Raw genomic sequence first — 123,634 nt, forward strand, 5'->3', positions numbered from 1 at the left:
TTAACCCCAATACCGTGTGCTTTAAGTTTGCACACTAATCTCCTGTGTGGGACCTTGTCAAAAGCCTTTTGAAAATCCAAATATACCACATCCACTGGTTCTCCCCTATCCACTCTACTAGTTACATCCTCAAAAAATTCTATGAGATTCGTCAGACATGATTTTCCTTTCACAAATCCATGCTGACTTTGTCCGATGATTTCACCGCTTTCCAAATGTGCTGTTATCACATCTTTGATAACTGACTTCAGCAGTTTCCCCACCACCGACGTTAGGCTAACCGGTCACTGGGAAGGCCTCCGACTCGTCGCCGTCATCCAGAACTTTCACCATCATACCGTCGTGGAACTGCCGGACGATTGTGATGAACTTGCTGGGGCAGCCAAACTTCTCCATGATCTTCCACAAGCCTTCTCTGCTGACCGTATCGAAAGCCTTGGTTAGATCGACAAAGGTCACGAAGAGGTTGCTGTGTTGCTCCTGGCATTTTTCCTGGAGTTGGAGCGCAGGAAAAATTATGTCCGCGGTCCAAAGTTCAGCACGGAAGCCGCACTGGCTTCCTGGGAGCAGACCTTGCTCAAGATGTTGGAGAAGGCGGTTGAGCAGGACGCGGGCCAGAATCTTCCCCGCAATGGACAAAAGGGAGATGCCTCGGAGGCCCTGTCATGATGCAAAAGCTGACTGTACTCTTCCAGTCCATGTGGAAAAAGGGACAGGTCCCGCCAACAGCTGAAAGATGCCAGCATAGTCCACATCTACAAGAGGAAAGGCAACCGCCAAGGCAAGGCAAAGGCAAGGCAACAGCACAGTACAGGCCCTTCGGCCCACAATGTTGTGCCGACTCTCAAACCCTGCCTCCCATATAAGCCCCCACCTTAAATTCCTCCATATACCGGTCTAGTAGTCTCTTACAGTTCACTAGCGTATCTGCCTCCACCACTGACTCAGGCAGTGCATTCCACGCACCAACCACTCTCTGAGTAAAAAACCTTCCTCTAATATCCCCCTTGGACTTCCCACCTCTTACCTTAAAGCCATGTCCTCTTGTATTGAGCAGTGGTGCCCTGGGGAAGAGGCGCTGGCTATCCACTCCATCTATTCCTCTTATTATCTTGTACACCTCTATCATGTCTCCTCTCATCCTCCTTCTCTCCAAAAAGTAAAGCCCTAGCTCCCTTAATCTCTGATCACAATGCATACTTTCTAAACCAGGCAGCATCCTGGTAAATCTCCTCTGTACCCTTTCCAATGCTTCCATATCCTTCCTATATTGAGGTGACCAAAACTGGACACAGTACTCCAAGTGTGGCCTAACCAGAGTTTTATAGAGCTGCATCATTACATCGCGACTCTTAAACTCTATCCTTCGACTTATGAAAGCTAACACCCCATAAGCTTTCTTAACTACCCTATCCACCTGTGAGGCAACTTTCAGGGATCTGTGGACATGTACCTCGAGATCCCTCTGCTCCTCCACACTACCAAGTATCCTGCCATTTACTTTGTACTCTGCCTTGGAGTTTGTCTTTCCAAAGTGTAACACTTCACACTTCTCTGGGTTGAACTCCATCTGCCACTTCTCAGCCCACTTCTGCATCCTATCAATGTCTCTCTGCAATCTTTGACAATCCTCTACACTATCTACAACACCACTAACCTTTGCGTCGTCTGCAAACTTGCCAACCCACCCTTCTACCCCCACATCCAGGTCGTTAATAAAAATCACGAAAAGTAGAGGTCCCTGAACAGATCCTTGTGGGACACCACTAGTCACAATCCTCCAATCTGAATGTACTCCCTCCACCACCACCCTCTGCCCTCTGCAGGCAGCCAATTCTGAATCCACCTGGCCAAACTTCCCTGGATCCCATGCCTTCTGACTTTCTGAATAAGCCACCGATGGCCTCTGCAATTCAAGTCTCACCAGTACCCCAGCCGGGAACTGGGTCTCCCCTTCAAGGTCTTCCGTGGCGTCTACTAACAGGGCCTTGCCCGCCGGTACTCCGTGGAATCTGGGGGTCCCCATCACTAGTGCCACCTCCCCTGGCCGTATCATTTTAGGCCTCGCCTGAGTGAACCACACCGTTCCTCGTTTGCACTCAGGATCCAGCCCCTGGTGGCGGGGGGGGGGGGGGGTCACCCACTTCTTCGAACACCGCTCGGAACACTGAGTGTACTGAGAGGGTCTCCAGAAAGTTCTCCCCCGCCTTCTCCTTACAGGCTCCCAGGAGCCGTCGCACAAGAGGGGAGTTAGTCCCCACCAGTAGGGCAGCACCACCGGTTTCCCCCGGATCCGGACAAACCAACACCAACGTCTCAAGGGCTTCCGACACTCCCACATCGCCCTCCGAGAATTCCAATCTCACTGACAGGTACCCATCGTACGGGTAATCAGCCTCACTTATGCCCCAAATCTCCAGTGCAGTAAACGGGGTTACTGGCAAATGCTTTAAATATTTGTTGTAGAACAACCAATAAGGTGACCTGCGACCCGATGTCAAGGATGGCCCTTGCAAAGATTCCCTCTATCTGTAGGGACACGCTGGAGCGGGGTCCCACTAATCCGCCCGGAATAAGGAGTCTGTGACCCACCTCTTTGCACAGTCAGTTCGCAGAGAAGGTGTGGAGGAGGATGGGCGGGCTAGTGTCACGTTTCATCCCCAGCAGCTGCGTAACAGAGGCCTCTCTGACCCCGGGGACGCACACGGAGACCAACATCCGGTGCTGCTGGCAGATCATCAACTCGGTGAAAGACGCTGTTTGGTCGGCCCGAAACTTGATGATCGACCAACACATGGAGATGTCCGTGGGAGAATGCTGCCGACTGGCACATTCTCGGCTGCAGGAGTACGTGCGGAGGGAAGCACTGAAACTCGGTGCAGCCACCGCAAGGGCCCAGTGGGGAAGGACCACGGTTTAGGTTTCTTCACCCGCGGGAGTGGGAGGGGTCGGTGGGCGGGGAGTATACCCCTCAACAACGATGTGGTAAGGTGAACAACTGGAGTGTCACGTGGGTGGTCATAAGTACGGATATGTACAGACCAGAATGGAAACGTATTGAAAGGATGGAAAGTTATTGAATGGTTATTGTATATAATTTTATTTTTGAATAAAGTATATTTTGAAATTTTAAAAAATCCGCCCGGAGTAAGGGCTTGGGCTTGCGGGGGTCCCATGGCAGATTTCTGGGAACGTATTCCTCCTAAGACTCCAGTCCGTTCCCTCACTGAGTCTCTCCTAAATTTCCCGACACCTTTCCTTTCTCAGTCGCCCGGGGGCTTGCCCTCCGCAGGGTGTCTTGTCTCTCACGATCCCTCCGGAAGTGCCTCTCTTCCCCACAGCTGTAGCACACGCTACCCGCCGCCCCTCTCCTCCCAGGACGCCCGCCACTCCCAGCCCACTGCGCGATACGCCCCCCTGAAGGGGGTGCTCTCCCTATCAATTCACTCATGCAAAGGGTCCCTACCCACCTGGGACCCCCCTGGGTCGCTCGATTCTCAACCCTGCCACCACCTCCCGTATGGTTGACGATTGTCCCCGGTGGCCAGAGTCCTTTTTCCGGCCCAACACGCTCTCATCCTCCCGCAAATCTCTAATCAGCTGACCGAATGATGGGGGGGGGGGGGCGGAGGGGCTCCTTTTATAGGACTGCCGGAGACTCCAAGCCACCTGGTCCTCCCCTAGGGAACCCCTAGATATCTGATTCATCCTCAACATTCGCCACCTCGTCCGCCTTCACTACCCCTCGGCTCCGCAGCCTATTAAGCATTATCTCTAGCCGCAAAATGTATCCTGAGAGCTTTTCCCCTCTTCCCTGCCGCATGTTTTGAAACTCCCCTAAAAGCTCCCAGTAATCTCCCATTAATCTAAACGCACCCTCCAAAGCTTCAAGATACTCCGCCAGGGAAGCCGGGGGCTGTTCGGCTTTCAGACCCCGGACGACACCAGCTGCCACTCCCAGCAAACTTTCCACCAGTCGTTGTCTCTTTTCCTCATCCGAGCCTGGCCACTTCCCTAACAACTGGGACGTGTTTTCGATTCATGTCTCATAATCGTCCTCTTCCGGGGTGGGCGCGGGTCCTGAGAAAATTTTCAGCTTCGGGCGGGGCCCCTCGGCCCTTCTCACCAGGGAGGTAATAGCGACTGCCAACTCGGAGGTCTCACCTCTAGCTGAGGGACGGGGCCTGGCCAATCCTTCCCACTCTGACCCCTCTTCCCTCATTACCCCGAGAACTTGTTCCTTCGCACATTCCTTCAACCTTCCACCACTGGCCACTGGCACCTCCCCTGGGGTCTCATCTAACTCCGCAGTCTCCTCACAGTCGTCCTCCGGGAGGGTGTGGAGGCACCACGGCCCCCTCCCCCGGGACGCTGACCATCGCTGGCAGATCCAACGTCCTGACGTCAGCACTCGTCCGAACCAACACTTCTTTACCGCACCTTCTAGCTGTGAGTTCTACCTGGCCGATAGATTTAATCAGACTCAACCCTCGCACTAGTACTTCTTCCGAAGTGCGGAAATTATTAATCGGAACGTCCTCGAGCTTACACCAGTTTACAATCTTATCTCGATCCATCTCCGCACTAATTGACGTGGCGATTTACACAGAATTCAATCCCGGAAGCTGCCCCCACAAATGTAACGCTCAGGTTTATCTCGGGAAAATCCCGTCCGCCCACCAAACCGTGTCTCACGGTTGCGTCATTGCTGTGTAACGCCACCTGGTACAAACTCACACATCAAATATCAGACAGCACACAATGTACGATTTACAGATGACACTTTATAAATCTTACTGGAACTATGTAATTAATAGAGATACAATATAAAAGGGAAAGTAAAAGGCGCCAGTCGTCAGAGTTCAACCACTTCGTGCACAACAGTTGGAGATCAATTAACGGGGTCCTCTTTCCACCCTGCGATCCACTCCGAGCCCCTTGACTCGCCACTCGGGACCAACCTCGGTGGTCGACCAGAACGCGTCTAGCAAGTCCTTCTTCATCGAGTCTCCTCCCGAAAAGCCCGTCAACCCACACGGTTCCCAGCCATATGAGACAGAATATTACCCACAAGAAGAATAACATGGACGCTCATTGGTTCGTTCTCTCTCTTATCAATAATGTAACCCAAACAAGCAGAGAGAGAGAGAGAACTCCTCACATCGCAGTTAGTATTACAGAAAAGCCATCGCAGTAACATAAAAGAACCCCCTTACATTAGCTTTTTTTGATCCTGTGCGGTAGCTTCTTCACATCAAATGGTGATGCAACAAGTTTGAATGCTCTCCATGCTGCATCAATAGAAATTTGCCTGAGTCTTGGGTTCCAAACCAAATCTTCTTAAATTCCTAATTAAATATAGCCACTGGTGTGCCGTCTGCATATTCACCTCGATATGTTGGGCCCAGGATAGATCCTCTGAGATGCTGGCACCCAGGAAGCTGCAACCGCTGACCTTTCCACGGGGTAAAGCGGGCATCGCCTTCATACAGGGCCCTAGGGAGACCGCAGCAGGAGTACAGTATCGTGAATGAAAACAAAAGGCTGCACGTTCTAGAAAACTGAAAAACAAAAGAAAATACAAGAAAGACTCAGCATCCACTGGAAAACAAAAGGCTGAACGTTTTAGGCGGCATACCCTCCATCAGAATCTAGAATGCTATCTAGTGGTTGTTCTTCTTCCCCGAGGGAGCGCACTACACCATACCATTGTCTGGGCTGCTGGCTTGGCTTTACAAGGAGGGGTGATGCCTCAGAACCCATACTCTGCAGTGGTCTCTGTGAAATGTACAAAGCGGACCGACCGGCTCGGTGGCTGTGGCTCCTCGACTGGCTTTATTCGCCTCTGTGGCTCATACCTATGGACTCACTTTGGGGATTCTGTGGTTCGGTGTTTAATGTTCTGTGCGTTTTCTGTCTGCTTTGCGTTGTTTGCGTGATTTTTTTCTTTTATTGATGGTCTTGTGTGGAGGGTTGCTTTAAACAGGTTCTATGGCGTTTCTCTGTTATTTGGATGCCTGCAAGAAGACAAATTAGAAGGTTGTATACTGAGTACATACTTTGGTAACCGATGTACTTTGTACTTGAAGATGCTTACAGGAGCTCAGCATGATGAATGTCGAGAGGGTGTCTCCCCAGCTGAGCACTAGGTTCACAGTCCCAGAATAAGGGATCAGGCTAACCACGATGGAGTTGAGGAGAAATGTGCTCAAACAGGATGCTCAACAGTGGGAAATCTGTAATCAATGGGTCTGCGGCGGGGCCGGCATTGAGTTCATTTGGACCCAAAATCAGTAGATTTCTGGATATTGAAGGAAACAAGCAATACGGGGTTGGTGATGGAAAATGTTGCTGAATTAAAAATAGACGCCAGTGCTGGTTTATAAAGGTTCACTGTTACGTCCGTTGAGCTCTTTCTTCTATCTATAAACACAACAGCCTGTATTTTTAATCACTTCCTTAGTTGATTAGCTTCGTTCAGCAGGCAATCTATGGACAGCCCCGGATTCAATCCCTGTTGCCATTCTAACTCTGGCTTACATTTTGCTTCTTTTCAGTTACATTTCTCAGCATCAGACTTTACCCGTCGACTACTGTACCGTACTGGACATTGACTTCTCAAACTTCCGCTAATGCCCCACCTCCCCCTCAGCCCCCATCCGTTATTTATATATACACACACATTCTTTCTCTCACTCTCCTTTTTCTCCCTCTGTCCCTCTGAATATACCCCTTGCCCATCCTCTGGGATTTCCCCCGCTCCCCCTTTTCTTTCTTCCCGGACCTCCTGTCCCATGATCCTCTCGTATCCCCTTTTGCCTATCACCTGTCCAGCTCTTGGCTCCATCCCTCCCCCTCCTGTCTTCACCTATCATTTTGGATCTCCCCCTCCCCCTCCCACTTTCAAATCTCTTACTCACTCTTCCTTCAGTTAGTCCTGACGAAGGGTCTCGGCCTGAAACGTCGACTGTACCTCTTCCTAGAGATGCTGCCTGGCCTGCTGCGTTCACCAGCAACGTTTATGTGTGTTGCTTGACTGCTGTACCTGTCCCATTCTTTACCCATTGACTGCTGTACCTGTCATGGTCCAGTCCGTGAAGTCCATGTTCCCGTTCATGGTCCAGTCCATGGTTCCTTGTTCTGGGGTTTCTGGTTTTCCCCAGTTTCTGTTGTGGGCACATGTTTCTCATTTTGGGGCTGAGACATAAATACCTCTGCAAACCAAAGACTTCCAGCTGGACTGTCCTGTTCCCAAGGAGGGGTCCCGGCTCTGTGTTGTGTGTGATTCCTGGCCCTACGTCCTGTTTACAAGGAGGGGTCCCGGCTCTGTGTTCCATGCTCCTGTCTCTTCTCATCCAAGGCTCCGTGCTCCTGAAGGTCCTCGTCCAGCTCGGGCCGAGTCCAGTCCTATCCGAGTCCTGTCCATGTGCCTTTACCTGTCCTTGTGTCTCGCCCTACCCAGGAGTTCCACACCTAAGCCATGTCCAGTCCTGTAGCCTCGTCTTGTCCTCGCCTAGTTCTGGAATCCGAGCCCGAGTCTAGTCCCAGGTCCTGGGTCCTTGCCCAGTCTCTGGCTCGGAGTCCATACCCAAGCCTCGAAGTACCCTAGACCCAAGACCCAAGACCCCAGCCTGCAGGCCTAAAGACCAAGACCCCAGCCTGCAGACCTCAAGACCAAGACCCCAGCCTGTCTCCAAGCTGCAGCCTCAAGGCACCAAGCCTGTCTCCAAGCTCCAGCCTCAAGACTCCAGACTCCAGTCCTGCAGTCATGTCGTGTCCATGCCTAGTTCTGGGGCCCAAGCCCGAGGCAAGACCCAGGTTCTGGGTCCTTGTCCACTCTCTGGTTCGGGGTCCAAGCCCAAGTCTGCGTTCTTGTCCCTTGTCCTTGTCTGTATCCTATCACGTCCCTACTCTAGTCAAGTCCTGTTCTTTGTACTTCAGTGTCTCTGTCTTGCATTTGGGTCCGCTCCCAGCGCCCCCGTTGTGACAGAACAGCCCAGCCAGACTTGGACCCATCGACACCTGCACTGCCGTTTTACTCTCTCGCCTTCCTGCTTCCGTCCTCTTCAATACCACCCTCCCCCCACCCGCCCATGTCGTCCATTGTCTGGGAAAGCCTTTTGGGTCGCCAGGAGGCTCCCGGGGGGGGGGGGGGGGGGTTACTGTCATGGTCTGGGGGAGTTACTGTCATGGTCTGGTCCGTGAAGTCCGTGTTCCAGTTCATGGTCCAGTCCATGGTTCCTTGTTCCAGGGTTTCTGGTTTTACCCCAGTTTCTGTTGTGGGCACATGTTTCTCATTTTGGGGCTGAGACATAAATACCTCTGTAAACCAGGGATTCCCGGCTGGACTGTCCAGTTCCCCTCCCTGTCTTTTCCCTCCTCGCCTGACTGTATGCCTGGATACCTCGTCTGACTCTCTACCTGGATACCTCGCCTGATTCTCTGCCTGCTCACCTAGCCTGGATACCCCACCTGTATACCCTGCCTGTACCACTGAAGTTTTACCGCCAGAACAAGACCAGGGCCTTTGTTAGGCCAAGATAAGGAACTATCTTTCGTTGTGTGGAATTGTCTCTTTGTGTCCACACCTTCGCTAGGTAGGTACGGCCGTTTGCCGCCACCTTGTGTTGGGACCCGTCTCTTCATGTTCAGTGTTCTGTGTATGAGTCCCAGCCCTACGTTCTGTACCCAAGGAGTGGTCCTGGCTCTGTGTTGTGTGTGAGTCCCGGCCCTATGTCCTGTTTCCAAGGAGGGGTTCTGGCTCTGTGTTCCATGCTCCTGTTTCTTCTAGTCCAAGTCTCTGTGCTCCTGAAGGTCCTCGTCCAGCTCGTACCTAGTCCAGTCCTATCCGAGTCCTGTCCATGTGCCTTTACCTGTCCTTGTGTCTCGCCCTACCCAGGAGTTCCACACCAAAGCCATGTCCAGTCCTGTAGCCTCGTCTTGTCCTCACCTAGTTCTGGAGTCCGAGCCCGAGTCAAGTCCCAGGTTCTGGGTCCTTGCTCAGTCTCTGGCTCGGAGTCCATACCCAAGCCTCGAAGTACCCTAGACCCAAGACCCAAGACCCCAGTCTGCAGGCCTCAAGAGCAAGACCCTAGCCTGCAGGCCTCAAGACCAAGACCTCAAGTATGTCTCCAACCTCAAGCCTCAAGATCCCAAGCCTGTCTCCAAGCTGCAGCCTCAAGGCACCAAACCTGTCTCCAAGCTTCAGCCTCAAGACCCCAAGTCTGTCTCCAAGCTTCAGCCTCAAGGCACCAAACCTGTCTCCAAGCTTCAGCCTCAAGACCCCAAGTCTGTCTCCAAGCTTCAGCCTCAAGACTCCAAGCCTGTCTCCAAGCTCCAGCCTCAAGACCCTAAGCCTGTCTCTAAGCTCCAGCCTCAAGACCCCAAGCCTGTCTCCAAGCTCCAGCCTCAAGACCCCAGCCTCCAGTCCTGCAGTCATGTCGTGTCCTTGCCTAGTTCTGGGGCCCAAGCCCGAGGCAAGACCCAGGTTCTAGGTCCTTGTCCAGTCTCTGGCTCGGGGTCCAAGCCCAATTCTGCGTTCTTGTCCCTTGTCCTTGTCTGTATCCTATCACGTTCCTACTCTTCTCAAGTCCTGTTCCTTGTACTTCAGTGTCTGTGTCTTGCATTTGGGTCCGTTGCCAGCGCCCCCATAGTGACAGTACCTGTCCCATTCTTTACCTGTTGATTGCCGTACCTGTCCCATTATTTACTCGTTGACTGCTGTACCTGTCCCATTCCTTACCTGATGACTACTGCACCTGCCCCATTCTTTACCCATTGGCTGCCGTACATGTCCCATTCTTTATTCATTGACTGCCGTACCTATTCTATTCCTTACCTATTGACTGTTGTACCTGTCTCGTTCTTTTCTCATTGACTGTTGTACCTGTCCTATTCTTTTCTCTTTGACTGTTGTACCTGTCCCATTCTTTACTCATTGACTGCAGTACCTGTCCCAATCTTTACTCATTGACTGCTGTACCTGTCCCATTCTTTACCCATTGATTACTGTACCTGTCCCATTCTTTACCCATTGACTGCCATACCTGTTCCATTCTTTACCCATTGACTGCTGTACCTGTCCCATTCTTCCAGCTATCCCAATTTCAACCTTGGAGATTATTACTGATCTTGCAGTGCACTGTACCAGTAAGGTTTACAACAGCTACAAGTTTCAAAATATGGAGTCACTGACATGTACAGCACAGAAACAGGCCCTTCAGTCCATCTAGCCCATGCTGAGACCACTTAAACTTCCTACTCTCTCAACCTGCACCAGAACCATAGCACTCGATATTGCTACTATCCATGTGTTTCTGTAAACTGCTGTTAAACGTTGAAATCGAGCTGACATCCACCACACCTGCTGGCAGCTCATTTCACATTCTCATGACCCTCTGAGTGAAGAAGCTTCCACTCATGTTCCCCTTAAATGAGGAACCCGGGAAGATGTGGAATCGATATGGGTAGAGCTGCGTAACACTAAGGGGCAGAAGACGCTGGTGGGAGTTGTGTACAGGCCACCTAACAATAGTAGTGAGGTCGGAGATGGTATTAAACAGGAAATTAGAAATGTGTGCAATAAAGGAACAGCAGTTATAATGGGTGACTTCAATCTACATGTAGATTGGGTGAACCAAATTGGTAAAGGTGCTGAGGAAGAGGATTTCTTGGAATGTATGCAGGATGGTTTTTTGAACCAACATGTTGAGGAACCAACTAGAGAGCAGGCTATTCTGGACTGAGTTTTGAGCAATGAGGAAGGGTTAATTAGCAATCTTGTCGTGAGAGGCCCCTTGGGTAAGAGTGACCATAATATGGTGGAATTCTTCATTAAGATGGAGAGTGACATAGTTAATTCAGAAACAAAGGTTCTGAACTTAAAGAGGGGTAACTTTGAAGGTATGAGACGTGAATTAGCTAAGATAGACTGGCAAATGACACTTAAAGGATTGACGGTGGATATGCAATGGCAAGCATTTAAAGGTTGCATGGATGAACTACAACAATTGTTCATCCCAGTTTGGCAAAAGAATAAATCAAGGAAGGTAGTGCACCCGTGGCTGACAAGAGAAATTACGGATAGTATCAATTCCAAAGAAGAAGCATACAAATTAGCCAGAGAAAGTGGCTCACCTGAGGACTGGGAGAAATTCAGAGTTCAGCAGAGGAGGACAAAGGGCTTAATTAGGAAGGGGAAAAAAGATTATGAGAGAAAACTGGCAGGAAACATAAAAATGGACTGTAAAAGCTTTTATAGATATGTAAAAAGGAAAAGACTGGTAAAGACAAATGTAGGTCCCCTGCAGACAGAAACAGGTGAATTGATTATGGGGAGCAAGGACATGGCAGACCAATTGAATAATTACTTTGGTCTGTCTTCACTAAGGAGGACATAAATAATCTTCCAGAAATAGTAGGGGACAGAGAGTCCAGTGAGATGGAGGAACTGAGCGAAATACATGTTAGTAGGGAAGTGGTGTTAGGTAAATTGAAGGGATTGAAGGCAGATAAATCCCCAGGGCCAGATGGTCTGCATCCCAGGGTGCTTAAGGAAGTAGCCCAAGAAATAGTGGATGCATTAGTGATAATTTTTCAAAACTCGTTAGATTCTGGACTAGTTCCTGAGGATTGGAGGGTGGCTAATGTAACTCCACTTTTTAAAAAAGGAGGGAGAGAGAAACTGGGGAATTATAGACCGGTTAGCCTAACGTCGGTGGTGGGGAAACTGCTGGAGTCAGTTATCAAGGATGTGATAACAGCACATTTGGAAAGTGGTGAAATGATCGGACAAAGTCAGCATGGATTTGTGAAAGGAAAATCATATCTGACGAATCTCATAGAATTTTTTGAGGATGTAACTAGTAGAGTGGATAGGGGAGAACCAGTGGATGTGGTATATTTGGATTTTCAGAAGGCTTTTGACAAGGTCCCACGCAGGAGATTAGTGTGCAAACTTAAAGCACATGGTATTGGGGGTAAGGTATTGGTGTGGGTGGAGAGTTGGTTAGCAGACAGGAAGCAAAGAGTGGGAATAAACGGGACCTTTTCAGAATGGCAGGCAGTGACTAGTGGGGTACCACAAGGCTCAGTGCTGGGACCCCAGTTGTTTACAATATATATTAATGACTTGGATGAGGGAATTAAATGCAGCATCTCCAAGTTTGCGGATGACACGAAGCTGGGCGGCAGTGTTAGCTGTGAGGAGGATGCTAAGAGGATGCAGGGTGACTTGGATAGGTTGGGTGAGTGGGCAAATTCATGGCAGATGCAATTTAATGTGGATAAATGTGAAGTTATCCACTTTGGTAGCAAAAATAGGAAAACAGATTATTATCGAATGGTGGCCGATTAGGAAAAGGGGAGGTGCAACGAGATCTGGGTGTCATTATACACCAGTCATTGAAAGTGGGCATGCAGGTACAGCAGGCAGTGAGAAAGGCGAATGGTATGCTGGCATTTATAGCGAGAGGATTCGAGTACAGGAGCAGGGAGGTACTACTGCAGTTGTACAAGGCCTTGGTGAGACCACACCTGGAGTATTGTGTGCAGTTTTGGTCCCCTAATCTGAGGAAAGACATCCTTGCCATAGAGGGAGTACAAAGAAGGTTCACCAGATTGATTCCTGGGATGGCAGGACTTTCATATGAAGAAAGACTGGATGAACTGGGCTTGTACTCGTTGGAATTTAGAAGATTGAGGGGGGATCTGATTGAAACGTATAAGATCCTAAAGGGATTGGACAGGCTAGATGCAGGAAGATTGTTCCTGATGTTGGAAAGTCCAGAACGAGGGGCCACAGTTTGAGGATAGAGGGGAAGCCTTTTAGGACCGAGATTAGGAAAAACTTCTTCACACAGAGAGTGGTGAATCTGTGGAATTCTCTGCCACAGGAAACAGTTGAGGCCAGTTCATTGGCTATATTTAAGAGGGAGTTAGATATGGCCCTTGTGGCTACGGGGGTCAGGGGGTATGGAGGGAAGGCTGGGGCGGGGTTCTGAGTTGGATGATCAGCCATGATCATAATAAATGGCGGTGCAGGCTCGAAGGGCCGAATGGCCTACTCCTGCACCTATTTTCTATGTTTCTATGTTTCTAAACTTCCCACCTTTCACCCATAACCCACGACTTCCTGTTGTAGTCCCATCCAACCTCAGTGGAAAAAGTCTGCTTGCATTTACCAGATCTATACCCGTTATAATTTTGTAAAGCTTTATCAAATCTTTCACAATCTTCTACATTCTAAAGAATACAGTCCTAACCTATTCAAAGTTTTCTTATAACTCAGTTCCTCCAAACTCAGCCACATCCTTGTAAATTTTTGTCTGCACTCTTTCATCCTTGTTTACATATTTCCTGTAGGCAGGTAACCAAAACTGTACACAATACTCCAAATTAGTCCTCACCAATAAATTCTGCAACTTCAACAATATGTTCTGGGTTTTAATTATTTTTGTTTGAAGAAAGCAGGATGCTGGTGACAGTATCAGCTAAACCTAACTGCTGTAAGTGTAGCTGAACTTCAGCAGCATGGAGCAGAGCTTGGGGGAGGTGTTAAGTTCAAACCCACCGCTTCCTCCTTCTGCAGAAATTTGTTGAAATCACCATGAGTCAGTGAGGCTGGCACTCTCCAGCAGCTCGACTGTGTAGACAGCCCTCAGGGATGAAGGTTCGTGAGCAAGGCTATGGGATGAGGACTTGCTGTGGTGATCTCCTGGTCTGGCTACTTTCTGCAGGTAAGATTCCACCATTGATCTCCTCCTGCTGCCGTGATCAAGGAGGCCAGCTCAGTGTTGTCCTTCAGTCTGTTAGGAGGAATAGGTGTAGAGACAATCGCCATGATATTCCATCTCCTGCAACCCTCCTTTCACTTTCTTGCCCTCTCCGTCTCCATCCATCTCCCTCACTCTGTCTCTCCAACTTTCAACACTTTTTGCCTGCTGCTTCCCTTTCTTCACTCTACTTCTGATCCTTCTTCTTACTCTTTATCCCTTCTCTCTCTCTCTCTCTCTCTCTCTCTCATGCTCTCCTTTTGTCTGTCTCTCTCACAGCCACTGGTGATCTTTGTCCCTTTACTTCCAACTCATTTTTTACTTTTCTTTAATGCTATATTAATCTTTCTCTGTCTCTCTCTCCAATATCTCTCAATCTAATTTCCATTTTAGGTCATCAATTATGTTCAAGTTAATAATCTCAAGAATTTGTGAAACTGCTTTTTCAGCATACAACTTCCTGCCACAGATATCTAAAGATCAGGCCAATACTCACTGTGCTGGGCTCCCCTCCCTTCCCCATTCCACCCCCCCAACATAATCACTGTGCTGGGCTCCCTTCCTGTTCCCCATTCCCTCCCCCCAGATACTCACTGTGCTGGGCTCCCTTCCTGTCCCCCATTGCCCCCCACCCACCCCCACATACTCACTGTGCTGGGCTCCCTTCCTGTCCCCCATTGCCCCCCCCCACCCCCACATACTCACTGTGCTGGGCTCCCTTCCTGTCCCTCCTCCCCACATACTCACTGTGCTGGGCTCCCTTCCTGTCCCCCCCTCCCCACATACTCACTGTGCTGGGCTCCCTTCCTGTCCCCCCTCCCCACATACTCACTGTGCTAGGCTCCCTTCCCTTCCCCATTCCCCCCCTCCACATACTCACTGTGCTGGGCTCCCTTCCTGTCCCCCCCCCCACATACTCACTGTGCTGGGATCCCTTCCTGTCCCTCCTCCCCACATACTCACTATGCTGGGCTCCCTTCCTGTCCCCCCCACCACCACATACTCACTGTGCTGGGCTCCCTTCCTGTCCTCCCCACCACATACTCACTGTGCTGGGCTCCCTTCCTGTCCCCCCGCCACATACTCACTGTGCTGGGCTCCCTTCCCTTCCCCATTCCCCCCCTCCACATACTCACTGTGCTGGGCTCCCTTCCTGTCCCCCCCACCACATACTCACTGTGCTGGGCTCCCTTCCCTTCCTCATTCCCCCCCTCCACATACTCACTGTTCTGGGCTCCCTTCCCTTCCCCATTCCCCCCCTCCACATACTCACTGTGCTGGGCTCCCTTCCTGTCCCCCCACCACATACTCACTGTGCTGGGCTCCCTTCCTGTCCCCCCTCCCCACATACTCACTGTGCTGGGCTCCCTTCCTGTCCCCCCACTACATACTCACTGTGCTGGGCTCCCTTCCTGTCCCCCCTCCCCACATACTCACTGTGCTGGGCTCCCTTCCCTTCCCCATTCCCTCCCCCCACATACTCACTGTGCTGGGCTCCCTTCCTGTCCCCCCACCCCCACATACTCACTGTGCTGGGCTCCCTTCCCTTCCCCATTCCCCCCCTCCACATACTCACTGTGCTGGGCTCCCTTCCTGTCCTCCCCACCACCACATACTCACTGTGCTGGGCTCCCTTCCTGTTCCCCCCCCACATACTCACTGTGCTGGGCTCCCTTCCTGTCCCCCCCCACATACTCACTGTGCTGGGCTCCCTTCCCTTCCCCATTCCCCCCCTCCACATACTCACTGTGCTGGGCTCCCTTCCTGTCCCCCCACCACATACTCACTGTGCTGGGCTCCCTTCCTGTTCCCCCCTCCCCACATACTCACTGTGCTGGGCACCCTTCCCTTCCCCATCCCCCCCCCACATACTCACTGTGCTGGGCTCCCTTCCTGCCCCCCCCCCCACATACTCACTGTGCTGGGCTCCCTACCCTTCCCCATTCCCTCCCCCCACATACTCACTGTGCTGGGCTCCCTTCCTGTCTCCCCTCCCCACATACTCACTGTGCTGGGCTCCCTTCCCTTCCCCATTCCCTCCCCCCACATACTCACTGTGCTGGGCTCCCTTCCCTTCCCCATTCCCGGGAGCGGGAGATAGAGGTTGAAGACCAGGGAAACTGGAACGGAGATTCGTGTGGAAAACAGGGAGAGGCGGGTGAAGAGATGGAGGAGGAGGAAGGCAGAAGCGGAGGGAGAAGAGTACAGCCATTGAGAAGGAAAACGGAGAGATGATGGAGAGTAGCAACAGTGTGCTCAATGAGATGGGTAAAAGAGCGATGGAAACAGATCAAAGGGCAGTGACATTCACAAAGAGGGGGCTGCAGGAGAAAGGAGAAGAGAGAAAGGAAGGGTAGGAGAGAGAGAAGAAGTAAAATCAGCCGTCATCGGAGTGCATGGCAGAGCAGGCACGAGGGGCCAAATGGCCTTCTGCTCCTGTTTCATGGGTGGAGTCAGAAGGGAGAACAGATGGAGAAACAATGAAAGGTGAGAATATGTTGAGGAAGGAAGGAGAGTGAATGAAAAGAGAACTCGTTTGAGGGCAGGGAAGGGGCAGTGAGCAGGAGGGGAGAGGTCAGAGGTTGGAAGGTGTGAAGGGGCAGTGAGCAGGAAGGGAGAGGTCAGAGGTTGAGGGGTGTGAAGAGGCAGTGAGCAGGAGGGGAGAGGTCAGAGGTTGAGGGGTGTGAAGGGGCAGTGAGCAGGAGGGGAGAGGTCAGAGGTTGAGGGCAGGGAAGGGGCAGTGAGCAGGAGGGGAGAGGTCAGAGGTTGAGAGGTGTGAAGGAGCAGTGAGCAGGAGGGGAGAGGTCAGAGGTTGAGAGGTGTGAAGGAGCAGTGAGCAGGAAGGGAGAGGTCAGAGGTTGAGGGGTGTGAAGAGGCAGTGAGCAGGAGGGGAGAGGTCAGAGGTTGAGGGCAGGGAAGGGGCAGTGAGCAGGAGGGGAGAGGTCAGAGGTTGAGGGGTGTGAAGGGGCAGTGAGCAGGAGGGGAGAAGTCAGAGATTGAGGGGTGGGAAAGATCATTAGGCCATAAGATATAGGAGCAGAATTAGACCATTTGGCAGATTGAGTCTGCTCTGCCATTTCATCATGGCTGATCCAATATTCTTCACATCCTCAATCTCCTGCCTTCTCCCAATATCCCCTCAGAACAGACTAATGAAGAAACTAACAACCTCTTCCTTAAATATACCCAATAACCAGGCCTCCACAGACACCTGTGGGAATAAATTTCACACATTCACTACTCTCTAGCTAAAAAAAAAACCTGCTCCTTATATCCATCCGAAATAGATGTCCCTCTGTTCTGAAGCTGTGCCCTCTGGTCCTGGATGCCCACTGTAGGAAGCGTCCTCTCCTCATCCACTCTGTCAAGGCTCATCAGTATTAGATAGGTTTCAATGAGGTCACCCCACATTCTTCTGAATTCCAATGAGTAGAGGCCCAGAACCATCAAACACTTTTCATAGGAAAAGGAGAGATAATAAAGAACAGAGTGAAAATTAGAAGAGAGAGGGAAAGAAGGGGGCTAAGATGGGAGGGAGGGGCTTTTGTTTGGGGAAGGGAGGGAGGAGGTGTGTGTGGGGAGAGTGATAGAGAGCTCCATGCCCATAACTTGCCTGTCCTCTTCCAGCTTGCCTTGCCTTGGATGTGAAGACTCCAGATTACCCAGTCAACGCCAGCCTGCACCACCAGACCTGGTTACCTGTGCAGGTGGAGCCCCTGCCACAGGGAGCCGAGGTCAGCTGGAGTTTCCAGAGTAATGCTTCCTCAACTCTGATCGCTCGCTATGAAACAGACACGAAGAAGGTGAAGTATTTTGTTGGCAAGCAGCTTGGGCAACGTTTCATGATGCTGGACAATTTCACCCTCTGGATAAATAGTGTGAAGTGGGAGGATGCAGGAACTTACATTGTGACAGTCTTCACACCCAAGGAATGGAAAGCAGACACTTCCCTCCGAGTGTACGGTCAGTCTCTTCATCCCCCTCAGCTCCTCTCCACATTGCTCCGACTTTGGAGATAGGACAGTGGTATTGATGGGTGTGTGCTTGATGCCAGTCCCTCCCTTCTCCTTCACCAGAAACAGGAACAGGGGTGACCACTCGGCCCCTTCAGACCCCTGCCTGTTTGCCACCCCCCTCCCACAGACCATCCCCTGGTACTCATTCACATAGCGAGAGGATGAAGTGCCCCCTTTCTGGGAAGTTCCACAGATTCATGGGAAGAACTTCCTCCTCACCCTTGTCAGAATCAAGTGGCTCCGTATTTTTAAAATGTTGTTTTAAATTATTGAGATATACCATGGAATAGGCCCTTCCAGCCCTTTGAGCCATGTTGCCCAGAAGTCCCACGATTTAACCGAAACCTAATGACGGGACAATTTACAATGACCAATTAACCTATCAACTGGTGTGTCTTTGGGCTGTGGAGCACCCGAAGGAAACTGAAGCGGTCACAAGGAGAATGTACAAAGTGCATACAGGCAGCAGCGGGAATTGAACCTGGGTCGTTGGTACTGTAAAACGTTGTGTTAACCACTACACTGCTGTGGCACCCCAAATCTCCACTCCCAGCTCCGCTACCATTTCCGAGCCGAGGGAATTTCCTCTCAGCATCTCCCTGCTCCAGCTCCCTCAGCATCTGCAGAAGTTAAAGTTAAAGATTAGTTTTATTTCTCACGTGTACATTGAAACATCGAAACAAGCAGTGAAATGTGTCATTTGTGTCAATGACTGAGGATGAGCTTGGGGCCGCCAGCAAGTGTTGCCATGCTTTCCGGTGCCCACACAAGATGCCCACAGTTTACTAACCCGAATTTGTTCATCTTTGGACTGTGGGAGGAAACCCACGCAGTCATGGGGAGGATGTACAGTCTCCTTACAGACAGCGCTGGAATGGAAACCCAATCGGCGATCACCGCATTTCAAAGTGCAGCCACTACATCGCTGTGCCATCCAGAAACTGGCTTTCTATTCAAGCCTAATCTCGTCCCCGCAGCCCCCCGCCCTCCTTAGCGTCTCAAGGGGTGGTCCAGATCACCCTTGTCTACCCCGCCCCCAATACCGGGGGCCCCTCCTTAGACAAGGAGAGCAGCACTGCGCAAGCACTCCAGGTGAGATCCCCCCAACACCCTGTCGACTGGCACAGACCCCCCCCCCCCCCCGTGATGAACACCAGCCGGCTACTGTCCATGAGAAAGACTTGCAGTCACCACCCACGTGCTGACCTCCTGTGTTCTGTGTATGAGGCCGCCACACCCACTGTCTCCACTTACACGGCCTCCTGTGTCGCCATCCTCAGCACACCACGGGTCTCACCTTTCCCAAATTGCACGTCATGGGTCACGTCTTACATCCCGAATTGTCCTGGCAACTTAATAGCCACGGAAACGGGACCTTTCTGCTGATCCACACAGCTCCCATTGGCCACATCTGGGTCGTACTTTGCTCTACTTTAGATTGATCTGCTTTTCTATTGACTGCAGTCCCAGTCTGCCTGTCGCTGAGACAATTGAGAAGCAGGCTGTCACCAGCACTTCTCTCTCCAGATGCACTCTCGCAATCGAGAATAACCTATTTGTTCCAGCTGTGTAAGTTAGCACGTCCTCGATGCCGACACTCAGACAATGCCCACATCGAAGCTGTGTTCCGATCGGGTCAGTGACCTTATTGAAACAGATAATCGGCCTGACAGCGGCTCAGGGTGGATGTCCTTCTTGGAGAGGGTGACATAGAACATTCCAGATGGAGATAAGTTGAAGGTTCAAAGGTTCATTTCATTGTCAAAGTATGAATGTGCAATAGAACTCCGATACTTATCTTCTCCAGGGAGCCAGGAAATATAGAAAGACCATAAGATCTTGAATGCAAAGACATCGACTCTCCCCACCCCAACACACAAAAAAAAAGAAAAAGGAACAAAACTTGCAAACACCGAAACCCCCCTCCCCTCCCTGACAGAGAATGAAAACAGCGACAATAGCGTCAAATCCCCGACTCACTCCTCGTTAGAAAAAACAGTGACAACAACATAAATCTCCAACCCCCTCTACATCAGAAAAAAAACAGACCACCCCCTCCCCCCACAACGCACAACACCCCCAGCGCCCAGTGGAAATCGCTCCCCACCGCAGCAACAAAGTGGTGGCTGGTCAAACGGAGGGATCCCTACCAGAGAGACGGGAGCCTGCTTTGGTTGTGACCCCGAGTCAGGATGGTATCGAACCTGCTGATTCTCCTCACTTTCCACCCGCAGAGCCGGTGTCCAACGTCACCGTGGAGGTGCTAAACATCACCTCTGGCCAGTCCTGCAACGTGACCCTCCGATGTTCTGCCGCAGCCGGAAACAAGCTGAGTTTCGGCTGGAGCCCCAGGAACGGTGCAGCCCTGGGGCAGATTTCAGACCGCGGCGCCGACCTCTCGCTGTCACTCGCCTCCTCTGACACAGTTGACTACGCCTGCACGGTCTGGAATCCCGTCAGCCAGGCGACTGCCCACTTCTCCAGCGAACATGCCTGTCAGCAGGAAGGTAAGTGTGGACAGGAACAGGGGACTAGAGTGACAGAGTCACAGACAAGTACAGCACAACAACAGGCCCTTCGGCCCATCTATGTGCTGCTGAGCCATTTAACCTGCGTACTCCCATCAACCTGCACCTGGACCAGAGCCCTTCCATCCAGCTACCTATCCAAATTTACCCTAAACGTTGCAATCCAGCTGGCAGCTCGTTCCACATTGAGTGAAGAAGTTTCTCCTCATGTTCTCCTTAAACTTTTCACCTTTCACCCTTGACCCATGAGCTCCAGTTGTAATCCCACCCAACCTCAGTGTGAAAAACCTGCTTTCATTACCCATCTATACCCGTTATAATTTTGTATACCTCTATCAAATCTCCTCTCAATCTTCTACGTTCTAAGGAATAAAGTCCAAACTTATTCAATCTTTCCCAATAACTGAGGGAAAGGTTAGGAGCAGGCATGCAGGCAGTGATCAGTATGGAGATATGACCCACAGCAGCACGGCCAGTGGTAAGGGTGCTTTGTAATGTACAGCACTGAAATAGACCCTTCAGCCCATCTCATTCATGCTGACTGTGTGTCTTTCTACGCTACTCCTATACACCCCATACCGTATGCCCTAGTAAATCTGTGCTACACTCTCTGTTGCTGCCTCGTGCTCCCTATTGTGTGGTAAACGGAACTGTATACAATATGCTAACTCATCTTTTGCATAGCTGCAACATCTCAAATCTTATTCACAGTGCCTCATCCAACATACACAAGAAAACCAAATACTCTTCCATTTTGTGTCCACACTTACTCGTTGGCAATCAGTGATGAGCGCTGTGCCGCAACGGTTGGTGCCTGTGCCCACAACTGTTCATGATATACATTAACGATATGGAACAAGGGACCCAGTGCAGTGTATCTAAATTGAGTGGAAAAGCAAATTGTGCAGAGGATATGGAGAGACTGCAGAGAGGTCTTGAGGGGGCTTGTGTATGAATCGCAAAAGGTTGGTTTGCAGGTGTGGTAGTCTGTCAAGAAAGAGAAGGCAGAGGGAATGTTGGCATTCATTGCTAGAGGGATTGAATTTAAGAGCCAACTTAACTATACAGGGTACTGGTGAGGTCACATCTGGAGTACTGTGTGCAGCTCTGGTCTCCCTACTTGAAGAAGGATATACTGGCTTTGGAGGTGGCGCAGAGGAGGTTCACCAGGTTGATTCCAGAGATGAGGGGGTTTGACAATGAGGAGAGATTGACTCAGGACTGGGCTTGCTGAAATTCAGAAGGATGAGAGGAGATCTTATAGAAACATAAAATCATGAAAGGGATAGATAAGATAAAGGGAGGAAAGTTGTTTCCACTGATAGGTGAGACTAGAACTAGGGGACATAGCCTCAAGATTTAGGATAGTAGATTTAGGATGGAGATGAAGAGGAACTGCTTTTCCCAGAGAGTGGTGAATCTGTAAAATTCTCTCCCCAGTGAAGCAGTGGAGGCTACTTCAGTAAATATATTTAAGACAAGGTTGGATAGATGTTTGCATAGTAGGGGAATTAAGGGTTATGGGAAAAGGCAGGTAGGTGGAGATGAGTCCATGGCCAGATTAGCCATGATCTTATTGAATGGTGGAGTAGGTTCGATGGGCCAAATGGCCTACTCCTGCTCTTATTTCTTATGTTCTTATATGTTCTTTCAGGGAGCTCTGGACTCCTAGATCCCTCTCTACATCAATGCTCTTTAGTATCCTGCCATTTACTCTACACGTCGTGGACCAGGAACAATCCCTTCAGCCTGCCATGTCTGCTATGACCATGATGTTTGTCTAAACTAATCCCACCTGCCATCATAGTCTATAATTCAGGGATAGTGAACATTTTTGAGAGCATGTGTCCAAATAGGGGATAATCTTCTGAAGATTTCTCTCATATACCGTGGTAATTTTGAGTACAGATTTTTATTGAATAATGAACAATTTACTTACTGTCTGTTCTGCCGCTGGCATTTAGGGCGGCAATGAAGGTCCTCCATCTCTGCCGGTGCTCAGGGCTTCCTTCATCACGTCAGTAGCTTCACTACCGTCAATCACACAAGTCCCGGGTGGAGACTCAGGAATACAGTCCCACACAGATGTAGAAGGATTCTTCATTGCTGTTTCCGTAACAGTTTTGTTTAACCAGTCAGGGTTGTTAGCCCTGAGCTGAACCTCTGAACCTGGAGGACCGGTGGACCACTCTTAGTCTGGCCTCTAACCTTTCACCTGTTTGGCATGGGTGACCTTGCCAAGAGCTAAATGATAAAGCCTTGACTCTCCAGGTCATTGAGGCAAGCAAGCCTCCAAACCCTACAAGGTTGTGATCCCTCTTGGAGGATTTATGAATTAGTAACAATAATTATAGACTTTTAAAATAAAAAGCATGTCCTGTTGTTTATTTATGTGCATTCATTGTGTTAATATTAATAAGAGTATAACAGAATGAGTGAAATAAATGAAACATTTTAGAAAACCAGTTCAAAATTTACTAAAATTAAACTTTCAAGAAGGCAATTGAAAAATACCATAATTTCTAAATAGTATCGTTACTGAACCTCATATACATTCCGAGGCCGCTGTTGGTCGGGGTCAACCATTGATGTTGTGTCCTAGGTACGCGAGCCTAGACAGTACGATATGGAGAGCGAGCTGTTACCACGTAGCAAGCTCCCCTTCTCCATGCATCTGATGAACCCAAAGGAATGGCAGCGACTGATACAGTTTGGTTCCAGCAATGTCACAGGGAGTTGACAGTCAGCATTGAACTCAAAGTTGGACTGTCAAAGGGACTGCAGCTCTGGATTTTTCCCTCAGGATTTACTCCTGAAGTCTTCACCATGAGTGGGCATTGCCATGAGGGATCGGAGTTCTGAGATCACTTTTCTTTCTCGTAGATGAGGTGCCAACCATGGGTGACGAGCCCCATTTACCCGAAGCGACTGGCTTTAAGGCGTCACTAACCTGCTCTAGCCCCTTCTTTTGTTAGTAGAAATGGCTCTCCTGGGCTTAGTAGTTAAACCACATATGAAGGCTGGGAGCTGGACTTGCTTGTCAGAGACTATTTGAGAGGCACATCATTGAGATCATTTGATGGGTAGTGGGAGCTTGTCCCCATTACCACCCCCGGCTATAACAACCTTAAGGAACCACCATATACAGTATTACATAAGAAATGTAAATGTAAATCATAAACTTTGGTACATATTCATGAGAGATGAAGGAAAAGAAAGACACTTTACTCTCAGTGAGACTGCACTAATGATGACAAACAGTTTATATCCATGTGCATTCAGTTCTTTTGAGAGCTGTGCAGGTAGTACTGTATTTATCAGGAAGTCTTCTCCTGTACTTAGACTCCACCACGTTCATTTCTTTCTTTCCTAGTGTATCTGATATACTGAACAAACTGAAAAGAGTTTACAGCACAGTTTACAAGTATTTCACCAAGAAACTTAAAGAAAATAGTTTTTCTAAGAGAAGTGAAATGTATTTCAAAAAATAAATATTCACTGAGAAACTGAACTACTATACACGCAGCCATTGTTGTTATTATCATTGAATATCCAGTGTTCACTCGCAAATAATATAAGCAGGGGGTGATGTCATTGGCCCATTCATTTGTTATCCAAATCCTGACATGTACAGCAGGTCTGCAAGACTTTCAAAATGTGTCATCCAACATCACGTGCTCTTGCAACCATCTAGATGGCAGCAACCCAGATAGAGACAACTTCTAAACAAACGTCTCACTGCTCTTGGGTTGAAAATAATCATTCACTGCTTCATTTGGCAGTAAAGGTAATGTTTATGCATCAATTTATTATGGGTGGGTAGCACTGCATGCCATGTGCCAACAAAATTTTTGCATGGAAACACTTACCATAACTTCACCAGCCTCGTACCTGTATCCTAAGCCCATTGGTGCGCCTATCCAAATGCTTCAGATGTTGTCCCTATGCGCTTTGACCACCGCCCCGGCAGTCTGTTCCATGTAATGCTACCTTGAATTCTTTACAGCTGCACGGACCACCCATTGCTCTGAGGAGGAAATTTTTACACAGACTGAAAACTGCACATCACTTTAAATATTTTTCTTTTGTATATGCATACTATCAATATTTAGAGTGAAAACTGAAAATCACATACTTTTGGTTTTATTAATTGGAGTATAATGAAATACAGTACAACAAAGGAAATCTTTCACATTTTATGAACTTTTTCTGTCTTTATTACAAATCCATTGTCCATAAGCACTGTCCAGATTAATTTTGCATCCAGATGAAAGATATGTCTTAATCCTCATTAGATCCTCCAAGTGTTCCACTTCTAGTCTGTTTCCGGATTTATATTTAATTGAATTCATAAGACTGAATCTATATTTACAATCAGCACTAGAAACTTGAAATGTTCCAACAATGACAACAAGAATTGATCGTTCTTCAAATTCTTCATTTCTACGCATGTAGTTCAACATAGTGAACATTTTAATTAATTAAATCAGCCTTAACTTTCTCAGAAACAACACATTCGAAATCACAATATTGCTGAAATATTTTTGAGGCAACACTTTCATTGTATATAAAAAGAAAATTCCAGCTGTGTGGTAACAAAGGCTATGTGCATGGTGGTACTTCAGTTACTGCATAGCCGCCCACCCGCACAACTTAGATGGAATATTGTTTCAAGCAACTACCATCCTTACTGTGATAAACTTGCCTCACAGATCTCCTTTAACTGTTTTCCCCTCTCACTTTAAAAATCTGTGCCCTCCAGGGCTTGACATTTTCATTGTAACATAATTTGACTTCCTGCAATACATTACCTCATACCTGACTGGATTAAATTGTAGCTGCCACTGCTCTGCCCAACCTGCCAGTTGTACATCCAACTTTATCCTTAGGTAACCATTGTCGCTGTCTATGGTCTACCAATTTTTGTGCCATCCGAAAACTTACTTCTGAGACTGCTCCCACATTCTGAACCAAGTTCCTTATCTACATATTACAGCCAGTGTAGTGGCTAATGCGATGCTGTACAGCTCGGGGCACTTTGGAATTTGGAATTCAATTCTGGTGCTGTTCTGTAAGGAGTCTCTGTAAGTCCTTCCTGTGGCATGAGTGTGTTCTCTCTGGGTGTTCCAGTTTCATCAAAGACGCGCTGGGCAGGTGAATTGGTCATTGTAACTTATCCCATGGTTATGTTAGGGTTAATTGGGGGTTGTGGGGTTGCTGGGGTGGTGAGGTTCGAGGAGTCAGAAAGGCCTACTCTACACTGTTATGCTAAATAAACAAGGGTCCCAGTGCCCATCTCCTAAATACAGAAATTGTTATAGACTTCCGGGACAACCCTATTGATCCGCAGATACTGAAACCTGGAACAGGATTTTATGATGTTGGACAAAGTCATAAGGTCAGGCACCGTCTATGGAGGGAAATGGTTAGTTGATGTTTCAGGTCAAGACCCTTCACCTCGACTCCGCTGCTGAGTCCCCCCCCAGTGCTTTGTGGGACGTGAGATACCTGACACGATTAGTCAGGGCATAGAGTAGAAGAGGCCAGGTTTTGATTTGACTCTTACAGAAGATCGGTTAGGCCACCCCTGGAGTTCTGCACACAGTTATGGTCACCACACTGGAGAGGTTGCAGAGAAGTTTCACCAGGATGTTGATTAGATCCAATCATTTCCATTCTGAGGAGAGACTGGGCTTATTATGCCTGCAGCAGAGGAGACTGACTGGTGACCTGATAGTGATATACCGAATCATGACGGACATACAGAGTGGATAGTGAAACACTTTCCCCATGACAGGTTTCCAGAATCCGAGTGCAAAGGTTAAAGGTGAGGAGCGTGAGTGTTCTTGTTGACACAACTCTCACAACATTTAATATGAGCACTTGAATCACCCAGGTATGAGATAAGCGTTCATCAATTGGCTTTGACTGGAAGGATTAGCATGAACATGATAGGCCTTTTTCTGTGCAATATAATTCGTGATGTCTGTTCACGTGCAATAAAAGTAAAATACCAGGACTGGGGTTTAGACACAGAGCAAAGCTCCCTCCATACCGCCTATCACCATGGACAGATATAGTCATTGTATTCCTGGGTTAGACCAACGAGGGAGCACATCTCTTTGTCAGCCTTGTCCAGGAACTTGTCTCCTGTTGATGTCTCAGATGTTCTTCATTTTCTGTTCTCTAGCCTCCAGGATTCCCATGGCCTTGATCGCAATATCGTGCCTCATCTGTGTGATTCTCTGCATAATTGTCATCTATATATACTGCAGAAAATGCAAGAGTGTTTCCCTTACAGGTATGATGTACCCTTTGTCACAAACGATGTGTGTCCTACTTCATGTAACACTCTCTCAGTGCTCCCAACCAGCCCCCTGAAATTCCTTTCAGAAATGTGCTCCCAAGGGACCGCTTCCATTCTTTCACCGCTTTCTGAATCCCCACAGACCTTACCAACCTACACTGACAGCCTCTGGTTCTCCCCACGAACGGAACGTCCCCACTACATCCCACCCCTTACTCAGGTTAAAAACTCCACCGGAGTGCCCCCTCATCTCTCTTAATCACAGGTGACACCGCTTTTTCCCAAGATACAACCTGGGTGCCCGTAGGCTCCGTCATTCCCTCCTTTCCCGCTCTATCCCTCTTCTCCACGGCCTCGCTGCCTGGTGGGGTGACTTCCAGTGATGTCAGAGTCCACTTTTGATAACGACTGTTTCTCAACCCCTTTTCAACTCATTTCCTCTCAGGAAAAAATGGCCTCCCTATTCCTGCTCCCAAGATGGACCGTGTTCACTTTAACTGCGTATGGGTAGCCCTGTGCTGGCACCAATGTGATGCAGAAGCCAGAACTGCAAGGTTGCTCCTGGCGTGGTTTATCCTGACGGGAGATGAAGCAGATTGGCACTGTCCTCCTTGGAGTTTAAAAGAACTAGAAGTATTCTCCCTGAAAAGTCCATACTCCTTACAGAATGGTGTTTTCCCTGGCTGGGCATCCAAACCAGGGGGCACAGTCTCAAAATGTTCTGGGGTCAGTAACTGGTATACCACTGGGCAAACATCAAGTTTCAGATTCTGCCCCGATCGCAGTTGTTCACATTCTCAGACCACAATCTGTTCTTTTGCTGACAATTCTCATTACAGACAGGAGTCAGGGGAGTAGACATGATGGATCAAGTGCCCTCAATGACTACGTGAGTCTTACCATATAATTTCATAAACTGTGGAGGGGTGGAGGGGACAAAGAGGATTTTGGAGATGTGGTGGGATCTACAGAAATAGGGATGTAGGAGCCAGGGGGCGTGAGAGATGCGAAAAGGCATTGTGGGGTGGGGAGATGTAATGTTAGAGTTCGATGAACCTTGGGCAGTAAGGTTGGGAACAGGATGACTGTTAGCTGGGACGGGATCTGGTAATGAGCCATGAGGGAGAGAGAATCAGACTGAGTATGAGAAGATGGACGATAATGGTGCATTTGGGCTGGGATCAGAGATCACGTGGTGAAGGTGCTGCAGATGGGGGGGGGGCAACACAGCAGACAAGCTGGGGTTCACAGCGAGCAGTTGGTGAGGGTTACAGCAGTACCAGCAATAGAGTATGCATCTTCATTCACAGGAGAACATTGGCCAGGAGGAGATCGCAACAGTCTACACCACCATTCAGAAAATTTCATGAGCATTTTCTGGTCTCCTCAGAGCATATTCCGCCCTCTCCAAACAACTCTGGACAGCTCCTCAGCTTATTCCCTTCCCACACCCCACGGCCAACCTGACACCTGCATCAGTGACCAGGATCCATCACCCAAATCACTCCTGAGGGAGAAGAGCAACTGCAATTCCCACATCACCTCTGTAAGAACAAAGGGAAGGAACAAACTGGCCCACCCTGCATCGGGGCTGAAAATACTTTGCTTCTAAGCTGCCATGCCATTGATTCAGCATGGTGCATGGGGAACCGATCAAGCATCTGCTTTGTCCTGAATGGTGCTAATCTTCAAAAAGTTGTTGGACAATGCAGACAAGTGGAGAGTATTCTATCATACTTGGAAATAGGGGAAAGGCCTTGGGTATCAGGAGGTGAGACACTCCCCACAGGATCCCCAGCTCTCATTGATAAGCATATGGACTGAAGCTTTCCTGATGTCCTGTATTTTCATCCCTGCTGAGCCATCTGTCAATAACACAAACCCTGGAGACATTCCCAGTCAGCATATGCAGGCTTTCCCTAAATAAATTTGAGAATCATGGTAAACCTCTAAACTGGAAAAGATCTGTAGACAAAGTCATCTTAGTGGGAATATGATGTATGGTTGCCATTTTTTTCTTGTGATCTGGATGTCATTGGCTGAGAAGGTGATGAGCTGCCTTCCTGGCCCACTGCAGTCTTTCTGGTGACGCAGCTTTCAGTGCTATAGTTGAGAGTGTTTCAGGAAGTAGATCCAGTGTTGATCAAGGACCCATGCCAGGATGGTGAGGAGTATGAACAGAAACCCACAAGTGCTGCTGCACCCCTGTTCTTGCTACCCTTGTCCTCGGAAGTAAAGTTGAGATTAATCTGGGCAAGTAACTACACTGCTTTTGGTAAGATGATGCATTTGGCAAGCAGTGAGACAGAATATACAGATGGTGGTGTGGGGTGGGAAGGAGTGTGTGAGGGTGGCTGGGGGAGAACCAGCATGAGTGGAAATCAAGAGTGGGACGTGAGTGAGGAAGGCAGTGAAGGAGAGGGAATAAGTGGGAGAGTAAAGTTGGGTGAGGAAAAGAGGCATGTAAAGATAAGGGAGTGCCCAGAAGAGGGCAAGAGAGAGCAACAAAATCTGGTGGAAGATTTTGTTGAGCAGCATCTGGGAAGTAACTGTAACGTTTCAGGTTAAAATCTGATGCAGGATCTCGATCCAAAAGTCATTTCAATCCCCCCACCTGATGCTGTTTGACCTGTAGAATTCCTCCAGTGGATTGCTTGCTGCACAGGTTCTGACATCCGCAGTCTCATGTCTCCGGAAATGAGGGAGGCAGTGTGCTGCTGCCATCACTCCCACTATCTCCACGTCCCCTGGTCTCATGGGGTTTACATCCCTGGATCCATTCAACATCAGCCAGCGTCCCTTCCACCTCCCTCTTCTATATGTTAACAAAACTCATCCTCACTCCCTTCTCCAACTGGCCCAAATCAGCCAGCCCCCTTCAATGTGTTCCCTGCTCCAGCCAGGAAATGCCCCAGCTCCTCCAGTGCTAGCCCGGGGCTGGAGCACCCTATCTAGGGCACCCCCTTTAGCATACCCTGCCTGTCCTTAAGTCCCGCCAGCATGAGATGGAAGACTGGGGCTGAGGCTCGCCCCGGAGGGGAGTCCGAGCTCAGGACACCTTCTGCAGCTTTTCTCACTGCTTCGAGTAGCATCCACTATTTCCCTGTCCAATCTCCCAGTATATTTGCGGTCTGCTTATGGGCCTTCTCGCTACTTACAGGGCCATTAGACTTTCCAAAGGATGTTGAAGTCATTGCAAGCATTACGCAAGAGTGTGAGCTGCAGAAAGACTGTCAAATACTTTACCTAATATGGTATTCAAGAGAGCCATCACCCCCACTACTCACTCAGTATTGTGGGCAGCTCGCTAGACACACCAAGCTGTTTATTCAGAAATAAGCAACGAGGGCAGGCCACAGAGAAGTTCCTGGGGGCGGGGTTACGTTGACCGACTGCACAGACAAGTCCCAGTATACCAGGTTAGTACAAGCACAGAGGCAATGTGAAGCTCCCCAAAGAGAGGCAAAGAGAAAGAGTGAGCACATGTGACAAGGTGCAGGTGGAAGATGAAACGAGACACCCCATCAAGGGGAAACAGCCTTTCCACACCCACCTTGTCAAGCTTTGTAAGAGGTTTCAATGTGTCAGTGAGATCATCTCTCGTTCTTGTAAATTCTAGACAGGACCGTCCCAGTCTGCTTCATCTCTCCTCATGATAGCCCCCCTCCCTCCCCCCCACCACAGAATCAATCTGGGGAACCTTTGCTGTGCTCCCTCTAAAACACAAAGATCTTTTCTGAGCTGAGGAACCCAGACCTGTAAACAATTTTCCAGTCTTGGTCTCCCTAGGGCCCCGAAAAATTTGAAAAAAACCCTCAAATCATGTTTGAGTAAAAGGCAACATATCATCTCCCCCCGTCAGGTGAGTAGTCTTCAACGATACCCAGGTTCCCCTCATCACCAACACTCCAGCCCCTTTCCAACCTGCCATCAGAGTCTTGTTCTGTCTAAATATTTGAGTGCCTATCACCTTTGGTAATCGAACATTGTGGAGCATTCTAAAGGTGCATATCTAGGTAAACAGCACCCACTGCCTCCTCCCCGGTGAAATGCAGGAGGCTAAATTAAGACATGGCCTCCATCTTCAATGTCCCTGCTGCTCTTTCCAGTAATTCCTTGAGGCGCTGTTGCTGGTGGCTGGAATTCTGGGTGGTTCTCCAATCTTTCCCGAGATACGGTGCTATCCTTCAGATACTCAATGGGAAGCCATTCAACCGCACCGCCTGTTAGGAACAGGTCACAGTTCCGATGCTGATCACACAGAAACGGCCTGTCAGCCTTGAGGTACTTACAGAATACAAGGCCACCTAGACACTCTCAAGCCTCATGGGACAGCAGGAGGCAATTCAGCCCCTCTAAAACCAATTACAAAGTAGCAAGTGGCCATTCAGCCTGCAACAAGGGGACAGGGGAGCTCAGAGACAGAGAGAAAGCCTACAAGGAATCAAGAAACAAATTCTCAGTCTAGAGTGGGTCTGATTAATTGATGAATTCCCTTCACACTGATAGTGCAACCTCAGATGTGCAACTCACCCAGCCCTAACAGGTCACCTGTGGGTCCAAATAGTCTACATTACCCCTTTTCAATTCACTTCCATTTTTAAAAGTTTACACTTAAATTGGAGATTAATTCTGAACAAAAATGAGTCACAAGCGATCTGTATTGTATTGACAGGTGTGGAGGGAGCTGCACTTTGTGTCTGACCCGTGCCCTGAGACTGTGTGATGGGACAGCGTGGAGGGAGCTTCACTCTGTGTCTGACCCACGCCCTGGGAGTGTGATGGGACAGTGTAGAGGGAGCATCACTCCGCGTCTGAACCCAGGAGTGTGTGATGGGACGGTGTAGAGGGAGTTTCACTCTGTGTCTGACCCGTGCCCTGAGACTGTGTGATGTGACAGCGTGGAGGGAGCTTCACTCTGTGTCTGACCCACGCCCTGGGAGTGTGTGACGGGACAGTGTAGAGGGAGCTATACCGTATCTGATCTGTGTCCCAGCAACGTGTGTGATGGACAGAGGCTGTTATTCCTTCTTCTGCCCTTTGCCTATACAGAGCACAAGGAGAACGGAAGAGATTTTCACAAGGCAGAACAGTTCACAGCTCTGATTATTTCCTTAATACCACAATCAAGTTGAGCAAGTGACCACAATGCGGCGAGCATGTGAGGGTGGAGGGAGCCAGACTCTCAGCTGAGCAGTACATGTCCGTTCTCATGTGCCAGTTTGCCTTCAGTGTTCACTGCCATGGCAGGATGGCCGCCTTCTCCCGCCATTCAGAGCTCACTGCTCCTCTCTCCGTACAGCACTCCAAACTCATCTCAGATGGGAGCCACTGAGCAATCAGGCTGCACGTCCCTGGGGTACGGCAGAGTGAAGGGCTGGGAGGGTGGGTGATAGACCAAGAACTGGGAGCCCAAGGAGTTGGGGTGGGCAGGAGAACTGGAGAAAGAATGAGGAGGGCTGTGGTGGTGGCGGGGAGGGGAGGAGAAGTGAAAGAGTAAGTGGTTGATAGAGAGAGTGGAAGGGGGAGGAATGAGACTTCTGAATCCCTCCCCACCCTCCCTCAGCTGGTGTGGTGGGGGACAGCTGCCCTTTGCCCTGCACCCTCAGGGCCCGTGCTGCAGCATGAGATTGCGCAGCAGCCGCTGCCGACCCGCTGTGTAGTCATCTTCGTCCACATTGACCAGGAGCTTGATGGCCTCGTGGCCCACGGCCTGCTTGAGCGAGTCAGTGATAAAGACGCCCTTCAAGGCTTCTAGCAGTGAGCCATTGATGTAGTCCCTCCAGAAGGCATCCAGGTATGTAAGCTCGGAGAACTTGATGTCACAAATGATGGAGCCTAGGTCCCGGGACTTGAGGATGGTGTTGGCCTGTGCAAACCGCTCAAACTGGCGCTCCAGCCGCCCAGGCTTGTTGGAGAACACATTGCCCTCCAGCGCCGTCTGGTGCTGACAGTACTCGGCCCTCACACGCAGACGGATGTCTGAGTAGAAAAAGCACAGGATGAATGCAGGGGGCAGAAAGGGGGATGAAGGGGAGGGGAGGCAGAGGGCAGATTACATGGAGAAGGGTGGGGTTGAGGTAGCAAAGAGGGTCCATGGGAAAATTTGGCTGTGTGGAATTAGAATTGACTCGCTCACAGAAGGCATAGCACGTACTAAAATCAATACACAATATTGAAAGGACAGGCAGGTCAGCAGATGGGGTGGCATGGCTCTATTGGCTTAAAAAAATCATATCTTTAGAAAAAGGAGACATAGGATTGAAAGATGTAGAATCCTTGTGAGTAGAGTTAAGAAACTGCAAAGGTAAAAAGACCCTGACACAAGTCAAAAGAGGAAGAGGCCATTTGGCCCACAATATTGTGCTGAACCAGCTAGAAAGCAAATCAAAAACACCCAGATACTAATCCCTAATCACTAGAAGTTCGAGAATGTCAAGGGGCAGGAGTGAGTGTGGTTGATATTACTATGGAGAAGGTGCTCGGGAAGCTGAAAGGTCTGAGGTAGATAAGTCACCTGGACCAGATGGATTACAGCCCAGGGTTCTGACCGAGGTAGATCAAGAGACTGTGGAAGCATTAGTAGCAATCTTTCAAGAACTGCGAGATTCTGGAAAAGTTCTAGAGGATCGGAAAATTGCAAGTGTCACTTCACTCTTTAAGGGAGGGAGGCAAAAGAAAGGAAATTACAGGCTAGTTAACCTGACTTGGTGGTTGGGAAGATGCTGGAGTCTGACAGGAGGCAAAGGGTGGGGCTAGAGGGGGTATGTTTCTGGCTGCCTGCCAGTCACTAGATCTTTTCCACAGAGGTGTTGGGACTGTTTCTTTTCATGTTACTTGGCAATGATCTGGATGATGAAACTGATAGCTTTGTGGCCAATTTGTGGACAATTCAAAGATAAGTGGAGGGGCAGGTAGTATTGAGGAACCAGGGAGACTGCAGAAGGACCCAAGCAGACTGGGAGAATGAGCAAAGTAGCAGCAGATGGAATATCGTGGAGGAAGGTGTACTGTCACGCACTTTGGTAGAAGGATTAAAGGTAAAGGCCATTTTCTAACTGGGGAGAAAATTCAAAAATCACAGGTACAATGGGACTTAGGAGTCTTTGTGCAGGTTTCACTAAAGGTCACCTTGCAGGTGAGTTGGTGGCAAGGAAGTCAAATGCAATGTTAGCTTTCATTTGCAGAGGACTAGAATACAAAAGCAAGGACATACAGTGGCATGCAAAAGTTCGGACACCCCGGTCAAAATTTCTGTTACTGTGAATAGCTAAACGAGTAAAAGATGCACTGTTTCCAAAAGGCATAAAGTTAAAGATGACACATTTCTTTAATATTTTAAGAAAATTTTTATTTCCATCTTTTACAGTTTCAAAATAACAAAAAAGGAAAATGGCTGGAAGCAAAAGTTTGGGCACCCGGCATAGCAGTACTTAGTAACACCCGTTTGGCAAGTATCACAGCTTGTAAACGCTTTTTGTAGCCAGCTAAGAGGCCAAAAAGTTCAAAGGAACATCTACACAAGCCTGATGCATTCTGGAAATAAGTCCTGTGGACTGATGAAGTTAAAATAGAACTTTTTGGCCACAATGAGCAAAGGTATGTTTGGAGAAAAAAGGGTGCAGAATTTCATGAAAAGAATCCCTCTCCAACTGTTAAACACGGGGGTGGATCGATCATACTTTGGGCTTGTGTTGCACCCAGTGGCACAGGGAACACTTACTGGTAGAGGGAAGAATGAATTCTATTAAATACCAGCAAATTCTGGAAGCAAACATCACACTGTCTGTAAAAAAGCCAAAAGTGAAAAGAGGATGGCTTCTACAACAGGATAATGATCCTAAATACACCTCAAAATCCACAGTGGACTACCTCAAGAGGTGCAAGCTGAAAGTTTTGCCATGGCCCTTACAGTCCCCTGACCTAAACATCATCGAGAATCTGTGGATGGACCTCAAAAGAGCAGTGCATGCAAGACGACCCAAGAATCTCTCAGAACTAGAAGCCTTTTGCAAGGAAAAATGGGTGAAAATCCCCGAAACAAGAATTGAAAGATTCTTAGCTGGCTTCAAAAAGCGTTTACAAGCTGCGCTACTTGCCAAAGGGGGTGTTACTATGTACTGCCATGCAGGGTGCCCAAACTTTTGCTTTAGGCCATTTCCCTTTTCTGTTATTTTGAAACTGTAAAAGATGGAAATAAAGAAGTTTTCTTGCTTAAAATATTAAAGAAATGTGTCATCTTTAATTTATGCCTTTTAGAAATCAGTTCATCTTTTACTCACCTAGCTATTCACAGTAACAGGAATTTTGACCAGCGGTGCCCAAACGTTTGCATGCCACTGTACATGCTGAGGCTTAACAAGGCATTGGTCAGCATGCGCTTGGAGTATTGTGAGCAGTTTTGGCCCCCTTATCTAAGAAAAGATGTGCTGGCAATGTAGATGGTCCAGAGCAGGTTCACAAGAATGATTCTGGGAAAGAAATAATTAAAATATGAGGAGTGTTTGATGGCTCTGGGCCTGTACTCAGTGGAGTTTAGAACAATGGGTGAAATGCATCAAATATTGAAAGGTCTAGATAGAGTGGATATGGGGAGAATAATTCCTATTCGAGTGCCTCTAGGATCAGAGGGCACAGCATCAGAACACAAGAACATCCCTCAAGAACAGAGATGAGGACGAATTTGTTCAGCCAGAGTGTAGTGAATCATTGGAATTCATTGCCACAAGTGGCTGGAGATAAGTCACTGGGTACATTTAAAGCAGAGGTTGATATGTTCACGATTAGTCAGGGTGTCAAAGGTTACGAGGAGTTGTCAGGAGAATTGGGTTGAGAGGGATAATAAATCAGCATGATGGAAAGGCCCAGTAGACTCAATGGACTGCATCTGAGAGGGAGAGGCACAAGACACGATCATCAGTATCTGAGTGGAATAAAGGAAACTACAGGGCCGTGAAAGAGGACCTTGCCCAGGTGGTTTGGAGGTGGTTACTGGCAGGCATGACGGCAGAGAAGAGGTGGCTGAAGTTTCTGCGAATAGTTCACAAAAAGCAGGACCTATTATGTCCCATAGAAGCAGCTGTTGTCAAATGCAGGACTAGGCAACTGCGGCTGACAAGGGAAGTTAACAACAGCAAACAAGCCAAGGAAAGGGCAAGGTAGTAAAAGTGAGTGGGAAGTTAGATGACTGGGATGCTTTTAAAATCCAACAAAAGGCAACAAAAAAAAGCTACAAGAGAAATGGTGAAATATGAGGGCAAACTAGCCAATAATATAAAGCAGGATACTAATTTTTTTTTTTTTTTTTTACACAGTTTTTTTTATATAAAGAGTATAAGGGAGTTGAGAGTTGATATTGGACCACTAGAAAATGATGCTGCTGAGGTAGTAATGGGGGACAAAGAAATGGCAGATGAACTTAATAGGTACTTTGCATCTGTCTTCACACTAGCAGTATGTTAGAGGTCCGTGAGTATCAGGGAGCAGGAGTGAGTGCCATTGCTCTTCCAAAGGAAAAAGTGTTAGGCAAATGCAAAGGTCTTAAGGTGGATAAGACACCTGGACAGATGGACTGCATCCCAGAGTCCTGAGAGAGGCTGCTGAAGAGGTAACAGGTGCATTGGTCATGAACCTTCAAGAATAACTTGCATGGTCTCGGATGACTGGAAGATTGCAAATGTCACTCCACTCTTTAAGGGAGGAAGGCAAAAGAAATTATAGGCCAGTTAGCTGAGCCTCAGTGGTTGGGAAAGTGTTGGAGTCTATTATTATGGGTGAGTTTTTGGGGTGCTTGGAGACTAATGATAAATCAAAGTCAGCATGCTTTCTGTGAAGGGAAGTCTCACCTGACAAATCTGTTAGCTCTTTGGGGAAGTAACAAGCAAGATGGACAAAGGAGAGGCAGTGAATGCCATTGACTTAGATTTTCAGAAAGCATTTGATAAGGTGCCACACATGAAGCTGCTTAACAAGACAAAATCCCATGGTGTTACTGGCATGGATAGTGGAATGGCTGACAGACAGGAGGTAGCCAAGTGGGAATAAAGGGGGCCCTTTTCTGGTTGGCTGCTAGTGACTAGTGGTGTTCCTCAGGGGTCAGCATTGGAACCACTACTTTTCACATTGCTTGTCAATGATTCAGATAATGGAATTGATGGCTTTGTGGCAATTGCAGTAGGACTTAGACAAATTGGAAGAATGGGCAAAATAGTGACAGAAGGATTACAGTGTTGGGAAATATATGATAATACATTTCAGTAAAAGGAATAATATTTGTGACTATTACATAAATGGGGAGAAAATTCAAACAGAGGTGCAGAGAGCCTTGGGAGTCATCGTGCAAGACCCCCAGATGGCTAATTTACAGGCTGAGTCTGTGATAAAGAAGGCAATTACAATGTTGGTATTTATTTCAAGTGGAATAGAATATAAAAGCAAGAAGATAATGCTGAGCCTTTATAAGATACCAGTCAGGCTGCACTTGGAGTATTGTCAACAGTTTTGGACCCCAATTTCCAGAAAGGATGTGTTGTCATTGGAGAGAGTCCAAAGGAGGCTCATGAGGATGATTCCAGAAATTAAGGGGGTTAACACATGAGGAGCATTTGGTAGTTTTGGGCCTGTACACACTGAAATTTAGAAAATGCTGTGGGGGGTGGGGGCTGGAAATCTCTATGAAACCTACTGAATATTGAAAGGACTAGATAGGGTAGATGTGGAGAGGATGTTTCCTATGGTTGGGGTATCCACAACTAGAGGGCACAGCCTCAAAATTGAGGGGTGACTTTTCAGAACAGAAGAAAGCAGGAATTTTTTTTTAGCCAGACAGTAGTGAATCTGTCGAATGCTCTGCCACACAGTGGAGGCCAAGTCCGTAGGTACATTTTAAGCGGAAGTTGATAGTTTCCGGACCGGTCAGGGTATCAAAGGATATGGCGAGAAAGGATATGGTGCATGGGTTGACTGAGATCCGGGATCAGCCATGATGGAATGCAGCAGACTCGATGGACTGAATGGCCCAATTCTGCTCCTATATCTTGTGATCCAAAAGGCAGTGTATTCTGTCTGGAGGTTGGTGAGTAGTGGCGTTCTGCAGGCAGCTCTTTTGGGACCTCTTTTTTGTGAAGTTTACAATTGACTTTGATGAAGAAGCCGTGGGGTTGGTTAGTTTGCATGTAAACAAACGATGCTGGTGTTGTGGATAGTGGTAACATATACAAAATGATGGAGAAACTCAGGTCAGGCAGCATCTGAGAGTAATAAACAGTGTATATTTTAAGCCAAGACCCTTCATCAGGACTACAAAGGAAGGGAAAGAAGCCCAAATGAGAGTGTGGGAGGAGTGCAACGCAGCAGGTGACAGGTGGATCTTGGTCCAGGTCATAAGGGCGAGGCAGAGTAAGAGAAGGAATGACGTGGCTACCGAATGAGAGAACACTGGGGTGGGCAGTAAAAGAGAACACAGAACATAGAAATCTACAGCACATTACAGGCCCTTCGGCCCACAATGTTGTGCCGACCATGTAACCAACTATAGAAACTGCCTAGAATTTCCCTAGCCCATAGCCCTCTATTTTTCTAAGCTCCATGTACCTATCTAAGAGGCTCTTAAAAGACCCTATTGTATCTGATTCCACCACCGCTGCTGACAGTGCATTCCACACACCCACTACTCTGTGTGGAAAAATTTACCCTTGACATCCCCTTGGTACTCATTTCCAAGCACCCTAAAACTATGCTCCCTTGTGTTAGCCATTTCAGCCCTGGGAAAAAGCCTCTGGCTATCCACACGATCAACACCTGTCATCATCCTATACACCTCTATCAGGTCACCTCTCATCCTCAACTGCTCCAGGAGAAAAAGCTAAGTACACTCAACCTATTCTCATAAGGTACACCCTCCAATCCAGGCAATACCCTTGTAAATCTCCTCTGCACTCTGTAGTATCCACATCCTTCCTGTAGTGAGGTGAGAGGGAAATGATTACCGGAATCAGGTTGGAGACTACCAAGACGTCCTGAGTTTGGCCTCATCAGGTTTTAGTGTGGGAATGGGAAGTGGAACTAAAATGGGTGGCCACCAGCAGATTCCAGCTGTTGCAATGGACAGAGCAAATATGCTCAATAAAGTTGCCCACTCCCCCAAACTCCATCAGGACTCAATAATGCAACACCAGATGCAATAAATGACATTGACAAGACTCAGAAGTGAAATGTCGCTTCACCTGAAGGACTGCTTGGGGCTCTGAATGGTGGTGAGGGAGGAGGTGAAGGGGCAGGTGTAGCACTTGTCCCACTTGCAGTGATAGTGCCAGGAGGGAGATCAGTGGTAAGGTACGAGTGAGCAAGGGAGAGAGTGATCCCTGCAGAAATGAGGGGCAGGGGAAAGATGTGCCTAGTGGTGGGATCCTTCGGAGATTGTGGAGAACGTTGTGAGGCCAGCACCAATGGTAGAGGAAGGGGATTCCCATTCTCTGAAGGAGGACATCTCATATCTAGGAATGGAAAGCCTCATCCTGGGAACAAGTCCGGCAGAGGTGGAGAAACGGTGAGAAGGGAACAGCATTTTTATAAGAGACAGTGCAGGAAGAGGTATACTCAGGGTACATAGCTCTGAGAGTCAGTGGGTTTGTAAAAGACGGTCGTAGATAGTCTGTCTCCAGAGATCAAGAAAGGGGAGAGAGGTATCAGAGATAGACCAAGTAAATTTGAAGGCAGCGTAGAGACAAAGTTGATGAAATTGATGAGTTCAGTATGGGGGCATGAAGCAGCAACAATACTACTACTACGTCGACTCAGGCCTAGCGAGCCAGCGTCGGGCACGATGATGGACTCTCCACTTCTCCCTCTCCCTCATCAGTGTGTTCAGTTCATCTACATTAGCTGCACCGCTGTCTTCTAGGAGCTGTTGACCATAGTCTTGGGAGGGCACCCAGGGTTCATACAGCAACAATACAGTCATCAAAGTAGCGCAGAAAGAGTTGTGGAGAATTACTACTGTAGGCTTGAGACACATAGCCGATGAAAAATCAGGCATATCTGGGGGCCTACGAGAGTAGTCATGGCTGCACCTTGGGTTTGGAGGAAGTTGGAGGAGCCGAAAGAGACATCGTTGAGAATTAAGTATCAGTTCCAACAGATGGAGGAGTGTGATGGTGGAGGGGAAATGGTTGAGTCTGTTGTCAAGAAAGCAGGGGGGAGCCTGAGGCCTTCCTGATAAGGGATAGAAGCGTACAGGGACTGGACGTCCATGGTGAGAATTCCCAATTTTATTCTGGCTTCCTTCCCCTTCTTTTGCAGTCCTGATGAAAGTCACTTGTATTTCCCTCCATAGACACTGCCTGACCTACCGAGTTCTACCAGCACTTAGTGTGGAACTGCTCATGACTTCCAGCATGTCTCAACTGTGGATAGTGTAAAAGGCTGTAGGTTACAACAGGATATAGACAGAATGCAGAGTTGGGTGGAGAAATAGCAGATGATTACAATTCGGAAAAGTGTGAAGCGAACTTGAAGGTGGAATACAAGGTTGTTAGCAGTGTGAAGGAATGGGCTCCTTCGAAGTTGCCACACAAATTGACAGGGTTATGGCGACCAATGGTGTGTGGGCCGAGAGATAATGCTGCAGTTCCACAAAACTGGTTACACCAGAGTATTGTATTGATTGCTGGCTTGAGGGTGCAGAGGAGATATACCAAGATGCTGCTCGGATTAGAGAGCATGTCTTATGAGGATGGAGGCAGGAAACATGTTCCCAATGTTGGGGGAGTCCAGAACCAGAGGCCACAGTTTAAGAATAAGGCGTAGACAACTTAGAATGGAGTTGAGGAAGAACTTTTTCACACAGAGGGTTGTGGTTCTGTGGAATGCTCTGCCTCAGAAGGCAGTGGAGGCCAATTCTCTGGATTCTTTCAAAAAAAGAGTTAGATAGAGCTCTTAGAGATAGCGGAATGAAGGGATATGGGGATAAAGCAGGAACTGGGTACTGATTGTGGATGATCAGCCATGATCACAGTGAATGGCGGTGCTGGCTCAAAGGGCCGAATGGCCTACTCCTGCACCTATTGTCTATTGATAGGCTCAGCTGGCTAGGGCTTCTTTGTGGAGCAATGGAAGATAAGAGGGGAAATGACAGAGGTGTGTAAGATTGTGGAAAGCATAAGAGTAAACAGCCAGCACTTATTTCTTCAGGACAGCAATGGTCGTACCAGAGGATATTGGTAGATGTCAGAGGCAGGTTTTATACAGAATGGTGGGTGGCTGGAATACACTGCTGGGGATGGTGGTTGTGGCTGACAGAAGAGGGGCATTTAATACATTAAAATGGAGAGTTATAGGCCATGCGGGAGGCAAGGGTTAGATTTATTGTGGAGTATGTTAACATAGGCTGGCACAACACTGTGGGTACCGTGCTGTGTTCTGCACAGGGCTCGTAGGGGTGGGGGTGTAACAGTAAGCGGACAGTGATCCTGGGAGGTGAGGGTCAAAGGAGAGAAGGGCCAGGTGAAGGAGTGATAACACTGGGAAGGAGACACGAGTTGGTGAGAAGTACTGTGGCCAGTGGAAATGTGGGAGGCTGTCCCACTGGTGGGGGGGGGGGGGGGGAGAGAATTCATTTGCTGGGCTCCTGAGCACCACTGAGAGCGATGGCAGAGGGAGGTGATCAGGGGTGCCACAGGGAAACTAACAAAAGAACTCACCGCAGGTTTGCTTCTCCTTGCTGTCCAGCACAGCAATCTTCTGCTTTCCCCGCCGGCCCCCCACAGCACGGCCACGGTGCACTCTCTGTCGTAGGGGGTGAGGAGCCACGGGGGCACAACACAGTAAACGGCCTAAAGGGAAAATAAGGAGAGAATGGAGATGGAGCTTCACTGTGTCTGACCGGTGTCCTGGGAGCACGCAACGGGACAGTGCTGGGGGGGTGTGTGTGACGGGACGGTGTGGGAGAAGCTTCACTGTGTCTGACCGGGGTCCTGGGAGCACGCAACGGGACGGTGCCGGGGGGGGGGGGGGGGGGTAGTGTGCGACGGGACGGTGCCGGGGGTGGGGGGGCGGGGGTAGTGTGCGACGAGACGGTGCCAGGGGGGAGCGTGCGATGGGATGGTGCCGGGGGGAGCTTCACTGTGTCTGGCCCATACCCTTGGAGTGTACCTGTCCTGTGCTTCTTCCCACCTGGTTTGTTGTGCTCTGTCGCTCCCTCAGCAGCCAGGCTTCGGGGTACAAGATAGGTGACAGAACTCTGCTCCAGATACTTGTCCACAGGATCCGGCGACACTGGAAGGAGGGACAGGAGGGGAGGTGAGCTGAGCTGCCACGTCTTCCCTTGTTGCCCAACATCTCCCTCCCACCTCCTTCTGCTCCTCAGTCACCATCTGTCAGAGAACCCACACCTGTTGCTCACTGCAGAGCTCTAACATCGGCACGAATTGTAATCCCTGCGTCTCACCCTGAGCCTGCTGGTATGTGGTTTCAGGCTTTTATATCTCTGCCCGAAGGGAGAGGGGAGAAGGGAAACTGTCCAGATTGGTTATGGTCGTTGCTTACACTGGTTGCAAGTACATATGATAAGCAGGCTCTTCGGCCCACTGCGTCCGTTCTGACCACCCACTTACACAAACCGCACCCCGTCCTGGCCGGCAGTCATCCAGCCTCTTTCCACCTGCATGGCTTCCAGTTGCTGCATCAGCACCTGAGAACCCTGCTCGCCACTGAACAACCAGTCTCAGGAATGTACCGATGTCACATCAGCTGTCACTCAAGCTCGGCGTGCCAGCTTCCACAACTGAGCACTCGTCCTGAATGTGGGCTTGCCCAGAAGATGGGAAGCATCCCATGGGTGAATTGGTCATTGTAAATTGTCCCGTGATCATTGCTGGGCGGCGTGACTCAAACGGCTGGAAGCCCATATTCCGCGCTACATCTCAATAAAATTAAAATCCCCACATGGCAGAGGATGCATGACGTGAGAAACTGCCCCAGTTCCTTAAACTCACCCAACAGCTGCAGAGAAAACAGGTGTACCGATAGCAACTTCACCCACTGGGAAGGAAGAGTCTGGATCAGCAGGTGTTTATTGAGACACGACTTCCACTCAGTTTGAACTTACCAAGGCCGTTTCTCACTCTGAGGGCCCTAATTAATGAGCCAGGCCAGGTGGGGAAAACGTCAAGAGAAAATTTCCAGCTAACAGGCGATCATAGCATTGCAAGGATTAGAGTACAGCTACTGACGAGGTGTAGGGGGTGGAGGGCTCTGGACAGAGGCCGTACTGATGTCCTTTGACGTCTGGCAGCCACACGCTACCTCACAGGGTGGACGGACATCACTGCACCCCATCCATCTAAATCTCTTACATCTGCCTCCAAGTGGCATATGGCTTCAGCTGGTGGGTGAACCGACATGAGGGGGTGGTGTTGACATGGCATCACTGGGCGAAGGACCTCAACGTCACTGGCCAGGGCGAATGAGCTCGCTAAGAACTACAACGGCCATGTGTTTGAGACCAGGGCAAGCCACCGAGCTGGAGGATATTGGTTGTGGTGCAGCCTGGAGAGCAGTGAGCACCACCAGGACTCACTAGCCCGAGACATGCGAAGCACCCCTGCAACCCGTAGGGCGTTGCAGGATCTGAACCGAACTGAACAGACAAGGCATAGACCTCTCCAACGGTAAAAATCAGTGGATTGGAGCACCAGTTTCAAGGGTGGGGGAACAGACTGGATCCAGGTGAAATGGAACTGCAGCTTCACAAGAAGAACTGCAATTAAATAAAGGTGGTTTTTAGAGGTTTCAACACTTCCCCAGCATGAGAATTGTTTGCAAGTTAAAGTCAGAGCTGTCTGGACAGACCAGAGATGCACAGGAACAGGCCCTTCAGCCCACAGTGAGGTGCTGAACCAGATAAATTAGGACAGGTAAAATGGCAACCTAAACTAATCCCTCTGCTGACCCAATGTCCATATCCTTCCATCTCCTCACGTTCACGTGCCTGACTAAAGTCTCCAATTTATGTGCCTCTACCACCACACTAGGCAGCACATTCCAGTCATCCACCACTGAGTGAAAACCTTACCCCTCCCACACCCTCTGGTAATCGACATTTCAACCCTGGGAAGCAGATACACTCTGTCCATTCTACCTTTGCCTCTCAGTCTTATATTCCTCAATCAGATCTCCCCTCAACTCCAAAGAAAACAACGCAAGTTTGTCCAGCCTCTAGTGGTAGAACCGTCCTCTAATCCAGAGGCACCCCTTCCTCTTCTGCACCCTCTCCTAAGCCTCGACATCCTTCCTGTAATGGGGTGCCCAGAACTGTTTGCAATTCTCCAGACATGGCCTTACCAGAGTTTTTCTTAAAAGTTGCAACTTAACACCCTGACTTCTGAACTCAATGCCTCACCTAATAAAGGCAAGTGTTCCACATGTCTCATTATCCCCAGAAAGAGAGCAGATATAGAAAATGGCCGATTGTGGAAAGCTCAGGCGATACAGGAGACCGAATCATGAGACCAGGCACGAAAAGGACCCCACATATCCTCACAGGCACGTGATTCAGAAGAGACAGCGCTGTGGGGGAGCGCAAGGTCGTGCTGCTGCCACACGCCCCCAGCAGACCGGGTTCCACACCTGTCTTGGTCTTGTCCGTGTGCACTTTGCACGTCTCCCTTGTGAGCACGTGGGTTTCCCTGGGTTCTCCAGTTTCCTCCCACAGGCTGGCTGCAGTAAATTTATCATTCAATTCCCTGGTGTTCACAGAAGTAACGAGCAGTTGAGAATCTGTAATGTGCAGAAATTGCAGGGGCCTAGCAGAGATACTTAAATTATCCTTGGCAACAGGTGAAGTGCCAGAGGATTGAAGGATAGCTAATATTCACTGATTAATAAAGGCCCTAAAATTAATCCAGGAATTATAGGCTGGTGAGTCCGAAATCAGTGGAGGGCAAGTAATTGGAAGGTCTTCTAAGGGGCCGGATATACTGTATGAGTATTTGGATAGACAGGGACTGATCAGGCATAGTCAGCATGGCAGTGTGTATGGTGGGTCATGTCAAACTAATCCTATTCAGTTTTTCCAGGAAGGCATTTGACAAGGTGCCACACGGTAGGCTTATTCAGAAAGTCCTGACCCGGGGGGCCGTACCCTCCAAATATCCAGACCTGCCTCTCGGTTTTTTTGCACTACCTTACTTTCCATTTTTCTATTTTCTATTTATGATTTATAATTTAAATTTTTAATATTTAATATTTATAATCCAGGGAGTGGGAAGCGCAGAATCAAATATCGCTGTGACAATTGTACATTCTAGTATCAATTGTTTGGCGACAATAAAGTATAACGTATAAAGTAAAGAAGGCATGGGATCCAGGGAAGTTTGGCCAGGTAGATTCAGAATTGGCTTGCCTGCAGAAGGCAGAGGGTGGTGGTGGAGGGAGTACATTCAGATTGGAGGATTGTGACTAGTGTTGTCCCACAAGGATCTGTTCTGGGACCTATACTTTTCGTGATTTTTATTAACGACCTGGATGTGGGGTAGAAAGGTGGGTTGGCAAGTTTGCAGACGACACAAAGGTTGGTGGTGTTGTAGATAGTGTAGGGGATTGTCAAAGATTGCAGAGAGACATTGTCAGGTTGCAGAAGTGGGCTGAGAAGTGGCAGATGGAGTTCAACCCGGAGAAGTGTGAGGTGGTTCATTTTGGAAGGACAAACTCCAAGGCAGAGTGCAAAGTAAATGGCAGGATACTTGGTAGTGTGGAGGAGCAGAGGGATCTGGGGGTACATGTCCACAGATCCCTGAAAGTTGCCTCACAGGTAGATAGGGTAGTTAAGAAAGCTTATGGGGTGTTAGCTTTCATAAGTCGAGGGATAGAGTTTAAGAGTTGCGATGTAATGATGCAGCTCTATAAAACTCTGGTTAGGCCACACTTGGAGTACTGTGTCCAGTTCTGGTCACCTCGCTATAAGAAGGATGTGGAAGCATTGAAAAGGGTACAGAGGAGCTTTACCAGGATGTTGCCTGGTTTAGAGAGTATGGATTATGATCAGTGATTAAGGGAGCAAGGGCTTTACTCTTTGGAGAGGAGGATGAGAGGAGACATGATAGAGGTATACAAGATATTCAGAGGAATAGATGGACAGCCAGCACCTCTTCCCCAGGGCACCACTGCTCAATACAAGAGGACATGGCTTTAAGGTACAGGGTGGGAAGTTCAAGGGAGATATTAGAGGAAGGTGTTTTTTATTTATTTTTTTTTTTTTACTCAGAGTGGTTGGTGCGTGGAATGCACTGCCTGAGTCAGTGGTGGAGGCAGATACACTAGTGAAATTTAAGAGACTACTAGACAGGTATATGGAGGAATTTAAGGTGGGGGTTATATGGGAGGCAGGGTTTGAGGGTCGGCACAACATTGTGGGCCGAAGGGCCTGTACTGTGCTGCACTATTCTATGTTCTATGTTACCAGGAAAGTTGATGAAGGCAAGGCAGTGGATGTTGTCTTCATGGACTTTAGCAAGGCATTTGACAAGGTCCCACATGGGAGGCTGGTTAAGGTTCGTTTGCTCAGCATTCAGGGTGAGGTAGCAAATTGGACTAGATGTTGACTTTGTGGGAGAAGCCAGAGAGTGGTAGTAGATGTTTACCTCTCTGACTGGAGGGCTGTGACTAGTGGTGTGCCACAGGGATTGGCGTTGGGTCCGTTGTTGTTTGGCATCTGTATCAATGATTTGGATGATAATATGGTTAACTGGATCAGCAAATTTGTAAATGACACCAAAATTGAGGGTGTAGTGGACAGTGAGGAAGGCTATCATGATTTGCAGTGGGATCTGTACCAGCTGGAAAATGGCAGATGGAATTTAACGCAGGCAAGTATGAGGAGTTGCACCTTGACAATACCATCTAGGGTCAGTCTTACACGGTTGAGCACTGAGGAGAGCAGCAGAACAAACAGAACAAACGGACCTGGGAATACATGTCCATAGTTCATTAAACGTGGTGTCACAGGTAGAAAAGGAACTCAGCAGGCCAGGTAGCATCTATGGAAAAGAGTACAGTCAATGTTTTGGGCCAAGACCCTTCATTAGGACTGTACTGATGAAGGGTCTTGGCCCGAATCATCAGCTGCCAGTGCAAGTGGTGCATGTGAGCTCGACTTCAGTGTTTGGGAGTAATTTGGATAGGTACATGGATGTTAGGGGAATGGTCCTGGTGCAGGTCGATGGGAGTAGGCAGTTTAAATGTTTTGGCAGACTAGATGGGCTGAAGGGCCTGTTCCTGTGCTCTATTTTTCTATGACTATTAAGTCAGGGAGTGGTTTGACATTTGGCTTGAGCCCATAGGCTTCACGGTCTCTATGACAGCACAGTATGAGACTGTGCAGGACCGTGAGGAAAGGAGGGGTTGTGCCGGGCTATGGCAGAAACAGGGGTGCATGGTGTCCAATTCTCACAAAGCCCCAATGAGATAACTATATCAGCTCATTACATAACTCTTTAAGACAGTAACTGTGGGATGCTGCCTCTCAGCCTGAGGGCACAGGCGGCGGCTTTGTCTAGTGCTCCCTCCCCAAAGCAGCTGCTTACCAGTCTTGCGCCTCTTGAGTGTGACGTAGGGCAGCAGGTCGTGCCGGGTGATGATGCGCAGGAGCTGCAGCACGTGCTGGAAGTTGGTCTCGTCGCAGCGCCCCTGCCGCTCCAGGGCGAGGAAGAAGTCGCGGCCGCTCCGGATCAGTCCCCGCTCGTAGTCGGCGATGACGTCCACAAAGAGGAAGGAGAGCACCCGCACGTCCCGGTGGGTGAGCTGGGCCCCCACGATCTGGAACATGCGGTGCAATGAGTGGAGCCCGTGCTGCTGGATCAGCTGGTCTTCAGGCCACTGCTGGCCACTCCGCTTCCCTTTGGCTGCCATGGTAGGTGAGGGGCACGTGGAGAGGGGTGCTGGGTCCTCAAAGAGAAGCAACCCTTCTCTCCACAAGTCCTGTCCTCTCTTTGAAGAGGTGGGCCTGAACCTCAGAAGAGGAGCTGCACGACTCTGCCACTAGGACAGTCAGACTCTTCTGCGTTCCATTAGCACCTGCCCCCCACCCAGCTATATGCAGAAAGTGGGCTCCCCCTTCCTCCTGCTCTGTGTGGCCTGCACAAAGTGATACTGGAGGAGATATTGAAGCCCCTGCTAACGTGGCACTGAGCCTTGCAAAGTAGCTTCTCAGAAAAAGAGGTGGGGGGAAAGAAAGAGCCAAGATTGAAGGTGTCGGGGGGAGGGGCCAGGGAGTCCTCAGTTAAAATAAAGGCTTCCAGATCCAGGGATACTATCCTACCCTGCGCAGGAAACTGAAATTTCAGAGTTCCTGGTTATTAAAGTGGATTGACTGAAGTAAAAATCCCCTCAGAATTACAAATAGAACTTTGCTCCTACCAAAAAAAATTTAATAAATAGGATCGATATTTTGATTTAGACTGATAGGCAGACTACTGATGGTGACTCAAGGGTCAAGGCAGACAGTCACAAAGTAAGGTCTTTGGGAAAAGAGGGACAGGTAAATAGACCCAGGGCAAAAACGAGGAAAAAGAGGCTGCCAAGGGAAGACAGCTCCAGCCAGACTTTTGAGCTGAGGATTTATAGCAAAGGCAGGGAACGGATGGAAAGAGGTGAAATGGAACCGACCAAACAATATGAAAGCCTTGTTCCAAAAAGCTGGACCAAAGGAAGGGAGGTTTCGGGGAAAGCGGCGCAGTTACCTGCCCCTTTTCTCGCAGTTCAGGGTCAGGGTTCGGGATAACAACCAGCCCAAAGTTATGTATTGGGAGGGAGCAGGAAAACGAAGAGATGCCAATAACCAACTCCAGCCGATTGGAAAGGGGTTTCTACTCAATGGACAGCCATCTTTGCTGCTTTAACCAATGGGACGGAGGCTTGGGGAGGGGTGGAGCTTCACGCAATCACTTCTGCTGGTTGTACTGTAATTTTCCCTTTATGCTAAACGCCTCCCTCGACCGTCTGGAGCACGTCTCCTTTGCTTTCAGCGCCGTGGCTGCCGCCTCCTCTGCTTCTTCAGCGCCACCGCCATCTTCCTCGGGTATAAATTGGTAGAGCCGCGATGCCAGCCGGGAGTTGCAGTACAGTATAATGGTCCGCCCTTAAATGTTAACGCAGGCTTCTGAAATCAAACTACAACACCCGTCAGGCTGCTGGGTACACGGGGAAAGGATGCGAATGGAGACATTGACGTCAGAGAGAGGCTGAGCATGGAGTTTCCGCGCTGTCCACTGGGAGATGTAGTCTATGTTTTGGAAAAGCGGTAATCATCCAATTAAGGATGTGGATACCAGAACTAACAATCCCATCGTACCATTCTGCGTCCCCAAATCACATGGACAGCATTTCCTCCAGGGAGTTTTAGTCCTACAATTGGCCACTCTGGAATTTTTAACTGTTTAGGTCTACAAATCCCAAAATGCAAGTGAGACTGAGAGGATCGTCTGAGCGCGTAACGTACTTTGTGACAGAAGGAGCAACGGGAATTATTTTGTTATGGGCATGGTGCTTTACATTATCCACAAGACTGATGACAAAAATGCTACCCAGCCAACACATTTTTTGTCCCTCTTTCCTCCGGGAGAAGGCTCAGGAGCTTGAAGACTCATATGGCCAGATTTGGGAACAGCTTCTTTCCAACCGTGATAAAACTGCTGAACGGATCCTGACCCGGATCTGGGCCGTACCCTCCAAATATCCAGACCTGCCTCTCGGGTTTTTTTTGCACTACCTTACTTTCCCTTTTCTATTTTCTATTTATGATTTATAATTTAAATCTTTATTATATTTGCTATCGATTTGTACTCCAAGGAGCGCGAAGCGCAGAATCAAATATCGCTGTGATGATTGTACGCTCTGGTATCAATTGTTTGGGGACAATAAAGTAATAATAAATGTATTAAAACGTATATATTTTGAGATGCAGTAATTAGACTTATTTCATTTTAAGATGATCACACTAATAACCACCTACTGCGAAACATGCTTGAACCTATTCGCTCACGAACATAGGATCCAAATAGACCTGTTATTTCGGTGGGCGGATTGTGATCCACATTTCACAGACTGGGTCTGGGAAGTCTGATTCCTCAACAACATGGCGCTGGCACTAGCCGCCTCCCGTTTACCTGGGTGGAGACCTGCAGCTGACCTCAACAAGATGGGGCCCGCACCTCTCAGTTGCCGCATTGTTCCTTTTGCCCCTCAGTAATACGGACATGACGTCACGCAGCATCGGCGAACGGTGAAGGTCGCGGGGCAATGGCGGCAGCGGCGGCGCGGTTACTGCTGCGGGGACGCCGGCTCCCCAGTCCTTTCCTTCCTCCGCTGATTCCCAGCAGGTCAGGCCTGGGTTTTGCTTCGGGATTCTCGGGGTGGAAGTCAAGGATGGACTAGGGACAGGTGAGGTCAGAGAGTACCATGTACAACCAAGGATGGAATGGTATGGGGTTAGAGGTTACAGAGACAGGGCGCAGTTTAGGGACTGGAGGGGGTTACAGAGACAGTGAGGGGTGTAGGGCCGGAGGGGGTTACAGAGACAGGGAGGGGTGTAGGGGCTGGAGGGGGTTACAGAGACAGGGAGGGGTGTAGGGGCCGGAGGAGGTTACAGAGACAGTGAGGGGTGTAAGGCCGGAGGGGGTTACAGAGACAGGGAGGGGTGTAGGAGCCGGAGGGGGTTATAGAGACAGGGAGGTGTGTAGGGGCCGGAGGGGGTTACAGAGACAGGGAGGGGTGTAGGGGCCGGAGGGGGTTACAAAGACAGGGAGGGGTGTAGGGGCCGGAGGGGGTTACAGAGACGGGGAGGGGTGTAGGGGCTGGAGGGGGTTACAGAGACGGGGAGGGGTGTAGGGGCTGGAGGGGGTTACAGAGACAGGGAGGGGTGTAGGGGCCGGAGGAGGTTACAGAGATAGGGAGGGGTGTAGGGGCCGGAGGGGGTTACAGAGTCAGGGAGGCGTGTAGTGGCCAGAGGGGGTTACAGAGACAGGGAGGGGTGTAGGGGCTGGAGGGGGTTACAGAGACAGGGAGGGGTGTTGGTGCAGAGGGGGTTGCAGAGACAGGGAGGGGTGTAGGGGTTGGAGGGGGTTACATAGACAGGGAGGGGTGTTGGTGCGGAGGGGGTTACAGAGACAGGGAGGGGTGTAGGGGCTGGAGGGGGTTACAGAGACAGGGAGGGGTGTAGGGACTGGAGGGGGTTACAGAGACAGGGAGGGGTGTAGGGGCTGCAGGGGGTTACAGAGACAGGGAGGGGTGTAGGGGCCGGAGGGGGTTACAGAGACAGGGAGGGATGTAGGGATCAGAGGGCGTTACAGAGACAGGGAGGGGTGTAGGGGCTGGAGGGGGTTACAGAGACAGGGAGGGGTGTAGGGATCAGAGGGTGTTACAGAGACAGGGAGGGGTGTAGGGGCCGGAAGGGGTTACAGAGACAGGGAGGGGTGTAGGGGCCGGAGGGGATTACAGAGACAGGGAGGGGTGTAGGAGCCGGAGGGGTTTACAGAGACAGGGAGGGGTGTAGGTGCCAGAGGGGGTTACAGAGACAGGGAGGGGTGTAGGGGCCGGAGGGGGTTACAGAGACAGGGAGGGGTGTAGGTGCCAGAGGGGGTTACAGAGACAGGGAGGGGTGTAGGGGCCGGAGGGGGTTACAGAGACAGGGAGGGGTGTAGGGGCCGGAGGGGGTTACAGAGACAGGGAGGGGTGTAGGAGCCGGAGGGGGTTACAGCGTCAGGGAGGGGTGTAGGGGCCGGAGGGGGTTACAGAGACAGGGAGGGGTGTAGGGATCAGAGGGTGTTACAGAGACAGGGAGGGGTGTAGGGGCCAGAGGGGGTTACAGAGACAGGGAGGGGTGTAGGGATCAGAGGGTGTTACAGAGACAGGGAGGGGTGTAGGGGCCGGAGGGGGTTACAGAGACAGGGAGGGGTGTAGGAGCCGGAGGGGGTTACAGAGACAGGGAGGGGTGTAGGGGCCGGAGGGGGTTACAGAGTCAGGGAGGCGTGTAGTGGCCAGAGGGGGTTACAGAGACAGGAAGGTGTGTAGGGGCCGGAGGGGGTTACAGAGACAGGGAGGGGTGTAGGGGCTGGAGGGGGTTACAGAGTCAGGGAGGCGTGTAGTGGCCAGAGGGTGTTACAGAGACAGGAAGGTGTGTAGGGGCCGGAGGGGGTTACAGAGACAGGGAGGGATGTAGGGGCCGGAGGGGGTTATAGAGCCAGAGAGGGGTGTAGGGGCCGGAGGGGGTTACAGAGACAGGGAGAGGTGTAGGGATCAGAGGGTGTTACAGCGTCAGGGAGGGGTGTAGGGGCCGGAGGGGGTTACAGAGACAGGGAGGGGTGTAGGGATCAGAGGGTGTTACAGAGACAGGGAGGGGTGTAGGGGCCGGAGGGGGTTACAGAGACAGGGAGGGGTGTCGGGATCGGAGGGGGTTACAGAGACAGGGAGGGGTGTAGGGGCTGGAGGGGGTTACAGAGACAGGGAGTGGTGTAGGGGCCGGAGGGGGTTACAGAGACAGGGAGGGGTGTAGGGATCCGAGGGGTTACAGAGACAGGGAGGGGTGTAGGGGCCAGAGGGGGTTACAGAGACAGGGAGGGGTGTAGGGATCCGAGGTGTTACAGAGACAGGGAGGGGTGTAGGGGCCAGAGGGGGTTACAGAGACAGGGAGGGGTATAGGGACTGGTGGGGTTACAGAGGCAGGGAGGGGTGTAGGGACTGGAGGAAGTTACGGAGAAAGGGAGGGATACAGGGGCTGGAGGGGGTTACAGAGAAAGGGAGGGGTGTAGGGGCTGGAGGGGGTTACAGAGATGGGGAGGGGTACAGGGGCTTGATGGGGTTACAGAGACTGGTACAGGTGCCAGAGGGAGTTGTGTACAATCAGGGAGAGGTGTAGGAGTTAGAGGGGGAGAGTTGCAGGGGATGGGGAGTGCTGCAAGGTCGGTGGGGGGGGCGGGTGTCAGTGTTACGGAGTCCACAAGCGTGCAAGCTATTAATATTACAGAGGTGGAAGGGATGTAGGAACTATTGGTGTTTACAGAGATGGGGAGGATTGTGGCGTAGGGGCTGGAGGGTGGGTGGGCTTATTATACGGTTGGGTAGGGATGTGAGTGCTGCAGTGGATTGTAGAGCATGACAGTAGAGCGAACTGTTGTGTTATTAACCTTTCGCCCTCTGCCCCTGCCCCTCTTCAGAGGAGCCAAGCAATGGCAGCCAGATGCGGCCTGGATGGAGCAGTATGCGGGTGCCGTCATGTACCCAACAGAGGTCACGGCCAAATGGAAACCCCCTCCCTGGAATGGTAGGGCTGTGGAGAGGTGGCTGTTGATTGTGTGTGTGGACATCATTGTGAATGGGAATCTGACATTTGAGCCTGGGCAGTTGAGGATGGAGGTGGACCCACACAGTGGGTCTGTGTGCAGTGCCTGAGTACCTTCAATCAAGGGAAAGCTATCGATGCAATGTGTTTTGAATTCCAGAGGCAGTAAAAAAGGCTCCACATTGAAGGCTGGGGCGCAGGATGAGAACTGTTAGTATTGTGAGATGTGTGTTAAAATGGATTGTTGGCTGGTTCTTGCCTAGAAGACGGCTAGTCAGGAATGATGGGACTTTTTCGAGCCTCGTGGATCATTCCTTGTCCGTCATTGATTTGTAGAGTCTATTACTGACTGGCTGGAGGTGGGAGAGGGCAAGGGCTCCACTAAGTTAGGTAGCAGGCACGTTAAAGGTAGGGAATTGAGTATTTGTAGACTTTGTCGTGCAACTGCCCCTTTGACCAACTGATCCATACTGACCGACATTCCCATCTCAGCTCGTGTGATTTGTCTGTCCATTCCACGTAACTGTCCAAGTGTCTCTTATATGTAGCAATGCACTTCCATATGCTGACCACACTCTGGGTTCCTGTTAAATCTCCCCCTCTCACCTAAAGCCAATGCCCATTGGTTTTTGATTCTCCCAATCCTGAAGAAAAGATTGAGTGCATTCTCTACACCTCTGTAAGATCATTCCTCATTATCCTATGCTCCAATAAAAAAAGTTCCAACCTGATCAACCTTTCTGCGTAACTCAGCCCCTGCCTGGAGTCCTGGCAACATCCTTGTAAATCTCCTCTCTACTCACTTCAGCTTAATGGCACCTTTCCCTGACATCCCCCCTCCTCTTCTCCCAACCCCTGGCAACATCCTTGTAAACCTCCTCTGTACTCATTTCAGCTTAATGGCATCTTTCCCTCACCCTCCCCTCGCACCCCCCTCTACTCCCACCCCCTGGCTCCTGCCCAATGTGCCTCGTTTGGAGTACAGCCAGTGCCTCTGACTCATCCAGGGGTGTGCTGACACACAGGGTCATGCCGTGATGAAGGGGTATGGTATTGGAACCATCCAGATCTTGGGGGGAGGTGGGGGGCTAGGGGGTGCAGTTGAAGGCAGTGTACAGAAATACATTCAGGTTTAAGCCTGGTTTATACTTCTGCGTCAACGTGTCGCCGCAAACCCTACACAAAGCCGACGCGGAACCCTACGCAAGAGCTTGCGTTGCTGCATCACGCACCTCTCCCAAACTGTAACCGTGCGTCGTGGCAACGCAGAACGCAACAGCTGTGATTGATCCGCTTGGTAGCATCGCATGTCGTCCTATGCTGCAATAGGTTCCCACTGGGCGACTGAGGGGCAGGGAAGGAACTCTGGCTGCAATGCTTTCCATAAAGCTTTACAGACCTCCGAAATTATGGAGGGCACATTTTGCTTTTACGACAAAAGACGCTCGTGCCTTGTTTACCCCAAAAAGACTACCATGACCATGAAGCCTTGCATGGGCAAGTGTGTGCGCATGCGTGACGTGTGCGAATTGCAGAGCGACGCAGACAAACCAACGCACAAGTATAAATGCTCACAACGCACGTCGTCCACTTGTTTAGGTTATGGCGTCCAGTTAACGCAGAAGTATAAACCAGGCTTTACCCTTCCTGTTTGCAATGAAAGTTGATTTGCCCTGTTTCAAATGCAGAAGGGACCATTGTAAGGGGTGTTGATGTGCATGGTGGTGCTCGAAGATATAGGAGGTAGAATGTAGGTCAGCTGGAACTCAAGTGTGCTGTATGCCGTGATGGGAGGTAGGCACAGGAGTAAAAGAATGAGTTTACTGAGGAGGAGGGTGCAGTGCTGCTGAGATGTGACCCAGTGGTCATGGCGTTAGGAAGAAAATCACCTTTTACCCATAAGCGGCTGCCTGTACACCAACTCAGCAGTGGACGACTGCGTGTCCTTTTCTGGAGCCATTGTGAGCCCCAGTAGGATTGTGCCAACACTAGTCCATTAGGGAAGCCCTCAGAGCAACCTTTAAGGAACAGTGAAACTGCTCACAAAGGTCACTGGACAGAGGGTGATACACTGTGATGTGCTGCAATTTAACATCAGTGTTCTGGGCCATTGCGGCCCCAAGTGCTGACATGATTTGCATAAAGTGTTCTTTAAAAATAACACAAGGATAGTGAGTATTAGCATGTGGTCCATTATTTCTGAAGGCCTAGCATCACCCAGGCCAGGCAAGGAGAACATCAGTTCGGCGTGCTCAGATTCAAACAGTCCAAAATCTGTAATAGGTGAGCTTTCAGAGTGACATTTATCGCGTTCAGGTGGGTCTTCTACTGGACTCACCACTCTGGCTGTAGCAGACTACTTGGTGATACTACGACATTGTAAAATTTGGTATTGTCCACCGTGATTTCTCACAGCACGAGCTGGCCTTCTGCCTGTGCAAGCCATGTGGTCGGCATGTCGTTGAGTGACTGGAACCAACTGAGAGCTTTGGGGTCGCCAGTGTAGGATTTTGTGAATAAATCATGGCAAGAGTTGTTCTATGTGCTTAACTAAAGCTGCAGCCCTTTACTTCCATTACGAGCAAACCCAAAACAGTCCACCTTCCAGTGTTTGTGAATTATATAGAACAACTTATTATGAACAATGTGTAGTCAGTCACCCATTACATGACACTAATATCTTTCCTGTAATATCTTGTTTAGTAGCCTTACGTGCGGTGCCTTGTCAAAGGCCTTCTGAAAATTCAAGTAAATAATATCCACTGACTCTCCTTTGTCAATCTTGCCTTTTCCTCAGAGAATTTCAACAGATTTGTGTTCAACTGTGGACAGCTGCAACATTCATGGACTCAGGGACTTCGACTATATTTTTTGTGTGACTGTATTTTACTGGTATTTTATATGTGCTTGACTTTAGGTACTGTGTTTTGCACCTTGGCCCGGAGAAACGCTGTTTTGTTTGGCTTTATTCATGGGTATTCATGAACGGTTGAATGACAGTTGGACGTGAACATTAATAGTGATCTTTCAAGAATTACTGGAGTCAAGGAGGGTCCCAGAGAACTAGGAAAGCATGAATTTAACACCCCTGTTTAAGGAGGGAAGGAGGCTAAAGACTGGAAATTGTTGGACAGTTAGCTATTATTGGTCAGATTTTAAGAGTCCACAATTAAGGATGAGATTTTGGAGAATGGCTTGAAAGTACATGATAAAATGTTATAAAATTGCATTGTTTCTTAATGGAAAAATCCTGCCTGACAAATCTGTTACAATTTTTTGAGGGATTAACAAGCAGGTTAGACAAATGAGTCAGTGGTTGTTATTTGGGTTTCAGAAGGCCTTTAACAAGGTGCTACACATGAGGTGTCTAAACAAGAAGAACCATGGTATTAGTGACAAGGTACTAGCATCTTGAGAGGATTAGTATATAAATGCACGGAGGTAATGCTGAGGCTTTATTAGACGTTTGTTAGACCGCACTTGAAAGTTTGAGCCCTATATCTGAGGAAAGATGTGCTGGCCTTGAGGCAGTTCACGTGAGATTCACAAGAATAATCCCAAGAATGGAAGTCTCAATGCGGGGACGGATTTAGAAGGATGAGGGAGGATTTCATTTAAACCTACCAGATACTCAAAGACTTAGATAGGGTGAGTGTGGAAAGGACCTTTAAATTACTATGAGCATCTGGGATCCAAAGGTACTGGTCAGAAAAAAGAAACATCCCTTTGGATCTGAGAAGAGAGGACATGGTTGAGAGGGATGGGACTGGATGGTTAATGTTCCAGGACTCGTGTTTCAGTATGGGATAGAGTTGCACTATTAAACATGGGGCAGTATCACAGCTGCTATCAGAGGACACATAATGGAGGACTCATCCACCCTCTGTGGGTAGAACTCAAAAATGCAAAAGGTGCAGTCACCTTGATGATTATGCCATCGATTTTCTTCTCGCCCACCCCCCACCCCCCACCCCTGCCCAACAGGCACCGGGGCACTGAAGAACAGATATGCAGGCAGATCACGGAAATGTGTAAAACCACTAGGATTGTTGATGTAGGGTCTTCAGCTTCCCCAATATAGACTGGCTCCTCTTTAGTGCAAGAGGTTTAGATGGTTCTGTCAGGAGGAAGTCAATATGTAGATAGTCTCATGAGAGGAGGAGTCATACTGAACTGGTGTGAAATGAGCCCGGCCAAGTGGGAGATTATTTAGGGAACTGTGACCACAACTTGCATTTTAAGATGTTTTCAGATAAGGATAGATGTAGACTTTGTGGGAGCGATCATATTAAATTGGGACAGGAAAAATTACAAGTGTATTAGGCAGGAACTGGGAAGAGTTAATGGGAACAACTGTTTGGGCAGGTATACATCTAACATTTGAAGGGTGTTTAAAGTCCAACGGAAGGAGGGAGAAGGATTGCAGATCCAAGGTTGGGTGTTGAGAGAGGTGTGAATTTAGCCAGGAAAAAGGAAGCTCAAGCAGGGTTTGGGAAGCTAAAATCAAATGGAGCCCTTGATTATTTAAAAAAAAGCTAGAAGAAAAACAGTAGCTATTTGGAGAGCTAGGAGGGGCCATGAATATGCTTGGCAAGACAGAATCAAAGTCACTTTATGTTTAGCAGCAAGAGGATAACTAGAAGTGAGTAGCATCACTCAAGGATAAACGAGAGAGCATGTATTTGCAAGTGGAGGATGTGGGCAAGGTCCTAAACTTTGTTTTGGATGTGGAGGATAGGGAGATTGGTGTGGAGTGTAATAATGTGCTAGAGTCTTTTGAGATAAGGAAGTAGTGTTGTGTCTCTTAAAGAACATTAAGTTGAATTTAGGTTGAAGACTGAAGACAGTAAGTCCAGGCCGGGAACTGGAGGCGAGGGGCCCGGCGAATGCAAAAGAGTATGGGGTCAAGGAATGGAGGCTCAGAGGTGGCCTGGTGTAGGGTTGCAGGCCTGTGGGAAAGGGACCTGTTTTGCTGCTGTTTGTGTTGTGTTGAATGCTGCGGGCATGCTATGGTGACGCTAGAATGTGTGATGACACTTGGACTGCCCACAGCACATCATTGGGTGTGTTAGTGCAAATAACACATTTCACCAAATGTTTTGATGTTCGTCTGATAAATCCAAATCTAAGTAAGTCTCCAGCTCCTAAAGGGATATGCCACAGGTTATTGAGAGAGGCAAGAGATGAGATTGCTGGGGCATTGACCAAAATCTTCCTATCCTCTCAAGCCACAGGCGAGGTCCTGGAGGGCTGGGAGTAGCTAATATTCCATTATTTAAGAAGGGAAGTAGAAGTAATCCTGGAAACGACAGACTGGTGAGTCCCACACCAGTAATGGGAAGCTATCACAAAACCATGGCCTAATTAGTGACAGTAAGCATGGCTTGCCTGGAGCTAGCCATGACATACTAACCTGATTTTTTTTTTCCGCAGGAGATGATCAAGCTAGAGACGTGTGTGTATTCTATGTAGATCTTAGCAAGAGGTTTGGAGTATAGGAGTTGGGATGTAATGCTGAAATTGTACAAGACATTGGTGAGGCCAAATTTGGAGTATTGTGTATAGTTTTGGTCACCGCATTATAGGAAAGATGTCAACAAAATAGAGAGAGTACAGAGAAGATTTAGTAGAATGTTACCTGGGTTTCATCACCTAAGTTACAGAGGAAGGTTGAACAAGTTGGGTCTTTATTCTTTGGAATGTAGAAGGTTGAGGGGGGACTTGATAGAGGTATTTAAAATTATGAGGGGGATAGATAGAGTTGACGTGGATAGGCTTTTTCCATTGAGAGTGGGGGAGAATCAAACAAGACATGATTTGAGAGTTAAAGGGCAAAAGTTTAGGGGTCAGAGATTAAGGGAGCTAGGGCTTTACCCTTTGGAGAGAAGGAGGATGAGAGGAGACATCATGATGGAGGTGTACAAGATACTAAAAGGAATAGATAGAGTGGATAGCCAGCACCTCTTCCCCAGGGCACCACTGCTCAATACAAGAGGACATGGCTTTAAGGTAAGGGGTGGGAAGTTCAAGGGGGATATTAGAGGAAGGTATTTTACTCAGAGAGTGGTTGGTGCGTGGAATGCACTGCCTGAGTCAGTGGTGGAGGCAGATACACTAGTGAAGTTTAAGAGACTACTGGACAGGTATATGGAGGAATTTAAGTTGGGGGCTTGTATGGGAGGCAGGATTTGAGGGTTGGCACAACATAGTGGGCCGAAGGGCCTGTACTGTGCTGTACTACTCTATGTTCTATGTAAGATGATGGGGAACTTCTTTAATCAGAGAGTGGTAGCTATGTGGAACGAGCTTCGAGCAGAAGTGGTTGAGGCAGGTTCAATGTTGTCATTTAAAGTTAAATTGGATAGATATATGGACAGGAAAGGAATGGAGGGTTCTGGGCTGAGTGCAGGTCGGTGGGACTAGGTGAGAGTAAGAGTTCGGCATGGACTAGAAGGGCCGAGATGGCCTGTTTCCGTGCTGTAATTGCTATATGGTTTGTCAAGGAGCCTCGTGGTAGACTCATTCAGAAGATTAGAATGCTTGGGATCCACCAGAACTTGGCTATTGGCATTCAGAACTGGCTTGTCCGTAGAAGACGGAGGGTCGTGGTCAATGGGACTTATTCCGGCTGGAGGTCAGTGACGAATGGTATTCCGCGGAGATCCGTACTGTGACCTCTGCTAGTAATGTAGATTGGTGGTTAGTAGGTTTGTAGATGATAGATTTGGTTGTGTTGTGGATCATGTAGAAGATTGCCAGATGATACAGTAGCGCACTGATCAGTTGCAAATGTGGTAGAGAAATGGCAGATGCAAATTAATCTGGCCATTTGTAAGGTGTTAAACTTTGGGGAATCAAATGTGAAAGAACAGTGCGCTGTTGTAATGGCAAGGCATATGTCAGAACTATTGGCAGTATTTCAAATGGTGACGAAGTATACAGGAGTGGGATCGGTCAGCCTGTCGAGTGGTGTCTGAGCAACAACGTTGCACTCAACGTCACTAAGACCAGGGAAGTGATTGATTGTGGACTTCAGGAGTGGTTAGATGAGGGAAAACACACCATTCTCAAGGAGGGATCGGAAGTGGAAGTGGATGAACAGTTTCTAGTTGCAAGTTATGCATGGCGGTAGCTAATATTCCGTTAGGAGTTTAAGGAGAATTGGTATGTCACCAAAGACCCTTACAAATTTCTGCAGATGTATGGTGGAGAGAATTCTAACTGGTTGCATCTCCCTCTGCTAATCCATTCTAATCCATTGCTCAGGATTAGAAACAGCTGCAAAAAGTTGTAAACTCAGTCAGCTCCATGAGCACCAGCCTTCCTAGCATCCAGGATACCTTCAAAAGGCGATGCCCTCTTCTCATTGCTACCATCAAGGAGATGGTACAGGAGCCTGAAGAGACACACTCAATGTTTCAGGAACAGCTTCTTTCCCTCCGCCATCAGATTTCTGAATGAACAATGAACCATGAACACTTCTCATTATTTTCTTCCCTCTCTCTTTGCACGACTTATTTAATTTATCTTTTATATATGCTTATTGTAATTTATAGTTTTTATTCCTCTGTATTACAACGTACGGCTGCTGAAAAATAACAAATGTCTTGACGTATGCCAGTGATATTATATCTGATTCTGATAAGACATGCTTGCCTTTATTTGTCGAGACATTGACTTCAAGGGTAAGGAAGTAATGTCGCAGCTTTATAAGGAAATAGTAAGCCGCATCTGCATTCAATTCTTGTTGCCTCACTGTAGGAAGGATGTGGAGATTTTGAGGAGGATGTATATATTTTACACAGAATGGTGGATGCCTAGAATGTGCTGTCAGATGGTGTTAGAGGCATTTAAGAGGTTGTTAGATAGACACATGGATGTGCAGTTAATGGAAGGGTATGGACATTGTGTATGCAGAAAGGATGAGTTTAGTTTGGCATTTAATTTAATTTAGCTCAACATCGTGGGCCAAAAGCCCTGTTCCTTTCCCAGAGGGTGGTGAACCTCTGGACTTGGTTGCACAGAGGACTGTGGTGGTGATGCTGCCAAGACTCGGTTATAGGGAGAGGTTGGGCAAGGTGGCCCGCAACTCCTTGGAGTGCAAGACATGGAAGTGTGTCTCACAGGTATATAAAGCAATGAGTGTGTATGTTCTCCCTATGAACGTATGGGTTTTCTCCAGGTGCTCCGGTTTCCTCCCACAGTCTAAAGGTGTATCAGTTGGTAGGTTAGTTGGTTATTGTGAATTGTCCTGTGATTAGGCTAGGATTAAATCGGGGGTTGCTGGACAGTGTGGTTCAAAGGGCTGGATTATTGTTTCTCAATAAATAAATAACCACATGGAAAAATCTAACAGTATTACTGACCGAGATGCCTCATTTCCTGATGAGCTCAGCTCTTCCTGCCCACTCTGAAAGGGAGAATAAAACTGCATCCGTGTGAATCTGCACAGGGGAAATCTTATGACCTCTCACACAGATGAAAGTTACAACATCCTTAGAGGGTGAACCCTCACAAGTGTTAAGCCCCAATGGTGTATCTGGCAGGGCTGAAAACCTGTGCCTACCAACTAAGAGTGTTTGAGGACAGCTACAATCTCTCACTACTGCAATTGAAGGTTTTCACCTTCAAAGGGACATCATTTATACCATTGCCCAATGACTGTCACCCACACCACTCACATCAACTATGATGAAGTGCTTTGAGAGGTTGGTCATGGCCAGAATCAACTCCTGCCTAAGCAACAACCTGGCGCTGCGGCAATTTGCTACCACCTCAGCTAGTCTACAGTGGAAGCAATCTCACTTGTCCTTGGAGCATCTGGAATACGGTAATACATATGTCAGGCTGCTGTATATCGAATACAGCATGGTGAGCAACATCATCTTCCCCTCAGTACTGATCAACAAGCTCCGAAACCTGGGCTTCTGTACCTCCTTCTCTAAATGGATCCTTGGCTTCTTCATTGGGAGACTACAGTCAGTGCAGATCAGTAAAAACATCTCCTCGCTCACAATCAACACGGGCACACTTCAAGGCTGTGTGCTTAGCCTACTACTCTATTCTCTCTACACTCATGACTGTGGTTAGCACAGCAGAAACCCCATCTCTGGGGGAGTTCACCAATTACATCACTATTAGCAGAATCTCCGAGTGATGAGAAAGCATACCAGAGTGAGATAGGTTAGCTGGTTGCAACAGCAACTTCACACTTAACATCAGCAAGACCAGGGAATTAATTCGGACTTCAGAAAGTGGAAGTCAGGAGGACACATACTGATCTTTGAAGTCAGCAGTGGAAAGGGTGAACAGCTTCAAACTCCTGGGCATCATCTCAGAGGATCTATCCTGGGTCATGTGTAATCACGAAGAAGGCATACCTGCAGATGTACTTCATTTGGAGTTTGAGTAGATCTTGTATGTCACCAATGACTCTAGCAAATTTCTACAGATGTATGGTGTGGAGCATTCCTGGTTTTGAGAGATATGGGCAGGTGCTGGAAAATGGGATTAGCTTGAATATACAGTGCCTATGAAAAGTATTCACACCCCTTCCCATGAGAGTTTTCATGTTTTGTTTTACAACATTGATTCACAGTAGATTTAATTTAGCTTTTTTGACACTGATCAACAGAAAAATACTCTTTTGTGTCAAAGTGAAAACAGCTCTCTACAAAGAGATCTAAAATAATTGCATATATGAAACATAAATTGATTGCATAAGTATTCATCCCCCTTTAATATGGCACACCAAATCGTCACTGCTGCAGCTGATTGGTTTTAGAAGTTACATAGCTATTTACATGGAGATCACCTGTGTGCAGTCAAGGTATTCCAATTGATCATAGTGAAAATACACCTGAATCTGGAAGGTGTAACTACTGATGAGTCAGTATTCTGGCAAAAACTACACCATGAAGACAAAAGAATGCTTCAAGTACTCCATGAAAAGGTTATTGAAAAGCATAAGTCGGGAGATGGATCCAGGAAAATATCTTTGGAGTACTGTTAAGTCAATCATTAAGAAGTGGAAAGAATATGGCACAGCTGTAAATCTGCCTAGAGCAGGCTGTCCTCAAAAACTGAGTGACTGTGCAAGAAGGGGACTAGTGAGGGAGGCCACCAAGAGACCCATGACAAATCTGGAGGAGGACAAGCTTCAGTGGGTGAGATGGGAGAGACTGCGCATACAACAACTGTTGCCTGGATGCTTCAGCAGTCGCAGCTTTATGGGTGAGTGACAAAGAGAAAGCCACTGTTGCGGAAAAAAAACTCGTGTGAAATGATTGCTAGAGTTTGCCAGAAGGGATGTGGGGGACTTTGAAGTCAGCTTGAATAAGGTTCTACGGTCTGATGAAACCAAAGTTGAGCTTTTTGGCCATCAGACTAAAGGATCTGTTTGACGTAAGCAAAACACCACACATCGTCAAAAACACACCATCCCTACTGTGAAGCATGGTGGTGGCTGCATCATGCTGTGGAGATGCTTCACTGCAGCGGGCCCTGGAAGGCTTGTGAAGGTAGAGGGTGAAATGAATGCAGAAAAATACAGGGAGATCCTAGAGGAAAACCTGATGCAGTCTGCAAGAGAACTGCGATTTGGGAGAAGTTTTCTTTTACAGCAAGACAATGACCCCAAGCATAAAGTCAAAGTTACACAGGAATGGTGTAAAAGCAACAAAGTTAATGTCCTGGAGTTGCCAAATCAGAGTCCAGACCTCAATTCAAATGAGAATATGTGCTGGACTTGAAAAGGGCTGGTCACTGATGATCCCCATGAAATCTGACAGAGCTTGAGCAGTTTTGTAAAGAAGAATGGGAAAATATTGCAGTGTCCAGATGACCAAAGCTGATAGAGACTTATCCACACAGACTCAAGGCTGTAACTGCTGCCAAAGGAGCATCTACTAAGTACTGACTTGAAGGGGTGAATACTTATACAATCAATTATTTTGTGTTTCATATTTGTAAATAACTTGTATCACTTTGTATAGATCTGTTTTCACTTTGGCATGAAAGAGTCTTTTTCTCTTGATAAGTGTCAAAAAAAACCCAAATTAAATCTACTGTGATTCAATGTTGTAAAACAATAAAACATGAAAACTTCTGGGGGGGGGAGTGGTGAATACTTTTTATAGACATTGTATATTTCAATCAGCATGGTCACGAAGGAATAAAGGCCTTTTTCTAAGTAGAACAACTATATAATCACAAGGATAGTCTTAGGCTACAGAACAATACTGAACAGATGGTCAGGGTGGGTGGTGAATGGAATTTATTGAGCATGTGGTGTTAAGCTTTTTGAAGGATTAATAAGGGTGCACAGTGACTCGCAGGGCCTTGGGGATATTGACAAGGGGATCTTGATGTGCAAGTCCATAGATGCCTGAAGGTGGCAGCACAAATGAATGAGATGGTGAAGAAAGCCTTAGCTGGAGCATAGAATATAAGAGCAGGGAGGCTACACGTGGCCAGTCGTGTTTTTGCTCAAAGTAACATGTTTCAGCCAAGGCAGTGCTTCTCTTTTCAAACCTGTTCACTGTTTTCACTACCTCTGTGCAATCCATTTGGCTACTCACCCCTTGTCTGTTATTTCCCAAGATTTGTGTTGGGAATCCATAGTGAATTGACTATTTGGATTCAGAATTGTCTTGCCATAGAAACAAGGCAATGGTTGATGGCGATCTGTAACTTGTGTTCTTCTACCCGGATCCATATTGGGACCTCTGCTGTTTGTGATACATATAAGTGACCTGTATGAAACTACAGATGGGTGGACTAGTAAGTTTGTAGATGATATGAAGATTGTTATTATTGTGGACACCCCAGAAAGACTTGCAAAGGATGCAGTGGGATCCGGAACAATTGCAAGAACGAGCAGAGTCATGGCAGATGGAGTTTAACCCGGCCAAATGTGAAGTGTTGTACTTTGGGAGGTCAAATGTAAAGAGACAGTACATTGTGATATACAGAGGGATCTTGGGGTCCAAGTTCATTGCTTCCTGAAAGTGGCTACACAGGTTTTAAAAAAAGGCATATGCCATGCTTGCCTGTATTAGTTGAGGCACTGAGTTCAGAGTTGGGAAATTGTGTTGCAGCTTTATAAATCTCTAGTTAGGCTGCCTCTGAAGTATGGCATTAAGTTTTAGTCACCCCATTATAGGAAAGATGTCGAGGCTTTGAAGAGGGTGCGTACAAGTCTTACCAGGATGCTGCCTGGATTAGAGGTCATGTGCTAAAAGGAAAGGTGGGACAAACCTGGGAGCGGCGGAGGCTGAGGGGAGAGCTGATAAGATTGAGAAGCATTGGTAGAATAGGCAGTAACAAGTAGACTTCCCAGTGTGAAATGTTTAATACCTGAGGGCATACATTTAAGGTGAAGGGGGGTAAGTTCAAAGGTGATGTGTGGAATGAAAGTGTCCAAGAGGCTCTGAGATAGGCACATGAACCACAATATTCAGCTCAACATTGTGGGCTGAAAGGCCTGTTTCTCTGCTGTACTATGTTTTCATGCTATTTGTAAGCTGAAACATTTCTCTATATTCAGAGTCTCGAATGGGGCAGTGGGTAGTGCAGCTGCGTTCCAGCTCCACTGACCTTGGGTGTTCTTTGTGGGCTGTGTCTGTGGGGGATTTCCCCTTCTTCCCTCCACTTTCCTCCCATTTTCTGCTGTGCGGGCTGGCAGGCAGGTTGATTGACTGCTGTAAGTTCCAATTGCCCTTGAATGTAGATGAGTGAAAGAATCTGGTGTGGGATAGCTGCTCGGAGCAATGAGTGAAGGGTTAATTCAAGCCGGCAGATTATTGAATGATGCAGACCGGTTGGGCTGAGGAGCCTATGTAACAGCTGTGATTGCACTAGAGGTCCACCAGGACATTACCTGAGATGGAGCATTTCAGGTCTGAGGAGAGAATGGAGAAGCTGAGTCTGCTTTATTTAGAATGGAGGGGGTTGAGAGTGGTTGTAAGAGAGGCATAGATAGCATCAGCACTGAGAAATGTTGCCCCATGACACATGATAAGGTTTTTAGAGGGGATATGAGGAATTTTTTTTCACCCTGTGGTTGCTTGGAATCTAGAGCTAAAACTGTCTGCAAAGATGACAGAGGCAGATTTTCACAGTATTTACCTATCCTGACGAGCATTTAAATACCATGGAATATGAAGGCTATGGACCAAGTGGAATAGGAATTGGTCTATTGGTGTCACATGTACTAAGATGCATGAAAGGTTTGTCTGCATACTGTTCGTGCAGATTAGATCACTGTGCTTTGAGATAGAACGAGGTAAAACAATGCCAATGCAGAATAAAGTGTAGCAATTAGAGAGTGCAGGATCCTAATGAAGTGGATTTTGAGATCCATAGTCTATCGTATCATACTGGCAAAACATTTAATAGTCTTATAACAGCAGGTAGAAGTTGACCTGGAGCCTGATGGTATCTTCTTTCGGACTTTTGTAGCTTCTGGCTGATGGGAGAGGATAGAATGTCTGGGTTGGGTGGAGTCTTTAATTATGCTGGCTGCTTTACGTGGGCATCAAGAAGTGTAGACAGTATCTGTGGAGGGGAGGCTGGTTTCTTTGATGTGCTGAGCTGTGTCCACAATTCTCTGCTGTTTCTTGTGGTCATGTGCAGATCAGTTGTTGTGAGGTGCATTATTAAAAATTGGTAGGGGTTAGAGTAGAGATGCCAAATTTCTTTAGCTTCCCGGGGAAGTAGAGGCATTGATGAGTTTCCTTGGCTGTGTTATCAACATGGTTAGACCCAGATGGGCTATTGGTGATGTTCACTTCTTGGAACTTGAAGCTCTCAAACTTCTCAACCTCAACGTTATTGATGTAGAAAGGAGCCTGTGCACCATTCCTTTCCTGAAATTAGTGACTAGCTCTTTTGTTACAAAGAAGGAAAGGTTGCTTCATAATATCAGCTCGCTATTTCCTTCCTGTGTTCCAAGTCATTGTTACCTGACATTTGGCCAACTACCCTGATATCATCTGTAAACTTAAAGATAGTTCAGAATCTGGCCACACGAGGAGTGCACAGGGAGTAGAGTAGGGGGCTGAGACACGAGGAGTGCACGGGGAGTAGAGTAGGGGGCTGAGACACGAGGAGTGCACGGAGAGTAGAGTAGGGGGCTGAGACACGAGTGCACAGGGAGTAGAGTAGGGGGCTGAGACACGAGGAGTGCACGGGGAGTAGAGTAGGGGGCTGAGACACGAGGAGTGCACAGGGAGTAGGGTAGGGGGCTGAGACGAGGAGTGCACGGGGAGTAGAGTAGGGGGCTGAGACACGAGGAGTGCACGGGGAGTAGAGTAGGGGGCTGAGACACGAGGAGTGCAAGGGGAGTAGAGTAGGGGGCTGAGGATGCACCCTGTGGAGCACCAGTGTTTAGAATAATCGTGGCAGAGGTGTCGCCCCTATGGTCAAGGATCCATTTGGAGAGAGGAGAGAGATGTTGACTTCTTGGGTCTGGAGTTTAGTGATGTTTGCTTCCAATTGTAGCATTGAAGGTGATGCCGTGGTGCTGGCAGGTGGATAGCTGGTGGTCAGAATGGGCTGAAAGGCCTAATTTTGTGCTGTACATCTCCATAATTCTGCTAGTGCGTCCACCCACTCCCTTTGTCCACAGCTGAGGTTCTTCTGAGGAAAAAAAAGCACGACTTCCCCTTGAGAGAAACAAGCTGACATTGCGTGAGACTAGAAAATCTGCGGATGCTGGAAATCCAAGCAACACACACAAAATGCTGGAGGAATTCGGTAGGCCAGGCTGCAGCTTGGAAAAGAGCGAACGGTCGACGTTTTGGGCCGAGACCCTTCATCAGGACTCTGGGCCCGAAACATTGACTGTTTGCTTTTCTCCATGGATGCTGTCTGCCCTGCTGAGTTCCTCCAGCATTTTGTGCCTGTTGCTGACATTTTCTGATTGCTTTTATTTTTTTCTAACTGTCCTGCCGTAGCTTTAATAATAGCTTTTGAATGTTTCCCAGAACTGAACTTAAGCTGACAGACTTGTAATTTCCTGCCTTCTCTCTCGCTTCCTTTTTTTTGCACGTAAGTGAGATAAATTTTTAAATGAAACTTCTCCGAATCTGGTGAATTTTGGAAAATACAAACCCACCCATCAATTGGCCACTTTATATCAGAATCAGGTGTAATATCACTAACATACGTTGTGAAATTTGTTAACTTTGTGGCAGCAGTACAATGTAATACAGGATCATAGAAAAATAGCAATAAATATATGTATATTAAATAGTTAAAGTAAGTAAAGCAAAGAAAAAGAAGTAAAAATTTGTGAAGTGGTGTTCATGGGTTCAATATCCATTTAGAAATCAGATGGCAGATGGGAAGAAGCTGTTCCTGAGTCACTGTGAACCTCTTTGTGATGGTAACGGTGAGAAGGGAGCATGTCCTTCATCTCCTTGGCTGAAGGCCTTTGTGACCTGGAGACATGTTAGCTGGCAGGCTGAGCCATTTACTCTGCACCACTTTGTTTCTCCCTCCCTCCCAATTCACAAGGAACTTCCAGCAAGATGGTGGTATGCTCAGATGCAGCCATTTCTATGGGGTCAATCAAAGGTGTTATTGTTTTTCAATGCATTTTTTTTTACAATTTCACCTTGCATTGGAACCGTGCTTTGCACCTAGGCCCTGGCGTAAAGCTGTTTTGTGTGGCTGTATTCATGTATGGTTGACTGACAATTGAACAGTGTGAATGGCTGAGGAGATGAGCAACGTGGAAATTTGCAGCTCATCCACTTGATAGAAAGACAAAGCAGTGTATTTTTGAGATGGTGAGTGATGAGACGGTGCTGGTGTTGGGTGTCCTGGATGTGAGCCACTAGATGTTAACTTGCAGGAGCAACAGTGTCTGGAGGGAAATGTCCTGATGAGAGGGTTGGTCACCAAGAGAAGGGTCAGCTTGCTCCAATCACCCCTGGCCCTGGAGAGACCCACCTGGACTACTATGGACAGCTCTGTACTCCCTACCTAAGGGGAAGGGGATGGTCTGTGTGTGACAGGGGGAGTGCAGTGAAGGTTTCCCAGATCAATTCCCGGGATGGAGGATGAGGTTTGCCCCATGAGGGGAGATGAAGCAGACTGCGACTGTCCTCTCTGGAGTTTAGGGAACGAGAGGTGATCTCGCTGAAATGTCCAAACTCTTTACAGGCTTGATTGGGTGGGTGTGAAGAGGATGTTTCCCCTGGGTGGGTGTCTAGAATAAGGAGTCACAGTCTCAGAATAAGAAGTTGGCTTTTCAGAAGAGAAATGGGGAGAAATTCATCCGCGCGCAGGGGCAGTCTGGAATTCTTTCCCCCAGAGGCTGTGGGAGGGGGGAGAGAGATCCGTCACTGAGGAGATTCAGGGACAAGATCGCTGTGTTGTTGGAAACTGAGGGATGAGGGGTTAGTGGGCCCATGATAACAGATCAGCCGTGAATAGTGAATGGGGGAAGTAGAGTCAAAGGGCTGAATAGCCTACTCAATGTTGCTTCTCACCTTCCCTTTCCCTTGCTTGCTCCCCTGGCAATAGACAAGGACCCGCCGAAGGATCGCAATGTCTCCAACTACGTAATTAACTTTGGGCCACAGCACCCGGCAGCCCACGGAGTTCTACGGCTAGTGATGGAGCTGAGTGGCGAGTCGGTGAAGAAGTGTGACCCCCACATTGGCCTACTTCACCGCGGCACCGAGAAACTAATCGAGCATAAGACTTACCTGCAGGTAACTCCACTCCCGTGCAGGTGGTGGGAAGCATTGGTGCAGTGTTGGGGCCGTGTGTGGTGTGTGTATTAGACTGTGCACACGCTGTTAGGCCTGTGTGTGTTGCAGAGGTCTGTGTGCCTGTGAATCTTTTTACCTTCTGATGTTTATGCTCAGTGTGTGCTCTGCTCTCACATTGTCCCCCACCTTTCTATGCAGGCACTCCCCTACTTTGACCGCCTGGATTATGTGTCTATGATGTGCAATGAGCAGTGTTACTCCCTGGCTGTAGAGAAACTGCTGAACATCCGGCCTCCCATTCGAGCCCAGTGGATCAGAGGTGAGTCCGCCCTTTGGGAATGGAGATGGGTGGGAGCAGCGCAAGGCATTCTGTGTCTGCATCCTGTCAGCAGGGCTGTTGACCCTGGATTTACTGTCAGTGTGGTGGGAGGCCGTTCATTCACAAGACTCATTCCTGTAACGGTGTGGGTCAAGGGGGACTCAGCAGGCAATGGATCTGTGTAGCCAGGCAATAGCTGTGTCGAATCCAATTGCTGGAGGCAGAACACTACCTTCAATCCAGCCACCGAGGCTACTATGGGGAATGGTTTGTGATAGTGAATGGTTGGAGACAGTTTACTATTCTGCACATATAATCTATATGGTGTGGAGGTAGCACTGTGTGCCAATCACAGTTACAATATGACTCAAGGGTGCTAAGGAGGGCACAATCCAAATCGAATTATCGAAGCCACGTGGCAGTGCTGTTGCTATTAAACTCTATGAAGCAGCACACCATTCTGTCCACTGGCAAAGTATTCAGATGTTGCTGACCTTGTACCAACACCTAATTTCCAGCCACACCCTCCCCCAAGCTCATCCTATGATGGCTGCCTTGATAAGAGGCAGAACATTAAATTCAAATCCACCTTGGCACAGTTGCGTTGTGGTTAGCACAACACTATTACAGCTCGGGGCTTCGGAGCTCACAGTTCATGTCCAGCACCGTCTGTAAGGAATCTCTGTACATCCTCCCCATGGAATGTGTGAGCTGTCTCCTGCTGCTCTGTTTCCATTTGCAGTCTTAAGACATACCAGGTATGTTAATGGCACATTATAAATTGTCCCACAATTGGGTTAGTGTTAAACCGGGCTTGCTGGAATGACATGGCTCAAGGGAACAGAAGGGCCAATTCTGCTCAATAAATGGATGCAGCAGTCATGTGGAACGAGGGAAGTTGATGAGTTTTGCGATACTGTGAAAGGGAGTATGTGCTAAATCTTGCAACTCAGCTGTGCAGGGTATTTTACTTCGGTGGGGTGTGATCAGGCATGCTCTTGCCCAATGCTAGAATGTTCATCCATTTTACTGCCTAAACCCAACCACTTGTCTTCCATTTCACCCCACCCCCTCCATCTCACCCACCAGTTCTCTTCTGTGAACTGACGCGACTTCTGAACCACATTATGGCGATCACCACCCACGCCCTGGACATCGGCGCCATGACACCGTTCTTCTGGATGTTTGAGGAAAGAGAAAAGGTGAGTGCAAGGGCAGGGTGGTCTGTCCCTCAGGGGGCCGTCTTGATGACAGACTCATCGGCAGACTTCTACCTTGGCAAAAATATGATTTCCCAGTAGATGAATGAATTGCCCCTATTGTGTTTATTCACTCTGTGGCTCTCTGTCAGTATTTGCTCTGTCCACCCAGTGATCTCTTCCCATGATGAAACTGAGAACAGTGTGTTACAGGAGTCAGGAGTTGGGCTTGTGAATGACATGATCTGTCCAATTGACAGGGTGCAACAGGGACTTCAGTCTGCGAGAGGTCACTGACATTGGTCCTTCCAGTACATTGGAAGGGGTTTCTGGGGTAGTGTTAGTGGGATCCCTCCAGTACCTTGAGGAGCATGCAATAGATGGTCCTGGCCTCTCAGGAGAGCAGGGTTAACTGTTGCCCAGTAGATCATGTCTTGTCTATAGGGGTCTTCACCCTTTTCTATGATCTACCAAAGGCTGTGCTGGTGCTTTGAAGGTGGTGGTGGATGTCTCATTTAACAAGATGCAGCTCCCAAATTATGAGAGGCAGTCCATTTTCCAGGGTCTCACTGGACCTGCTGAACAGTGGGGACAAGATGTTGGATGTTGCTTGAGGAAGAATATAATACCTGAAACGTGCACTTTTCCGAGCTCTGTGATGGCAAAAGGTCACCCAGTGGACAGAGGGAATGACTGAAGGATGTTCTCCTTCACCTCTGAAGAAGCACAACATTTACACAGCTTCCTGGGAATCTGTGGCCCACAACTTATCCAAGTGTCGAGGGAATGTTTAGAGTGGGATTGAGAATCTGGAGCTGTGGATTTGGACCATCTCAAAAACTTCCCACCTCCCATCTGTCGAAGTATTTGGGTCCCAAAGAAACCTCAGGACCCACAGAACCTGAGCTTGGAAGAACAGCCTTGATTCCCAGGGGATGACTTGTAATAAGTGGTTAATTGACCAACCAGTTAATGGCCAGCAGACTGATTCTGATCATTGTCTCACTTCTTGATCAGCTTAATTAGAAAATAATTACTTAACAATTAACTCACTAGTTTAGCATAACAAATCTGTTTATGGTATATTTATCAGGTTAGTGAGTTGACTAAGAGTTGCTTTGGCAAAGTAATTCATTTCATAACTAGTTAATCAATTCATTAACATTGGAGCCTCTACTAAATAGCACGATTTATTAGTCTATTCTGTTAATTAAATAGTTGATTGGGTATTACCTAATAGCTTGTGTCATTTATTGCCTGAATATGATTATAAATGATTATCTAGCCACTCTTTAATGATTTTAATCAATTCTCTAATTGAATCCTGGGTGTTTCTGATTGTTCACCAGATTGATTCCTGGGATGGCAGGACTTTCATATGAAGAAAGACTGGATGAACTAGGCTTGTACTCATTGGAATTTAGAAGATTGAGGGGGGGATCTGATTGAAACGTATAAAATCCTAAAGGGATTGGACAGGCTAGATGCAGGAAGATTGTTCCTGATTTTGGGGAAGTCCAGAACGAGGGGTCACAGTTTGAGGATAAAGGGGAAGCCTTTTAGGACTGAGATTAGGAAAAACTTCTTCACACAGAGAGTGGTGAATCTGTGGAATTCTCTGCCACAGGAAACAGCTGAGGCCAGTTCATTGGCTATATTTAAGAGGGAGTTAGATATGGCCCTTGTGGCTACAGGGATCAGGGGGTATGGAGGGAAGGCTGGTGCAGGGTTCTGAGTTGGATGATCAGCCATGATCATAATAAATGACAGTGCAGGCTCGAAGGGCCGAATGGCCTACTCCTGCACCTATTTTCTATGTTTCTATGTGTCCACGATATCCTGAAGTGGGAAGGTGAACAGCCAGAGGTCGTAGTACATGTTGTTACCAATGACATAGCTAGGAAAAGGGACGAGGTCCTGAAAACAGACTACAGGGAGTTAGGAAGGAAGTTGAGAAGCAGGACCTCAAAGGTAGTGATCTGAGAATTACTGCCTGTGCCACGCGACAGTAAGTATAGGAATAGGGTGAGGTGGAGGATAAATGTGTGGCTGAGGGATTGGAACAGGGGGCAGGGATTCAGATATCTGGATCATTGGAACCTCTTTTGGGACAGGTGTGACCAAAAAGAATGGGTTGCACTTGAATCCAAGGGGGTCCAATATCCCGGCAGAGAGCTTTGCTAAGGCTGTTGGGGAGAGTTTAAACTAGGATCGCTGGGGGGTGGGAAACCGAACTGAAGAGATGGAGAAAGGGGCAGTTGGCTCACAAATAGAGAAAGCTTGGAGACAGTACGAGAGGGAAGATAGGCAGGTGATAGAGAAGGGATACGCTCAGACCGATGGTTTGAGATGTGTTTATTTTAATGCAGGAAGTATCATGAACAAAGCAGATGAGCTTAGAGCGTGGATCAGTACTTGGAGCTATGATGTGCCCATCACAGAGACCTGGATGACTGGGGCAGGAATGGTTACTTAGATTGCCAGGCTTTAGATGTTTCAGAAAGGACAGGGAGGGAGGCAAAAGAGGTGGAGGCGTGATACTGTTGATCAGAAATAGTGTCACGGCTGCAGAAAAGGAGGAAGTCATGTATGGATTTTCTACTGACTCTCTGTGGGTGGAAGTTAGCAACAGGAAGGGGTCAATAACTCTACTGAGTTTTTTATAGACCACCCAATAGTAACAGGGACATCGAGGAGCAAATAGGGAGACAGATTCTGGAAAGGTACAATAATAACAGGGGTGTTGTGATGGGAGATTTCAATTTCCCCAATATTGATTGGCATCTCACAAGAGCAAGGGGTTTAGTTGGGGTAGAGTTTGTTAGATGTGTTCAGGAAGGTTTTCTGACAGAATATTTAGGTAAGCTTACAAGAGGAGAGGTTATACTTGATCTGGGAAATGAACCTGGTCAGGTGTCAGGTTTCTCAGTGGGAGAGCATTTTGGAGATAGTGATCACAATTCTATCTCCTTTACCATAGCATTGGAGAGGGATAGGAACAGACAAATTAGGAAACGTTTAATTGGGGTAAGGGGAAATATGAAGCTTTCAGGCAGGAACTTGGAAGCATAAATTGGGAACAGATGTTCTCAGGGAAATATATGGCAGAAATGTGGCAAATGTTCAGGGGATATTTGTATGGCATTTTGCATAGGTACGTTGCAATGAAACAGAGAAAGGATGGTAGGGTACAGGAACTATGGTGTACAAAGGCTGTTGAAAATCCAGTCAAGAAGAAAAGAAGAGCTTATGAAAGGTTCAAGAAACTAGGTAACGATAGAGCTCTAGAAGATTATAAGGCTAGCAGGAAGGAGCTTAAGAAAAAAATTAGGAGAGCCAGGAGGGGCCATGAGAAGGCTTGGTGAGCAGGATTAAAGAAAACCCTAAGGTATTCTACAAGTATGTGAAGAGCAAGAGAATCAGACGTGAGAGAATAGGACCAATCAAGTGTGACAGTGGAAAATTGTGTCTGGAAACACAGGAGATAGCAGAGGTACTTAATGAGTACTTTGCTTCAGTATTCACTATGGAAAAGGATCATGGCAATTATAGGGATGACTTACAGCGGACTGAAAAGCTTGAGCATATAGACATTAAGAAAGAGGATGTACTGGAGCTTTTGGAAAGCATCAAGTTGGATAAGTTTCCGGGACCAGACGAGATGTACCCCAGGCTACTGTGGGAGGCGAAGGAGGAGATTGCTGAGCCTCTGGCAATGATCTTTGCATCATCAATGGGAATGGGAGAGGTTCCGGAAGATTGGAAGGTTGCAGATGTTGTGCCCTTATTCAAGAAAGGGAGTAGAGATAGCCCAGGAAATTATAGACCCGTGAGTCTTACTTCATTGGTTGGTAAGTTGATGGAAAAGATCCTGAGAGGCAGGATTTATGAGCACTTGGAGAGACATAATATGATTAGGAATAGTCAACACGGCTTTGTCAAAGGCAGGTTATGCCTTTCGAGCCTGACTGAATTTTTTGAGGATGTGACTAAACACATTGGTGAAGGACATGTAGTGTATATGGATTTCAGCAAGGCATTTGATAAGGTACCCCATGCAAAGCTTATTGAGAAAGTAAGTAGTCATGGGATCCAAGGGGACCTTGCTTTGTGGATCCAGAATTGACTTGACCACCGAAGGCAAAGAGTGGTTGTAGACGGGTCATATTCTGCATGGAGGTAGGTGACCAGTGGTGTGCCTCAGGGATCTGTTCTGGAACCCCTGAGAAACATAGAAAACCTACAGCACAATACAGGCCCTTCAGCCCACAAAGCTGTGTCGAACATGTCCTTACCTTAGATCTACCTCGGCTTACCTATAGCCCTCTGTTTTTGTCTTCTCTTCTTGATTTTTTATAAATGAACTGGATGATGAAGTGGAAGGAGGGGTTAGTAATTTGCTGATGACACAAAGGTTGGGTGTGTTGTGGATAGTGTGGAGGGCAGTCAGAGGTTACAGCGGGACATTGGTAGGATGCAAAGCTGAGCTGAGAAGTGTCAGATGGAGTTCAAACCAGGTAAGTGTGAGGTGGTAAGATTCTTGGCAGTGTGGTGGATCAGAGGGATCTTGGGGTCCGAGTCCATAGGACACTCAAAGCTGCTGCGCAGGTTGACTGTGTGGTTAAGAAGGCATACGGTGTATTGTCCTTCGTCAACCGTGGGATTGAGTTTAAGAGCCAAGAGGTAATGTTACAGCTATATCGGACCCTGGTCAGACCCCACTTGGAGTATTGTGCTCAGTTCTGCTCACCTCACAACAGGAAGGATGTGGAAACCATTGAAAGGTTGGAGAGGAGATTTACAAGGGTGTTGCCTGGATTGAGGAGCATGCCTTATGAGAATAGGTTGAGTGAACTTGGCCTTTTCTCCTTGGAGTGACGGAAGATGAGAGGTGACCGGTTAGACATGTATAAGGTGATGAGATGTATTGGTCGTGTGGATAGTCAAGAGACTTTTTCCCAGGGCTGAAATGGCTAACAGGAGAGGGCACAGTTTTAAGGTGCTTGGAAGTAGGTACAGAGGAGATGTCAAGGGTGCGTGTTTTACGCAGAGAGTGGTGAGTGTGTGGAATGGGCTGTCAGTGACGGTAGTGGAGGCTGATACGATAAGGGTCTTTTAAGAGACTCCCGGATAGGTACATGGAGCTCAGAAAAATAGAGGGCTATGGGTAACCCTAGGTAACTTCTAAAGTAAGAACGTGTTTGGCACAGCATTGTGGGCTGAAGGGCCTGTATTGTACTGTAGGTTTTCTATGTCTCCACTTAATCATTGACAGGCTGAGAACCAGCTAGTTACTGAAATAATCTGATGTTTAACAAAATAAGTATGAATTAACTCCTACTAGTTTACTTGAATTTTTGTTGTACCATTTGGTTAAGTAACTCACCTGCTGACCGTCTGATTAATGTCGCCTGTCTTTGTCCAGATGTTTGAGTTCTATGAGCGTGCGTCAGGAGCCCGCATGCATGCTGCCTACATCAGACCAGGTGGTGTCCATCAGGTGAGCATTCTGGGGGTGAGGTGGGCATAGTGCGTTTAGGTGATGGTGTTTGTCACTGGGGTCCTCGTGAGTTGTGAAGTTGGGGAGGGGCAAGAGTGTAAGCCCATCTGTCTGTTTCCTGTTTCTTCCTCTCTAGGACCTGCCCTTGGGTCTCATGGACGATATCTACGAGTTCATCAAGAACTTCTCTATCCGCATCGACGAAGTGGAGGAGGTGAGATCACAAAGTGGGATTGGGGTTGTGTTGGTGGGCAAGGGAGCTGGGAATGTAGGGAAAAGGGAGGTGGCGGGAGAACAGAGGGGAGTTAGAGCGTAGGTAGTAGTAGTTATTGAGATGAGGGAGTGTGTTCGGGAAATGGCCAGGTTGTGGGTGGGGACGTGATGCTAACAAGTGGACCCAGTACCTGTGACCCTATGGTGAAGCCCACTTCTGTTGCAGATGTTCACCGCCAACAGGATATGGAAGAAGAGGACAGTGAACATCGGGGTGATCAGTGCCGAGGAGGCACTCAATTATGGCTTCAGGTAGGGGCCAGGGACGCTGGGATGGGTGGCATGTTACCCTGCCAGTGCTAGAGGGCTAACAGTGCTCTCTCTCATCTTGTCTTGCCGTCTCCCTCTTCCTCACAGTGGGGTGATGCTTCGTGGTTCTGGGATTAAGTGGGACCTCCGGAAGACTCAGCCTTATGATGTGTATGACCAGGTGGAGTTCGACATTCCCATCGGGAGCAATGGGGACTGTTACGACCGGTGAGTCACTGGATGGGAATATAGCTGGCTCAGACTGCGTGGGTAGAGAGCACTGTGACATGACCAAGAATTCTCTGCCTTGTCCTCTGAGTGAAGAGGAGAGATCTTCATTCTGTCTGACCCGTGTGATGGGACAGTGTAGAGGGAGCTTCACTCTGTCTCTGACCCATTCCCTGGGAGTGTGTGATGGGACAGGGTAGAGGGAGCTTCACTCTGTGTCTGACCGTGGGAGTGTGTGATGGGACAGTGTAGAGGGAGCTTCACTCTGTGTCTGACCCATGTTCCTGGAGTGTGTGACAGGATAGTGTGGGGGGAGTTTCACTCTGTGATTGTGATGGTTGATGGAGAAGGTTCAGAGTTTGTGAATTGTGTTCACTATTGCTGTGTAGGTACCTGTGTCGAGTCGAAGAGATGAGGCAGAGTCTGCGCATTATCCTGCAGTGTTTGAACAAGATGCCTGAAGGAGAAATCAAAGTGGATGATGCCAAGATCTCGCCTCCCAAACGAAGCGAGATGAAGGTATTGTGAAGGGTGGAGGGTGCATTCTTCAGGAGGGGGATTGGTACCAATGTAGATCAACTTGGAGAATGTGCTGTAACAAATCTGGGGTAGTGTGGAGGGTGGGCAGTGCTGTGAAAACTGTCAAACTCCTACAGCCTCACTCTGTCAGATGGGGTGTGGATCTTCCTGCACGCTGTTACTCCTGTCTGTTGTAAATCAGTGATACTCATCTTCGCTCTCTTTACCCTAGACATCAATGGAAGCTCTGATACACCACTTCAAGCTGTACACAGAAGGCTACCAGGTGCCTCCCGGGGCTACATACACTGCTATTGAGGCTCCGAAGGTGAGTGCAGACGGAGCAGGGTCGTGGCATTGAGGGGCTTTCTGTGGGTTCCGGCCGGTGGTGTGGATTCCTGACAGCCCGATTATGTGTGGCTCATCGCTCCATTCCAACATGGCCACAGATGGAGCAACTGATTCGGATGACGGGCTGTTCTGCCCATTAGTATTGTGCAGCTTCCACATAGGAGTGACCCCACCCCTCCACCTTCTCACTACCCTGAGTTGTCAGTTGGCCTGTGCACTTTCAGGCAACGTGTTGTCGAAACTACTGCAGGGTTCGGTCTGACTTCGGGTGCCATCTGCAGAGTTTGTGCATTCGCCCTGTGAATTCCTGGGTGTCCCCTGCATTTCCTCTCTCGTCCCAATGACATGGGATGGCAGATCGATCAGCTGTTGTGAATTGCGCCTAAGCTGTGTGTGTTTCTGTATGTAGGTGGGATAGAGGGGCGGGAGAGATGAAGTGTGCTTTGATAGTCAGTGTGGACTGAACAGAATGAAGGGCCTGGGTCATTCACCCCCTTCGGACAGTCTGCCCTCTTACCCTTCACACTGATCAGTTCCTAATCTGGTGTCCTGCACTAATCCCCCTCCCTCTCTCTCTCTCTCTCTCAGGGGGAGTTTGGTGTATATCTGGTTTCCGATGGCAGCAGCCGGCCCTATCGCTGCAAGATTAAAGCTCCGGGCTTTGCCCATCTGGTATGTTTCATTGCATGCTGACGCGGGATAAGAGACCATCAGACATAGGAGCAGAAGTAGGCCATTCAGCCCATCGAGCATGCTCCTCCATGGCTAATAATTTCCCTTTTAACTCCATCCTCCCCATAACTTTTCATGCCCTAACTGATCAGAAACTTCTCAACCTCTGCCTTAACTGCACCCGATGACCTGTCTGCTGCCACTGCCAGTGACAACAAATTCCGCATATTCACCATTCTCTAGCTGAAGTAACTCCTCCTTACCTCTGTTCGAAATGGGCGCCCCTCAATTTTGAGACTGTGCCATCTGATCCTAGACTCCCCCACCAAAGGAATCATAAGACCATAGCAGAATTAGGCCATTCAGCCCATCGAGTATGCTCTGCCATTCCATCATGGCTGATCCTGGATCCCACTCAACCCCATGCACCTGCCGCCTTGCCATATCCTTCAATGCCCTGACTGATCAGGAAGCTATCAACATCCGCCTTAAATATACCCAAGGACTTGGCCTCGACCGCAGTCTGTGGCAGAGCATTCCACAGATTTTCTACTCTTTGGCTAAAAAAATCCTCCTTACCTCTGTTCTAAAGGGTCACCCCTCAGCTTTGAGGCTGTGCCCTCTAGTTCTGGATACCCCCACCACACCACAGCCCCCACCATACACCATAGGAAACATCCTCTCCACATCCTTATTACTTCTAAATGTCTGGAAGTACAGGCCCATAGCCTTCAATCACTGCTAATATGATAACCCTTTCATTCCCAGAATCATTCTCATGAACCTGTCCTGGATCCTATCCAATGTCAGCACAGCCTTTTTTAGATAAGGGGCCCAAAGCTGCTCACAATACTTCGTGAGGCCTCACCATTGCCTCATACAGCCTCACATTACATCCTTGCTGTTATGTTCTTGTTCTCTTGAAATGAATGCTAACATTGCATTCACCTTCCTCACCACCGATTCAACCTTTAGGGAATCCTGCACAATGACTCCCAAATCCCTTTGCACTTCAGATTTTTGAATTTTCTCCCCTTTTAGAGAATAGTCTACCCTTTCTTTCCTTATACCAAACTGCATGAACATAGACTTCCTGAAACTATTCCACCTGCCATCTCTTTGCCCATTCACCTAATCTGTTTGAGTCCTTCTGCGCGGCACCTCTGCTTTCTCAACATGACCAGCCCCTCCACCTATCTTCGTATCGTCCACAAACTTAGCCACAAAGCCAACAGTATCATTAGCTGACAACAGGAATTCTGCAGATGCTGGAAATTCAAGCAACACACATAAAGTTGCTGGTGAACGCAGCAGGCCAGGCAGCATCTCTAGGAAGAGGTGCAGTCGACATTTCAGGCCGAGACCCTTCGTCGTGACGAAGGGTCTCGGCCTGAAACATCGACTGCACCTCTTCCTAGAGATGCTGCCTGGCCTGCTGCGTTCACAAGTATCATTAGCTGAATCATTGACATACAACGTAAAAAGAAGCGTAGCCAACACAGACCCCTGTGGAAGACTACTATTCACAGCCAGCCAATCTAAAAAATCCCTTTATTCCCATTCTTTGCCTCCTGCCAATCAGCCAATGCTCTAACCACTCTAGTATCTTTCCTGTTATGTCATGGGCTCTTACTTTCTTTTACAGCCTCATGTATGGCACCTTGCCGAAGTCTTCTGAAAATCCAAGTACAGAACATCCACTAATTCCCCTTTGTCCATTCTGCTTGTTTCTTTAAAGAATTCTAACAAATTTGTCAGGGAAGATTTTCCCTTACGGAAAGCAGTCTGCTTTGACCTATTTTGTCATTGCCTCCAAGAACCCAAAACCACATCCTTAATAATGGACTCCAACATCTTCCCAACCACTGAGGTCGGGCTTACTGGCCTGTAATTTCTTTTGTTCTGCCTCTCTCCCTTCTTGAAGAGTGCAGTGACATTGCAATTGAACAGTCCTCTGGAGCCATGCGAGAGTCTAGTGATTCCTGAAAGATCATTAATGCCTCCACGATCTCTTCAGCCATCTCTTTCAGATCCCTGGGACATGGTCCATGAGATCCAGGTGACATCTACCTTCAGACCTGTCAACTTCCTAAATACCATCTCTGTAATAGCAACTACAATGGCTTCTGCCCCTGACACTCTCAAATTTCTGGCATACTATTAATGTCTTCCACAGCGATGACTTGATGCAAAACACTTCAGTTCTTCCACCATTTCCATTCCACCACCCCAGACTCGAACTCGGTACGCACTTATCTCCTGCCTCAGCCCAGGTTCCCTCTCTGTGCAGAGCCCTGTTCTCAGTCTGGGTGTGCTGATTATGTGTTGTTTCCTGCTGGTCGGCGAGGTCGCTGTGACTAAGGTTTGGTGCCAACCGCTGACAGGAAGCAAGCAGAGCAACATTTAGCTCTGCACGGTGGAGGTTTCTGGAGAGCTGTCCGGCTGGTCAGCTGCACTAGCTACACTTTCATGTACACACAAAATAATCTGCAGATGATCTGCCCCCTCCCCCAGCTGCCTTCCTCCTCCCTCTTGGTTCCGCCTCCTTCTACTACCCATTGTGTTTTCCCCTATTCTTTCTTCACTTTTCCTGCCTATCACCTCCCTGCCTCCCCTCCCCCACCCCTTTATCTTTCCCCTTACTGGTTTTTCACCTGGAATCTACCAGCCTTCTCCTTCCCACCCTCTCCCCACCTTCTTTATAGGGCCTCTGCCCCTTCCCTCTTCAGCCCTGACGAAGGGTTCCGGCCCGAAACGTCGACCGATCTTTTCCACGGATGCTGTCCGACCTGCTGAGTTCCTCCAGCGTGTTGTGAGAGTGCTACACTTTCATGTTTCCATTTAAAGCCTGTTAAGGTCTTGCTGACGCTCGGTCAGCCATACCCTACAGTCAGGTTCACCAAGGCAATGCACACAACCCTATGCTTTGTGCCCACTCGGCACATGCCACTTATATACATACATACACAAACACACACACACACACACACACACACACACACACACACACACACACACACACACACACACACACACACACACACACACACACACACACGCACACACCGCCACCCCGGCCAACACTTGCTCTCTCTGGTTTCAACCTTCACCACCCCTCAAAAGCCCCATCTTAGTTTTGTTGCAGAATTGATTTCTTCTTTACTCTTAACCTTTGTGTTTCAGGCTGGCCTTGACAGAATGGCGGATGGACATATGCTTGCGGATGTAGTGGCAATTATTGGTGTGTATCTCAATTTGGACAATGTAGAGGCCACATCATTCTGTCCTGGGAGTGTCTGATGGGACAGTGTAGAGGGAGTTTCACTCTGTGTCTGACCCGTGTCCTGGGAGTGTGTGATGGGACAGTGTAGAGGGAGTTTCACTCTGTGTCTGACCCGTGTCCTGGGAGTGTGTGATGGGACAGTGTAGAGGGAGTTTCATTCTGTGTCTGACCGTGGGAGTGTGTGATGAGACAGTGTAGAGGGAGCTTCACTCTGAGTGTGACTCTACACTCCTGAGAGTGTAGAACAGGCATTCCTAACCTTTTTTTACCATTAGCTGAGAGGTCTATGAATCACAGCTTGGGAACTTCGCTCCATGTCTGATCTGAGCTCTGGGTGTGTATGATAGGACATTGCAGAGGGAACTTCACTCTGTGTCTGACCTGAACCCTGGGTATGTGTGAGGAATCAGAGTGAAACCTGTTTGGGGAATAGTTTGAGTTTGCACCCAGTGGCCTGGGCTTTGAGTCACGTAAATAACTAGTGACTCGTTAACAAAGAGAAGGAAAAAGAATCGTCCTTCCTACTCCATTCCCAGCTGAAATCTCTGGTCTGGTCCCAGTCCCCATGTGCGGAGGGTTCTGGTTTCTGGACCCCCTGCCCCCACCCCCCCCTCGTCTGCAAGTCACGTCCTTGCCCTGCTGTGTTCCATGTTCTTCCCCTTTCCATGCACTGTCAGCTATTTGTTTCTCATGCATTGTGTCCAGAATTAGAAGCAGGCAGAATGTGTCGTAACACGTTAATCAACTTCCTTTTTCTTATTTCTTGCTGATCACCAACCCTCTTGGAGTTTTATGTCAGACCAGTGTCCCTGGGTTGTTTACAGAGGGAGTTTCATTTTTTGTCTAACCTGTGCCCTGGCAAAACATTGTTTTCTATGTTTGGGTGTGTAATGACCAGCACTGTGCTATGGGAGGGTCAGCGCTGAGCCGGGTAAATTGCTTTGGAGACAAGATAGGGTTTTATGACGCTCTCGCCATCAGCCTGCACAGGCTCAGTCAATGACCCATCATCCTTTGGCCAGGGCAGGGGGGGTGGTGTTGCAGGGATGAACAACGTCATTAATGTTTGTCTCCCACCCTCTTTTACAGGCACCCAGGACATAGTTTTTGGAGAAGTGGATCGCTAGAAACCCTTCAGGAAGATGAGCAGTTGGCTGATGCATTACTGCCGACTTCCTGTGGCGAGAACAGAGCTAGAGCTTTCCCACGTCGTTGCCACCTTCCCTTCACCAACCATGTTCTGTCTGTATGTGCCTGAATGTAAAGTAAATAAATGGAATATCTGAGCTTTTGGCCCATACCATTGCTGACTACATCCTCTTGCGAGTTCCCTCTGTCCAGGGCCTCTGCATTGCTAAGGGGGGGGGGGGGGCTGCAGTGCGAGGGAACTGTTCGGCTGCAGGGGGATCACAGCACCCAGCACTGCGGCTGGGAGATGTACGCTTGGTTTGTGATTGTCAGTGAGGGGAGGCTCTGGCTGGGGTCTGTTCCACAACACTGGACTGATCCTAATACTTTTACTTGTATCCCATCCCCTCAAACCAAACCCTTCACCCCTACACTGTCCACTTAACTTTGTCCCTTCTGCCCCTCCATCACCTTTGTCTATCACTTTTCTCTATCGCCACTTCCCCGTGTTGCACCCCCCGCCCCAGACCCACTCCCTCTCATATGCTTTGTTTCTCAACCACTCTAATATTCTTCCCTCTCTACACTCCTTCCATCCACCCCTCTCTTTCAACCTGCTGCACTCCCTCTCTCAACACCTCTTCCCCCTCCCAGATTTTCAAACTGCTTCCGTCCCTCTCCCGTCTCTCTCTTGCACGCTCGCTGTCTCTCTCTCTGACTTGCTGTTCACCCCACCCCTGTCCATCTGTCTGACCCCTCCCACCCAGCTCCACTTCCTGTGCTCTCGGAAGTCAGTGACACTCTGACCACACATCACTGGCTAAGCTCTCCAGTTTGTTCACTTCCTCCCTGTGCACAGAAGTAACGAGCCCAACAGACAGGACGCACGGACCCTTCCAGTGCACTTGCGCTCGGCCTCCCACTCGCTGCGCCATGAAGGCTATTCTTGTCCTCATCTTCCTCTTCCACTCCTCCAGAGCTGGTAAGTTGACCATTGCCTAGGTACTGTGATAACCCTCTTACCTGATCCCCTTCTAAACCTTCCCACATTTAAAGGCTGCAGCCCTGCAACATCAAATCCTGTTATTCGAGGTGTCTGAGGAGCTCCCCAGGTCACCAGTCCCATCAGATCCTTAGCCAGGACAGCCACACCATCTCCCCCGTCTCTGAAACATATTTCACCCTCCTCTTCAATTTCCCTTTGTTCCATGCACCCTTCGTGTCTCTGTGACTGCTGTGTCATCCCTTTCTCTAGCGCCTCCAGGTCCTACATCCTTCCTTGTCCCTGAACCAACCCTATCCCCTACATTACTCCTGTCTTGCACTCCCATGCGCCTCTTTGTCTGCACCCTGCACCCTTTACTGCCTCTATAAGACCTCCGAAGCCCCCTCTGGCCCTGACACCCCTCCCTGGGAAGAACGCAGCGAGGTCATTTTTCAGTAGTATTTGTTATACAATGCTGTGTGCAGGGTGTTTCTCTTACAAAGTACCAGTAGAGTCTGTAAATGGGAGAACTGGCCATGTATTTTATCAGTTTTATAATTTTATGGAGTGAACATGAAGCTTTGGCTAGAACTCTGGTAAACAATTGATAGGGTTGGAGTGTGGTCTTTTTACTGAATTCTGAAAGTCAAAACAGTGCTGATTAGATCTCGTAAACGTGCCTCAGTGATGCTCTTGAGGGAAATGGTGAACGGGCAGCTCTGATTAAAATGGCGGCTTGATGTTATTTTGGGTCCAGTCTGTCTTCCTGTTGTGAAATAGAGCAATGGGGCCCAGCCTCTCCCCTGCCTGAGGAGGTCTGGGAACCTGGAACCCAGCAGCTGCAGTGGGACTGAGACCCAGTTACAAGTTTCCCCAAGGAGAAGGGCTGATCTCACACTGAGCCAGCTGCCTCCGTCTCTGATACTGGAGCTGCCTTCCGGTCTCAGGACACTGAGTCCATGCCTCTGCACTTTGCAATGTATTCATCACCATTATGAGGTGCGGAAAGATGGAATCTATTTCTTGAGGTAGAAATATCACAGATGATGAGCAATTCAGTTGAGAAGAGACAAGTAAAATGGGAAGAGTGGGGTGGGTTTTTTTTTCAGTGGGAGGTACCTTTCCTAGATCAAAACTCTAGCAAGTACTGGCCCAGACCACCAAACATTCATACATTAACCCTCATCCCTGGGATCATTCTCATAAATGTCCTCTAGGCACTCTTCAAAGCCACCATATTTTTTTTTTCCGATTAGATTAGAATTTTATTTCTTACATCCATCTCTCAATATGAGGGAGTAAAAAATCTTTGTTGCACTTCCATTGCTGTGTACAAGCAATAAGGAAGGGAAACTTGGGAGGATATTGCCCAAACACTGAAACTCTATACATAATTGTTTATGTACAGTCAGGTATGTAATCAGATTAATAACTCTGATGGCCTGGTGAAAGAAACTGTCCCAGACAGGTGTTGGTCCTGGCATTAATGCTGCGGTACCATTTTCCAGATGGAAGCAGCTGAAGCAATTTGTAGTTGGGGTGGCTAGAGTCCTGATGATCCTCCAGGCCCTTTTTATGCACCTGCTGCTGTAAATGTTCTGAATAGAGGACAGTACACATCCACAGATGTGCTGGGCTGTCCGCACCACTCTCTGAAGTGTCGTGCGATTGGGGGTAGTAGAGTTCCCGTGCCAGCCAATGACACACCCAGTCAGGATGTTCTCGATGGTTCCCCTGTAGAAATTCCCGAGGATCTGGGGACTCATGCCAAACTTCAGCCGTCTGAGGTGAAAGTGGCACTGTTGTGTTTATTTCAACACACAGCTGGTGTGTATTGCCCAGGTGAGATCATACTGTAGAAGTTGAAACTACTCATCCTCAACTACAGTCACATTGATGTATCTCCATTCCTCCTGTAATCCATGATCAACTGGTTTTTGGACATTGAGGGAGAAGTTGTTTCCGTGGCACCCCTATGTCGGCTGCAAGTTTGATCAGGCAGATTAGAGCTGTGCATGGCAACATAGTCATGGCTGTATAGGGAGTAGGGAAGGGGTTCAGGACACATCCCTGGGGGGGGGGCCTCCTGTTTTGAGGGGCAGAGGTGAGGGTGCCAATCCTTACCACCTGCTGGCGATCCAACAGAAAGTCCAAGATCCAGATGTACAAGGCGGCATGTAGGCCGAGGTTTCTGAGCTTCTTGTCAAGCCTTTGGGTAGGTCCTAAATGGATTCACAATACTACAAATATAATGTGACCAATGCCTTAGAAAGTGTCAGCATAGCATCCTTCCTTTTATTTACAAGTGCTGAAAATAAATGCTCGTGTTGCAGTTTCCTTCCTTAACACTGACTGGTTGTGCAATTTAACCTTTAGAGAATCCTGCACAAGGGCTCCTAAGTCCTTTTGCAACTCCAATTTCTGAATTTCCTTTGGGTTTAGAAAATAGAATCAAGTTTACTATCACCAGCATGTTTTGTGTAACAGTACATTGTGATACTCAATAAAGCTATAAATTACAATACATATATATTTTTTAAAAAAATTAAGTAGTGCAAAAAGGGGGAGAGAGTACTAAAGAGGTGTTCGTGGGTTCATTGTCATCAGAAACGTGATGGTGGAGGGGGTAAAAGCTGTTCCTGAAAGGTTGGATGTGTGTCTTCAGACTCCTGTACCACCTCGATGGTAGCAATGAGAAGAGGGCATGTCCTGAGTAATGGAAGTCATTAATTGTTTTAGAGGCATCACCCTTTGGAGATGTCCTGGATGCTGAGGAGGCCGGTGCTCATGATGGAGCTGGCTGAGTTTACAGCTTCCTGCAACTCTCTTTGATCCTGTCCAGTTGCCCCTCTGTACCAGATGGTGATGCAATCAGTTAGAATGCCCTCCACAGTATATCTGTAGAAATATGGGAGTGTCTTTGGTGGTGAGGCATACCAATTCTCCTGAAACTCCTAATTAAATATAGCCACTGTTGTTCCTAGTTTATAATTGCATCAATATGTTGAGCACAGGATGGATCCTCGGGAAATTGAAACTGCTCACCCCTTCCATTTCTGAACCCCGATGAGCACTGTTGTGTTTTCCCTCGACTTACTCTTCCTGATGTCTGCAATCAGTTCCTTGGTCTTACCAATGTGGAGTGCAAGGTTGTTGCTGTGATACCACTTAACCAGCTGATCTATCTCACTCCTGTACACGTTCTCGCCACCAACTGAAATTCTGCAAACAATAATCGTCACCAACAAATTTATAAATGGCATTTAAGCTGTGCCTAGACACACAGTTGTGAGTATAGAGACTGTGGGTTAAGAACACATGCTTCAGGTGCACTAATGTTGATTGCCATCATTGGAGATGTGATTTCTAATCCACAAGGACAGCGATCTACTAGTGATTAAGTCAAGGATTCAGTTGCAGCAGTGGGTATGGAGGCCCAGGTCTTGGAGCTGTTTTCTTTGACTATGCCTTTACTCAAAGTGCATGACCATATACTTCCTTACACTGTATTCCATCTGCCACTTCTTTGACCATTCTCATAATTTCTATAGGGAGTTTACTTCCTCCGCACTACCTGCCCCTCCACCTATCTTTGTGTCATCTGCAAACTTAGCCACAGGCCATCAATTCCATCATCCTAATCATTGACAGAGAGCATAAAAAGTGGGCTCAATACTGACATCCCTGGAACATCACTAGTCTCAGGCAGCCAAACAGAAAAGGGCACTTTTATTCCCTTTTTGCCTTCTGCCGGTTAGCCTTTCTATCCATGCTAGTATCATTCCTGTAATACTGTGGTTTCTATCTTGTTTTGCAGTCTCATGTATGTGGCACCTTGATAACGGCCTTCTGAAAATCCAATCAAACAAAATCCACTGAACAGCACACACAAAATGCTAGAGGAACTCAGCGGGCCAGGCGACATCTATGGAAAAGAATAAACAGTCCTCCTGATTAAGGGTCTCAGCCCAAAACATCAACTGTTTACTCTTTTCCACAAATGCTGCCTGAACCGTTGAGTTCCTCCAGCATTCTGTGTTGCTTGGATTTCCAGCATCTGCAGATTTTTTCGTCAACATCCACTGAATCTCCTTTTCTCTCCTGCCTGTTAATTCCTCAAAGAATTCCAACAGATTTGTGAGGCAAGATTTCCCTTTAAGGAAACAATGTGGATTTCAGCCTATTTTATCACGTGTTCCCCAAAACTTCATCCTCAACAATGGACTCTAAAACTTCACCAATCAGTTAAGTCAGGCTAACTGATCTATGATTTCTTGTATTTTGCCTCAATCCTTTCTTAAAGAGTGGAATTATATTTGCAATTTTCTAGTCCCCCAGAACCATTCCTGACTCGAGCAATTCTTGAATGATTATTATGAATGCCTCCACAATCTCTTCAGTCACCTTTCAGAACCTTGGGGTGTAGTCCATCTGGTTCAGATGACTTATCTACCTTTAGACCTTTCAGCTTCCCAAGCACCTTCTCCTTGGTAATAGCAACCACACTCACTTTTGCCTCCCTTTCTCCCACCGACTCAAATTTATGGCATATAGCTGGTGACTTTCACAGTGAAGACTTATGCATAGTAGGGACCTGTGAGTCCTTGTACAGAGCTCCCAGAAGGTTATTTCACAGGTTGAGTCTGTGGTAAAGAAGGCAAATGCAATGTTGGCATTTATTTCAAGGGGAGTAGAATGTAAAAACAAGGAGATAATGCTGAAGCTTTGAGATAGTCACCAGGCCATTCTTGGAGTATTTTCAACAGTTTTGGGCTCCTTATCTCTGAAAAGATTGTGTTGTCATTGGTGAGAGTCCAGAGGAGATTTTCTGAGAATGAAGGGGCTTACAAATGAGAAGCATCTGGCATCTTTGGGCCTGTACTCACTGGAATTTAGAAGAACGCATAGGGACCTCATTGAAAACTACTGAATATTGGAAGAACTAGATAAGGTGAATGTGGAGAGAATGTTTCCTCTGGTGGGGTTATCCTGTACTAAAGGACACAGCTTCAAAATTGAGGAGTGACCTTTTATAACAGAAGTAAGGAGGAAGTTTTGTCGCCAAAGAGTGCTGAATCTGTGGAATGCTCTGTCACAGACAATGGTTGAGGCCAAGTCCGTGGGTATATTCAAAGCGAAGTTGATAGATTAAGGGACATCAAGAGATATGTTTAGAGAGCAGATGTATGTATGGGGTTGAATGAGATCTGGGATTGATCCCATGATGGAATGACGGAGCGGGGTTGAATGGAGTGAAGGGCTAAATGGCCTAATTCTGCCCCCATGTCTTATGGTCTTATTATTTATTCAGTTTTTCACCATTTCTTTGTTCCTCTTTACATCTTCTACAGCATCATTTTCCTTGACTCTATATATCTCTTTTTTTTAAAAAAACCTTGAGTATCCTCTTGTATAATATTTGGCTAATTTGCCTTTTGACATTTTTTTTTCCATTTTTGCTTTGGTTGTTTCTGTCACTTTTTAAAGTCTTTAATCCTCTGTTTTCCTGTTATTTTTTGTAAAATTCTATGCCCTCTTTTGCCTTTATGCTGACTTTGACTTCCCTGGTCAGCCATGCTTGCCTCAACCCCCCCCCCCCATGGAATGCTGCTTGTACATTGAGATGCATTTAGGGTTCTCAGAAACTCTAAGCCATTGCTGCTCTACTGTTATACCTGCTACTGTCCTCCCTCATCTTAGCTGACTTCCATCTTGCAAGACTGGCCAGGATTTGTGCCTCGGCATCTCTTGGATAGTGAGTTCCATAATCTGGCTCTTTGTTGGGCAACAACCTTCACCTCCACTCTCACCCTCACGAGGGTGGTAGAAGCAGCCGGAAACCATTTAGCCTTCAAGCTTTTTCCTGTTCCTCTTCAATAAATAGGCTGTCTTTCCATCCTGAGGTCAGAAGTGGGAATACTCACTAGTGATTGCAAAATATTCAGTCTCATTCCCACAGCAGGTGAAGCAGCCCATGCCTGCATCCAGGTAACAGTCAGACAGAGGGTGAGAAATGACAGGTAACATTCACACCACACAAGTACCAGGCAGTGACATCGCTACCACGAGAGAGAGTCTGACCGCCTCCCCCCGACATTCCCAACGCCCAGTTCCCACCATCAGCATTCTGTGGTCTTCAGTGACCAGAAACTCAACCGGATCAGACACTGTGGCTACAGGAGCATGTCAGAGACTGGGGACCTGTGGAGAGCGACTTGCCTCCTGATAACCCAAGTCCTTTCACTCACCCACAAAGCACAAATCAGAAGTATGATGGAACACTCTCCACTTGCCTGGCTGACTGCAGCTTTAACAACTCTGCAGGTGGTCAACACTATCCAGGATAAAGCAGCCTTTCAATTGCAAACTCGTCCACCGTCCTAACCGCGACCAAACATTTCCCTGTCCTGAAACCCGAATACTCATTTGTTCCACCACCTGCTGCAGTGTGTACTGTTCAATAAAATGCCCCGTGTTTGTCAGAGTGGGGAATGAGATAGAGGAATTCAAAGGCCAAATGCAGACTGGACCCTGGTTTTATAAACGGGAGGAAGGGTGGGCAGCCACCTAGTTGTGAGAGGAGGGATGGTGAAGCTGACCGTTCTGTTCAGTGGTTTTGAAACAGTCGCTTACTGAACTGCCGTGTTGGTCACAGCTTGATCTGATTGGAACAGTCAAGGGGCCTCGGGAAGGGGGGGTGGCGGTGTCATCACAGTCACATCTCCTCTTCTCACGTACTCCACCAGACCCAAAGTGAGAGATCTCATATGTGCTGTCTGAGATTACCCAGCTGATAACAGTGGGATGGTGCGCTGGCAGTCACCTCCAGGATATGGGATAAGATAAAAACAGTGAAGCTCCCCCTACACCAGTGGTTCCCAAACCTTTTTGGGTTACCGTCCCATGGGCTCCAGACCACAGTCCAGCACCCCCTTCTCCCTCTACTGCTACTAAGCTATTAACCAATTGACTTTCGATGCACAGTGAAAGCAAATAGGAACTAGAAATTCAAAGCGGTTGCAGTTAATTGCAAAAAAAAATCATCTCTATTTATAGCTAAAAGTAATTTTAATTACAGTAAAATAATTTTCATCAACAATTTTAGAGTGTATATGTGCAGTCCAACTATTCACTATTTTATTGCCTTTTCGCCCTACAATGAGATGGATGCGCTTGGTGCAGTAATCTCAGTTTCATGCTGAATGTCACTCAAGAGTCTTAAATCCCCACCTATAGTAATTCACTGTTGGTTTAATTGCTTTGAAAGAAGTTGGGCGACTGCACTGAATATGATGTTGGAAAAGCAATAAACGTTTTTTTTTCACAATGCAGGATAACATTCAAAGATTTCTTTCTGCAACCAAGAGGCTTGATATGATTCTGAACTTTGACTTCAGTTCAAAGATCAGTTTTTTTTCTCCATCCTTCCTGTTAATTCCTCAATACAAGTGGTTTTGGAATGGATTTGTTACCGAATTTGGATCAAGAGAAGATCCTGAAATCTCACTGACATGTCTTTATGCAGTTCACCCAAGTGGACACAGTATACATGAAAATCATCTGATATCCTTTCTTTCTCTTTCAACTCAGAGAGGCTCAGAAATTGGAAAAGTTTGTGATGGCCAATGTTGCACTTAAATAGGGTTAACTTAGGTGGAGACAACTGATTTGACTTTGATAAGATTCACGTTATTTTCTTGCAATTGAAGACTGATTTAATTAAACTTTGCCAATAATTCTGACAAATAAGAAAAGGCATGCCTCATATTAGGTGGAGACAACTGATTTGACTTTGATAAGATTCATTTTATTTTCTTGCAATTGAAGACTGATTTAATTAAACTTTGCCAATAATTCTGACAAATAAGAAAAGGCATGCCTCATATTCTTCAGTTGACTTCTCAATTAAGTATTTGTATCTTCAAAGAATTTATCAGTGTTTAAAGATACACACAAGCGTCTCGGGCAGTTTCCTTTTCAGAGCTATTGGACTTCTGTATGCAAGAGTAGGCGTTCATCATTCTCAATACAAAGCTCTTGAAAAATTAGCGAATTGAGAGCATTAATTAACAGCTGTGATAACAGTAATGATTTGTGCAGGTGATCATTTAGATATTTTTGCAATGAGATGTCATCTGTGAATTATGCAGTGAATGGTAAATATGTAGAGTTTTCTGCAAGATATCAACACCTCTGTGGCATCCTGTCATTGATGGTGTCCCATCTGTTGCACTAGCAACAATGTTGGTGAACGGAATATCCTTCTCTTTAAAAATTGCTCAATAACCTAAAATATTGACTTCTAGTTCCCTTGCAAGTAACAACTCTTGATACAATAGTCTTTTAAGAGATTCTTGGATAGGTACATGGAGCTCAGAAAAATAGAGGGCTATGGGTAACACTAGGTAATCTCTAAAGTAAGTATATGTTTGGCACAGCATTGTGGGCCGAAGGGCCTGTATTGTGCTGTAGGTTTTCTATGTTTCAGGTTTTCATCCTTTATGAAGCGAGAAAACCAAGAAGCAAAGATTCATTGCCTGGCAAAGCTGACTGGTCCAATTGCAGAGCAAATTCTGTATATTGCACAGCACAATTTGTCTTCCACATTCTCAAATGTTTCATCTATTTCTCTTTGAAGAGTTGTCACTGAGCAGAATTGTTTGGTCTGATGATTTATGGAAAACAGCACTCTGAACTTTCTACATCAGTTTGTCTCCAATCGTATAGGGCTTTCCAGATTTGGCAATGAGCAATGGAATTTTGTACAAAGCACACAAACTCTCATTGTCATTGTGAAGTGCTGGCAAATATGGTTTCAAGTGTTTTCTGTTTCTGAAAGGTTTCGTGAAGTGACTGAACATAAGCCAAGTTCTTGTTTGCTTTATCAGGGTCTATCCTCTTCAAATGTTCAAAGAGCCTGGACGGTTTCATTGCCTCATTTGAAGACATTTCTTCACACACAGACATATTGGTTGCTTGGGACTTGTGTAAAACCACATTTCAGACACTCCACACTACACTGTTGATGATGTGGTGTTCACCGAGTTTGCAATTAGCTAACAAAAGTTTCATCACCAGTTGAGGTGACTTCTGCAATGCGCAGTTGTTGGTGTTTCTCTCTGGGAGTGCTAGCATTTATATAGCACCCCCCTCCCCCACCCCAATCAGTTGTCTCGGACCTGTTTGGTTACCCATTCACAAACCTTTGAATTATTTTGGCTGTTGGCAGTTTGTAGAGAGCGTTTATTTTGAGCTCTAGGCTCCGCAACCCCATTCTGACAATTTTCATTGGAAGCATTTTGTCTGGCTGCACTATTGTGTAGTACAGAGTACGGGTTGTGTGGCAAGGCAGCACATCGCAAGACCCTACAGAGGATAGTTAAAACTGCCAAGAGGTTTGCCGGGTCTTTTCTCCACCCCCTCCCCATTTGTGACATTTCCCAGGAGTATTGCAGATAAAGGGCCCAAAGCATTGTTGAGGATCCCTACTATCCACCCCAGAATCTCTTTGACCCACTACCACCAGGAAGAAGGTACAGGAGCATCAGGACTAGGATTGCTAGACTGGGTAACAGCCTCTTCCCTCAGGCTGTGAGATTAGTGAATACCCTCCCCTGCCCCCACCGAGTTCTCGTCACTAGGACAATAAGCCATTTACTGTTTACAGTACTGTCTGCTGTTTAGCTGTGCTGTATGAATTTTGAGTTATAATTTATTAACTTATGGTAATACTTTGATTTATGCGCTTTATGTGTGTTATATCTTCTACGAGAGTTCCTTGGTCCAGAAGAATGTTGTTTCATTTGGTTGTATATATCTACAGTAATGACAATAAACTTGAACCTTTGTTCTAGAAAACAGTGGCCATTGACTGTGGTCTCCATTGTAAGTTGACCACGCATTATACAATCCATTGTTCTACATCAGAGGAGGCTTAGTGATCTATGATTCATGACCCACTGTTCTAGATGAGAGGGACTAATGGTACCTGTTCTGGATAGGTGAGCCTGTGACCCATTGTTCTAGATTGTGGCCCGTTGTTCTAGATCACGTACTGGTGACCATTAGCTCAGAGTAGCCGCTATCAGCTAGAGTTTGTCTTCAATATTCCATCAGGCCCTTCTACATTGTCAGCTAATCTCAAAACTTGATGGAAGGTTGTGTGAAGCTCACTGAATAACAGCACACTCACCCTGGTCAGTATCTCTCTCTCCTGACCCGCATGCCAAAACTGGTAGTGGCGTGGGGAGTGCAGGGGAGAGTAGAAGTCAGATGGAATTTGTGGCTCTGGTGGACTTGCACTCTGCAGAATACTGTTGGAAACACGAGGATCTCACAGTGGTGGAAAAACTCTAATTAGCTTGCCTGCAGAAGGCAGAGGGTGGTGGTGGAGGGAGTACATTCAGATTGGAGGATTGTGACTAGCGGTGTCCCACAAGGATCTGTTCTGGGACCTCTACTTTTCGTGATTTTTATTAACGACCTGGATGTGGGGGTCGAAGGGTGGGTTGGCAAGTTTGCAGATGACACAAAGGTTGGTGGTGTTGTAGATAGTGTAGAGGATTGTCAAAGATTGCAGAGAGACATTGATAGGATGCAGAAGTGGGCTGAGAAGTGGCAGATGGAGTTCAACCCAGAGGAGTGTGAGGTGGTACACTTTGGAAGGACAAACTCCAAGGCAGAGTACAAAGTAAATGGCAGGATACTTGGTAGTGTGGAAGAGCAGAGGGATCTCGGGGTACATGTCCACAGATCCCTGAAAGTTGCCTCACAGTTGGATAGGGTAGTTAAGAAAGCTTATGGGGTGTTTGCTTTCATAAATCGAGAGATAGAGTTTAAGAGTCCCGATGTAATGATGCAGCTCTATAAAACTCTGGTTAGGCCACACTTGGAGTATTGTGTCTAGTTCTGGTCACCTCACTATAGGAAGGATGTGGAAGCATTGGAAAGGGTACAGAGGAGATTTACCAGGATGCTGCCTGGTTTAGAAAGTATGCATTATGATCAGAGATTAAGGGAGCTAGGGCTTTACTCTTTGGGGAGAAGGAGGATGAGAGGAGACTTGATAGAGGTGTACAAGATAATAAGAGGAATAGATAGAGTGGATAGCCAGCACCTCTTCCCCAGGGCACCACTGCTCAATACAAGAGGACATGGCTTTAAGGTAAGGGGTGGGAAGTTCAAGGGGGATATTAGAGGAAGGTTTTTTACTCAGAGAGTGGTTGGTGCGTGGAATGCACTGCCTGCGTCAGTGGTGGAGGCAGCTACACTAGTGAAGTTTAAGAGACTACTAGACAGGTATATGGAGGAATTTAAGTTGGGGGCTTATATGGGAGGCAGGGTTTTAGGGTCGGCACAACATTGTGGGCCGAAGGGCCTGTACTGTGCTGTACTATTCTGTTATTATCTTCAACACAGCATGAGGGCTGAGGCCCGGACCTTCATCACAGTAGTGCCCTCTGCTTTCTCCCGCAGAGCCAACTTGGGTCAAATATTTTTACTTGGATCCCATGGGATGTATTAGTCATCGGACTGCAGCTGGGACTGGGTCAAAAGCCTTGTTCAAATCATGTAGATCACATCAAGCAATTTGCCCTTCACTTCCCCCCTCAGTAAACCATGAAGCCAAGGGTAATTGTCCTTTGTTGACAGTCTGCGGTGGTTATGCCGTCTCTTGGAATGAGCAGCAATCACCTGCCCAGCAACAAGGACACTCTGATTATTGTCTTGTCCCTTCCTCCAGTTTGCAATGTTTCCAGCTGCTGGTTCGCTCCTGTCGCTGGCGGGGACGGGGAAGCTGTAGTCGGATTCACTGGAGTCTACCTTTTAGGAACCGGGGACAGATCTCATGCGGGCTATCATTTCATTGGCCAACAACCTGGAATAGGAGGATTGTGTGTGAGGGGCCGATTACAGGCATTGTGTAAATCCATTCCAGTTTACAATCAGGAGAGACCGACTGAAACATGTCGGACTTGTATGGAGAGGATGTTTCAGCTTGTGGGACATTCTGGCACCAGGAATCATTGGCTGAAAATATGGAGTGGGTGGTTTAAGTGGAAACGAGGCAGTTTTGTTTCTCTCTCTGAGGGTCGTGTACGTTTGGAACCCTCTTCCACGAAGAGGACGGCGTGGTAGTGTGGTGGTTAGCACAACGCTTTAGAGTATCGGCCGCCTGCGTTCAGTTCCTGCCGCTGTCGGTAAGGGGTTTGAACGTGACCGCGCAGCTTTCCTCCGGGTGCTCCGGTGTCCTCCCGCAGTCCAAAGACATGCCGGTTGGTAGGTGAATCGGTCATGGTAAATTGTCCCGTGATGAGGCTAGGGTAGAATCGGGAGCTAATGGTTAGTTGGCACGGCTCGAAGGGCCAGAAACGCCTTTTCCGCGCTGCTTCTCAATAATAAATACAAATGGCTGTGAAGCAGAGATTCTTTAGATGATGGAGGTCGAGAGATTCTTCGTGAGAAGAGGCTGAAAGGTCACTGGTGCGAGGTGGAAATGTGGAGATGAGGTTACAGTGTGATCAGTTAGAGTGTCACGAAGCGTCGTGACCGAGCCTCGTCCTCCAGCTCCCACCGCCACCGCACGCGTTTGTGCATCATCCCTTCTCGCACGGTGACTGGTCTGTTAACTAATCTTTTCCCCCACCTTCCTTTCCCATCTCACCCAGGTATTCTGCCAGAAACCCTATCACGTTCCGTTCAGCATACAGGCCTGAAGCTTCATCTCCTTTACTGCCACAGTACTGTGCCTCAGTGTGTACCATTGCCTTCACATCCACTAGACTCTCGCGCAGCTCCCTGCCATTCCGCATGGCCAGTGTGTTTTCCATCATTTCTGTCTCTGCCCTCCAAGGACGTGTCCAGTTTCCATATCCCAGTCCTGCTTCTCTCCCTTCTCGGTCTTTGCTCAGTTTCCCATCTCCCTGCCTTGGGTTTAAACTCTGCCATGGGGCATCAGCAAGCCCGTTCGTAAGGCTAGAAAGGGGCCACAGCCGGTTTGTCTCCGGAACGAGCCCCTTTGTCTAGTGCTGCCGTTCCTTGCAACAGAATCATCCTCACAATTTTCTCTCTCTGGGCAGCTGGACTGCGTGAGCCTGAGATTTGTTATGTGCTCGATGCGATACTCTTTGTCTACGGGACGGTGTTAACGGCTCTGTACTGCCGTCTGAAGGTGAGTTACATTCCCATCAGCAGGGACACAGTCGGCGACACAGGGCGCTGGGGTTGAGGGTATACTGAAAGTTAGTGTGAGGGAGCTAGATTAATACCAATGGGGACACAGGCAGTGACACTGGGTGCTGTGGTTGAGGGACGCTGAAGGATAGTGTGAGGGAGCTGGATTAATATCAGTGGGACACTGGGTGCTGGGGGAGACGGGTTACTGGGGGACAGTGTGAGGGTATGAAGATGAGTTTCTCATTTGACTAACCTAATATGGGCTTTCGGGACACAATAGCCCAGACACAGAGTGTAAGCTCGGGGAGGGCTCGCTGGAACGAGATATTGGGAACAGTTCTGGGCACCACATTCCTGGAGTGACGGAGTCATTGGGAGAGGGTGGGGGACGTGAGTAGGGGAGTGAGGTGTTATGAGAATACTTCTGGTATTGGAATACTGTCACTGAGGAGAGATGGGAGAAGCTGGGGTTGTTTCTTCTGGAATATGGGAGGCAGGGGAAAGAGTGTGTGTGTGGGGGATGTAAAATAGTGAGTGGCTAGTTGGGAAAGAAGGGAAGGGCACAAACACACATACACAGAACAGACACACAGACACAGACACACAGACAGATACACAGACATACAAACACACACAGACACACACGCAAACACAGATACACAGACATACAGACAGACAAACACACACAGATACACAGAACAGACACACAAACACACACAGACAGATACACAGACATACAGACACACAAACACACACAGATACACAGAACAGACACACAAACACACACAGACAGATACACAGACATACAGACACACAAACACACACAGATACACAGAACAGACATACAAACACAGACACACAGATACACAGACATACAGACAGACAAACACACACAGATACACAGAACAGACACACAAACACACACAGACACACACGCAAACACAGATACACAGACACAGAAACACACAGATACACAGAACAGACACACAAACACACACAGACATACAGACACACAAACACAGACACGCAGACACACACACAAACACAGACACACAGACAGACAAACACACACACATACAGAGACGTAGAGACAGACAGACAGAAACACACACACCACAGACATACAGACAGAAAGCAACACACAACACACACAACTACACCCCCCCCCAACGCACGCAAAGACACACACACACACACACACACACACACATACACACACACGGTGCGTGTAGGAAGGGTGTTTCCCCAGACTGTGGTGTCTAAGAAGAACAGTCTCAGAATGAGGTGTGGGCCCCTTCTGGACGGAGATGGGGAGAAATGCAGGGGGAGCATTCTCTCCCCCAGAGGCTGTGGGACTGCAATACCGAGGAGATTCAGGACAGACATCGCTGAGTATTAAGCAAACTGGGGGAAGGGAGTGGGATTTGTGCAAGAGGTGGTGCCGGGTTACGGATCATTCGTGGCTTTGTAAATGGAGCGGGGCATTCGTCCTTCCCACAATTACTTTATCTAAAGGGCCAGGCGGTGGGGAAGGTGCAAGGATGTTATACTTGAAAGATAATTGAAACCTTTCTCAATCATTCACCGCAGATCTTGGATCGGAGGAAGGAGAAAGCAGCGGCCGGGCAGTCGGAGTACGAGGTTAGGCGGGAGCTGGGGTGACAGGGAGCGGGAAGGGAGAGCATCACCCGTGGGCAGGTGCTGGGGACGGAGCCCACGGCCCTGCACCGACATGAAATGGGTGGGAGGGTTAATCAACTGAATTGGAGAACGGGCTATCCGTGATGTGAGGATGGGGAGAGGCTTTAAACCCTGCATGCCTAGAGGTTTCCTTAATATGTGTTTGTCGCTGTAGCACCTGCGCATTGCAGCCACTGATGTCTATGAGGAGCTGAAAGGAGAGAAATCAGCTGGCCCCGGTGGGAAAAAGGTGAGTACTGCTCTGTCCTTGGAGTGTGTGATGGGATAGTCCAAAGGGAGATTCACTGTGTGTCTGATCCGTGTCCTGGGAGTGTGTGATGAGACAATGTAGGGGGAGATTCACTCTGTGTCTGACCCGTGTCCTGGGAGTGTGTGATGAGACAGTGCAGTGGGAGTTTCACTGTGTGTTTGACCCGTATCCTGGGAGTGTGTGATGGGACAGTGTAGAGGGAGTTTCATTCTGTGTCTGACCCGTGTCCTGGGAGTGTGTGATGGGACAGTGTAGAGGGAGTTTCACTCTGTGTCTGACCTGTGTCCTGGAGTGTGTGATGGGACAGTGTAGAGCAGGATTCTTAACTTTTATGCCATGAACCCCTTTGCTAGTCCGGTGGATCCTATGTCCTCTTTTCAGAATAATGTATTTAAATATATAAAATAAAATACATAGAATTACAAAAAAAACGATTATATTAAAATAAAGTTATCAAAATATTAAAAGCACATCTGTGATACAGTAATATATGTCTTTCTTTATTAAAGCATTAAGTAACAAGACTATGCATTTGAAATATAGCCAGATTAAAATTAAATTTTATTTTTGAAGACATGTCAGTGTGAAGGCTGTTATTGCTTACTGGAATACGAACATTAAACTGTGGGCTGATCTTCGACAGAGTAACTCGTATGTCATTTTGGATATCCAACCGATTTAGGTTTCTTTTTGTTTTAATGTTTACAAGTGTTGAAAATCCTGATTCACAAAGATATGTCATTGCAAATGAAATTAAAGCTTCCATGGCTCGCTTTACAAGCCAAGAATAGGCTTCCCTCAAGGAACAATTGACTTCTGCAAGGACTTTTGAGTTAAACTCCAATTGTAGTACGCTTTTTGTCCGTAGATCGATAATTTCATCTTTGGCTAGATCAACATCTTCGATACAGTTTACACCAGGAAGTAAAAGACTCCAGGTCTATGGTTGGGCTTCCATGCCATCAGGTTGGAAGTAACTTCTGAAAGAGTTCTGAAATGTTTCCGTGTCCTCAGACATTTCTTCAAAGGCGTTGACCGCTCCATCTTGGTGAAACACTTCCTCCAACATTTGAAAGTTTGCAAAGATGTTGGCGTCTACTCTCTTCTTCCATATCAGCAGCATTGCCCAGAACGCTGGTAATTTTTGAGTACCGTGCATAATGGTGGCTTCAGGACTTTGAACTGAAAGATTTATTTCATTCATGTGGTTAAAAATATCTGTCAGGTCAGCCAACCCACGGATACAATTCTTTGTGTTTCAACTTATTCCAAGAGTGGGTTTTCTTTTTTCAGAAAAGGTGAAGCTTTTGTCCTTAGTTCGAACAACAGCTTCAATACTTGTTCTTTGGAGAGCCAGCGAATTTCTGTGTGGTGGAGAAGCATTTCATATTCTACACCCATTTCTTGACATAGTCTTTTTAAAATGCGATTATTCAGAGACCTGCTTCTAATAAAGTTGATGATGTTTATGGTCGTATTACAAAACTTCTTGCAGGATTGTCGGAAGAGTCTTTGTTGCCAGTGCATGTCATTGGGGGGCGCTGGAAGCGGACCCAACTGCAAGACACAGACATTGAAGTACTAGGGGCAGGACAAGGTTTATCAAGAAAGCAAGGGGAGTCAGGAAGAAACGACGCTGTACATGGACACAGGCCCTGGACGAGACTAAGATTCAGGGCCTGGGCTAGTACTTGGGCGAGAAGCACGGGACCCGGTCGTGGAACTAGGAACAAGGAGCCTGGACTAGGAACACGGAACTCCGGAACCAGAACCTGGGTCTTGACTCGGAACCGGAACCCGGGTCTAGGCTAGGACTCGGGACTAGGATCGTGGCAAGGACAGGACGTGGCTACAGGACTGGATGTGGAACTCCTGCACAGGACGAGAACACAAAGCCTTGACTTGGACAGGACGAGGTTCTAGGACGTGGTTTGGGCTGGACCCCGGATCTAGGCGACGGCAAGACGTGGCTACAGGACAGGACGAGGTACCCCAGCACCGGGCTGGGCGAGGAACCGGAACGAGATGAGGACACGAAGCTCAGATTTGGACAAGGCTGGAACACAGCGCCTGGATTTGGTCTTGGAACACAGAGCCTTGGACTTGAACGGGACGCTCAGAGCCTTGGACGTGGCTACAGGACTGGACGTGGAACATGGACAGGACGAGAACACAAAGCCGTGACCTGGACTGGACGAGGTTCTTGGACGTGGCTTGGACTGGACGAGGGACTCTTGGACTGGACGAGAACACGAAGCCTTGACTTGGACAGGACTGGAACATGGCGCCTGGAACTTGAAACTTGGAACACAGAACACAGAGCTGGGACTCCTCCTCGGGAATAGGATTTAGGGCCGGGGCTTTACACAGAGTCAGGGCCCGTCCTTGGGAACAGGACCCAGGACCGAGACTCTTTTTTGACACGGACACTACACACGGGGACACAAAGAGATAGTTCCAAACTCAACGATAGATAGTTCCTTATCTTGGCGTGGCAAGGCTCTAGTCTCACTCCGGTGGTTGAACTTGACAGGGATGCAGGCGAGGCTTCAGAAGGAAGGGGAAGGGAACAGTCCGCCGGGAATCCCTGGTTTGAGAGGTATTTATGTACCAGCCCAAAACGAGAATCAGGTGCCTCGATTAAGGCACCCAATGGAACAAGGGAAAACAGGGCAAACCCGGAATACGGATCGATGGACGGGACCGTGAACCGGAGTGCGGATTTCATGGACCGGACCATGACAGTGCATGCCTGTGGAAAAACAATGAGTGACGAATGTGAGGAGCTTCTTTTTTCACTAAAGTAGCAAAACCATTGGTATTGTCAAGCATCGCAGGAGCTCCATCTTTGCAAAGAGTATGAAGTTTTTCTTTCCAGTCAAAGTTTTGTTTGGCAAATACTTTTTACCGTTTCCAAATTCTTCTTTGATGGATTCAGCATGCGCTTAAAGAACAGAAACCAGGCGCTGACTGCATTGAGACATGTCTGTAATTTGATCTAGTTTCATGCTGAATGGAACTTCCTCAAAGTCCTGCTTGAAAACGTTGAAATAAATATTAACTATTCTGGAAAGTATTGCGTTATTCGATAAGGGAACCACTTCTAGTTTCCTCCACACATTCTATCCGCTGTTCCAGTCCACAGACGAGCGCCACCATTTCGGGTGCATATGGCTTTACTACAGTCTATGCAATAGTGTTGGGGCTTTTTTTGTTTGGCAAGCCGGTAGCAACGTTGTAGGATAGTTCTAGAAAAAAGTTTTGGTGAAATAGTAAATCCAGGTTTGGAAGTGTCTCAACTTTTTCGAATCGAGTTTCCTTCGTTGGAAATTACCCACATCTTTAGAGGCATTTTCAGCACACCGTGGCTTTTGTGTCCCGTCACGTCCATTAAATCAATGAAACCATATAATACCTGTACATAGTTTTTCTCATATTTCCCTTTTTTCGATATTTCACCTTAAATTGGGTTTGCAAAAGTATGACATCAATAAAGTTAAAATAGGAAATTCGTGTGCCAAATGTTGAAAAAGTTAAGTTTTAGAATTTATCCAAAGTTTGAATACTTTTCATGGATTTTAGATTCTCAGAATAACACAGGACTACGTGTTCTTCCGGGAATGAGGCTATTATTACGCATGGTTCTCATTTCTTATGTCGTTCGCAGCATTCTCGCGGTTATTTTAGGAAGTGCAGTACTTTCACAGCGTAATAATACACCAACACCACTTGCATAACACACGGCGCGTGGACGTCTTTACTTGAAAACACGGACAGTGAAAAAAGAAGCAAGTACGGCGAGAAAACAAAAGATCCTCTGCTGCCGACAGAATTTACAGCACTGTGCATGACCTGTATCACTTTGCAATCTTTTAGCAATAACAAGACGTTACTTTAAATAACACTCTTCAGCAGTTACCTCAACCATCAGTCGTGTTTGAACTTGCCTGGGCGGCACTCGTAGCCCACGCGCCAGTTCGTATGACAAAAGGCCGTGCGAACTTTCGGAGAGTTAAAAAATCTCATTTGTCCTGTAAACACGAGGAATTCTGCAGATGCTGGAATTTCAAGCAACACACATCAAAGTTGCTGGTGAAGGCAGCAGGCCAGGCAGCATCTCTAGGAAGAGGTGCAGTCGACGTTTCAGGCCGAGACCCTTCGTCAGGACTAACTGAAGGAAGAGTGAGTAAGAGATTTGGAAGTGTGAGGGGGAGGGGGAGGGATGGAGCCAAGAGCTGGACAGATGATTGGCAAAAGGGATATGAGAGGATCATGGGACAGGAGGCCCAGGGAGAAGGAAAAGGGCGGGGGGGGGGAACCAGAGGGTGGGCAAGAGGTACATTCAGAGGGACAGAGGGAGAAAAAGGAGAGAGAGAGAAAGAATGTGCGTATATACATAAATAACGGATGGGGTACGAGGGGGAGGTTGGGCATTAGCGGAAGTTAGAGATATCAATGTTCATGCCATCAGGTTGGAGGCTACCCAGACGGAATATAAGGTGTTGTTCCTCCAGCCTGAGTGTGGCTTCATCTTGACAGTAGAGGAGGCCGTGGATAGACATGTCAGAATGGGAATGGGACGTGGAATTAAAATGTGTGGCCACTGGGAGATCCTGCTTTCTCTGGTGGACACTCCCCCCCCCCCACCCCGCCTTGTCTTTCTCCTTGGGCCTCCTGTCCCATTGATCCTCTCATATCCCTTTTGCCAATCACCTGTCCAGCTCTTGGCTCCATCCCTCCCCCTCCTGTCTTCTCCTATCATTTTGGATCTCCCCCTCCCCTCCCACTTTCAAATCTCTTACTAGCTCTTCTTTCAATTGGTCCTGACGAAGGGTCACGTTCCGAAACGTCGACTGTACCTCTGCCTAGAGATGCTGCCTGGCCTGCTGCGGTCACCAGCAACTTTTACGTGTGTCATTTGTACTGTACAGTTTTGCAAAAGTAATAAACAATAAAAAAATGACTCACCTCCTTCCACACTTTGATCAACAAACAATTTCAGATAGGGAATAATAGACAGCAACGTCGGTATCGGGGACACAAATGTGAGAACACGTGATTCACCGTCTGGTGGCGACAGGACTACCAGCCGATAGTTGGTCAGCTACTTCGCACGGACGTCTGTGGTCAGGAAGACTGCGATCACGTTCCATCTCGCAGCGTTCTAAAAACTAACATAATGCCGAAGTAGCGATGAGAGTGTAGTAAACGATATTTCCCTAAATCTGTAACAACGGTAATATTATATAAAAATATCTGTGATTTCTATTGGTCACCGGTAGTGGTTTGTTGCCAACATTCGTAATTATAGGAAATGCTGAGTTTCAGTTAGAGGTTAGTGAAAATAAAATATGTATTTTTTCCATCCAAGTTGAGTACCCTCTGGAATCTATCCCGTACGGATAGTTTATATCTATCTGATACAATAGGTCAGAGGTCTGATCTAACCCGCGCTCCGGGTGTGTGTGATGGGACAGTGTAGAGGGAGCTTCTCTCTGTGTCTGACCCGTGTCCTGGGAGTGTGTGACGGGACAGTGTAGAGGGAGTTTCACTCTGTGTCTGACCCGTGTCCTGGGAGTGTGTGATGGGACAGTGTAGAGGGCGTTTCACTCTGTGTCTGACCTGTGTCCTGGGAGTGTGTGATGCGACAGTGTAGAGGGAGCTTCACTCTGTGTCTGACCCGTGTCCTGGGAGTGTGTGATGGGTCAGTGTAGAGGGAGTTTCACTCTGTGTCTGACCCGTGTCCTGGGAGTGTGTGATGGGACAGTGTAGAGGGAGCTTCACTCTGTGTCTGATCCGTGTCTTGGGAGTGTGTGATGGGCCAGTGTAGAGGGAGCTTCACTCTGTGTCTGACCCGTGTCCTGGGAGTGTGTGATGGGACAGTGTAGAGGGAGCTTCAGTCTGTGTCTGATCCGTGTCTTGGGAGTGTGTGATGGGCCAGTGTAGAGGGAGCTTCACTCTGTGTCTGACCCGTGTCCTGGGAGTGTGTGATGGGGCATGGTTTGTTGTTACAATAATATTTCTAACGTTTACCCTCCATCTCTTTTCTCTGCAGAAAGAAGAGGGTGTTTACACGGTATGGGCACCTGTTTCTCTACACTCTCCATCTTTCCTTCACTTTTTGTTTCTTTCTAGTCTTTCTGTTACTATTTTCCTTTTTCTCTCACTCTTTATTTTTAATTTTGGAAGTCTCGTTCTGTGTTTCCCACACTCTTTCTCTCCGTTTAGTCCGTCTCTGCCGGTGTCTCTAAATTTATCTCTAATTCACGCTTTTTCTCAGAGTTGCCCTTCCCAATCTCTCTCCCCATCTACCTCTTCCCTCTCTATTTCTCCCTGGTTCTCCCATCCTCTCCCTGTCCCCATGAACCCTCACTCCTCCCTCTTCCTCTCACATTATTTCTTTATTTTCATCTCTCATTGTCACCCTTTCGCCTTTTCCTCCTCTCCAGCCCGGTGTATCTACCTCGTCTATTTTTCTCACTCCATCTTTCTCACACTCCTCGCTGTCTCTCCCTCTCTTCCTCTTCACCATCTCTCTCCCTTGCTCCCCTCCTCATTCAGAATCTCCTTTCCTCTCAGTTTATGTGTAACCTCCCTCTCTCTGTCTGCTTGCAGGGCCTGGGCGAACACCACATTGATACCTATGAATCTCTGCAGCAGAAAGCTCCCAGGAAGATGTAGTGATGATGCTGATCTCCTGGGTTCGGGGGCAGGGGTGGGGGTGGGGGGTGGGGAGGTTTGGCTGTGGGAGGGTGAGGGTGGGGTAACAGAGTCACCCAGTCTTTGTCACTGTCAAGGCTGTGAATGTCCACAGCATGTCACTATGGTAATCCTTTGCCGTCCTCATGTCCATGAGGTCATTCAGCCCATCGAGACTGGGGCAGGGAGAGCAGGAGCTAATGCAGTCCCTCCATATGTGGAGGGGGTCAGGTTGAGGTGAAGGGGAATGCAGGACTGGGGTATCTGGGTGTGGTGTTTAAGATCTGCATGGGTGGGTGAGGAACACTTTGAATCGTTGAAGCTGCAGGTGAGCTATTTGTGGCCAAACATCTCGGCCAGCAACCAGACGCTTCACTTGTTCATTGCTTTATTCTCAGTGGGTTCATTATGTGCAATAAATTTGGTTGAAGTGAGGTCTGGTGTCAATATTTTCATGGCTTCAGTCAGGCTGGGAGTTACATACACAAAATGTTGAAGCAACTGAGCAGGCCAGGGGCATCTATGGAAAAGAGTAAACAGTCGACGTTTCAGGCCGAGACCCTTCATCTACAGGACCGCTTTGGGTTAAATCAGATTCAAATAAAGGTACGTGTTCTGTGGCCTCAGTCTAATCAACAGACCCAGTTGTTCATCCTAGATCTAACTTCCAGGCCCAGGCTATGCAGTTTATCTCTGAACTGTCTGGCCCAGCTCAAAATTCCGGGCCCGCAGCACCAAGGCCGATGTTTTGCGGCCTGGCCCTAAACAACCAGCCCAGGATTTCAGGGGTCACCCTGGCAGAAAGCCTCAGTCTCTGCCCTGTGGCCAATACCGTCCTCAGTGGCAGAGCTTCACTCTGATCACAGATTGGGCAGGGACAGAGCAACGTAGAATGGATCAGGAAGAAATTGACTTTCATTGGGAATGTTTGAGGGAGACCCTGCCACTCAGGTCCTGTCCTGAAGGAATCCCAGAGTCATACAACACAGAGCAGAACATTTGGCCCCACCAGCTCTACACTGATCAGAGGACACCCATCCATAGTTAACCATCTCCCATTGCCCATGGCTCATGTCCCATTGCCTCTTTTTTTGGGGGGAAGGGTGGTGGTTGAGTGTCAAATGTCTATCTGGACCCTTATTAAATGCCGTCACTAATTTCTGCTGCTGTCCCACAATGATGTCCTTCCTCATTATCATCTCCTCCAGACCCGCCTCTCCATCTCTCATCTCTCCTCATAACTGAGACATCATGGTGACTCCCTCTGCACCGTCTCTGCTGATATCACATCCTTCCTGACCAAGGGCTATGAAGTTGGAACATAACTGTCCTGCCCTTGTACTCAGTGACCCCCCCCCCACCACCGCCAGAATAATAACGGCAAGTTTCCCCATATACCCTGTTTGAGTACTGTTGGGGGGGATCAGCTTACCGGGGGGAAGCGACAGTGGCCATGCCTCCGGTACAGAGTCCGGCCCTGTATCTCAGAAGGGTAGGGAAAGGAAGAGGAGGGCAGTAGTAATAGGGGACTCAATAGTAAGGGTGTCAGATCGGTGATTCTGTGGACGCAGTCCAGAGACCCAGATGTTAGTTTGCCTCCTTGGTGCCAGGGTCCGGGATATTTCTGATTGTGTCCAAGATATCCTGAAGTGGGAGGGAGAGGAGCCAGAGGTCGTGGTGCATATAGGTACCAATGAGATAAGTAGGAAAAGGGAAGAGGTCCTGAAAGGAGAATATAGGGAGTTAGGAAGGGACTTGAGAAAAAGGACCACAAAGGTAGTAATCTCAGGATTACTACCTGTGCCACATGACAGTGAGAGTAGGAATGCGATGAGCTGGAGGATAAATGCGTGGCTGAGGGATTGGAGCAGGGGGCAGGGATTCAAGTTTTTGGATCATTGGGACCTCTTTTGGCGCAGGTGTGACCTGTACAAAAAGGACGGGTTACACTTGAATCCTAGGGGGACCGATATCCTGGCGGGGAGATTTGTGAGGGCTACTGAGGTGACTTTAAACTAGAATGGTTGGGGGGTGGGAATCAAATTAAAGAGACTAGGAGAGAGGAGGTTAGTTCACAACAGGGGGATGGGAACAAGTGCAGAGAGACAGAGGGATGTAAAATGAGGGTAGAAGCAAAAAGTAGTAAAGTGAAAAGTAAAAGTGGCAGGCCGGCAAATCCAGGGCAAAAATCAAAAAAGGCCACTTTTCAGCATAATTGTACAAGGGCTAAGAGTGTTGTAAAAGCGAGCCTGAAGGCTTTGTGTATCAATGCAAGGAGCATTCGTAACAAGGTGGATGAATTAAAAGTGCAGATTGGTATTAATGATTATGATATAGTTGGGATCACAGAGACATGGCTCCAGGGTGACCAGGGATGGGAGCTCAACATTCAGGGATATTCAATATTCAGGAGGGATAGACATGAAAGAAAAGGAGGTGGGGTAGCATTGCTGGTTAGAGAGGAGATTAACGCAATAGAAAGGAAGGACATTAGCCAGGAGGATGTGGAATCGATATGGGTAGAGCTGCATAACACTAAGGGGCAGAAAACGCCGGTGGGAGTTGTGTACAGGCCACCTAACAGTAGTAGTGAGGTTGGGGATGGTATTAAACAGGAAATTAGAAATGCGTGCAATAAAGGAACAGCAGTTATAATGGGTGACTTCAATCTACATATAGATTGGGTGAACCAAATTGGTAAGGGTGCTGAGGAAGAGGATTTCTTGGAATGTATGCGGGATGGTTTTTTGAACCAACATGTCGAGGAACCAACTAGACAGCAGGGTATTCTAGACTGGGTATTGAGCAATGAGGAAGGGTTAATTAGCAATCTTGTCGTGAGAGGCCCCTTGGGTAAGAGTAACCATAATATGGTGGAATTCTTCATTAAGATGGAGAGTGACATAGTTAATTCAGAAACAAAGGTTCTGAACTTTAGGGCAACTTTGAAGGTATGAGATGTGAATTAGCTAAGATAGACTGGCAATTGACACTTAAAGGGTTGACGGTGGATATGCAATGGCAAGCATTTAAAGATTGCTTGGATGAACTACAACAATTGTTCATCCCAGTTTGGCAAAAGAATAAATCAGGGAAGGTAGTGCACCCATGGCTGACAAGGGAAATTAGGGATAGTATCAATTCCAAAGAAGCAGCATACAAATTAGCCACAAATGGTGGCTCACCTGAGGAATGGGAGAAATTCAGAGTCCAGTGGAGGAAGACAAAGGGCTTAATTAGGAAAGGGAAAAAAGATTATGAGAGAACACTGGCAGGGAACAAAAACTGACTGTGAAAGCTTTTATAGATATGTGAAAAGAAAAAAGATTGGTTAAGACAAATGTAGGTCCCCTACAGACAGAAACAGGTGAATTGATTATGGGGAGCAAGGACATGGCAGACCAATTGAATAACTACTTTGGTTCTGTCTTCACCAAGGAGGACATAAATAATCTTCCAGAAATAGTAGGGGACAGAGGGTCCAGTGAGATGGAGGAACTGAGGGAAATACATATTAGTAGGGAAGTGGTGCTAGGTAAATTGAAGGGATTAAAGGCAGACAAATTCCCAGGGCCAGCTGGTCTGCATCCCAGAGTGCTTAAGCCAGTAGCCCAAGAAATAGTGGATGCATTAGTGATAATTTTTCAAAACTCTTTAGATTCTGGATTAGTTCCTGAGGATTGGAGGGTGGCTAATGTAACCCTGCTTTTTTTAAAAAAGGAAGAGAAACCAGGGAATTATAGACTAGTTAGCCTAACATTGGTGGTGGGGAAAATGCTAGAGTCAGTTATCAAAGATGTGATAACAGCACATTTGGAAAGCAGTGAAATCAGACAGTCAGCATGGAGTTGTGAAAGGAAAATCATGTCTGACAAATCTTATTGTCACAATGGCAGGGCATTGGGAGCAAGGGTGGACCCAAATGCAAGACACATCTTGCGAGGTTACTTAGATTTAGTTTATTGTTTGATACCAGGAGAGCTAGGCAGGAGCAGGAGCAGTGAACTTGACAAGGACTGAGGACTACAACTAAGCTGGGACCAAGAGTCTGGGCTTGGACTCAGAATCAGCTCCCAGAACTAGAGGAGACACGAAGAGGCTAGGGTATGGACTCCAAGCCCAAGACTGGGCAAGGACCCCAGAACCAGGCATGGACATGACATGGGCTAGGGAGAGGAGGAACATGGAAACAGAGCCTCAGTCTCAGGGAGCAGGTACATGGAACCATGGACACATACACAGAACAAGTCAGGACCCCTCCTTGGGTACAGAACATAGGGCCAGGACTCTCACACAGAAGAGAGTAGGGACCCCTCCTTGGGTAGGGCCAGGACTCATGACCCTCCACGGGGCAACGGCAAGACAGCCTGACTTGCCCTACGGAGGCGAGGACAAGACCAACACGAATGAACACCAGACAGTACCTATCTAGCTCCGGCGATAGAACTACATGGAAGTGCAGGCGGGGCTGCAGATGGGGGCTAGAGGTGAGAGGGGCAGAGAAGGGATTCAGACAAGGGGGTAGGACAGGAATCACAGATCGCCAGGGCCAGGACTTGGCTTGGTGCCAGAACGCCGCCAGGGCCAGGACTTGGCTTGGAGCCTTTGGGTAGTGGCGAGCTCTCGACTCGGCCTGAGAACAGTAGACAGCGGTTCTTGATTCTCTCAGGCAGGTTAACTGACGGACCCACCTTGGTGAGGAAACTTTGCAGGCTCGCTTTGGTGAGGTAACTGGACAGGATTGCTCTGGTGAGGAGAGGCGAATTACCGGCACTCTCTTCGGCAGAAAGTAGGCTTGTTCTGGCCAGATGACAATGACACGTCATACCTTCATGACTTTGCAGACGCTCCCGCACTGAACGGCCGAAAGCCGGAGACTATAAACTACCGGTTCAGCCGAGTGTTAATTGCCTCTAATCACCAACGTCGAGGGACACGGGAAAACAGGGAATCAACGGTCCGGATCGTAACATAAACAAGCTAAATTTAAAGGGACCCTGATCTGGACCATGACACTCATAGAATTTTTTGAGGATGTAACTGCTAGAGTGGATAGGAGAGAACCAGTGGATGTGGTATATTTGGATTTTCAAAAGGCTTTTGACAAGGTCCCACACAGGAGTTTAGTGTGCAAACTTAAAGCACACGGTATTGGGAGTAAGGCATTGATGTGGATAGAGAATTGTTTGGCAGACAGGAAGCAAAGAGTGGGAATAAACGGGACCTTTTCAGAATGGCAGGCAGTGACTAGTGGGGTACCGCAAGGCTCGGTGCTGGGATCCCAGTTGTTTACAATATATATTAATGACTTGGATGAGGGAATTAAATGCAGCATCTCCAAGTTTGCGGATGACACGAAGCTGGGCGGCAGTGTTAGCTGTGAGGAGGATGCAGGGTGACTTGGATAGGTTGGGTAAGTGGGCAGATTCATGGCAGATGCAATTTAATGTGGATAAATGTGAGGTTATCCACCTTGGTGGCAAAAACAGGAAAACAGATTATTATCTGAATGGTGGCCGATTAGGAAAAGGGGAGGTGCAACGCGACCTGGGTGTCATTATACACAAGTCATTGAAAGTGGGCATGCAGGTATAGCAGGCGGTGAAAATGGCAAATGGTATGCTGGCATTCATAGCAAGAGGATTCGAGTACAGGAGCAGGGAGGTACTACTGCAGTTGTACAAGGCCTTGGTGAGACCACACCTGGAATATTGTGTGCAGTTTTGGTCCCCTAATCTGAAGAAAGACATCCTTGCCATAGAGGGAGTACAAAGAAGGTTCACCAGATTGATTCCTGGGATGGCAGGACTTTCATATGATGAAAGACTGGATCGACTAGGCTTATACTAGTTGGAATTTAGAAGATTGAGGGGGGATCTTATTGAAACGTATAAAATCCTAAAGGGATTGGACAGGCTAGATGCAGGAAGATTGTTCCGGATGTTGGGGAAGTCCAGAACGAGGGGTCACAGTTTGAGGATAAAGGGGAAGCCTTTTAGGACCGAAATGAGGAAAAACTCCTTCACACAGAGAGTGGTGAATCTGTGGAGTTCTCTGCCACAGGAAACAGTTGAGGCCAGTTCATTGGCTATATTTAAGAGGGAGTTAGATATGGCCCTTGTGGCTAAAGGGATCAGGGGTTATGGAGGGAAGGCAGGTACAGGGTTCTGAGTTGGATGATCAGCCATGATCATACTGAAGGGCAGTGCAGGCTCGAAGGGCCGAATAGGCTACTCCTGCACCTATTTTCTATGTTTCTATACCTTCCTGATCACATTCTCTTCCCACACTATGACGTACAGAGATCTTTGGACTTTTACACTGATTCCATCTGTTCCTCAGTCTTTCCCCCAGCCCCTTCGTTCTCCCTAATAGATTATCTCACGTTTATTTGGATTTAACTCGCTCTATTCTTTCTCAGCCCCTCTCACCAGCACATTGATATCACCTGTCTACCTTCTGCATTGTCCCCCTCAGACCCGCCGTACATCCTTCTCCCTGATCCTAACTCGGCGTTCTCTCGGTTTGACTGATGTTAGAGAGTATCAGAGACTCTCAGAGTATGACCGTAGGGACCTGGGGTAGTGCGGGTGAGAGGGAAGACTGCGGCTCGTCGGATTAGCACTTGGGAAGGTGGCATTGTTCTTTTCACCGAGGTACGGCAGAAGGAAGGCCAGGATCGGCAACTCAGATCTGCAGTCGAATGTGTCAGGGGCACTGGGGTTGGGTGCAAAGGACCAGGGGCTTTGCACAATGAATCCATTTCCACAGCGATGAGGGAGGATGTCCTGGAAGGTTCTTTAAACTCAGCCAGATCGGTTGAGTTAGAGAATAAAAATAGATGCTCTCTCCGCCGGGGGCTACGACAGGATTCTCAACAGTCATCGGGAGACAGAGGAGCAGAGGTGTCAACAAAGCTGCACTCCTGCTTGAGTACTGTTGGGGGGGACAGCCTACCTGGGGGAAGGAACAGTGGCTGCGCCTCTGGCACAGAGTCTGGCCCTGTGGCTCAGAAGGGTAGGGAAAGGAAGAGGATGGCAGCAGTGATAGGGGACTCTATAGTTAGGGGGTCAGACAGGTGATTCTGTGGATGCAGGAAACAAACGCGAATGGTAGTTTGCCTCCCAGGTGCCAATGTCCGGTATGTTTCTGGTCGCGTCCACGATATCCAGAAGTTGGAAGGAGAACAACCAGAGGTCGTGGTTCATATTGGTATCAATGACATAGGTAGGAAAAGGGAGGTGGTCCTGAAAACAGACTACAGGGAGTTAGGAAAGAAGTTGAGAAGCGGGACCTCAAAGGTAGTAATCTCGGGATTATTGTCTGTGCCACGAGACAGTGAGTATAGGAACAGAATGAGGTGGAGGATAAATGCGTGGCTGAGGGATTGGAGCAGGGGGCAGGGATTCAGATTACTGGACCATTGGGACCTCTTCTGGGGCAGGTGTGACCTGTACAAAAAGGACGGGTTGCTCTTGAATCCGAGGGGGACCAACATCCTCGCGGAGAGGTTTGCTAAGGCTATTGGGGAGAGCTTAAACTAGAATAGCTGGGGGGTGGGAACCGAACTGAAAAGACTGGGGAAGAGGTGGTTGGCTCACAAATAGAGAAAGCTTGGAGACAATGTGTGAGGGAGGATAGGCAGGTGATAGAGAAGGGACGCCCTCAGACCGATAGTTTGAGATGTGTCTATTTCAATGCGAGGAGTGTTATGAATAAAGCGGATGAGCTTAAAGCATGGATCAGCTCTGATGTTGTGGCCATTACAGAGCCTTGGATGGTGCAGGAGCAGGAATGACTACTTCAAGTGCCAGGCTTTAGATGTTTCAGAAAGGATAGGGAGGGAGGCAAAAGAGGTGGGGGTGTGGCACTGTTGATCAGAAATAGTGTCACGGCTGCAGAAAAGGAGGAAGTCATGGAGGGGTTGTCAATGGAGTCTCTGTAGGTGAAGTTAGGAATAGAAAGGGGTCAATAACTCTACTGGGTGTTTTTTATAGATCACCCAATTGTAACAGAGACATAGAGGAGCAGATAGGGAGACAGATTCTGGAAAGGAGTAATAATAACAGGGTTGTTGTGGTGGGAGATTCTAACTTCCCAAATATTGATTGCCATCTCCCTGGAGTGAGGGGTTTAGATGGGGTGGAGCTTGTTAGGTGTGTTCAGGAAGGTTTCTTAACAGAATATGTAGATAGGCCTACAAGAGGAGAGACTGTACTTGACCTTGTATTGGGAAATGAACCTGGTCAGGTTCATTGATCACAATTCTATTTCCTTTGCTACGTACCCTGTAACTGGGTTGCCAAACCACCAGAAATGAAGCGCTCATTGGAGTCTGGATTACTAGGAACTAATAAAGTTTTATTAAAGAAATAAGTAATACGGTACACTAATTGTAAGGATATAAATGTAACAGGTTAGCAATGATAATACACACATATACACAGAACTAGGGTAATAGGAATCAACCAAGCTCTATCACAGTCTAGGGGCAAAATGATCAGTCTCAAGTGACGCAGAGTTCAGTTCAGTTTAGTGCAGTTCGAAGTAATCGCTGTTGTTGTACCATTGGAGTGAGAGACAGAGAAAGAGAGAGAGAGAGAAAGAGAGAGTGGGAGATGCAGTTGGTTTCAGGCAGACCTTTTGATGTCTTCTAATTTCGCTGTGGTCACCGACTGTGATTCCTCCGTTCCTGATACGATCGTTCTTCCGTGTTTAACCCGGCACCCAGGCAAGGGCAGACACACACCCCAGGTTCCCACCGATCGTACCTTTACACCCTGTGAACCTCTGATCGGTTTCCACGAACCGGTCCTCCAAACTCCCACCAACTTGTGGGGGCACACTGTTCTTTCCAGGGTCTCGTGGTGTCCCATGCCTTAGCGAACCTGTTCTTTTATCCCTCTGCTGGGGTATCACCTGTCTATCAAACTTCAAACAGTTCAGGTTCAAAGCAACCGGACTGTCACTATCTGAATTGTGTTTTTTCTCTCATTAATCTCTCTCTTCTCTCTTATTAACATTTTGAATGTTACTCCATTGTCTTCCATTATCTCCCTCATTAGCATCATCCGTCCGGTAGCTCTGCTTGGCGTCACACACGACACCTTTACCATAGCATTGAGGAGGGATAGGAACAAACAACTTTGGGAAACGTTTAATTGGAGTAAGGGGAACTGTGAGGCATTCAGGCAGGAACTTGGAAGCATAAATTGGAAATAGATGTTCTCAGGGAAACGTACGGAAGATATGTGGCAAATGTTCAGGGGATATTTGCGTAGGGTTCTGAGTAGGTACGTTCCAATGAGACATGGAAAGGATGGTAGGGTACAGGAACCGTGGTGTACAAAGGCTGTTGTAAATCTAGTCAAGAAGAAAAGAAGAGCTTACGAAAGGTATTGATAGGAATCTAGAAGATTATAAGGCTAGCAAGAAGTAGGTTAAAAATGAAATTAGGGGAGCCAGAATGGGCCAGGAGAAGGCCTTAGTGGACAGGATTAAGGAAATCCCCAAGGCATTCTACAAGTATGTGAAGAGCAAGAGGATAAGATGTGAGAGAATAGGACCAATCAAGAGTGACAGTGAAAAAGTGTGTATGGAACCAGAGGAAATAACGGAGGTATTTAATGAATACTTTGCTTCTGTATTCACTACAGAAAAGGATCTAGGCGATTGTAGGGATCTCTTGCAGCAGACCGAAAAGCTTGAGCATGTAGATATTAAGGTGGAGGATGTGCTGGAGCTTTTGGAATGCATCAAATTGGATCGGGACAGGAAGGGATGTAACCCAGGCTACTGTGGGAAGTGAAGGAGGTGATTGTTGAGCCTCTGGCAATGACCTTTGCATCATCAATGAGGATGGGAGAGTTTCCAGGGGATTGGAGGGTTGCGGATGTTGTTCTCTTATTCAAGAAAGGGAGTAGGGATAGCCCAGGCTGTCATAGGCCAGTGCGTCTTAATTCAGTGGTTTGTAAGATGATGGAGAAGATCCTGAGAGGAAGGATTTATGAACATTTGGAGAGACATAATATGACTAGGAATAGTCAGCATGGCTTTGTCAAAGGCAGATCATGCCTTACGAGCCTAATTGAATTTTTTGAGGATGTGACTAAACACATTGATGAAGGTAGAGCAGTAGATGTGGTGTATATGGATTTCAGCAAGGCATTTGATAAGGTATCCCATGCAAGGCTTATTGAGAAAGTAAGGAGGCGTGGGATCCAAGGGGTCATTGCTTTGTGGATCCAGAACTGGCTTGCCCACAGAAGGTAAAGAGTGGTTGTAGACGGGTCATTTTCTGCATGGAGGTCAGTGACCAGTGGTGTGCCTCAGGGATCTGTTCTTGGACCCTTACTCTTTGTAATTTTTATAAGTAACCTGGATGAGGACGTGGAAGGAATGGGTTAGTAAATTTGCTGATGACACCAAGGTTGAGAGTGTTGTGGATAGTGTGGAGGGCTGTCAGAAGTTACAACGGGACATTGAAAGGACGCAAAACTGGGCTGGGAAGTAGCAAATGGAGTTCAACCCAGATAAGTGTGAGGTGGTTCATTTTGGTAGGTGAAATATAATGGCAGAATATAGCATTAATAGTAAGACTCTTGGCAGTGTGGACGATCAGAGGGATCTTGCGGATCCGAGTCCATAGAACACTCAAAGTTGCTACACAGTTTGACTCTGTGGTTAAGAAGGCATACAGTGCATTGGCCTTCATCAATCGTGGGATTGAGTTTAAGAGCCGGGAGGTAATGTTGCACCTATATAGGACCCTGGTCAGACCCCACTTGGAGTATTGTGCTCAGTTCTGGTTGCCTCACTACAGGAAGGACGTGGAAACCATTGAAAGGGTGCAGAGGAGATTTACAAGGATGTTGCCTGGATTGGGGAGCATGCCTTACGAGAATAGGTTGAGTGAACTCGGCCTTTTCTCCTTGGAGTGATGGAGGATGAGAGGTGACCTGATAGAGGTATACAAGATAATGAGAGGAATTGATCGTGTGGATAGTCAGAGGCTTTTCCCCAGGACTGAAATGGCTAACACGAGAGGGCACAGGTTTAAGGTGCTGGGGAGTAGGTACAGAGGAGATGTCAGGGGTAAGTTTTTTATGCAGAGCGTGGTGAGTGCGTGGAATGGGGTGCCGGAGGCGGATACGATAAGGTCTTTTAGGAGACTCCTAGATGGCTTCATGGAGCTTAGGAAAATAGAGGGCTATAGGTAAGGCCTAGGTAGTTCTAATGTAGGGATATATTCAGCACAGCTTTGTGGGCCGAAGGGCCTGTATTGTGCTGTAGGTTTTCTATGTTTCTATGTTTCTAAATCACAGGCAGGTGTAAGAATGACAGGGCTATTGTCGTGGGACTTCAACTTCCTCTTAGTGACTGGGACCGCTGGGCAGTGAAAGGCAGAGGGAGTAGAATAGTTGAATGTGTGACACGAGGTGACTGGAGAAACGGGAGATGAAATCACCAGCCTGAGCTTGGAAACATGTAACTCTGGTTAAATCTTTATTGATGATGATAGGTGCTATCTTTGAGACCCTGTTGATAACCTGCTCCTCTACGATTGGCCTCACGAGGCGAGGGGCCAACTTGCGACTCTCTTGTTTTCAATGGAAGGCATTTAGACGCCAGCCAGACTCCCCCCCCCCCCCCCCCCACTAGCTCGGGCGGCCTCGCCTGTCTCCGGAGCCGTTCGACCTGCCGGGCATATTGTTTCTGGGTGCACGGAAGGGAAGCCCTGGCCCTTCTGCACGTGGGCTAGTAGCACTGTAACTGGTTTGCACCAAGGAATCCCATGTCAATCTCTTGTTCAGGGTAGAGGGGTGGCTGGAATCCCTTGTGGCATTCAAAGGGGGCATGGCAGTGGACGACCACTGGAGGTTATTCTGGGCAATCCCTGCCCAAACCAGTTGAGGGATCCAGAACGTGAGGTTGGACAGTGCAGGGTTGTCTCCACCTCGTGATACACTCTCTCAGGCCGGCCGTTGGACTGGGGGTAGAAAACTGGTCCACAACTACCAGAGTGGTAGTGTTCCCATCTGACAGAGACAGACCAGTGATTAAATCCACTAAGAGCTGGGACCAGGGGCGGCGAGGCATAGGCAACGGGTAAAGTAGACCCATAGGGAGTCTTGTTCTGGGCACAATTAGGACAGGCAGCGACGAAATGGTGGACATATTGGGGCACCAAAATCGTCTTCTTATAATTTCCAGAGTCGGTTGAATCCACGACTAGACGGAAGAATGAACCCTCTCCAGCACTCTGGGGCGCACAGTGGCAGAGACAAACAGCCGGTAGCGAGTTGTCCCATTTCGGCCTAGATCCGATCGCTGGGGAGCCTTTTCCTCTGTTTCTGTTCCGTAGATTATTCAAGCAGCTATACTGAAAGCTAGGAAGGATGAGATCGGGATTGGCGATGTCCTCAAAGATATCAGACCGGCGGGAGAGAGCAGCGGCCTTAATATTCTTGCTGCCAGGACAGTATGTGAGGGCGAAATTAAATTGGGTGAACAAGAGAGCCCAACGGGGTTGACGGAAGTTGAATCTCTTGGCGTTACGAATGTCAGAAACAGCGAAAAGTAAGATACAAGCTGGAATAGGTAAAGAACAATGTGGTTTTGTGAAAGACAAAGGTACAAGAAACGCAATATTGATGTTAAGGATACTATTAGAACGAGCTTTTCAAGTGCAAAAGGATTTGTTTGTTTTATCGACTACACAAAAGTCAAGTCAAGTCACTTTTGTTGCCATTTCAGCCATAACTGCTGGTACAGAACACAGTAAAAATGAGACAACGTTTTCAAGACCATGGTGCTACCTGAAACAATACAAAAACTACACTGGACTGTGTAAAACAACACAAAAACTACACTAGACTACAGTCCTATCCAGGACTGCATAAAGTGCACAAAACAGTGCAGGAATTACAATAAATAATAAACAAGACAGTACGAACAGTAGAGGGTATACCAGGTTGGTGCCAGTCCAGGGTCTGGGTACTGAGAAGTCTGATGGCTTGGGGGAAGAAACTGTTACATAGTCTGGTCGTGACAGCCCGAATGCTTTGGTGCCTTTTTCCATATGGCAGGAGGGAGAAGAGTTTATATGAGGGGTGCGCGGGGTCCTTCACAATGCTGTTTGCTTTACGGATGCAGCGTGCGGTGTAAATGTCTGTGATGGCGGGAAGAGAGACCCCGATGATCTTCTCAGCTGTCCTCACTATCCACTGCAGGGTCTTGCAATCCGAGATGGTGCAATTTCCGAACCAGGCAGTGATGCAGCTGGTCAAGATGCTCTCGATACAACCTCTGTAGAATGTGGTGAGGATGGGGGGTGGGAAATGGACTTTTCTCAGCCTTCGCAGGAAGTAGAGACGCTGTTGGCTTTCTTTGCTATGGAGCTGGTGTTGAGGGACCAGGTGAGATTCTCCGCCAGGTGAACACCAAGAAATTCGGTGCTCTCAACGATTTCTACCGAGGAGTCGTCGATGTTCAGCGGAGAGTGGTAGCTCCGTGTCCTCCTGAAGTCAACAACCATTTCTTTTGTTTTGTTCACATTCAGAGACAGGTTGATGGCTCTGCACCAGTCCGTTAGCCGCTGCACCTCCTCTCTGTATGCTGACTCATCGCTCTTGCTGATGAGACCCACCACGGTCGTGTCATCGGCGAACTTGATGATGTGGTTCGAGCTGTGTGTTGCAGCACAGTCGTGGGTCAGCAGAGTGAACAGCAGTGGACTGAGCACACAGCCCTGGGGTGCCCCCGTGCTCAGTGTGATGGTGTTGGAGATGCTGCTTCCAATCCGGACTGACCGAGGTCTCCCAGTCAGGAAGTCTAGGATCCAGGTGCAGAGGGAGGTGTTCAGGCCCAGTATTTGATAAAGTGAAGCTCAGTAACTTATTTGAAATATTACAGAAAACTCGAGATCTAGATTCGAGAGACCTTCTCCTAATCAGAAATCTGTACTGGGAACAAACTGCCGCTGTAAGAATAGATGGAGAAGTGAGTCAGTTTACAAAAATCAAGAGAGGCGTTAGACAAGGGTGTGTTTTCTCCCCTGATTTATTTAATGTGTACAGTGAAACAATATTACAAAAAATAAGAGACATCTTGGGAATCAAAGTTGGCGGTGAAAACATCATTAATATCAGATATGCAGATGACACTGTGTTAGTTACAAGTATGGAGGAAGAACTACAAAACTTAATTGATATAATTGTTGAAGAAAGTGCAAAAATGGGTCTATCTATCAATTGCAAAAAGACAGAATGTATGGTGATATCCAGAAAGAAGGAGTATCCTATCTGCAGACTGGAAATGAACGGGGAAGACATAAAACAAGTAAAGAACTTTTGCTACTTAGGAAGCTGGGTGACGTCAGATGGCAGGTGCGACATGGACATCAAAAGAAGAATAGGGATGGCAAAAGGCATCTTTATGAGAATGAAGAGTATACTGACCAATACTAAACTAGGCATGACAACCAGCCTCAGAGTACTGAAACGTTTATCCAGTTATGTAATATTGCTCAGAATGTTGGACAATATCTAGTAACATGAGGAAACGAATTGAAGCAGCACAGATGTGGTTCTTGAGGAGGATGCAAAGAATATCATAGACGAAACGACTATCTAACGAGGATTTCATGAACAGAGCAAACACGAAAAGAGAAATAATGTATGAGATCATGAAAAGGCAACGTAACTTCATTGGACATGTGATTAGGAAAGAGGAGTTAGAATGCACGGTAATTATGAGAAAGATTGAAGGGAAGAAAGCAAGAGGAAGGCAAAGACAAATGATGATGGAGACAACATCCAGAGAACTGAAAATGAATACCAATGAATTGATCCACTTGACCCGAAACAGGAGTGTGTGGGCCATGGCAAAGCTGAAACTGGGCACGGCACCTGATGATGTTAATGATGATATAGGACCCTGGTCAGACCCCACTTGGATTACTGTGCTCAATTCTGGTCGCCTCACTATAGGAAGGACGTGGAAACCATCGAAAGGGTGCAGAGGAGATTTACAAGGATGTTGCCTGGATTGGGGAGTATGCCTTATGAGAAAAGGTTGAGTGAACTCGGCCTTTTCTCCTTGGTGCGACGGAGGATAAGAGCCGACTTGATAGAGGTGTACAAGATAATGAGAGGCTTTAATCGTGTGGATAGTCAGAGGCATTTCCCCAGGGTTGAAATGGTTAGCACGAGAGAGCATAGTTTTAAGGTGCTTGGAAGTAGGCACAGAGGAAATGTCAGGGGTAAGTTTTGATGCAGAGAGTGGTGAGTGCGTGGAATGGGCTGCCGGAGACGCTAGTGGAGGCGGAATCAATAGGGTCTTTTCAGAGACTCCTGGTACATGGAGCTTAGAAGAATAGAGGGCTATGGGTAAAGCCTAGGTAGTTCTAAGGTAGGCAGATGTTCGGCACAGCTTTGTGGGCCAAAAGGGCTATATTGTGCTGTATGTTTTCTGTCTTTCTATGTTTCTATATTGATGTAATTGTGAAATACCTTTTAATTAACTATGGATTAATGAATATAATCCATACATTTTCTAAATAATAAACCATTTTCCACCATTTTCTATGGTGGATTTGTGTGTGGAAGGTCATGTTTGACAAATCTTATTGAAGTTTTTGATGAGGTTACTAAGAAGGTTGACGAGGGTAAAGCGGTGGATGTTGTCTGTGTGGACCTCATGGGGCCTTTGACAAGGTTCCACACCGAAGGTTAGTTAGGAAGGTTCAATCGTTAGACATTAATACGGAAGTAGTAAAATGGATTCAGCAGTGGTTGGATGGGAGACTCCAGAGAGTAGTGGTGGATAACTGTGTGTCAGATTGGAGGACGGTGTGTAGCATGTGCCTCAGGGATCTGTACTGGGTCCAGTGTTGTTTGTCATATATATTAATGATCTGGATGATGGGGTGGTAAATTGGATTAGTAAGTATGCAGATGATACTAAGATAGGTGGCGTTGTGGATAATGAGGAAGGTTTTCAAAGCTTGCAGACAGATTTAGGATAGTTAGAAGAGTGGGCTGAAAGATGGCAGATGGAGTTTAACGCTGAAAAATATGAGGTGCTACATTTTGGTAGGACTAATCAAAATAGGACATACATGGTAAATGGTAGGACATTGAAGAATGCTGTAGAACAGAGGAATCTAGGAATAATGGTGCATAGTTCCCTGAAGGTGGAATCCCATGTGGTTAGGGTGGTGAAGAAAGTTTTTGGTATGCTGGCCTTTATTAATCAGGGTATTGAGTATAGGAGTTGGGATGTAATGTTGAAATTGTATAGGGCATTGGTGAGGCCAAATTTGGAGTAATGTGTACAGTTCTGGTCACCGAATTATAGGAAAGATGTCAATAAAATTGAGATAGTAAAGAGGAGGTTTACTAAAATGTTGCCTGGGTTTCATCTCCTAAGTTACAGAGAAAGGTTGAACAAGTTAGGTCTTTATTCTTTGGAGCGTAGAAGGTTGAGGGGGGAACTTGATAGAGGTATTTAAAATTACGAGGGGGATTGATAGAGTTGACGTGGTTAGACATTTTCCATTGAGAGTGGGGAAGATTCAAACAAGAGGGCATGGGTTGAGAATTAGAGGAAAAAAGTTTAGGGGTAACATGAGGGGGAACTTCTTTACTCGGAGAGTGGTAGCTGTGTGGAATGAGCTTCCAGCAGAAGTGGTTGAGGCAGGTTCGATGTTGTCATTTAAAGTTAAATTGGATAGATATATGGACAAGAAAGGAATGGAGGGTTATGGGCTGAATGCAAGTCGGTGGGACTAGGATAGGGTAAGAGTTCGGCATGGACTAGAAAGGCCGAGATGGCATGTTTCCGTGTTGTAATTGTTATATGGCTATATGGTTAATCTTTCCTTTGAAATATCTCGGAGCTTCAACGAATTTACATTGTCATCGTCACTCCTCGTCGAATGCGTCGGTTTTCCCCGCGTGCGACGGTTTCCTCCTACATTCCAAAGACGTAGAGGATACTAGACAACCGGGTGATCCGTTGAGAGAAAGGGAGTACAGTGTAATATGATGTGCTTTGGAAATTAAAGAAGAAAAACTCAGTGTATTAAAGAAGAAAGACGTGTAGCAAGACAAATATTGGTCCTCCTCGTTTAACGAAGGACACTTCTTGTGACCACATTTCTGGTTGATCTGCCACTCTTCAGGAATACTCTAACGTTTTCATTTCTTTTTCCCCCGGTTAGAGCCACATACAGCTGACCATGCTGAAATACAGTACCGGTTTCTCCAAATAAACCAACACATTCTCCATGGTTTGGCCTTGCGCCTTATGTATAGTCATAGCAAAGCATGCCTGTATCGGGAACTGGCTCCGCTGAAGAGGGACATCTTCCCCTTCTGATAAACTGAGAGTAATTCTTGGGATCATGAAAATGTCAGTTTTGA

At 47.7% G+C, this 123,634-nt stretch overlaps 4 protein-coding genes across 6 annotated transcripts; 3 read left to right on the plus strand and 1 right to left on the minus strand.

The window, feature by feature from the left end:
- Positions 1-13,602: 13,602 nt before the first annotated feature.
- Positions 13,603-28,692, plus strand: LOC140210149 (CD48 antigen-like). 2 transcript variants are annotated; one of them, XM_072279031.1, is made up of 6 exons: positions 13,603-13,736; positions 17,400-17,735; positions 20,023-20,295; positions 26,507-26,617; positions 27,069-27,512; positions 27,934-28,692. In XM_072279031.1, exons 1-5 carry the CDS (start codon positions 13,664-13,666, stop codon positions 27,479-27,481), a joined length of 1,206 nt encoding a protein of 401 aa, XP_072135132.1. In that variant the 5' UTR covers positions 13,603-13,663; the 3' UTR covers positions 27,482-27,512; positions 27,934-28,692. The 2 variants fall into 2 exon arrangements, with proteins under 2 accessions (XP_072135132.1, XP_072135134.1); XM_072279033.1 differs by having other exon boundaries at positions 27,463-27,512.
- A 3,305-nt stretch (positions 28,693-31,997) lies between these two features.
- On the minus strand, positions 31,998-48,710 carry dedd (death effector domain containing). Its single transcript, XM_072279034.1, has 4 exons — positions 47,203-48,710; positions 41,795-41,896; positions 41,323-41,454; positions 31,998-32,605 (listed from the first exon to the last, which is right to left on the minus strand). The coding sequence occupies exons 1-4, from the start codon at positions 47,525-47,527 to the stop codon at positions 32,229-32,231; spliced, it is 936 nt and encodes a 311-aa protein (XP_072135135.1). The 5' UTR covers positions 47,528-48,710; the 3' UTR covers positions 31,998-32,228.
- Positions 48,711-49,872: 1,162 nt separating this feature from the next.
- Positions 49,873-83,556, plus strand: ndufs2 (NADH:ubiquinone oxidoreductase core subunit S2). Of its 2 annotated transcripts, none has more exons than XM_072279035.1 (14): positions 49,873-49,995; positions 52,828-52,934; positions 69,486-69,676; positions 69,875-69,995; positions 71,085-71,197; positions 76,620-76,694; positions 76,831-76,908; positions 77,134-77,219; positions 77,325-77,444; positions 77,834-77,963; positions 78,196-78,291; positions 78,903-78,986; positions 82,170-82,227; positions 83,359-83,556. In XM_072279035.1, exons 1-14 carry the CDS (start codon positions 49,916-49,918, stop codon positions 83,394-83,396), a joined length of 1,377 nt encoding a protein of 458 aa, XP_072135136.1. In that variant the 5' UTR covers positions 49,873-49,915; the 3' UTR covers positions 83,397-83,556. The 2 variants fall into 2 exon arrangements, with proteins under 2 accessions (XP_072135136.1, XP_072135137.1); XM_072279036.1 differs by having other exon boundaries at positions 49,968-50,056.
- A 641-nt stretch (positions 83,557-84,197) lies between these two features.
- fcer1g (Fc epsilon receptor IgFc epsilon receptor Ig) lies at positions 84,198-106,642 on the plus strand. The gene is made up of 6 exons (XM_072279037.1): positions 84,198-84,379; positions 97,462-97,553; positions 99,149-99,199; positions 99,414-99,488; positions 105,565-105,585; positions 106,125-106,642. The coding sequence occupies exons 1-6, from the start codon at positions 84,331-84,333 to the stop codon at positions 106,188-106,190; spliced, it is 354 nt and encodes a 117-aa protein (XP_072135138.1). The 5' UTR covers positions 84,198-84,330; the 3' UTR covers positions 106,191-106,642.
- The last annotated feature ends 16,992 nt before the right edge of the window (positions 106,643-123,634 follow it).

Source organism: Mobula birostris, chromosome 14 (assembly GCF_030028105.1).
Source record: "Mobula birostris isolate sMobBir1 chromosome 14, sMobBir1.hap1, whole genome shotgun sequence".
NCBI classification, from domain to species: Eukaryota; Metazoa; Chordata; class Chondrichthyes; order Myliobatiformes; family Myliobatidae; genus Mobula; species Mobula birostris.

What these genes read in the sequence shown, in the direction of transcription:
- LOC140210149 (XM_072279031.1), top strand. Translation starts at nt 13,664, where the DNA reads ATGAAGGTTCGTGAGCAAGGCTATGGGATGAGGACTTGCTGTGGTGAT. An exon ending in GGTCTGGCTACTTTCTGCAG is followed by an intron (nt 13,737 to 17,399) that starts GTAAGATTCCAC and finishes GTCCTCTTCCAG; the next exon opens with CTTGCCTTGCCTTGGATGTG. An exon ending in CACTTCCCTCCGAGTGTACG is followed by an intron (nt 17,736 to 20,022) that starts GTCAGTCTCTTC and finishes TTCCACCCGCAG; the next exon opens with AGCCGGTGTCCAACGTCACC.
- ndufs2 (XM_072279035.1), top strand. Translation starts at nt 49,916, where the DNA reads ATGGCGGCAGCGGCGGCGCGGTTACTGCTGCGGGGACGCCGGCTCCCC. An exon ending in AGCATAAGACTTACCTGCAG is followed by an intron (nt 69,677 to 69,874) that starts GTAACTCCACTC and finishes CTTTCTATGCAG; the next exon opens with GCACTCCCCTACTTTGACCG. An exon ending in CTGCTATTGAGGCTCCGAAG is followed by an intron (nt 78,292 to 78,902) that starts GTGAGTGCAGAC and finishes TCTCTCTCTCAG; the next exon opens with GGGGAGTTTGGTGTATATCT.
- dedd (XM_072279034.1), bottom strand. Translation starts at nt 47,527, where the DNA reads ATGGCAGCCAAAGGGAAGCGGAGTGGCCAGCAGTGGCCTGAAGACCAG. An exon ending in ACTCAAGAGGCGCAAGACTG is followed by an intron (nt 41,897 to 47,202) that starts GTAAGCAGCTGC and finishes CCCTCCTTCCAG; the next exon opens with TGTCGCCGGATCCTGTGGAC. An exon ending in CAAGGAGAAGCAAACCTGCG is followed by an intron (nt 32,606 to 41,322) that starts GTGAGTTCTTTT and finishes TTTTCTACTCAG; the next exon opens with ACATCCGTCTGCGTGTGAGG.
- fcer1g (XM_072279037.1), top strand. Translation starts at nt 84,331, where the DNA reads ATGAAGGCTATTCTTGTCCTCATCTTCCTCTTCCACTCCTCCAGAGCT. An exon ending in CTTCCACTCCTCCAGAGCTG is followed by an intron (nt 84,380 to 97,461) that starts GTAAGTTGACCA and finishes CTCTCTGGGCAG; the next exon opens with CTGGACTGCGTGAGCCTGAG. An exon ending in CTGGCCCCGGTGGGAAAAAG is followed by an intron (nt 99,489 to 105,564) that starts GTGAGTACTGCT and finishes TTTTCTCTGCAG; the next exon opens with AAAGAAGAGGGTGTTTACAC.